General features: G+C 38.3%; 1 long non-coding RNA gene across 1 annotated transcript; it reads right to left on the reverse strand.

Moving 5' to 3' along the window:
• Positions 1-67,862: 67,862 nt before the first annotated feature.
• LOC119061778 (uncharacterized) lies at positions 67,863-120,016 on the reverse strand. Its single transcript, XR_005084853.2, has 3 exons — positions 119,833-120,016; positions 93,526-93,648; positions 67,863-67,947 (listed from the first exon to the last, which is right to left on the reverse strand). It is a non-coding gene; the product is annotated as an uncharacterized LOC119061778 (long non-coding RNA).
• Positions 120,017-133,063: the final 13,047 nt, after the last annotated feature.

The raw sequence follows: 133,063 nt of genomic DNA on the forward strand, positions 1-133,063 counted from the left end.
ACTTACCCTGGGCTCTAGCAGAGGGAGGGCAAAGTGGACTAGAGATGCATGAAGAGAGTTTGGGGCTTGTGGCTCTGGAGAACTGAAGGAACAGCCATCAGATTCCCTATGTGAAGTCATTCCACATACTGCAGAGACCATCTTTCTCAGGAATAGCACTCCTCTGTGAATGGTATCAACCAAGGAGAAGCAGTAGCCCCTGCTCCAGGGATAACTCTGCCTCCTCTCATTCTTTGAAAAGATAAGCAAGATTGATAAATCTTTAATCAGATTCATCAAGAAAAAAAGAGGATACAAATAAATAAAATCAGAAATGACAGAGGAGAAATAACAACTGATGAAAGAAATACAAATGGTTGTAAGAAAATATTAGGAACAACTATATGCCAGTAAACTGGACAACCTGGATAAATGAGTAAATTCCTAGAAACATACAATCTTTCAAAAATGAATTAGGAAGAATGAGAATATCTGAATAGACAGATTGCACCTAGTAAAATTGAAACAGTAATCAAAAAACTCCCAAAAAACAAAAGCTTTGGACTGGATGGTTTTACAGGTGAATTTGACCAAACATTTCAAGAAGAACTAACACGTCTCTTCTAAAACAATTTTAATAAATTAAAGAGGGAAGATTCTCAAATTCATTTTATGAGTCCAGCATTATCCTAATTCCAAAACCAGAAAAAGACACTACAAAAAAATCATAAGCCTGTATCTCTGATGAAATTGGACACTAAAATCCTCAACAAAATATTAGCAAACCAAATGCAGCAATGCATCACAAATATCACACAACATGATCATGTAGGATTCATTGAGAATGCAAGGTATGACATTTGCAAATCAAGTAACATGATTCACCACATAAGCAAAATGAAAAATAAAAACCACATGATTATATATTATTAGATGCAAACAAAGCATTTGATAAAATTTAAAGACTGTTTAAGATAAAAACTCTCAGCAAAGTGAAATTAGAGAGACTATACCTCAATATAATAAATGCCATATATGACAAACCCAGTGACAGCATCATACTCAAAGGGCAAAATCTATCAGCATTCTCCTTAAGACTCGGAGCAAGACAGATATGGCCACCTTCACCTCTCTTGATCAGCATAGTACTGGAAGTCCTAACCACACCAATCGGACAAAAAAAAAAGAAATAAAATGCATTCAAATTGAAAAGGAATAAGTAAAGTGTCTTTATTTGTAGGTGACATGATACTGTAGAGAACCCCAAAGATTCCACCAAGGAACTACTAAAACTGATAAATGAATTCAGCAAAGTAGCAAGATACAAAATTAATGTGCAGAAAAAAGTTGCATTTTATATGCCAATAACCAACTAAGGGAAAGGGAAATTGAGAAAATAATCCCATTCACAATTGCTTCAAAAAGAAGAAAAATAGCTAAGAATTAATCTAACCAAGTATGTAAAAGACCTATACTTGGAAAATTATGACACTGAAGAAGAAAATTGAAGAAATACAAGTAAATGGAAGCATGTACTGTGTTCATGGATAGTTAGAATTAATATCATTAAAGTGTCCATACTACCCAAAGCAATCTATAGATTCAATGTAATTCCTATCAAGATTCAAATTACCTATGACACAGAACTAGTACAAATATTTCAACAATTTATATGGAGACACAAAAGGCCTGCATAGCTACAATGATCCTGAGAAAGGAGAACAAAGTTAGGGGAATCACACTATGTAATATCAAACTCTACAAATGGCCATGTTAAGCAAAACAGTATGGCACTGGCATAAAACCAGACACATAGACCAATAGAACAGAATAGAGATACCAGAAATAAATCCACAACTTTATAGTTAATTAATATTCAACCAAGGAAGCAAGCATATGCAATGCCCTAACCATAGTTTATTCAATAAATGATAGCTGAAAAATTGGACACATAGATGCAGAAAAGAGAAACTGCACCACCTTCTTATACCTCACAAAAGAATAAATTCAAAATGGATTAAAGACTTAAATGTTAAATCCAAAACCATAAAAATCATAGAAGAAAACATAAGCAGAAAAATCCTGGACAATGCTGAAATAAATATTTTATCAGGTATATCTTCCCAGGCAAGGGGTACAAAAGGAAAAATAAACAAATTGTACTACATCAAACTAAAAAAATTATTTATAACAAAGGAAATCATCAAGAAAATTAAAAGACAGCTCATAGAACGGGTGAACATAGTTACTGATACATCTGATAAGAGTTTAATATCCAAAATTTATAAAGAGCTTACATATCACAAAAAAATCCAACAACCCAATTTAAAAATGAACAATGACCTGAATAGACACTTCCTCAAAGAGGTCATACAGATGGCAAATAGACATGAAAAGATGCTCAATGTCACTTATCATCAGAGAAAAACAAATTAAAACCACAATAAGATTTCTCTTCATATCTGTCAGAATGGCCATCACTGATAAATCAGCAAACAAGTGCTGACAAGGATGTGGAGAAAGGGGAACCCTTTTGCAATGTTGGTGGGAAAGAACACTGATGCAGCCACTGTGGAAAGCAGTATGCAGATGCCTCAAAGAACTAAAAATAGATCTGCCTTATGACCCAGTGATCTTACTTCTGTGAATTTATCAGAAGGAACCCAAAACTAATTTGAAAGAACATAAGCAACCCTGTTTTTATTTAGTTATTATTAATTGGAGCATTATTTAAAATCGCCAAGATATGGAAGCACCCCAAGTGTCCCTCAATAGATAAATGGATAAAACAACTATGGAACATTTACACAATGGAATACTGCTTGGCCATTATTAATAAAAAAGAAAATTTTACCCTTTGCAATAGTATGCATGGACCTGGAGATCATTATGCCAAATGAAATAAGCCAGTCAAAGAAAAAACAAAGAAAGACAAATACCATATGATTTCACTTATTTTGGAACCTAATAAAAAATGAACTAACAAGAAAAATAGAGGCAGACTCATAGAAGGCAGATGACAATAAGGGTGGGAGAGGTTTGGGAGTGGAGAAATTGAGCAAAAAGAAAAAAGAACTCATGGACCTGGACAACAGTGTGGTGATTGCTGAGGGGAGGGATTTTAAGGGGACTAAATGATAATGGAAAAAATACAATAAAGAAAAAGCTTAAAAATAAATAAATAAAGTGGTTAGCAATTGGTACACATTTATTGCCATTTTATTCTTTATAAACATATTTCTCTTTCTTTTTTCTTCTTAACGAAGACCCTTTAACATTTATTATAATACAGATTTGGTAGTAGTGGACTTTTTAGCACTTGCTCTTGTTTGGGAAACTGTATTTCTCCTTCAAATTTAAATTGTAGCCTTGCTGGGTACAGTGGACTTGGTTTTAAGTTTTTGCTTTTTATCACTTTGAATATTTTGTGCCAAGCCCTTCTAGCCTGGAATGTTTCCATTGATAAATCAGCTAACAGTCATAGGAGCTTTCTTATTTTAAAAAAATTTAATTACCTTATATTAATTATTACAGTAATTATTACATCTGTTCAATTACAGATGTCTGCATTTTCTCCCCACCACTCCCCCCACCCTAGCCAAACTCACCTCCTTCCCTTGCTTCTTCCCTCCCCCCTTGATTTTGTCCATGTGTCCTTTATAGTAGTTCCTGAAAACCCTTTTCCTCCCTCCCCTCTGGCTATTGTTAGATTGCTCTTAATTTCAATGTATCTTGTTTGTTTTTTTCTTGTGTTGATTATGTTCCAGTAAAAGGAGAGATTATATGGTATTTGTCCCTTACCAACTGGCTTATTTCACTTAGCATAATGTTCTCCATTTCCATCTATGCTGCTTAAAAAGGAATAGGTTCCTTCTTTCTCTCTGCTGTGTAGAATTCCATGGATTAAATGTACCATAGTTTTTTGATCCACTCATTTGCTGATGGGCACTTAGGTTGCTTCCAGCACTTGGCTATTGTAAATTGTGCTGCTGTGAACATTGGGGTGCATAGGTTCTTTTAGTTTGCTATTTCAGGGGTCTTAGGGTATAATTCCAACAGTAGAATTGTTGGGTCATAAAGAACTTGCACGACTCCACTCCAGGAAGACAAACAACCCAGTTAAAAAATGGGCAAAACACTTGAACAGACACTTCTCCAAGAAGGACATACACAGGGCCCAGAAACAAATGAAAAGGTACTCAGCATCACTAGCCATCAGAGAGATGCAAATTAAAACCACAATGAGATACCACCTCATACCAGTCAGAATGGCTATCATAAACAAATCAACAAACAAGTGTTGGAGAAAAAAGAACCCTAGCGCATTGTTGGTGGAAATGCAGACTGGTGCAGCCACTGTGGAAAACAGTACAGAATTTCCTCAGAAAACTAAAAAAAAAAAAAAAAAAAGAGGAGCTTTCTTATAGGTAACTAAAGGTCTTCCTTTTGCTGTTTTTATGATTCTCTTTGTCTTTTACTTTTGCTATTTTAAGTATGACATATCTTGGTATGGCATCTGGATTCATCTTGTTTGGGATTCTCTACACTTCTTGGACTTCTGTGTCTTTTCCCTTAACCAAGTACAGCAAGTCTTTAGTTGTTATTAATTCAAATATGTTCTGAATCCCCTGCTCTCTCTGTCTCCTCCTTCTGATGCTTCTATGATGAGGATGTTGATGCATTTTATGTTATCCCTAAAAAATCCCTTAATCTATTCTCATTTTTGTTTTATTCTTTTTTTCTTTTTATTGTTCTGACTAGGGTGGGGTTTTTTTTTCTACTTTGTCTTCAAAATCACTGATTTGATTCTCTGCTTCATTTATCCTAGCATTGATTCCTTTTTGTGTATCTTTCATTTCAGATATTGTATTCTTCATTTATGCTTAATTTTTGAAGTCTTTTTTATTGTTGTTCAAGTAGTTTTCTGTCTTTTACTCCCATCCCAGCCCATCCACCTGGCTCCCCCCCCATTTCCACCCCCACCCTAGTTTTTGTCCATGTGTCTTTTATACTTGTTCCTGTAAACCCTTGATTCTTTGGGGGGGGGAGAAAAGAGGGAGGGGGAGAATATTAATGCATGGTTGCCTCTCGTGGGTCCCCTGCTGGGAACTGGCCCACAACCCAGGCATGTGCCCCAAATGGTAATCCGACCACCATCCTCTGGTTCGCAGACCCACGCTCAATCCACTGAGCTACACCAGCCAGGGCTAAACCCTTGATTCTTTTATATGGTTTCTATGTTCTTTTTTATGTTGTTCAAGTTCTTACTAAGTTCCTTGAGCACCCTTATAGCCATTGTTTTGAACTCTATATCTAGTATTAATAGATTATTTGCCTCAATTTTATTTAGTTTTTTTTTCTGGAGACTCCTCCTGTTCCTTTATTTTGGACATGTTTCTTTATCTCCCCATTTTGGCTACCTCTCTGCCCTTTTGTATGTGTATTAGGCAGATCTGCTATGTCTCCCAGTCTTGGTAGGGTGGCTTATTGTGGTAGGTGTCCTATGGGACACAGTGGCACAACCTCCATGATCACCCGACCTGGGCATTCTAGAAATGTCCCCTGTGTAGCATATGTGAGCCCTTCTTTTTTAGTTGTGTCTTGATTGCTATTGGCTCATCATGCATGGATTGGACCCTCAGGATGGCTGGCTGTGAGTATTGCCCTAAGCACAATGTATAGCTACTTTGTGGGCACTTATTACAGAAGTGGGATTTGCCTCAGCAGGGTCTGGTGCCTGCCAAGATTTCCCTTTTCGTGAGCTGTTTTTGGAGCTAATTGGTTCCTTCTCTGATGCTATCTGAAGCCTCCCCTGGGTGTGTTGTTTCTGGAGCCTCTTGGAAGGGACTCTGGTGCTGATCTACATCAGATGCTTCCTTTGATTGTTCAAGGGTAACCTATTTGGAGCTCCAAAGCAACCTACAGTTTGTAGCTGCCTCCACTAGGCCTTGGTGTACATGGGATGGGCCAAGCTGCATACCAGTGTGGGCTTCCACTGGCACTGAGCCTGGGGCAGGACAGCAGAAGGCCTTGGGCACCCCAAAGTCTACCTCTGCCTGCTGCCTGTTAGGTACAGTGAAAGAACCTCAGACAGTATGCAAGTTGCATGAGATAGGTTTCCAGTGAGTCACAAGGTAGGAAGGAGCAAGTGGTACACACCAGATTAACACAGGTTCAAACTCATGACAGTGCCTGAGGCCACTCAACAAAATTCTCAGGGTATATCAAAGCTAACTGCCATGACCAGATGCCTTTAGAACTTTGTGGTGGAGAGGGGTCTCAGAGAGTCAGCAGGGTGAGGCCAGGAGTATTTATCAAGTCCAATCTGACCAAGATTCAGTTTGAGTTCAGGTAAAGTGAGAGCCCTGAGCCTGGTCAGGAATGCAAGGGAAAAATGGCCCCTAAACTAGAACCACTCAGTTTACCTGGACCTCTAACCATGAGCCCAGGCAGCTGATTTGTCTGTAGGGTTTGAGGTAAAGCAACAGACAGTTGTGTGGATGGGGTTGTTGCATTCCCCTAGTCTGATATCCTATGGTAGAAAGTGCTCTGTCCTAAAAAAGTGTTATCTGTGGGACATGTAGGAGAGGAACTCAGCACTTCAGCTCTTTCTCCAGAACTACACATCCCACTCTCTTCTTCCACAAGTCTAGTTCACTGCAAGCCACCTTCCCTCTTTTGGAGAATATGGTACTTGGTTATAAAGAAGACTTTGTTTGCTGCCCCTTTAAGAGGATTCCTGGTTCTCTACCAGACTTCTCTATCTCCCTGGTGGACAGAATACCCTCTGATTTTCACAGCCTGATTTTATGTGGGTGCCTCTTCCCTGGCCTGGTGCTCTGGGCTGGAGAGCCTGGCATAGGGTTGAGACCCCACACTTCTCAGGGGGAACTTTTGTAGATGAGATATTTCTCTTAAATCTCAGCCATTGCCCTTGAGAGCAGAGCCAGCCCTTATTCTGCCTCTGCCTTTCTTACTCATCTTAATATGCTTCTGTAAATCCTTGTTTATGAGACTTCTGTTCAGTTAGTCTTCAGTTGATATTCATGTTGATTTTTCTACATTTTAGTTGTAATTCAGTTTAGTCCAAGAGGATATAACTTCCTCCTTTTCTGCTACCATCTTTGATCCTGCTTCAGTCTATTTTAAAAATACAGATCCCTGCATTCTTTCTTGACTTCTGAGTCAGAACCTCCAGCAAAAGGGCATGGAAATATGCACTTATTTTTTTCAATTACAATTTATATTTAATATTATCTTTTTATTTTCAGGTGTACAGCATAGTGTTTAGAAAATTATATACTTTACAAAGTGTTGCCCCCAATATTTCAAGTACACACCTGGCACCACATAGTTATTACAGTATTATTAGCCATATTCCTTATGTTGTACTTTTTTTCTTCTTCCTTTTTTTAATTTAATTTAATTTTTTTTTACTTTACATTCCCATGACTATTCTGTAAGTACCAATTGTTACTTCTTATTTCCTTCACCTTTTTCACCCAACTTTCTGATTCTTCTTCCTTTCTGGCAACATTAGTCTGATCTCTGCATTTATGAGTTTCTAGTTTGTTTGTTTGCATTAAACAAACTGTTTCCAGTTTGTTTGTTTGCATTAAATATGTTAGATTAATGCTGTCAAACCAAATCAGAAAGGTATTATGTAGCTCTGCAGGGAGACAGCATGCTAGGAGGAAATCAAACTAAAAAGCAGAACAGCTTGGCAAAAGATCATCCTCTAATCCAGTCTAGGGATCTATATTCCCCTATTATTGCAAGGAGGTAACTTATCACCTAGGCAGAGAGAAAGACTGATCTGCAGCTACCACTACCCTTTCTATTACAACACATCTTATTTTGTGTTAACTTCTTTAACTTCTTTTTAAGACTTTTATTTTTTTTATTGTTACTCTATACCAGTTGTTTCAATTCTCCCCAATTGCTTCCCCCTGCCCCTCCAACTCCCAGCTCCCACAGTCAATTCCCACACTGTTGTCCATGTCCGTGGTTGAGGATTCCATTGTGTAAAGGCCTCATAGTTTTTTGATCCACATATTTTTCTGAACAAAACCTTGCCCAAGGTATCATCAGAAAATATGTTTTCCCATATGGTTGTTTCCCTTTTTGTTTTGATTATGGTTTCTATACCCATGAGACACTTTTTAATTTGATATAGTCCACTTTTTTATTCTTTCCTTTATTGTTCTTATGCCAGAGAATATATCGACAAAAATATTGCTGCATGGGAGATCTGAAATTTTCAGGCCTGCGTATTCTTCCAGAACTTTTATGGTGTCACAGCTGATGTTTAAATACTTTATCCATTTTGAGTTATTCTGGTATATAATGTAAGTTGATGATCAGGTTCCAATATTTTGCATGTACCTGTTCAGATCTCCCAACACCACTTGTTGACACAGCTAACTTTACTCCATTTTACATTCCTGCCATCTTTGTCTAATATTAATTGTCCATGAAGACATGGGTTTATTTCTAGGCTCTCTATTTTGTTCCATTGATCTATGTGTCTAATCTATGTGTCTGTGATCTATGCGTCTTATACATAGTACCAGTACCAGACTGCTTTTTAAATTTTATTTTAATTGTTCAAGTACAGTTTTCTGTCTTTTACTCCCATCCAAGCTCACCCCCAGCCTTCCCCAGCTCCTTCCCATTTTCATGCCCCACCTAGTTTTTCTCCATGTGTCCTTTATACTGGTTCCTGTAAATCCTTCCTTTTGTCGCCTGAAATTCCCTCCTCTCTTCCCTCAGGTCACTGTCAACCTGTTCTCTATTTGGTTATATTCTTTGGTTATATTTTGCTTGTTTGTTTGTTTTGTTGTATAGGATCCTGTTAAAGGTGAGATCATATGGTATTTGTCTTTCACCACCTGACTTACTTTGCTTAGCATAATGCTTTCCAGTTACATCCATGCTGTTGCAAAGGGTAGGAGCTACTGCTTTCTTTCTGCTACATGGAATTCCATTGTGTAAATGTACCATAGTTTTTTGAGCCATTCATTTACTGATGATCACCTAGGTTGCTTCCAACACTTAGCTACTGTAAATTGTGCTGCTATGAACGCTGGAGTGCATAGGTTCTTTTGGATTAGTGTTTCAGGGTTCTTAGGATAAAATCCTAGCAGTGGAATTGCCTGGTCAAAAGGCAAATCCATTTTTAGTTTTCTGAGAAAATTCCATACTGTTTTCCATAGTGGTTGTACCAGTCTGCAATCCCACCAGAAGTGCACTAGAGTTTCCTTTTCTCCAAAATCTTTCAAACACTTCTTGTTTGTTGCTTTGTTTATGATGGCCATTCGGACTGCTGTAAAGTTATATCTCATTGTGGTTTTAATTTGCATCTTTCTGATAGCTAGCCATATTGAGCATCTTTTCATGTGTCTATGGATCCTCTGTATGTCCTCCTTGGAGAAGTGCTTGTTCATGTTCTTTGCCCACTTTTTAATTGGGTTTCTTATCTTCCTAGAGTGGAGCTGTGTGAGTTCTTTATATATTTTGGAGATTAAACCCTTGTCTGAGGTATCATTGGCAAATATGTTTGCCCATACAGTTGGTTCTTTTTTTTTATTATTTTAATACTGTTTTCTTTAGCCATGCAGAAGCTTTTCATTTTGATGCAATCCCATTTGTTAATTCTTTCCTTTATGTCCCTTGCTATAGGGGACATATCAGAAAAAATTTTGCTGCATGAAATATTTGAGATTTTCCTGCCAATGTTCTCCTCTAGGACTTTAATGGTGTCACAGCTTATATTTAAGTCTTTTATCCACCTTGTATTTATTTTGGTGTATGGTGTCAGTTGGTGCTCGAGTTTCATTTTTTGCACATAACTGTTCAGTTCTCTCAACACCATTTGTTGTGGAGGCTATTTTTACTCTATTTTATGTTGCTGCCCCCTTTGTCAAATATTAATTGCCTGTAGAGACTTGGATTTATTTCTGGGCTCTCTGTTCTGTTCCATTGGTCTATGTGCCTGTTTTTATGCCAGTACCAGGCTCTTTTGATTACAGTGGCCTTGTAATACAGTTTTATATCAGGTATTGTGATCCCTCCTACTTTGTTCTTCTTTCTCAAAATTGCAGCTGCTATTCGGGGTCATTTATGGTTCCATATAAATTTTGAAGTGTTTGTTCTATGTCTGTGAAATATGTCATTGGTACTTTAATAGGTATTGCATTGAATCTGTAATTGCTTTGGGTAGTATGGACATTTTGATGATGTTAATTATTCCAATCCATGAACAAGGTATATGTTTTCATTTGTTTGTGTCTTTCATGATATCTTTCTTCAGTGTTGTGTAGTTTTCCGCATACAGGTCTTTTACCTCCTTGGTTAGGTTTATTCCCAGATATTTTACTTTTCTTTTTGTTGTATTGAATGGGATTTTTTCTTGATTTCTGCTTCTGCTGCATCATTGTTGCTATACAGAAATGCATTTGGTTTCTGAGTAATGACTTTGTACCCTGCTGTTTTTCCAAATTCATTTATTAGGTCAAGCAGTTTTTTGGTAGAGTCTTTAGGATTTTCCATGTACACTATCATGTCATCTGCAAACAGTGACAGTTTCGTTTCCTCCTTTCCCATTTGGATGCCTATTATTTCTTTTTCTTGTCTGATAGCTGTGGCTAAAACTTCCAATACTATATTGAATAAAAGTGGTGAAAGTGGACAACATTGGTGTGTTCCTGATCTTAGTGGAAAAGCTTTTAGTTTTTTCCCATTGAGTATAATGTTGGCTGTAGGTCTCTCATATATGGCCTTTATTATATTGAGGAATGCTCCCTCTATTCCCACTTTGCTGAGTGTTTTTGTCATAAATTGGTTCTATACCTTAAAAAAGCTTTTTCCACATCTATTGATATGATCATGTGATTTTTGTCTTTGCTTTTGTTTATGTAATGTATTACACTTACTGACTTTACAAATATTGTACCATCTTTGCATCCCTGGAATGAATCCCACTTGGTCATGGTGTATGATGTTTTTAATGTATTGTTGGATTCGGTTTTCTATTATTTTTGAGTATTTTAGTGTCTATGTTCATCAGAGATATTGGCCTGATATTCTTTCTTTGTTTTGTCTTGATCTGGTTTTGGGATTAGGATGATGCTGGCTTCATAAAAAGAGTTTCGGAGTCTTTCATCACTTTGGATATTTTGGAATAGTCTGTGAAAGATAGGAGTTAGCTCTTCCTTAAATGCTTTGTAGAACTCTTCTGTGAAACCATCTGGTCCAGGACTTTTGTGTGTCAGAAGCTTTTTGATTATGCTTCAATTGTATCTGCTGTTATTGGTCTGTTCAGGCTTTCTGCTTCTTCTTCATTCAGTTTTGGAAGATTATTTTTTCCAAATTTGAACATTTCACCTAGGTTTTTAAATTTCTTGGCATACAATGCTTCATAGTAATTTCTTATAATCCTTTCTATTTCTGTGGTATCAGTTGTAATTGCTCCTGTTTAATTTCTGATTGTGTTTCTTAGTGTCCTCTCTCTTTTTTCTTCTTGATGAACCTGCTTGTCAATTTTGTTTATGTTTTCAAAGAACCAGCTATAGGAAACCATTCTGCGTGGCATGGGGAATGTAGCCCAGACCCCACTGGAAAAGACCAGTGGGGAGCGAGGTCCAGCACATAGGACCCACACCTATGGATATGTTCTCCTATGGGAAATCAGGCCTGCATTGTAACTAGGCTGCTAAGAGACTTGCTTTTGCTAAAACTTCCTCACCCTCAGTTAAGACTGCTGATGTTTAATGTATACCTCTAAAGCAACTCCCAAAAGTTTGTGATAACCCATCCTAAGGATGAAATTTAACCAGATTAATTGTTTTTATTGTTCCCTTGCATTTGCAACATTTTTTTCTTTGTTTGTTATCTGTACGAAGTAATCACTTAAAGTAAACCTAAGTAAAATGAATGAGGACCTTCTTTGATAATGGGACTGAAAAGCAATAAAAGCCTGTCCAGGCAGTGGCCAAGGTGCTCTCTCTCTCAGAGAGTGGCTATGCTATCCGTTTTTCCCCACTGGGCTTCTGTAGTCCATGTGAATTTGTTCATTGCATCCACAACACACAGACTCTGCTGGCCAGTGTCTGCATCAACCAGCTCCTGGTTTTATTGATCCTTAGAATTGTGCTTTTAGTTTCTATGTCATTTAATTCTGCTATGATCTTGGTTATTTCCTTCCTTCTACTTGCTCTGGGTTGTCTCGCTGTTGTTCCTCAAGTTCCAGTAGGCATAGAGTTAGGTTGTTTATTTGAAATGTTTCTTTTTTTTTTTTTTTTTTTTTTTTAGGTAAGCCTGTATTGCTATGAACTTCCATCTCAGGACTGCCTTTGGTGTGTCCCATAACTTTTGGATTTTTGTGAATTCGCTTTTGTTTGTTTCCAGAAACTTTTCAATTTCTTCCCTGATTTCATTCTAGACCCATTCATTGTTTAGTAGCATGCTATTCAATCACCATGATTTTGAGTGTTTTAAGTTTTTTTCCTTCAGCTGGTTACCAATTTCAGTCCCTTATGGTCGGAGACGATGCTTGGTATAATTTCAACTTTCTTGAATTTGTTGAGGCTTGTTTTGTGTCCTATCCTGTGGTCTATCTTTGAATATCTTCCATGTGCATTTGAAAAGAATGTGTATTTAGTTTTTTGGGGATCTATATATATATCAGTTAAGTCCATTTCATCTAGGACTTTTTTCAATGCCACAGTATCTTTGTTGATATTTTGTTTGGAAGATCTGTCCATTTTTGACACTGGGGTATTAAAATTCCTTTCTATAATTGTGCTACTGTCAATATCTTTCTTGAAGATTTTCTTTATGTATTTGGGTGCTCTTACATTGGGTGCATGTATATTTACAATGTTTATGTCTTCTTGGTGGATTCCTCCCTTCAATATTATGAAGTGACCTTCTGGGTCTCTCTCTATTTTTTTTTAATTTTCTTTATAATGCCATTACAGTTGTTCTATTCCGCCCTTCATTCCCTTCCACCCTGCACCTCCCCCCATCATTCCCCCATTTAGTTTATGACCATGTGTCTCAAGTTCTTTAGATTCTATATTTCCCATACTATTCTTGCCCTCCTTCCTATTTATTTTCTACCTACTCTCTAATGCCACTTATTTTCTGTACCTTCTCCCCCCTTCTCCTCTTCCCACTCACCTGTTGCTAACCCGTCATGAGATCTTCATTTCTATGTTTCCACTCCTGATCTAGCTGTCCTCTTAGTTTGCTTTTGTTTTAGGTGTGGTTGTTAATGACTGTGAGTTTGCTGTCCTTTCGCTGTTGATCTTTTTTTATCTTCTTTTTCTTGGATAAATCCCTTTAACATCTCATGTAATAAGGGCTTGGTGATGATGAACTCCTTGAATGTGATCTTATCTGAGAAGCACTTTATCTGTCCTTCCATTCTAAATGAAAGTTTTGCTGGATAGAGCAATCTTGGTTGTAGGTCTTTGGATTTCATGACTTGGAATACTTCTTTCCAGCCCCTTCTTGCCTGTAAAGTCTCTTTTGAGAAATCTGCTGACAGTCTGATGGGAACTCCTCTGTAGGTGACTATCCCCTTATCTCTTGCTGCTTCTAGGATTCTCTCCTTCATTTTAATCTTGGCTAATGTAATGATGATGTGCCTTGGTGTGTTTCTTCTTGGGTCCAATTTCTTTGGGACTCTCTGAGCTTCCTGGATTTCCTGGAAGTCTATTTCCTTTGCCAGATTGGGGAAATTCTCTTTTATTATTTGTTCAAATAAGTTTTCCACTGGTGGCTGTTCCTCTTCCCCTTCTGGTACCCCTGTAATTCGGATATTGGAGCAGTTAAAAATGTCGTGGAGGTTCTTAAGCCTCTCCTCACTTTTTTGAATTCTTGTTTCTTTATTCTTTTCTGCTTGATTGTTTCTTTCTTCCTTCTGGTCCACTCCCTTGATTTGAGTCCCAGTTTCCTTTTAGTCACTATTGGTTTCCTGTGCATTTCCCTTCATTTCAATTAGTTTAGCCTTCATATGTTCCTCTAATTTGTGACTAAAATCAACCAGTTCTGGGTCTCTCTTTATGGCCCTTATGAAGTCTATTTTGTCCGATATGAGTATTGCTACCTCTGCCTTTTTTTCCTGTCCATTTGCTTGGAAAATCTGTTTCCAACCCTTCACTTTTAGTCTGTGTAAGTCTTTTTTTCTAAAGTAGGTCTCTTGTACGTAGCATATGTGTGGATCATGCTTTCTTATCCATGTGGCTACTCTATATCTTTTGATTGGGGCATTTGATCCATTTATGTTTAAGGTTATTGTTGATATGTAATTATTCATTGCCATTTTTTTGTTCTCACGTTCCTCTCTCTCTCTCTCTCTCTCTCTCTCTCTCTCTCTCTCTCTCTCTCTCTTTTCCCTCCTTTCCTTAAAGCAGTTTCTTTAGCATGTACTGCAGAGTTGTTTTGGTGAAGGCATATTCTTTTAGAGTTCTTTGGTCTGGGAAGTTCCTTATTTGGCCTCCTATCTTTCTTTTTTGTCACTTTTTTTAAATTTCTTTTTTATTGATTATGCTGTTACAGTTGTTCTATTCCCCCCTTCATTCCCCTCCACCCTACCCCCCATCCCCATCATTACCCCCCTTTAGTTTATGACCATGTGTCTCAAGTTCTTTAGATTCTATATTCCCATACTATTCTTGCCCCCCTCGATTTTCTATCTACTGTCTATGCTACTTATTTTCTGTACCTTCTCCCCCCTTCTCCTCTTCCCACTCACCTGTTGCTAACCCTCCTTGAGATCTGCATTTCTATGTTTCCACTCCTGATCTAGCTGTCCTTTTAGTTTGCTTTTGTTTTAGGTGTGGTTCTTAATAACTGTGAGTTTGCTGTCCTTTCACTGTTCATGTTTTTTTAACTTCTTTTTCTTAGATAACTCCCTTTAACATTTCATATAATAAGGGCTTGGTGATGATGAACTCCTTGAATTTGATCTTATCTGAGAAGCACTTTATCTGTCCTTCCATTCTAAATGAAAGTTTTGCTGGATAGAGCAATCTTGGTTGTAGGTCTTTGGATTTCATGACTTGGAATACCTCTTTCCAGCCCCTTCTTGCCTGTAAGGTCTCTTTTGAGAAATCAGCTGACAGTCTGATGGGGACTTCTTTGTAGGTGACTGTCCCTTTAGCTCTTGCTGCTTCTAGGATTCTCTCCTTCATTTTAATCTTGGCTAATGTAATGATGATGTGCCTTGGTGTTTTTCTTCTTGGGTCCAACTTTTTTGGGACTCTCTGAGTTTCCTGGATTTCCTGGAAGTCTATTTCCTTTGCCAGATTGGGGAAATTCTCCTTAATTATTTGTTCAAATAAGTTTTCCACTGGCGGCTCTTCCTTTCCCCCTTCTGGTACCCCTATAATTCAGATGTTGGAGCAGTTAAAGATGTCCTGGTGGTTCCTAAGACTCTCCTCATTTTTTTGAATTCTTGCTTCTTGACTCTTTTCTGTTTGGCCATTATTTGCTTTCTTCTGGTCCACTCCATTGATTTGACTCCCAGTTTCCTTTTCATCGCTGTTGGTTTCCTGTGCATTTCCCTTCATTTCAATTAGTTTAGCCTTCATATGTTTGTCTAATTTGTGGCTATAATCAACCAGTTCTGTGAGGATCCTGATCACCAGTGTTTTAAACTGTGTGTCTGAGAGTTTTGCTATTTCTTCATTGCTTAGATTTATAGGCTCTGGGGCTTTGAGATCTTCTTGAGCCATTTTTGGTCTGTTTGTGCCCGTTAAGTTGAGGAGCGAGCCTTGGACTCCAAGGTTGCTGGGTTGTGACTCTGCATGTGGAGGCAGGGTCAGAGTGGGGAAATGGCGGCACCCTCTGCTGTTTCACACAGCTGGGTGACAAGCAGGGCCTTAGGTTGTTCACTGGGGCAGGGCCACTTAGGTCGCTGGATTATGATGCTGTATGTGGAGGTGGGGTTAGAGCGGGAAATGGTAGCACCCTCTGCTGCCGATTGCTGCTGGGGCTGCTGGCTCTCATCCAATCGCCCACTCCCTCGCTTGTCTATCCACACAGGAATGCGCAACCACAGTCAACCCACAGCCCTGCTCCCTCGCTGTTTCCCCGTGATTGCTAGCTGAGTTGCCCACCAGGTCCAACCCTGTGCCTGGATTCCATGCGCCTGAGTCCGTCTGACCAAGTTTTCTTGTGCTACCCCACTCTGCCAGCTGCTGGTTTCGCCCCTCTTACTGGTCAGGCTGAAGAATTTGTTGTTATCAGACTTCTGAAAAGTTCAATTTTCTGTGTTCTGGCTGTGTTTTCTGTTGCTAATATTTAGTTGTCTCTAAACTTGGTTGTGTGAGGAAGCACAGCGTCTCCACCTATGCCTCTATCTTCGCGGAAGTCGGCCTCCTATCTTTCTTGAAAACCTTGATAGGTAAAGTACCATTGGTTGTAGTCCTCTGGTTCTTATTACTTGGAATATTTCTTGCCATTCCCTTCTGGCTTGGAGCATTTCCGTTGAGAAGTCAGCTGCTAACCTTATCAGGGCTCCCTTTTATGCTACTTCCTTTTTCTCCCTTTATGTCTTTAAGATTCTCTCTTTGTCTTGGAATTTTGCCATTTTAATTATGATGTATTTTGAAGTTGGCCTCTTTGGGTTCCTCTTGATCTGAACTCTCTGTGTTTCCTAGATGTGTCTCCTTTTCTCATAAAATTAGGGAAGTTTTCCATGATTTATATTTCAAATAGGTTTTCTATTACTTTTCTTCTTCCCCTTCTGGTATCCTTATTATACAAATATTATTATGTTTCATATTGTTTTGTATTTCTCTTAATTCCTCTTCATTCTTTATGAGCCTCTTTTCCTTTTCTTGCTTTTTCTGAGAGTTTTTTTCTACTTTGTCCTCCAACTCGCTGATCACTTCTTCTGCTTCATCGATCCTGCTTTTGATTTCTTCCACTGTGTTCTTCAGTTCAAAAATTGTATTCTTCATTTCCTCTTGGCCCTTGTTGATAGTTTCTATTTCCTTTTTCATGCTGATATAGTTTGCAGTGAGTTCATTGTAGTTTCCCTGTAGTTTCTGGTAATTCACTGTGAGCTCATTGAGCTTCCTCATAACCATTGCTTTGATCTCAATATCTGAGAGTTGAGTTGCCTCTATTTCATTTAGCATTTTTTTTGAGGTTTCCTTCTTTATTTTCATTTGGGGATTGTTTCTTTGTCTTCCCATTGTTTGTGAGACTCTTCTTGTTAGTTTCAGCTTCTTAAATTGATCTCCTCTGGCTTCCTGGGTTTATGGCGTAAACTTCTGTGGTAGAATACCTGTGAGATTCAGTGGTGCAGTCTCCTTGATCTCCTGAGCTCACTGGTCTTGGGCTGTGTTTTAAGTTAGCTCTGTGTTTGTCTTTGGATTTTTATTGTTGTTGGGTCTTTCTTTGGTGCATTCTTCCCAGCAGCTGGTTAACTGAGGTCATCCTGTCCACCACCTCTTGTATTTTGTTGTGCTGGTGAGGGCAGGTTGTGTTGAAGCTGGTTTTTCTTGCTTTTCAGTGTGTATAAGATTTTCAGGATTCTCTCTTGCTCCTGTTCAGTTGTTTGTTCTGGGTAATTTCTCCTCTATTTAGTTGTATTTCTATATAGGTCCTCAATTGAGGTTAGTGTGGCTTCCACTTTCTCCTTCACCTTCTTCTGTTTTATCTGTTGGTGGTTCCTTTGTTGTTGGGTTTCCTCTTTCAGCAGGTATCCTAGTGTTCACAGCTTCCACCTAGTCTTTTGTGATGAGTTGAAGGGGAAAGGAAAAATGGTTTAAGACAGCAAGAGAGTATTCTATGATATTTACAGTAGCCATCAGTAGAGAAGAGATAGGAGATCCTTTGGCTATGTATAACATTAACCGTGATCTTCCGCCCAACTAGCCACTTTTTAGAAAGGCTGGAAAGAAGATAAAACTCTTGTTGTGAGTTGGGTCCATAAGGCAGCAAGATTTTGGGAGTTCATATTCTGAGGTAAGGTTAGAGTAATGGATTGTAAATAGGTGTAATGTGTAAGAGAATAGATTACCCACTACAATAATAGAGTTCAGGAAACCATGAAGTGGTCTAAAATCTGGGAGGAGTATTGTGTTGTATTTACAACTGTATAAAACAGCTATTATTTACAATAATATTGGAGCAATAATCATAATACAGAATCTATGTGATCTGGATAACAAGAATAGGGAGTATAGCACTTTGAGTAGTGTGCTAATGGAACACAAGTGAAGTGAAAGATAGCAAATTAGCAATACAGTATAAATGAGAGAACAGGGAAAACCTTGCAAACAATACAGTATAACCAGCCAATTAAAGGAGACTAAACAGAAGGAAGAGGAATACAAAAATACTATTAAAATAAAGGATGTAAGAGTAATAAAAAATGATAATGCAAATATGCAATAACTTGCAGATTCTCTGTAATAGCAAAGTGAAATTTGTCTCACTGTCTCAGGTTTTGGGATGCCCTCTCTTTGGGTCCAACTCTGCTCTTTTCACCGTTCCAGGTTTTTTTGTCTCGCTTGTGGGTATTTAAAAATAAGCAGAACAAAAGATAAAATTGGAAAGAAAGGAAGAAGGAATAAAACAAGGAAGAAGGAGAGAGAAAAATGGAGAGATACAAAATAATAAAAATTAAAAAATAAAAAATTACTTTAAAAACAAACAGAAAAACAAACTCTTGCTCATTTCAAACTGGCCACACTGGTTTTTCTGGTCTTGCTGGCTGTAGCAAGCTGAGGGGCTTTTCTCCCTTCTCAATCAGCACTCAGTCAGCCTCGAGTGCATTCTCCCCAGACCTAACAGCAGGGCTTTGGGTGTGGGATTCAGACCTTCCTCAGAGTGCACTCTTCCCAGGTTGCAGGCATGTGCACTCAGCCAGACTGCTTCCATCTCCACGGGTTCAGGTGCTCCCATCTTCCCAGTGCTATAGAGGCATACAGGGCTTCCTGCACCCTCTCGGAAGCAATCCCCCACTGGGTGGGAAGGAGGCCAGAGAGATTGCTGCAGGAGAATTCCCCAAACAGTGTCTCCTTTTTCACTTTTTCTTTTTGAGAAATTCCTTCTACCTAAGCCTGCCACTTCATACAGTGGCCTGGCCTCTCAAACAGCCCAATTTTCCAGCCAGACCAGGGACTACTGGGGGCAGGGCCTGTCAAGGTGCAACTCCCAACTCTCCCCAACTGGCATCCACAGACTCCATGAGTGCTCATAGCCCCTATGCATTTGCCACTTAGTCCTTACTCCCCTCTCTGAGACTTCAAACAGCCAGGTTTCTCCTGGTGCTGCTCAAACCTTTTTTGGTCAGAGAAAGAGCAGTTGACCCAACTCTCTCCCAAGAACCCTATGGCAGAATGGGTGGGTGCCCAGCCTGGGGCTGCAGCTGCCCTAGTCTCCATGCTGGTCCATGGGACCTTATTGTTCTGAAGCACTCTCCTTACTGTCTGGTTTTTCAATGTCCACTACAATTTTTGGTCTCCTATTTTCATATATGCTGGGTACTGTTAGCTGTTTTGTCTGTTCCTTAATAGATCAGCTAGGTTTTTCTCTTGTGTGCAGGGGGAAGTAGAATCTGCTTCCTCCTTCCTCGATGCCATCTTTCTCTCTTTCCAGACTGTTTTAATTACAGTGGTCTTGTAATATAGTTTGATATCAGGTATTGGGATCCCACCTACTTTGTTCTTCTTTCTCAAGATTGCTGAGGCTATTCAGATTCAGGGTCGTTTTTGGTTTCATATAAATTTTTGAACTATTTGTTCTAAATCTGTGAAACATGTCATTGGTATTTTAATAGGGATTACATTGAATCTACAGATTGTTTTAGGCAGTATGAACATTTTAATGATGTTAACTCTTCCAATTCATGAACAGGGTACATGCTTCCATTTACTTGTATCTTCCTTAATTTCTTTCTTCACTGTTTTGTATATTTCCAAGTACAGGTCTTTTACCTCCTTGCTTAAGTTTATTCCTTAAACTTTATTTTTAAGAAATACTTTATTCCAAGGTATTTATTTTTCTTGTTGCTATAGTAAATGCAATTTTTCCCTAGTTTGTGTTTCTGATATTTCATTGTTGGTGTACAAAAATGTCTTTGATTTCTAAATATTGACTTTGTATCTCCATATTTTGTCAAATTCATGTATTAGGTTGAGTAATTTTGTTTTAGTAGAGCCTATAGAGTTTTCTATGTACACTATCATGTCATTTGCAAATAATGGAAGTTTTATTTCCTGATTTCCAATTTGGGTGCTTTTTATTTCTTTTTCCTTTCTAATTGTTGTGACTAAAATTTCCAATACTATGTTGAATAAATATGGTGAAAGCAGACATCTTTGTCTTTTTCCTCATCTTAGGGAGATTTTAGTTTTTTTTCCATTAAATATGATGTTGGCTATAGGTTTCTCATATATGGCCTTTATTATGTTGAGGTATGTTCCCTCTATTACCACTTTGCTGAGTATTTTTATCATAAATCAGTGCTAGAGCTTATCAAATGACTTTTTAGCATCCATTGATATGATCATGTGATTTTTTTCTTTCATTTGGTTTATGTGGCATATTACATTTATTGATTTGTGAATAGTGTATTATCCTTGCATCCCTGGGATGAATCCCACTTGATCATAGTGTATAATTTTTTAAATACATTGCTGGATTCAGTTTGCCAATATTTTGTTCTGAATTTTACCATCTATGTTCATCATTGGTATTGGTTTTCTTTCTTTATTGTGACTTTACCTGATTTTGGAATTAGGGTAATACTGGGCTTATAAAAGGAGTTTGGGAGTCTTCCCTCTTCTTGACTTTTTTGAAATAGTTTGAGAAGAATAGAAATTAGTTCTTCTCTAAATGTTGGGGAAAATTCACCTGTGAAATTATCCAGTCCAGGGCTTTTGTGTGCCAGGAGTTATTTAATTACTGCTTCAATTTCACTAATTGTTGTTGTTCTAGTCAAACTTTCTGCTTCTTTTTTGTTTGGTTTTGGAAGATTATATGCATCTAGAAGTTTGTCCATTTCACCCAAGTTTTCTTATTTCTTGGCAAATAGTTGTTCATAGTAATTTCATGCAGTCCTTTATATATCTATGGTATTGGTTGTAATTGTTCTTTCATTTCTGATTTTAGTTATTGGGACCCTCTATCTTTTTTTCTTTATGAGTCTAGTTAAAGGCTTCTCACTTTTTAAAATCTTTTCAGAGAAACAGCTCCTGAATTTACTGATCCTTTGGATTGTTTTTTTTTAGTCTGTATGTCATTTAAATCTGCTCTGACTTTGATCGTTTTATTTCTTCTATTTACTCTAGGCTTTGTTGTTGTTCTTCCAGTTCTTGTAGATGTAGGGTTAGGTTGTTTATTTGAGATTTTTAAAATCATTTTTAAGTAGGTCTGAGTGGCAATGAACTTCCCTCTCAGGACTGCCTTTGCTGTGTCCCATAGGTTTTAAGAAATTGGAGAGACAAGAAATAATAAGAGCGTGGAATGGAAACAAGCCATAGCAAGGAGAAAATAAAATTTCAAACAAAAACGAGAAGAAAGAAGAAAGTAAAATGGAGTATGTGAAGGGAGTAGCAAAATATTAGATTTGAAAGAAACTATAACAACAACAAAAAAACAACTAGTGACATAATAATCACAAACTTGAAGGACAAGAAATGAATCTTAACATTCTATGCTGGAGATAAAACAAAGAAAATAAGGAAGAAGACCACCATGGAATTCATTTCAGTAGAATCTAGTGTTTATCATTGCCTTCTCTTTCTGGATCTGTTCTGGTGATGTCAAATAGTCTTCCAGTCTGGCCCTAGTCAACCTGTTCAAGACTACCAGGGATCTACTGTCTGTGGCTGTCTGCTTCAGTTGTTAATCTAGTCAATCTGTAATCAGCAATCTGCCTTAGGCACTACAAGATGGGGCAGAATAATTCATGTGGATGGAACTATTGCTTACCATCAGGCTGATGTCACTTGGAGGAGAGTGGTCTGCCTGTGCAATATGGCTCCTACAGTATGGGAAATGACTCAACACAGAGATCCTGGTAGCTATTCCCTCAGTTCTCTCCCCAAAGCCACTATCCCCAGACTCTCCTCAAGCATCTCTAGTCCACTATTTGCTGGAGCCCAGAGTAAGTGACTGCCAACAAAATTGTTTGTGTTGGGCCTTTAAGAGGTTCTCAGAATCTTTAGCAATTTCTCCCTGGCAGGCAAAAACCCTGATGCTTTTCACAGCTGAATGTTATATGGGTTCCTTCCCAGCTCTGGTGCTGTAGGCTGAGGAACTCAGCTTGGGATTTAGACCCCACACTTCTCAGGAGGAACCCCTGGCCACTGAAATACCCCTCCGGCACTTCAGCTGTTGCCCATGGCATCCCAGACAGCCCTCCTACACATTCTGTACCGGTCTCATTGTGGTGAAGTGGTTTGTTCTGTCTGACTTGAGTTATAAAGCTTCTCTCCAGCTATTTTGAAGTTGGTTATTCCAGATGATTTCTCCACAATTTAGTTGTAATTTCCAATTTGTCTTGGGAGGAGGTTAGTGTAGTTTCTACTTACTCCTCCACCATCTTTCTACTTACTACCCTACCACTCTTCTTGAAAGCTTATCTGCCATCCAAGGCATCCTTTGACCAGGGGAGAGTGTCAGCCAGCAGTTTAAGGCACCCAGATTTAATTCCTTTGCATAGGAAGCTTGGCAGATCCATAACTATAGCTTTTGGAGATTATATGGGGTCTAACTTGTTATGAGGGCCTGAGGCAACCATGACAAGCCTGAAAAATAATTGTTACTTTGTAAAGATTAATCATTTGCTAGCTTTTAAAACTTATATTTTTTTCAACATTTATTATTAGCATTTCAGTATTTATTCTACATTTACTTAGTAAAGGAGAAAAATTGGTTTTCTTGTATGGAAATTATATTGTTAATTTAATTTCAGAATATAAATTAGACTCTATCTAGGAAAAAATTTCAGAATACAAGAAACAGGAAAAATATTCTCTATTTCATTTCTACTTGAAAACATTTTGCAAAACCTTTCTTACTTTTCTGTAATTCCTGTTATTTTTTTCTTTTTCATTCAAATTATTTTATTTTTGTTCAATTACAGTTGTCTGTATTGTCTCCCCAACCCCTACTCCTTACCTTTTTCAAATCCACCTCCCTCCCTTGCTTCCACCCTTTCCCTTGGTTTTGTCCATGCGTCCTTTATAGTAGTTCCTGAAAATCCTTCTCCCCACTGCCCTCTGGCTATTGTTAGATTGTTCTTAATTTCAATGTCTCTGGTTATATTTTGTTTGATTTTTCTTGTATTGATTATGTTCCAGTCAAAGATGAGGTCATATGATATTTGTCCCTCACCACCTGGCTTATTTCACTTAGCATAATGCTCTCCAGATCCATCCATGCTGTCTCAAAGAGTATAAGTTCCTTCTTTATCTCTGCTGTGTAGAATTCCATTGATTAAATGTACCATAATTATTTGATCCACTCATTTGCTGATGGGCACTTAGGTTGCTTCTAGCACTTGGCTATTGTAAATTGTGCTTCTTGTTATTTTTAATAAATCCTCAAAAATGAAACCCTCCATGGTTTAAAATTGTATATCAAAGTAAATTTACCTAGCTCTAGTGAATAATACTATATTGTTCAAAATTTCAACTAACTTTAATGAGCTCTGATTACAAAAGACTATCACTACATACATACTCCTGGCACTACCTGAACATAAGAACTTTAACAAAAGCACATAAAAACTGAAGACATTTGATGGTGTGTGGTTAAAACTAACACTCATATATTCAAGGCTGTAGTCAGAACCACATACATCAAAATTACTTGCAAGTGAAATTAATTTAGAAACAGAAAATATAAACTTAAGAGAAAAGGTAGTTATGTAGCCAAAAACAAAGAAACCAAAGCACATGTGTAAAACAAGCCTGAGATATGAAGTCCCAGACCCCTATGAAAGATGGGAAGAACACTCTCAATTACTGACTTGCCTGTTCCTCTGTAGCCTGTGCTATTCTTAAAACAATCACCTGCTTCACCTTGGAATACAGTAGTTCCACTCTATCTGCAGTTTTGCTTTCCATCATTTCAGTTACCACAGTTAACCACAGGCTGAAAATATTCAATGGAAAATTTCAGAAATAAACAATTCATAAGTTTTAAACTGAGACCCATTCAGCAAGTATTATGAAGTTTCATCATCTTTCTCTGTCCTGCATGGGACCTGACTCATCCCTTTGTCCCATATCTCCACACTGGTATTCTGCCCACTAAGTGACTAAGTGTTAGCCACTTAGTTGTCACCTCAGTTATCAAATCAACTGTTGCAATATTGCAGTGCTTATGCTCAAGAAACCCTTATCTTATTTAATAATGACCTCAAACTCATTTACATAAATCTTATTGCAGTGCATTGTTATAATTGCTCTATTTTTATTAGTTATTATTAATCTCTTACTATGCCTAATTTATAAATTAAACTTTATCATAGGAATGTATATAGAGAGAACATAGTATATATTGGGTTTGTTATTTTCTGAAGTTTTAGGCATCCACTGGAGGTCTTGGAATATATTCCCTGTGGATAAGGCAAGGGTGGCTACGAAATTTGAGTAGGATTCAATTATTTAAAACAACCAGTGAATAGTGTTGAGACCAGTTTGAAAGGGATGTATGTGTACCTAAGGGGATCTTGGAGAAAAAAGCTAAAGACAGGGTTGTCAGATGGATTTCCCAAGTCTTTGGAATATATCAGGTAAAGTGTTAACATAGAGACACTAATTATTAAGTATCTACTAAGCATCATGTACTGGTTTGTACTCAGAGAAAAGTGCAGCCCCTTCAGGCCAGTGATGCTGAAGCCCTAGCATTCTACCTAACAATAATCTGTATATAAGGAAAAGTATTGTGCTCCAAGTATTTCTGATGCTGACAAGAAGACAAGGCTATATTAAAAAGCAAGGCTATGAGTTTGCCATGACTGAAGGGGAAGTCCTGTGGGTGGTGTGCCAAGGCTGAACATAATTTACAAGGTTCCAGAACAATGCCTCGGAAGATGAATGGGGAAGGCAGTTCACTTTTGGTAAGGTGCTCAGTCTTCCTCGACTGGCTGTTACATTCAGGTAATAAGGGAAAGATAAAAAATTACTCAGAAAATAAACTCCAGCTACTGAACAGTATCAAAACCCTCTAAATGTCAGATCTAATTCCAATGTCTTCTTGAGCACTACTTACACTGTCCCCCAGGGCATTAATGTCACAGTCTATAAGGACACAGACAAAATTGTCAGCAAACATGTAGATTAAAATACACTGAGTATGATCAAGGGAAGAAGTGCTCCAAGTAGAGTGGGAATGAAGGCATATTACAGTTGTGGTCACCAGCCTTTGGGAGATTTGGAGATTCTACCAGGACGAGTAGGGCAGCTATACATTCCCTCCTGATTTCCACAGGCCTCAGTGTTGTATTAAGTCAGAAGGAAAAAGTCATAACCTCCTTTAAGCACTAGAAAGAGGATCACTCCTATTTTGTTGTGTTCAGCTTCTTACCAAACATACAAGCAAAGCTTTGGTTTTCTAATGTGAGAAAAATTGCTATGGTGTGTTATCAAATTCTGGGAAAAACCAGAGCTTCAGATTAATCAATAATACAAGCTGACTCTGTCTTAGTGAATTAAGCCCAAGAGCTAGAAATCTTTCTGAAAATCATGAGAATGATTTCATTGTAACAAAGCTGATGTGCTTTCCACTGAAACTAGCCTTGTTGAGAAAAAAAGCATTAGTGATGTAAAAGGTATTTTCTGTGCCCAGTATAATTCTTTTCTTCTCGATCCAACCAAATATAATTCTTGGGGCAGGCAGAGGGGCAAGGAATAAAATTGTTAAGGTTTCTGCATAAAAGGTATACCTTCAGAAACATAAAAGTTCATTTTCAATACAGCATTTTATAAACTAAATAGCCTTCCAACTTCAACCTTTAACAAGCTGTCTGGCCTTACTATTTGTAAACTAAAATTACTTTCTACTTTAATCGATGAAAAGTAAGCTTTAACTTATACATAGATTTTTTCCAGAGTTCTTTATTAACCACTGAAAATGGATATTTATAATGAAAGTTCACTTGGTTTCCCATAAAGCTAATTCTGGCTGAATAACCCCTTTCAGACAGCAGCAAACATTATTCTCCTCAGCTCTTGTATAATTAATGTCAAGATACAAATATATTCCTATCTATTGAAGGGGGAGCAGAAGTGAGTAAAAGAAAAAGGGAGATGGTACTAGTGTAAATGAATTCTCTAATACATTTTCCCAATAGAGAGAAAGATAAATGTGCAATAAAAATGTAATAACAAACAGTGATCGCGCTATAGGAACCCTGATACAAATAAGCATAATGGCATAATGAATCTTCTTGTGTGAGGAATGATTATTTAGAGTCTTAAGTTTTGACAATTCTTGTAAATCTTATTTATTTTTAGCAATTAATAATATTAAATTGCTCCACATTTCCCTAGGTAAACATGAGCAACCTTTCAACTCATTGTTGAAGGAATGCTTCATCTTGTGCACACCACTACAGTATTCTCTACAATTTCCAAAAGACACATAATAGCCCTGTTCCAAGGAGAAGTAACAGTGACTTAATCTTTACTACTGATATAAATGATTCAACAAATATTTGTTAAACCCCACTTTGTGATAAGCAGAGACAGCTATCTGTCCATTCAAATCGATGTCTGGCCCTAGCTGGTGTGGCTCAGTGGATTGAATGCAGGCCTGTGACCCAAAGGGTTGCCAGTTCATTTCTAATTACGGCATATGCCTGGGTTATGGGCCAGGTCCCCAGTAGGGGACACCTCGAGAAGCAGCCACACATTGATGTTTCTCTTCCTCTTCTTCTCCCTCTCTTCCCCTCTCTAAAAAAATTAATAAAATATTTTTTAAATTTTCACATCTGCTTTCTCAAGTACAGACTTGTCTCTGGAAAGTGGCTGCTCAGGAGGACTACATTTCCTGGAAGCTACATCTTCCATGGCTCCGATGTAGCCATATGATTCATCATTCCAATAACACTGACTTGAAATGATGTTTATATTTGTAAGTCAAGTTTTAAGAATAGGATATGGTTCCTCTATGCTCTTTCAGCTGCTGCCAGTTTAAAGTAGGAGGCAACAAAATCCTGAGGATGGAGGAACTACACACACTAAAAAAAATGGTGCTGAATTCATATGTTTATGAACAGGAATATCGAGCTTGGTGAAATGAATAAGATATTATGCATTCCGGTAGGTTGCATTATGTCATTTCGTATCTGTGGGTCTATTTGATAGAACATTTTGATCCAGACTAATATAGTAGTATTTTTGTAGACTTTACAAAGCCCACAAAGGAGTAAAACACTTTACACTTCTTACAAAAGTTAACTTTACTCTAAAGAAACAAGGAATCATGCAAAAAAATTAAAACAATACAAAATATGTTATGATATAATGTTTTAAGAGATACCAAAGGACAGTAGAAGTGTAACAAATAATCAGTATCCCCACTAACTGCTACTAATTTCAAAGGAAAGAACATAAACATTTATTTAAATTATATCCATGCAGAAATAATGAGTTCTGCTTCTGAGAGCTACAGTTCAAGATATATTGCTGAAAATAATAAAATAATTTATAATAAGAATTATTCTGGAAAATTCTTCACTTAGACAAATAAATCTAAAGCTGTGGTATCTGTAACTTTTTTTGTTTTTTTAATTATGTTTTATTGATTATGTTGTTAACAGTTTTCCCAATTTTCCCCTTTTTCTCCGTGACTGAGCACCCTCCATTCCCTCAGGCAATTTCCACCCCTTTGTTCATGCCCACGGGTCATGTGGGTAAGTTCTTTGGCTACTTCATTTCCTGTACTGTACTTTATATCCCTATGTCTATTCTGTGACTACCAATTAGTACTTCTTAATCCTCTCACCTCTTCTGCTGAACTCCCCTCCCATTCTGCAGCCATCAAAATGCTCATCATACCCATGATTCTGTCTCTGTTCTTGTTTGCCTCATTTAGTTTTAGATGCAAATGTTGATAGGTTTGTGTTTATTGCCATTTTATTGTTCATAATTTTGATCTTCTTTTTCATAAATAAGCCCCTTTAACATTTCATATAATAATGGTTTGAGATGATGAGCTCCTTTAGATTTTTCTTGTCTGGGGAACTTGTTATCTGCCCTCAGCTTCTAAATTATAGCTTTGCTGGGTAGAGCAATCTTGGCTCTAGGTCCCTGTTTTACATGACTTTGAGTATTTCTTGCCAATCCCTTCTAGCCTGAAGTTTCTTTTAAGATATCAGCTAACAGTCTTATAGGAACTCTCCTGTAGGTAACTAACTGATTTTTTTCTTACTGTTTTTAAGATTCTCTGTGTATCTTTAACCTTTGGTGTTGCAATTATGATTTGCCCTGGTGTGGGCCTATTTGTGTCCATCTTGTTTCAGACTCTCTGTGCTGCCTGGACTTCCATGTTTATTTCCTTCACCAAAATAGGGATGTTTTGTTCATTATTTTCTTCAAATAGATTTCCAATTTCTTGCTCTTTCTCATCTCCTTCTTTCATCCTTATAATGTGAAGTTGGTATGTTTGAGGTTGTTCCAGAGGTACCTCACACTATCCTCTTTTGGAGGGAGATTTTTTTATTCTGGTTGTTCTGGTTGGTTGTTTTTTTGCATCTTTATGATCCAAGTTATTGCTTCAATTCTCAGCTTAATAGATTCTACTATTGATTCTCTATAAATTGTTCTTTATTTCAATTAGTACACCTTTCAATTCTTCCTGGGTCTTTTTCATGCTGTTGAGGTCCTCACTAAGTTTCTGGAGCATCCTTGTAACCAGTGTTTTGAATTATGCATTTCATAAACTGCTCATCTCCATTCTGTTTAACTATTTTCTTGAATTTTGATCTGTTCTTTCATTTGGACCATGTTTCTTCATCTCTTCATTTTGCCAGCACCTCTATGTTTGTTTATATGTATGAAGTAGAGTTGCTATGACTTTCTGTCTTGATAGCATGGCCTAAAGTAGTAAGGGTCCCATATGGTCCAGTGGCACAGCCTGTCCTGTCACACAATACTCAAGGGACACCTTCTATGTGGGCTGAGTACACCCTCCTCTTGCAGTTGAGCTTTGATTGCTATTTATGGGTTGATGGGAAATATTTAGCCAGGCAAGTCAGCTGCAAGGACTGGCTCTGACTACTGACCACCAACCTCTGCAATGTGTACCTTTGAAATGACTAAGCCACTTATACTCTTATTTTGTGTAGTTTCCTTAAAAAAACACTTTTTAATTAATTTATGCCCATAATGTAAAAGAATTTCTATCACTATTCAGGAAGTAAATTTATAAATTCTAACTAAAGAGATTCAGTTCAAATTCCAGCACAAATTTTAAAAGTCCCAGAAATAAGCAAGATGTATTTATATTTTTAAAACAACTATGCATTGACTGTTACTATTTGTTAGACACTGAAGATGTAATGATAAGCAAAGCAACATGCCCATGTCCTTTTGGTACTTACATTCTAAGTCTCCTTATAAAGGATGACGATGTCATACACAGAAAGAATTGGATGTATTAAGCCCATAATTCTAAAGATGACTCAGTAGTAAAAAGAAAACCATCTTCAACAACTTAAGGCTTTTCCTTATAAAATAGAGATTAGATTATCCCTCATGGCCTCTGTCCACTGATGACCACCAGCAGTTAGAGCTGTGTCCAGCTTCTGTCAGAAACTCAAAAAAGTATATTTTGAATGAGTAATGAATATAAATCTGATTTCTGGAAATGGGCTCTATTTCAAACTTTTCTCTCATTTGCAGTGAGGAGTGGTGGTTAACTCTATCACCTATTTGCTGTGAGCCTTTGGGGGGAAAAAAGGAGTTAATATCTCTGAAAACCAGAACTGTTGTGTAAAATATATGAGAAAACTCACACTTGGGTTCCATATAAAGAAATAATTTCCAAAGAGCAGAGTGCTCAGACACAAATAGTCTCATTTTCAGAAGGAAATTATTTACTGGAGGTTTTCATTCATAGTAGACTTAGATGATAGGGACTTTCTGTGTGAGAAATTCAGATGCTGGAAGTTCTTAGACAATGACTCTAAATCAGAACAAAGACACTAAGATAGCTGAGAGATAAAATTGGTGAAAGAGCTAGACAATGAACCAGGAACCCTTCAGTAATCCACAGTTTGGGACTAGAGTATTAGACAAGGTTAATTAGCTTTAAAAAGTAGGAAAGCTAACTAGAAACTTTGTCCTAAGGAGTGAGCTACCCAGAAAAGCCAAGTGCTGAGAATACACTGATAGCAAGGACTCAATGCTAAGTACTAAAACAAGGCCCATATGAATATGTAAAACCTAGTGTGTTTGTTTGGGGCTGAAGGGTGGGGAGGAAATCAAAACTCTCTTTAGTTTGATCAAATTACTTAACCCTGAGCCTGGGAGTTTATTTCCTAGTAAAAGTGGTAAGGATGGAAGGGTCTTCACACATGTTTATTAGCTCTGTGATCTTAGGGAGGCTTCTCTAAATTTTTAAATCATTTTTTACTTTTCATTTACAGTTGACATACAATATTATATTAGATTTCGGTGTACACCCCAGTGATTCAACATTACATAACTTATAAGTGATTATACTTATAAATCTCTTACCCATCTCACACCATACATAGTTATTAGAATATTATTGACTATATTCCCTCTGATGTACTTTATATCCCTATGACTGTTCTGCAACTATCAATTTATGCTTCTTAATCCCTTTACCCATCCCCTTCATCCCATTCCCATCTGGTAACTGTCAAAATGGTCTCTGTATCTGTATGTTTCTGTTCTGCTTGTTCCTTTATTTTGTTTTTTTAGATCATTTGTTGATAGATATGTATTTATTGCCATTTTATTGTTCATATTTTTTCTGTTTTCCTCCTTCTTAAAGGATATACTTTAACATTTCATGTAATTGAGCTCATAGGTAAAATGAGGATGATAACATGGAGCTGGTGATGTGGTGGTGAGAATTAAGTAGAAGAACTGGTTCTGAGCACAGAGCACGTAGCTTGCTTCCTGACCGATGCTGGCTGTCTAATCAATGTTTTTCTCCCCTTTTTGCTTCTAGTCTTGAAATTATAGAATTCTTTCTCCCTGAGAAGCTTCAGGTTCTTTTCATTTTCATTTCCAGCTGGGAAACTTTAATTCATCTTCTAAGGAAATCAAATAGTATTTATTGATCCATGGAAGTGAAATGTGTCATTATCTCATATCAAAATTCATCTCCTTAAACTGCAGTGGAGAAAAATTCCCCTTTAGAATCACAGTCACTCAGTTTGACTATTTCATTACCCTACTTATTTTTTCTCCTTAAACTGCATTTGAATACTTAGAGTCACCCTACGAAGAACAAACACACGTTTTTACTTTCATTTCTGAATATGGTAGAAAGTCTGAAACTGTCATGTGATTTTTCCTTCATCCAAAAAAATCTCTCATTAAACAAGCACATTTGCCTCCTGACTAAGAGTCACCAAGCTTGCATCAAAGAAAAGTATGTTGGCATTACAATAATCAAAGCAGAACCAACTCTGCCATTTAATCTTCAAGCTGCTTTCAAATTAAACAAAATATGTCCCCAAACACATTTCTCCCAAACAATGCTTTCTCATGAGAATGGATAAAAGGTCCTAATGCATTTTCAATTTACAAAATAATGTTCCCTATATTTAAATAAGTTGATTTATGTCTGAGTCCAAAAATTAAAAGGGATCTGACATCTCTCATCTCTAGCACAATTTTGTTTTTCAAAAAAATCCTGTCCTCAAACATTTTTACCCATCTCTCAGAAATAGGCTCTTTAGTTGAGGTATCTCCAGCCACATAAATGTTTATTTTTATACTTGAAAACTGTCTGATTCACTTTGCCAGCTCATGGTTTTGCTTTGTAAAGGTTCTATGCAAGGTACATACAACAAAATCAAACAATCATGTTGTCATTCAGCATTAGAAAAATAGTCATTAATGCATCTTTTCAAGCCATATAAAATCAAAATTATGCCTTAAAATTCTTCAGGTCTTTTGAATCTGTGTTTATGTTTATCCATATGATTTGACTTGGTATGATTTGATTTGATAATAATCCCCTTGTATCTAAGTCATTAGTCCTTAACAAACTTTAATATGAATCAGGTTTACTGTTTGTTTTTAGGTAGACAGTTATATTAGGACAAGGTAAAGTCAGGACCAGGAAACATCAGAAGACTTGGGTCCCAAAAATACACAGAGAATCAAAAGGAGGTATAGTGCTTAAGAGCAAGGGTAAAGGAAAAATGGTTAGCTTTAATTTTTTTTTTAATTTCTTCATATTGGTGTGTTGTAGACCACTCTAGCTGGTTCTAGGAATTGTATCTCAACCCCTTGTTATAAAGGATGAGGGATGACCTCTGGAATGCTAGCCACAGGAGACAAAGCTTGTCTCTAGTAGCAAATGCTGCCTCAGTTTCCTTTTCCTGCCCCCAAAGCTTGGTCGGATGTCAATGACTGGTAAGACCCCTCACAGCGGGGGGGCAACCTAAGCCAGACACGATCACTTGGGAGGCCTTCATGGAAGGACTAGGGGGCTGCAACAAAGAGGGAGCAATGGACTCTCACCCCCTGGCTTTGACATAGCCCGAGTCCCCATGTTGTCTGGGAGAAGTGCTTCCTGTCTCTAATCCCCTTAAACCTGAATACCTGTTGGGAAGGGGTGCAGCTCCTTGCCTTGCTAGAGCATGTCCTGGGGGAAAAATCTGGCATCACAAAGACTTCCTGATAAACCTGTGAAATGTGCTCTGCTAAGAGTGTTTTCATTCATATGTGAAGGGTTCGAGCAGGAAACCCTAAAACTCTGTTTCTGACAGACTCTGACTCATACTAAGCCCTCAGATTTCTTTGAAATGTTATCTACTGTTTGATCCTTGCCGCCCTGTACGCCTGTGCATTACAACCCAATAAAAGTCCCTGGAGGACGGGGCTCAAGGCCTTTTCCCCCTGAGAAGCTGGCCACTGCTCATGGCCTTTTTCCTCTGGGAAAATGGCCACTTCTCCTCCCCAAGCAGATCACATCATGTCTCAGTCATGTTTACTTTCATCCATGGTGGCTGGGGGGACTTGTGGGGAAAGTTGTCCCCACATTGGTGGTCAGAAGTAATCCAATGATAAGCACCACAAAAAAAATTTAAACAGTGGATAACAAAATATTTCTTTTCTGGTTACAGTTTTAGAAGGTGGTACACAGGCAGCATGTTAGCAGTTAGTTCAGGCTTTTAGACAATTTCCAACTGGAAATCAATCATTTCTGAAGTTCTACAAAAATGTAGTCCTTCCTTTTTTTAAGAAAAAACTAACTTACTTGGAAATATAATATTTAAGAATTAGAAAAAGCATGTTTTTGTGTGAAACCTTATCATAGTTATTTTTATGAGCTCCTATCATTTTTCTTCCTGGTTGTAACTGGCACCTCAAAACTCCTTATGCTGAGTGACTTTCCTTTCTTCATCTATAAAATAAGGTAATGGGTCCTGGCTGGAGTGTCAGCCTGTGAACCAAAGGGTCACTGGTTCGATTCCCATTCAGGGCACATGCCTGGGTTGCGGGCCTGATCCCCAGTAGAGGGCATATGGGAGGCAATCACACACATTGATGTTTCTCTCTGAGACATACTAACATCTAAGAACTACTTGTTCCAGGTAGTTTCCGAGGTCCTTTCTACTTTTCACATCACAAGATGACAAGGACAGAATCACCCATTTCTTCCATCCAGTTGAATACATAGAACAAGTTCAATTCAAACAATGTGGCTCAAATAGGTTAGGTCCCCTTAGTAATGCTTTATGTCAGGCAACTGAGCTATAACACATAGAAATACTCTGATGTCAGTGAAAGAGCTCAGTATTTTAAATCAAAATGACTAGACTTAAGTCTTGCCTCAGTTATGCCAACTTATTCCCTTAAGTTTTTTCTGAGCTTCTGTTCCCATCTGTTAAATATGTATTATGACACCACATTGCCTATATCTTAAGCAGGATGAGTTCAAACATTTCTCTAGAAGAGAGCTTAGGAGAGGTAATGTGGTTGGAAATGCAGAGTGGGGCAATAACACAAGGGATTGATATTGAGATTTCATTTGCTTTGCATGGTCCATTTGAGATGGCATTGGAAAAGGTGGGGTGTAGGAACTGATGGAGATCTACTACCACTACTCATATAATTATGAAACTTAATTAAAAATAAGAGAAAATATGAATTTTGCATAGCAGAATGTGATAAAAATCAATGAATAACTTCTCAAATTGAACTATATTTGATAGTCAAAATGGGCAATTCCATATGGTTTCAGCATGATATAATTTAATATTGAAATCTGAGTATGATATAATTTGTCCATTTATCCCAAATTATTCATATCCTTTTCAAGTAAGAAAAATGTAAGAGAGGCATTACTGACATTATAATAATTTTTTTCTTCCATACCAATTTTTTTCTTGTAACAAAAAATCAAAAAGCTTCCTCTCAAGTCACACTACAGTCATTTTCTTGAGTAATGATATGACAAAAAGTGAGACAGCAGGTGGGAATTTTGATGGAAAACATGCAGGAGGAAGTCAAATAAGGGATTTCTATGCCCTGTTTTATTATTATTACAGGCCGTCATTCTTGGAGAGCACACTCTATTTCATTGACTTTAATTATGACCCAAAACCCTCAAAATCACATGTTAAAGTGGCTCATAGACTTCGTTTGGCACTTAAAAAGTCACAGAATCTCTGCCTAATAGTAATGGATAGCTTTACATTTTTTTTCTTTTAAGTCTGTCATATAAACAAGAACTAGTCATATGGAGTGTAAAAATAATTAATGTACTCAACTAAGTTATTAATACTATGTTACTAACTAGATGAAGTATCAAACTAATTTAATTGGCTAATTTCATATTCCTTTTTATATTCATTAAGTAAAATAACTAAAATGATCGGTAAATCACTTTGAGTTTCATATGTCCATATGTTTTTAAATTGTGTGTGTATCTTTATTGAAATGTATTTTCTGTAAGTTCTCATATAGTATCTGGAGAGCTCTCTAAAATAAAGAATGTAAAGGCAAGGTTCCCAAATGATAACCATTCCATGGAATGTCTTACCCAGAAAACATAACATTTTGCCCTTCTTGAGTCCAAATATTCAGGCTTTCATGTAAGAACATGAGAACCAAGACAGAGAAACATAAGCCTAAATATTTTATTAGAATCTCAGAATTACAAAGAACCCATATTTAGCAAAATGCATCCTCAATAATTAGTATTGGTTGACAATGACCCATTAATTCAAGGTTTCTTTCTCTCATATGACAGAGGAACACCAGAAGAAAGCATCGTTTTATAGGTAGATTTGCAGTCCGGTCGGTGCTCAGTCACTGAGCCACACCACCTGCAAGAGGCAACCACACGCTGATGTTTCTCTCCCTCTTTCTCCCTCCCTTCCCCTGTCTCTAAAAACAAATACATAAAATATTTTTTAAAGTAAATTTTGGAGGGTTTTCTCGTGTATTTCATGTTTGTTTGCTTTTATTGAAATAGGATGAGGGAAAGAGAGAATTTTTCACCTGAATTTTTTGCTACCTCCATCCATGACTTGTTGTCTGGGTCAGACTTTACAAACTCCTGTGAGACTCATTTCTGTGTCTTTCAGTGATAAAGTGAGGAGAGAATGCTGAACTGGGAACTAAAAAAAAAAATGAACAATGGACTCGGAACTGTGATTTGAGTCCTTAAGTTTTCTTTGATTTGACTCGGCTTGACATATCTACACAATATAATATGGTGAAGAGAATGGGAAAAAACAAACAAACAAAAAACACCTCTGTTCCAATTGCAGCTTCTGACATGAAACCAAGAAATTAAGAAAGAACAAACCTTAAAATGAGAGATTGAAGCATACTCTATCCAGGCTAGATCTGAGCAATAACCATAAAGACTACAAGCTGGAAATCTTGGCATTTTCAGAAACTGAAAGAAAGAAAAACTGCCAAGGATGGTCTCATGGAGATCATAGGGCTCAGGCTCATCACTGGTGAAACAATAGTATTCAGGAAGCTAGAGAACTGGTAAGTAAACTATACTCAGAGGGTCAAATCACATTTGTTTTGTTTTTGTTTGTTCGCTTGGTTTTATTTTTGTTTTTTTGTTTTTGTTTGGGGTTTTTTCATCTCTATTGAGATGTTTTGTTTGGGTTTTTTTCATCTTTATTGAAAAATAAAATTATAGGATATTTAAAGTGTATAATAGCACAACTTGATATATGTAGACATTGTGAAAGTATTCCCACCACTGAGTTAATTAACACATTTTATCACCAAACTTATTTACCTTTTTTATTTCTAGTGGAATACTTAAGTTTTACTCTTTTAGCAAATTTAAGTTATATAATACAGTATTACTAACTGTGGTTGCTATTATGTTATATATTAGACTTTCAAACCTTATTTATTTTATAAGTGAAAGTTTGTATTCATTTAATAACCTGTCCTTATTTCTCCAACCACCCAGCCCCTGGAAACTACCATTGTACTTTCTGCTTGTATGAGTTCATTTTATTTTAGATACCACATATAAATTATACCATGCAGCATTTTTCTTTCTCTGTCTGACCTATTTTGTTTAGCATAATGCCATCCAGGATCATCCACATTATCAAAATGGTAGGAATTTCCATATTTTTAAAGATTGAGTAATATTCAATTTATACATTATTGTGTGATAATATATCACATAATATGTGATATGTATGTAATATATACAGTGGAACTGCCTATGACCCAGTGATTCCATTTCTGGGAGTTTATCTAAAGAAACCTAAAATACTATTTTGAATGACTATAAACAACCTTATGTTTATTGCAGCATTATTTACAAATGCCAAGGTATGGAAGCGGCCCAAGTGTCCATCAGTAGACGAGTGGGTAAAATAACTGTGGGACATTTTCACAACATAAACTACTCAGCCATAAAAAAGAAGAAAATTTTACCCTTTGCATTAGCATGGATGGAGCTGGAGAACATTATTCTAAGTGAAACCAGCTAGTCAGAGAAAGACAAATACTATATGACTTCATTCAAATGTGGAATCTAATAAATAAACTGAACTAACAAAAAATGGAGACAGACTCATAGACAGAGAGCAGGGTGACAGCTTGGAGGGGTTGTGGTTAGGATGTGGAGAGATCTAACAAAAAGGGAAAAGGACTCTTGGACATGGACAACAGTGTGCTGATTGAAGGGTTGAAGGGGTTATAAGGGGGATAAATGGTAATAGAAAAAATTATAATAAAAAATCCCACAGGAATCAAGTAGAACAGATAACAGATGTAGGCAAAGCATTATAAAAATTAATTCACTTTATTGGTGTGACCCCTGACCCCCTCCCCCCTACTATTACTGCTATATTAAATTATGAATATTGCAGATTTTGATTTGTTGAATGATGAAGCAAAAGCTGCCTATGGGTCTGCAGGTAGCTTTTCACATCCCAGGTCCTATTGTGGGGAAGCAATCACCCTGTGGTCGTTTTGATTGAAGGGGCAGTTACGGTACACCTACACAAAGGAAATAGAGTCACAAGATTTATTACTACATATCCCAGAAATGGCATGGGTGGAGGGGAGTGCGCACTGAGCTGGAGGAAGGACAGTCTTATGTCCTAGGTTACAGGTAACCAGGAGATTGCAGAGTAGCAAGCACCTGTTACTCATAAGATGGTTGGGACTGAGGTCACTAACCTTTCACAAACTCATCTCTAAGTGGTTATTTTATAAAGTGCCCTGGGAGAAGCAAAGTGGAATTTGTTGCAAGATTCCTAAGCTCAAGCCCTTATCTAAATATCCAAGCTCTGAGTGAGGCAGCAACTCAAAATAGTTGATATCTCTAAATGGAGACATTGGAAGATACTTAATTCTACAAGTTGAAAGGAAAGGGGTCTTCAGATTTCTCAAAAGCAACACTATAAATACAGCATTGCTTTCAAAACTCTGAAGTAAAACAAATGCCAACATAGAATTTAATACCCAGGCAAACTACCAATCAAGAATCAGAAGAGATTAAAAACACTTTCAAATTCATAAGATATCAAAATATTAATGTCCTGTACATTTCTTTTTCAGAAAGCTTCTGAAAGAGATTGTTCATCAAAATTAGGATATAAACCAGAAAGTAATACATTATAAGACATGAGAAACAGGAGATGCAACACACACACACACACACACATACACACACACACACACACAAAAGAGAACCACCAGGATGATGGGGCAGCAGGTAAAACAGTTGTACCAAATATAGAGAGCAACCAATCCAGACTGAAGCAAGTTTAAATTTGTGGCTAAAACAGCACAGAGCCCCATATCTATGGGTAACTTTTCCTCTTGAGGGAAGTGTTAGGTATACTGAAGTTAAGGGAATAGTCACTTTTATTGCTGATATTCATCATGGTCATAAAGTATGGCTAAGACTAAAAGACAAACAAATAAAAATACATTCTCATTAGAAATGCTTACAACAAAGCCTGGTGTCTCTGTTTTAATCACTATCTTGGCAGGAGCTATCTCCTTCCTATAAACAACAATGCAGAAGAAAACACAAAGCATCCTAAATAAAAGTAATTCTCCTACGCACAATACATACTCGGTTAAATACACATGCAATACTTCTGAAGAATTCCTTATAAGCTTTGTCCCTGGGGAAAGAAAGTGGAGTGTCTAGAGAAGATGAGTTGACTGAAGACCTAATTTTCACAATTTACTTCTTTGATCCTTCAGCAAATATAATGTGTTCTTGTATTACCTTGTGAATAAATTATTAAAATAAAATATATTCCCTACAAATTGTTATAAGCACACATACTTTTGATTCATCAATTATACTTATAGGAAATTATCTAACAAGTAAACCTATATATGTGTAAGATGATCTGAGTAAGAAATTATTCACTGAAACGTTGCTTGTAATACCAAAAGACTGGCAACAATACAAATAGCCATTTATAGTGATATAGTAAAATAAACTAAAATACTATATGAAAGAAACCAGAACAGACTTATAAGTAATCTTAGTAAATGTTAATGAATTAAACACTAATTTCCAACAAACATATGACAAGATGCTCAATGACAGTAATCATTGAGAAAATATAGAATAAAATATTAATGAAAGACATTTTATATGCATTACATTAACAAAGTCTGACAAAGGAAAACCTCAACTCTCAATCTTTTGTCAGAATCTATATAGCCCCATATTTCCAACCAGGATATCTACCACTCTTCAAAATGTCAAAAAATACCCCACTTACCCTTCCATTTATCTCCCAAAACTATCTGATGGTCACTCTTTCAAGAAATAACCCTGGTATATATATAAGGAACCTTCCTCACTCTGTTCCCTATGGCTCCAATTGTGGAGTATCATCAAGCTCTGTGACACTCTGACAGCCCAGAATCGCTATCCCTGCTGTCTAGTCTATTTTCTTGATTCTCTGGTGTGAGAGCTTTTAGTTTCTGCTCATCTTTTTCATTAGTGAAATCTACTCCATCTTGCCCACTAAGGTTTTGGGTTTTATCTGTGCACCTTCAAAGTGTGCTCTCCTATGACTCTGGTTCCACACTTTGTGCTCACTTCACTGCAGCATGAACATAGGATAGGCAGATGATGTGATTTATGAGAGATGGAGTAATAAAGAGAAAGACAGGTGCAACATTCATTGAGCATTAACTAAAATATTGCAACTATATAAAATTTATTTTTTAATTCTTAAGATAACTTTGCAAGGAATACAATACTATTTTCTCATTTGACAGATGAGGAGACTGGTCCAGGTCTTTTATTTTTCTGTGTTTTTTTTAATTGTGTGTGTGTGTGCATGTGTCTTTTTGTGTGAGGAAACCAAGGAAGGTTCTAAGAAAAGTCAACAACTTAGCATTTCAAGAGATAGTGCTTAAAAACCAGTTAACACTTTTGTGGTTAGATATGATCTACTTAACCTAACCCCAACCCTACCCTTTTCACCTTCATAACCTTTTGTCTTTCAGTTCTTTCCATCCTAGATTCACCCAGAAGCCCTGGCTGTCCTGGTTTCCTCACATACTCAAGACATCCCCCTTTCTCAGGACATTGACACTTGCTATTTCCCCTGCTTGGAATGCCTTTCCTCCTAGTGCTGGATCCCTCACCTCCTCCAGGTCTTTGCTCAAACATCTCAATATAACCCACTCAACTTAACTTGCAGCTCCCCATCACTGCCATCCCTATACCCATGTTAACTCTTTTTCTCATTGCACTTAGCACCATGTGATAGACTTAAATGGCTTATTTATTTGTGTACTCTATCTTCCCTACTCAAATATAAATTCCAGAGTACAGAGACTTTTGTCTGATTGTTTACTCACCATGCCTACACCATCTCCTGTCACACAGTAAATGGGCGATTAATATTTATTAGATGAAATGAAATAAATGAATAAAGTTTAGGAAAAGTGGAATTAGACCAAGTTAACTAGATTTTTGACTCCAGGAGAAAAAGCTATTGGTATTTCAGTGGGTAAATTTAGTCACCAAGAATAAGAAACTAGCATGCACAATCTCCCAAACTTATGTGAGTGCACAACCCTGTTTACAGAGAATGAATGCTTGTGCTTCAATGGAAATGGGATTATAAGAACAGGTTTTGATGAGAAGAAAAATGGGGAGGACACTAGAATCCAGTGTGTCTTAAAGAAAGCAAGAAAGAGAAATCTTACTCATTCATTCATTTATTTGTTCAGAAAATATGTATCAAGTGCATCTGATAGGCCACAAATCCTTCCAGACATAGGGCAAGGCAGAGACTGAAAGCAGCTGGGGTCCCAGCTCTCACAGAGCTCACATCCTCCACTAACGTCTCTGCCTTAACCTCTGCCTTTAACCTCTGCCAAATACCTCAGAGCAAGAGTGTCCCAAGACTGTGTCACTGCTATTTTAAGACTCTTCCTTCTGAGTAGAAAAAAATAAAAACAGAAATATAGTTAACCTCTAGATGAAAAAGCCACATGTAAATTTGTGAAGTAACACAAGGTATGGGTTTCCCACCTGTTCTGATTTCATCCCTTCGAGATATGAACCATAATCAATATCCTGGCATCCAAAATGTGACTGAGGAATCCCAAATGACTGCCACCAGCAGAACTTCACTCTTTTATCACACCTTCCTTTGTGGCAAGGGAGATGATCTTAATGTAGAAGGAAGGGGATGGCTTAAATACTAATTGATTGAAGGTTACTTTATGATTTCCAGTAGTATGCATAAATAAATAAATAACTGGTTTTATCTTTTAAAAGGGTCCTGTCTTACTGATAAATAGAACAGGTCAACAACATATTATTTAATGAGTTATTGTGCCTAAAATCTCACTATGAAAATTACTTTTTGTGGCAACAGGCAGATGTCACCCCTGAAACCAGCAGCTTGACAGATTGTTTCAATTATCTAATTTTCACAATGAATGAACCATGTTTATAGGAAATCCATAGGTGGCAGTTGTGGTAAATGTTGGGAGCCAGTAGATTTACATTCCCTGTCAAATTTCTGGATTGTAGTTTCTGTAAATATTCACAGAATTAAAAGAAGAGCAGGAGGGAGAAAGGAACTCATAAAACTTCCCCTTTTTTCTTAGCTCCTGAGATGTGCCCTCTCTCTCCAAATTGCCCTCTCTATCTGGTTCAGATACTGTTGCATGGAAGCATGGTCCTGTCTGTGGTACATTACCTACCTGCATCTTCCTCCTCCCACTGTGCCCCTTACAGTGCTTCAGAGGTGTTATACACATGACCAGCAATGCCTGAAAGTACTCCTTGGCTTTATAGAAAGTACTATTTCACAAAATAAGTCTCATGTCAAATGTATGGTGACATTATGTATAAAGCTCTCTGCTAAACAAAAAATTCAATTACCCTACATTTGAATAGTACCTCTTATTTTTGTCTTCTTCCAACATTTTTAAGCCAGCTGTCTAAGGCATTTCTAGGGAGGCCTAAGGGATAGCATTAATTTGCTGCCCCACCCAGATAGATGTCCTTGGTTTTCATTAAACTAAGAAGGAGGTAGGCCTTGTGATGGGTACATTCTCATCCTCTAATTCATCTTCCAAGTGTTTGTCCCTCATCAACACAGTCCTACTTCTCCACTTTCCACCTCTCCTATACCAAACAAAGTAATATGGCTCTGGATTATCTCCCTCCTTCCCATCCTAGTTTCCATATCCTATTTCCACCAACCCCTACATATTCTGTTTGTGTTTTTTTTTTTTAGGAGGACAATATAAACTAAGATATCTACCAAGAAACTTGACTTTCTCCAAAGTATGGATTTTTCTGATAAAATTATAAGCATCAAGATCATTTTTGTGTTGTGCTAATGGTGGATTCTTTTTCTTAAACTACTGAGGGTAAGGCATGACCTTGGCACCAAAACAGTCACACTGTGTGCCATTATCCTCTCCAAACAAACATGGTTCTTAATATGACTCAGTGCTGAGGAAAATTGACACCCATCCATCTTACACTTTCATTTAGATTCCCTGTGCCTTCGGGGTCTGATTACAGTGAAAAATTTCTATTCCCTGCACTGACTTCCCCCTAATACTCCTATCTCCTTTTCCATGCACATTAAAAACAGAGAAGAGAAATAATTTGATTTAATATTTGATTTAATTGTAATCGCTTTCTTCTTCTTTTTTTATGCTGGTGTACACATTGATTGCATTGATTTGTTTTCAAAGTAATGCTACTGAGTCCCAAAAATAAAGAGGGACTTGGGCATTCAGGTATGCATTACTTTAATTACTTGTTTGGCAAAGTTTAATTTACAAAGCCAAGCTCAGAAATGATTTTCTTCTTAATAAACTCGAAGGACACATTTAAAAAAAAGTTTTCCCCTGTCTGTGGGCTGGTGCAAACTGTAGGCACCTCCAGAAAAGCTAGAGCCATATCGTTTACCCAAAGTCTCTGGTGACAGATGAGAGAAGTTATAATCAGCATTTTAAGTTTGAGACAGTGAGAGTTTGTGATCAGCTCTTTTCAGTCTTTGTTTAAAGACCATCTGTTTTCAGTTCAACAATTTAAACACTAATGACTAAATGAGTAAACATTTATTTTGTAAATTGGCAAAGGGGAAAGCAGAAGCAGGCTGAACCTTTCACTAATATTTTGTTCACAGTGATAGAAAAATGCCATCACATGAATTTCAACCAGAGAGATATTTAAAACAGGCACATAACATTCATTAAGTGGCTATTGTTTTGTTTTTAAAAAATAAAAGAGGTATTAAAATAGCATTTTTGCTCTGTATCATTGCCCTTTACCTCATGAAGCATTAAAGTGATGATAAAATCTTTGCAACAAAGTCAGTATATTTGGTATTGTAAGTGTTAAATGTACTGCAGTATTTGCAAGATACTTTGGGAGTAAGTGTAGTTGGGCTTCTCCAGAAGGTGAGAAGTGTGGAGAGTCAAGGATAGAATACTTCAAGTTTTCACAAAACCTGGAAGCAGAAATTTTCCAACACTCTTATTCCAGTGTGTTTTTCCCCCACGTATCCAAGCTATGCTCAGACACCAGCAAGGTGTTCTGCAACTAAACTCAACTCTGATGCCAACTGCCCAGGGATAGCATCATATTCCACGGCTGAAATGTTCAGTCCCACAAGGCTGCCCTGCATTTCTGATGCCATTAGCAAGCTCCAATTGTTACCCATGCTCTGACAGACTGGGTATAAATTAAACATTCTCATGACCCCCTCTTTGGGTTCCATTAATTTGCTAAAGAGGCAGAACTCAAGAGAAACATTTTATATACTCTCTAGATTACCAGTTTATTACAAATGACATTAAAGAATACAAATCAACCTGATGAACAGATACATAGAACAAGTTCCTGAACAAAGAGTTTCTGTGCCCCTGGAGTTTGGGATCTGGCACAGTAGTACTTGGAAGCATCCTGGTTCCTGAAACTGGCAGGTCTTTGAAACCCTCCATTTGTGTTTATCTGGAGGATTCATTGCATAGTTATTATTGATTAAATCATTGGCCAGTGATGATTGGTTCGACCTCCTGCCCCTATCCTAGGAAATTAGGGGGTGGAACTGAGAGTTGGAACCCTCTTTTCATGGTTGGTTCACTAGCAACCAGCCTCCATCCTTAGGTGCTTTCCGAAAATCACCTCATTAACATAAACCCAGTTGTGATGAGAAGGGGCTTGCAACTAATAACAAGACACCCATTTAATCTGTATGACTCTTAAATATTTTTCAGGAATTGACAAGAGACCAAATATTATAAAAGATACTACCATTGCTTGTTTTTTCTTTTTCTACAAAATGAGTACAGAAAATTACTTTTTTTCCAAATCCTTTTTATTGTATTTTTCCATTACCATTTAACCCCCTTATATCCTCTACCTTCTGCAATCACCACATTGTTGTGCAGGACCATGAGTCCTCTGACCTTTTTGCTTGATCCTGTACCCCTTAAGCATACCCCCATAGCTGTCATCCTTCTCTCTATCTATGAGTCTATTTCTATTTTGCTTTTTACTTCAGTGTGTTTATTAGATTCCACATATGAGTGAAATTATGTGGTATTAGTTTTTTTTTTCCTGGCCGGCTTATTTCACCTAGCATAATGCTCCCAGGTCTCTCTATGCTGTCACAAAGTTTTTTTCTTTTTTATGGCCAAGTAGTATTTCATTGTGATAATGTCCCAAAATTGTTTCTCATCTATTGATGGGCACTTGGGCTGCTTCCATATCTTGGCAATTGTAAATAATACTGCAATAAACATAGGGGTACTTATGTTGTTTCATATCAGTGTTGGTGTTTCTTTGAATAAATTTCCAGAGGCGGGATTGTTGGGTAAAAGGAAAATTCATTTATAATTTTTTGAGGTATAAGCCAGAAGAAGCAAGCACATACAATAGGCTAAAGATAGTCTATTCAATAATGGTGTTGGGAAAATTGGGCAGTTTTATGCAGAAAAATAAAACTAGACCACCTTCTTAAACCACAAACAAAAATAAATTCAAAGCGGATTAAAGCCTTAAATATTAGACCTGAAACCATAAAAATCCTAGAAGAAAACATAGGCAGTAAAGCTTGGACATTGCTTGTAGCAATATTTTTTATGATATACCTCCTAGGGCAAGGAAGACAAAAGAAAAATAAATAAATGGGACTACACCAAACTAAAAAGGTTTTGCACAGTAAAGGAAACCATCAACAAATAAAAAGACATCCCACAGAATGGGAGGACATATTTGATGATACATCTAATAAAGGGTTAATGCCCCAAATTTATAAAGAACTTATAAACTCAACACCAAAAATACACAAATAATCCAATTAAAAGGGAGGGGAAAGAACCTGAATAGACACTTCTCCAAGGAGGACATACAGAGGACCCATATATATATGAAAAGATGCTCAACATCACTAATTATCAGAGAAATGCAAATTAAAACCACAATGAGAATCCATCTTACACCTGCCAGAATGGCCATCATAAATAAATCAACAAACAAATGTTGGTAAGAATGTGGAGAAAGGGGAACCCTTTTGTACTGTTGGTGGGAATGTAGATTGTTGTAATCACTGTGGAAAGCAGTATGAAGATATTTCCCATTGCTCTTACCACTCAGAGAATTCCAAGGGTTTTGGAAGCTGTGAGCCAGGAACTGTGAACAAAGACCAAATATGTGAGAAATATGTTTCTTATTTCTCATATATAAATCATAGTATCACAAGGACTCTATGAAAAATTACTTATTTTGACTTTTAGCAGCAGTAGAGGTAAGAGGGATATTTAATGAACATACAGCTGATACATCCATCATACTTCTGATACCTTTATACTTTTATTACCAAATGTATCATTTACATTCCTAAGTTTCATGACTTTGAAGAATTCCAAAAGCCTGACTTCTTATACATTTCAACAACCATAATATTTTTCATGCATATTAATTAATAAATATTTCTACTTAGACTTCATACTTACATAAGAGAAGACAAAAAGTTGAGTCAGGCTTGGGCTGACTCTTGCGGTGCTCTGTATAAAGAGTTACAGCGATTCCTCAGAAGGGCCTATCAGGATGCTACCACTTGAAATATATAGGATTTTAACAGTTTTTTATTGCTCTTCAATTACAATTATCTCCACTTTGTCCCCACCACTCCCCCACACACCAGCCATCCCCACCTCCCACCCTCCATCCTTCCCTCCTTTGGCTTTGTCTATGGGTCCTTTATACATGTTGCTGAAAACCTTTTTGAAGACTTTTATTTAAACATACTTTAAGCAAAAACTCAGACCACCAAGTTCAGAAAAAATTAGAAATTACATTTTGAGAAAGGGTTTGGTTTGGATCACGACAGAAAGCAGATGTCCAGCAGGGAGTGTGCAGACAGCATCCACCAAGGCCAGCATGAAGGAGCCAGTCAGCAGAAGAACCCCACAAGGCTGTCCAACCTAATCTGAGAGTTGTAACCAGTCATCTCATTCAGTGGTCTTAAAACTAACGGTAGGTAACATGACTCTGCAAGAAAAGCCAGTTTTTATTCAATAAATGTTTATAGCACATCTTATGTGTCCAGGTACCTTGTGTTAGGTGCTAAGGATATAGTGGAGTATAAAACAGAGTTGGTTCTTGCTTAATTGTGTTTATAATCCAGTGGGAAGGCAGACTTTTCAAGAAATCATCACACATAAAAACTATACACTAATCAACAACCTTAGTTTCAAGTGCTATGAAGGGAAAATATAAAAAACAGTTTGGAATCAGGGAAGCGTTTCTGAGGAGCCAGCTTGAAACTGAGACATGGAGGATTAATAGAAGTTGGACAGACAAGGGGTTAAGGCAGAGGTGAGATGAAACAAGCAGGTGCTGTGAAGAAGGGAAGAACTCCCTGGCTCCAGAGATCTGATAGAAGTCCCACATGGTCAGAGAACAGTAAGAAGGAGAATAGCAATGGACAGGAGACCAGGGACCTGCAGGGCATTGCAGACCATGATAGGATTTTGGATGTTATGTCAAGTGGAGTAGAAAGTCATTGAAAGATATCAATCAGAAAAGTAAATCATGCAGAAGGCATTTGTTTAAAAATCTCACCTTGGCTTCCTAAATTGGACCAGGGAGGGAGTGAAGGCAAAGACATTAGACAGGAGGTTCATGTTGTGGTTGTATGAGAGCTGACAATGGCTTGGGCTGTCACAGAGCTGTGTGGTCAGAGAGAAACTAGAGGAAATTCTTTTTAGCTATGACAGCAAAGTGAAGCCCACTGCCAACTTTCAGGATCCACTTGAGTGCCTGTCTCAATTGCTGTTACCCAGTTTCATCTGATGGGCCCATTAATATCAGAGAAAAGAACTGAAGACCACTATAACAGTCACCTAGATTAGTCATCTTCAGAATGGTTTTTACAGCCAAGATTCACTTGAAAACTCCATTTTGTTAGGTTGAAAGATTGCTTATGGTGAGCAAAGTGAAAACATTGCCTGCTGCTAATTCTTTTGGCAGGAGATTTCTAAAATACTAGAGCCAGACACACACTAGGACTGACCTAATCACAGGAAGAGCAGTATTTCTTCATTGAAAACCTGCAAGAAGCTCATCATTTATTATTAACATCACCATGGGCACTGATGGCTTTCATATGAATGCTGGAGATACCTGCCTTTTTCCAGCCTGGCACGATAACCTCACACTCCTCTACTCAGCCCAAGAGCATTTAGGAAGAAGTTTTTTCAGCAGTTTGCCCTCTAGACTATATTGGCAAGCTGGTGAAAATTTTGTGTGCAAACACCAAATCATTTCAAAAGGGATGTATGATTTCCTCTCAGCACAATTTAGAAAACCATGGGGTTTTCTAGAAAGAGCCTGAAAAGGAAACGAGAGCTTCCAAACAGGACTACAGGGAACATCCCATGTCATTTAAATATGAAACCCATGGTTGTCCTCTAACTCTGAAGGTCCTGATTCATTACCTTGCTCTACCACTAGGAGCCCCCAAAGGCAGAAAACATTTAGGACCTTGACTTCTGTTCCAAGTTCTCTCTTTTCTATATTTTAAAATATATTTTATTGGTTATGCTATTACAGTTGTCCCATTTCCCCCTTTATTCCCCTCCTCCCTTTACTCCTCCACCATCACCCTCCCCTTTAGTTCATGTCCATGGGTCATAAAAATAAGTTCTTTGGCTTCTCCATTTCCTATACTATTGCTAACCTCCATCTGTCTATTTTGCATCTACCATTTATGCTTCTTATTCCCTGTACCTTTCCCCCATTCTTTCCTCTCCCTGTCTCCACTGATAACACTCCATGTGATCTCTATTTCTGTGAATCTATTCCTGTAATAGTTGTTTAATTGATTTTTGGTTTTTTTTAGGTTCAGTTGCTGGTAGTTGTGAGTTTTTGTCATTTCACTGTTTGTATTTTTGATCATCATCTTTTTCTTAGTTACATCCCCTTAACATTTCATATAATAAGGGCTTGGTGATGATGAATTTCTTTAACTCGATTTAATCTGGGAAGTACTTTATCTGTCCTTCCATTCTAAATGATAGCTTTCCTGGATAGAGTAATCTTGGATGTAGGCCCTTGCTTTTCTTGACTTCAAACACTTCTTTTCATCTCCTTCCTGCCTGCCAGGTTTATTTTTAGAAATCAGCTGATAGTCTAATGAAAACTCCTTTGTAGATAACTGTCTCCTTTTCTCTTGCTGCTTTTAATATTCTCTCCTTATCTTTAATCTTGGATAATGTAATTATGATATGCCTTGGTGTATGCTTCTTGGGTCCAACACTTTGGGGACTCTCAGGGCTTTTTGACTTCCTAGAAGTCTATTTCCTTTGCCAGATTAGGGAACTTCTTATTCATTATGTTTTCAAATAAGTTTTCAATTTTTTCTCTTCCACTTCCAATTCTGGCACACCTATGATTAAGATGTTTAAATGTTTAAAGTTGTCCTGGACATTCCTAAATCTCTCCTCATTTTTTAAAAAATTTTATTTAGTTATTTTTCAAGTACAGTTTTTTGTCTATTTCTCCCACCCCAGCCTCCCCCGCCCCATGCTCCCCACCTCCCTCCCATTTCCAACCCCTTAGTTCTCGTCCCTGTGTCCTTCCTATTTGTTCCTCCAAATCCCTCTCCCTTTTTCCCCTTACATTCCCTTCCCTCTCTCCTCTGGTCACTGTCCCCTCGTTCTCTATTTCAGTGTCTTTGTTTTTTTTCTGCTTGCTTGTTTGTTTTGTTGTTTAGCTTCCTGTTAAAGGTGAGATCATATGGTATTTGTCTTTCAACACCTGGCCTATTTCACTCAGCATACAGTTCCATCCATGTTGTTACAAAGGGTAGTAGCTCCTTCTTTCTCTCTGCTGCATACAATTCCATTGTGTATATGTACCACAATTTTTTGATCCATTCATTTACTGGTAAGCACCTAGGTTGCTTCCAACTCTTGGCTATTGTAAATTGTGCTGCTATGAACCAAAAACTGCTCAAACTAATTAATGAATTTGGTAAAACAGCAGGATACAAAGTCAATATCTGGAAATCAAAGGCATTTTTGTATGCCAACAATGAATCAGCAGAAGCAGAAATCAAGAAAAAAATCCCATTCGATATAGCAAAAAGAAAAATAAAATATCTGGGAATAAACCTAACTAAGGAGGTAAAAAACCTGTATGCAGAAAACTACACAGCCCTGAAGAAAGAAATCAAGGAAGACACAAACAAATGGAAACATATATACCTTGTTCATGGATTGGAAGAATTAACATCATCAAAATGTCCATACTACCCAAAGCAATATACACATTCAATGCAATACCTATTAAAGTACCAATGGCATATTTCACAGACATAGAACAAACACTTCAAAAATTTATATGGAATCATAAATGACCCCGAATAGCAGCTGCACTTTTGAGAAAGAAGAACAAAGTAGGAGGGATCACAATACCTGATATCAAACTGTATTACAAGGCCACTGTAATCAAAACAGCCTGGTACTGGCATAAAAACAGGCACATAGACCAATGGAACAGAACAGAGAGCCCAGAAATCAACCCAACTCTCTACAGTCAATTAATATTTGACAAAGGGAGCAGTAACATAAAATGGAGTAAAGATAGCCTCTTTAACAAATGGTGTTGGGAGAACTGGACAGCTACATGCAAAAAAATGAAACTTGAGCACCAACTTACACCATATACCAAAATAAATTCAAGGTGGATAAAAGACTTAAATATAAGCCGTGACACCATTAAAGTCCTAGAGGAGAACATCGGCAAGAAAATCTCAGATATTTCACACAGTACCATTTTTACTGATATGTCCCCTAGAGCAAGGAATATAAAGGAAAGAATAAACAAATGGGATCTCATCAAAATAAAAAGCTTCTGCATGGCTAAAGAAAACAGTATTAAATTAAAAAGACAACCAACTGTATGGCAAAACATATTTGCCAATGATACCTCAGACAAAGGTTCAATCTCCAAAATACACAAAGAACTTACATGATTTCACTCTAAGAAGACAACCAACCCAATTAAAAAATGGGAAAATGTCTTGAAAAGAAACTTCTACAAGGAGGACATACAGAAGATCCAGAGACACATGAAGAGATGCTCAATATCGTTAGCTATCAGAGAGATGCAAATTAAAACCACAATGAGATACCACTTTACACCGGTCAGGATGGCTATCATAAACAAAGCAACAAACAACAAATGTTGGAGAGGTTGTGGGGAAGAGGGGTCCTTAATTCACTGTTGGTGGGATTGCAGACTGGTACAACCATTATGGAAAACAGTATGAAATTTTCTCAGAAAAATAAAAATTGACCTGCCTTTTGACCCATCAATTCCACTGCTAGGATTATATCCTAAGAATCCTTAAACATCAACTTCTCCTCATTTTTTTGAATTCTTGTTTCTTCATTCTGTTCTGGTTTAATGTCTACTTCTTCCTTCTGGTCCAAACCACGGATTTGAGTCCCAGTTTCCTTCTTTTCATTGTTGGTTCCCTGTACATTTTTCTTTATTTCACTTTTTATAGCCTCCACTTTTTGCTTTATTTTGCAATCATACTCAACTATTTCTGGTAGCACCACAATTATCAGTGTTTTGAACTCTGTATCTGGTAGATTGGTTATCCATTCCTCACTTAGTTCTATTTTTCCTGGAGCTTTGATCTGTTCTTTCATTTGGGCCATATTTGTTTTTGTCTCAGGCACTCATTATGTAGTAAGGGGTGGAGCCGTGGGTATTCACCAGAGCAGGGCTACCCACATGGCTGCAGTGTGGCACTGTATGTGGTGAACGGTTCAAGAGGGAACAATTTGGCTTGCTCAGCTCTCAGTAGCCTTTAGTCACTTCCTCTGCTACCCACTAGCATATTGGGCCCTTGTGGCACTGATTCCCAGGTGAGTGGTTTTGTGCACATTCTAGGACCCTGTGGATCTCTCCAAGAAACTTTCCTGTGAGGCTGAGAGTTTCTACTGCTGTCTTAATCCCCATAGGTTTTTTCAGTCAGAGGTTTTGAGGCTTTATCTCCCTGCACTGGAAACTTGGGTTGCACAGTTTGTCTTGCTCCGCCCCCATCCCCGTTATTTCTCCTGGTTTATCTGTTCACAAATGTGGGTACCATCCACTCTTCTAGCTGCTACCTAGCCCAACCCAGTCCTGCAGCTACCACTTTGCCTTGACTCCTCTCTACCCTGACTGCCCATCTCTGCCCCTCCTACCGGTCTGGATGAATATTTCTTCATTACCTCTTCAGTTGTCAGACTTCCATATAGTTCAATTTTCTGGAAGTTTTGGTTATTCTTTGTTTTTAAACTTGTTGTTGTCTTTCTTTTCGTTGTGTGAGTAGGCACAGTGTCTGTTCCCAGTTGTTGACCAGACACAGAATTATATATACTTAGATCTCATTAGGTATTTTGGCTGAATGCTGAGAGCCTGGAAAAGCAGAATTAGACTGTGAAAGAAAGTGGTCAGAGCCATGTACTCCAGATTTTTTTAATGGTAGACTACAGAGTGCACATCTGGGAAAGTAGGGACACAGCACACTTGTCATCTTGCCAGCCATTCTTGCCAATAACTTTGTTTAGTAAGCTCCCATGTCCAGTCTGCTAAGTCTTACATCAGCCACAGGGAATATTTATTTCTATAAAATGGGGTAAGAGGAGCTTCCTTTATTGATTCCCTCTATTGGCTCAATAACACTCATTCATTCCTTCATTAACTCATTATCAATTTAGAAATATTTTAATGACAGACATTGGGTTTTTTAGACTAATTACTAAATCTCTCTGAGGACCAGAGGTCTTATTTTTATAGGGAGGTTCATAGTCCAATTACAAAGTGATTTTTGACAATTAAAAGAATAACATTTTTAAAATAAAAGGCAAAGTGTTGGGCAATTAGAAGCTGCTCCATTTTTTCTTGCCTTGAACCTTCATCGCCACTCCTTCAGTGTGGTCTTTTCTGTTGTGCAATTGCACCCATCTCAGAAAAACAGGAAACCCTTTGCAGTTATTTGTAATTTCTGAAGGACATGGAATTCGACTGGCCTGGTAATACATCTCCATGATGGTAGGGTGCATTTATTTCCCCTTCTCTCTGATGATGCCATGATGATTTCTAAGCACAGTTTTTGGGAGGTCAGGTGAATGTTGTTTCCACCATGTGGGCCCCAAAATTTTCTGTGCTGTCAGAGGAAAGAGCTGCTTTGGCTGACCTCTGGACTTATGATGGCACAGAGCTCTGTTCTGCTGCAGCAGAGGCTCTGAGAGGTCTGAAGAGAAATTTGTGATTTGAACATGCACCACAAAATATCAAGCAAAGCTCACTACACAGCAATTGAAAAAATATCACAGAACATAACTGGTAAGGAAACAGTATAGTTAATTTCATGAAACTTCATTGCAATAGAGGCATGAAATTAATTGTGCAGCAGTGTTATGACATAACCTCAAAGCCAACATAAAATAATCACAGAAAAAAATGAAACACATCTATTGTTGTATGTGTAGAAAATGCATGACTGACAGTTGATAACAAACCATAAGATTTCAGCATGAAAATGTTGGCTGGAGTCATCTTACTTACTTAGGAAGACAAAACTTGCATTTTGTTCACATTAATGCTAAAAGTCATATGTAGGAGACCAGTTTGTTTAAGTCTGACAAATGTGACTCAGCTCCGTATGGAAAACCTACAGAAGCAAAGTGGTGGGCAAGAGCCAGACCTTCAAACTGAGTTTTTCCGTGGGAATCAGGCCTAAAAAATGCATACAGATTGTTACGGCTTGCTCTTGCTTAAACTCCATCACCCTGGTCTAAAACAACAAATGTGCATTGTCTATCTCCAAGGTAATATCCAAAGCCTGTATGAGTTTTCCCAAGAACAGAGCTAATCAGTTCATTGCCATTTCCCTCAGCATGTTATTTTCATTTTTTTGATTGTATCTAAAATTTAGACAATAATATTCTATGTAATAGATAATAAATCTTTGTCTGATGTAAGACCCCAGGAAAATAATAAAAGCCTACCCAGGCAAGGGTTGAGGTGCTCTCCTCTTGAGAGAGTGGCCGAGGCATCCATAGGCACTCTTCCCTTGAGAGAGTAGTCATGGTATTTCCTCTTTCTCCACAGGATTGTTGTCACCTATGCATTCATTCTTGCAGTCAGCCACCACAGTTGGACTCTGCTGGCCAGGGTCCGCCATAGTCATATCCTGTTTGAATATATTTGATAAGGGCATTAGTGAAGTAGGAAAAAAACCGGAAAAGGATAAACTAACAAAATAAGAATGGGGTTAGTTTTGCTAGCCTCAGTTGCAAAATTTCCATAGCCTATATTTTCCCAAATGGAAAGACCAATAAGCATATTCTTTATCTTATTTCACTACAGAGACTATTAAGGAAAAAATTCTACCCTAGGGAGGACTGTGTTACAGAGAGTGGAGCCTGAGAAGGAGTGACCAAAACTAAAGAGTAACTATCATTTATTGAGCACCTACTCTCTGCCAGGCCCTATGTCAGGCACTTCATATATACTACATACATCCTTTGAGCCAGCTGTGTGAATGAATTTGAAGGGCAGCATTGCAAAACAGCAGGAGAAATTTCCAAACGGTCAGAAACCTTTTGTTCCAACCCTGCATATATGAAAAGTGGCTGCGTGGTACCAGATGAGCCATGTCAGTCTTCCTGTGCCTGTTACACTGGCTGGATGGCAATCCTTGTTGGACCTACCTCAAATGGATACAAGATCTTCCAAATAAGAAGATGGATACAAACAAATGCAACACAAATGCCAAAACTTTTTTCCTATTGTTTTTTTTTCTTATTTTGTTTTTGGAATTCTTTGTACTTAAAATACTGATCCTAAGGTAAGTGAGTTCTCAATGGCCCCAAACCTACTGTACAGGTTTTCTGAGGGACTGGAGGAAGAGTTGCTCCTGCTTTGATGACTGATGTGATCTTGTAGAGCTCCTCATCATTTGTATCTTGCCCTAATTATGATACCCCTGAAATGAAGGGGTGTTAAGAAAATGATTTTGTTATTTTTTTGTGGTTTTTTTTGTTATTTTGAATCTTGGAGTCCCTCCAGATGTTTAAAAAGATTGAATTTGAGAGATAAAACTCTCATTTATTTCTTTAACAACCAAACTCTCATTTATTTCCAGAAACAACCAAATACTGTCATGTCTTTACATTTCAGAAACTGACAGTAGCTAAACTTGCTTCTGAATTTTCCCTCTTCAATGACACTCATGTCCACCTTCCCATCTTGCTTCAGGCACTCCATAGGAACATCTGTATGAATCCCTACATGTATTCATCAACTATAGGTGAGAGAGAAGCCTGTTTGGGTAATTCAGAGAACATGACATAAAAGTCATATGTCCACCTTTTCATAGAATGTGAGCCTTTTTTGCTTTCTAATGGACCTTACCAATTACCTAATTTGACACTCTGCATATGTAGATGAAGAAATTTGGTCCAAAGAGTCTGAAAAATTCTACTGATATCTGAACCTGGAAAATGGATCACCCGCCTCTGTTTTATTTTCCTTTCAAATTTTGGAGTCCTCTGCCTGAGTGACAAGGAACATGGCAGGGAAGTGCCTGACTATGAGCTGCTGAGAGAACTGGTGGACACCCTAAAATACCTAGTGTTAAAAATCCAGAGACCAGGATACCAACAGGATATACTGGATTTTGCTGTGTGTAATGAGCACTTTTTGCCCAAATTTTTTAGGGAAAAATAAGGATGCACATTATACACGGGTATAAAGATTACATGCCATGGGTACCATAATGGGTATAATGAACACAAAAACATCCTGTGCATTATACATGACAAATATAGTAAATGATGTTTTCCATGTTCCCCAAACAGACTCCATGACAAGCAAAAATAAAATGCAGATGACCATAATGACACAGATTCATATGTAAGCTGATATAACCAAAGACTTGGGATCTAAAATACAGGGAATCAGAAATAATTAAGAAACTAGGGCCTAGTGTACTAACAGGTGCCAAAAAATGCTAATGTTTAGGCTATTATGGGGACAGGTCTTGTGACAAGACCTCTGGGAGTTAGGCCACAAGAAACACAGCACTGTATATCATGTGACTGGGCGTGCACCATTTGCTTCTGGGAATGATGAGGCTGATATGCTAGCCAAGGTGCGACAGCGGAAATGGTGCCCAGCAGCACATTGGGAAGAAAAGTAGCCCAGTGGCTACACCAGGACTTCTTACATGCTGGACAAAAGACCATGTGTTCCACTATAAAAACTTGGGTGTTACCCGTCCTTTTAGCAGAGGTACAGGAAGCTTGTGAGACCCATGTTGTATGCATTCCCGGAGGCCTGTAGGAACTACTGGGCAGGTGGCACAGGGATGAGTACTGCTGACCCAGTGGCAGGTTGATGTCATTGGGCCCCTACCTATTTCAAAGGGGTATAAGTGTGCCATTACAGGTGTGGACACAGCTACAGGACTTTTAGAGGCTTACCCCACATGTCACCTGGATCACAAAGTGGTAATCACTGCACTGGAGTGGTTTGCATCACCTGTGGATGACCCTTGATTATTGAAAGTGATCAGAGAATGCATCTTATTGGTACAACAATGGGCTCCAGACCGGCAAATTGTCTGGAAGTTCCATGTAACCTATCACCCCCAAGCTGCCAGAATGATTGAAAGATACAATGGTCTCTTAAAGCAGGGCCTGTGAGCTGCAGCTGCCGCCCCTACACTGGGGGGCTGGACAAAACACTTGAGGACTATCCTCCATATTCTAAATGAGAGGAGTTGGAGGTGGGGCCCAGGTTCAGTGGAAGTGCTGCTCCAATTTAGCTGCAGATACAGACTAAGGGTGCTTTGCAAAAATCAAGCATGGGAAAACAGGGGAATATTCTCTTCTCTTCCTCTCGAAGCATGGAGCAAAGGCAAACAGCCATTTGGATGTGGCTGTAGGAAATAAAAGTCTCCCACATGGGCTGGGTTCTTGCTGCTCCTTGGGGACAAGAGGTGGAGAGAAACTTGCAAACAGTGTCCTCCATGATTGGGGCATGGCCCCCAGTCTTTTTTTTTAAGATTGTATTTATTTATTTTTAGACAAAGGAAAAGGGAAGGAAAAAAGGAGAGAAACATCCATGTGTGATTGCCTTTCAGGTGCCCCCAACTGGGGACTTGTCCTGCAACCCAGGCATGTGCCCTGACTGGCAATCAAACCAGCAACCCTTTGATTCACAGGCCAGCCCTCAACCCACCGAGACACACCCACCACAGCCTGGCCCCAGTCTTAAAGATGACATACTTAGGGCCAGCAGACCATGAAGTGCTTCTTTGTGGCACCTTTGTGATATCCCTATAGCCCATTGTGAGTTCTCCACCATTGTTACAAGTAGATGCTGAACCCCAACTTGAGGCACAAAAGTATGGTATTGGTGCCCAGGAAGGCCCCCTCTGCTGGCCATTGTCTTATCAGCTGACCAGAAACTTGCTTGTATATTGCCTGAGGGTCATGATTTGCCATTATTGGTGCCTAAAACTGCTTTGTCTTTTCACACCTAGGGTGCAAAGTAACACCTTAGTAGACTGGGTTCATACCTATGCCTCAGTGACTAACCAGTCAGTATGCTGGGTCTGTACTGAAATCCCTTTGAGCCCCCTGCTGTTGTCCCATGATGTATCTCTCTAGCTTCTGTCTTAAATTAGACTTGGTTATAACACCAGTGGAACAGTGCACATCCCTTGTGTAATATGACCTGGACTGACATGTACATTAGGGCAAAGCAGCGGTGTGACCAGCCCAGACTATTGGTTGGCTACTCCATATAGCATGGCTCGGGTGGCTCACAGCTAAGGCAGTAGAGCTGGCTGGACCAACTCCCCTTTGCATTGATAACCTTGAAGGACAAGACAAAGTGAGAGGGACTCCAACAGGTCTGTGTCACAGTCAGACTTTAAAGCATGCCTGGGAGGTATGGCACGGATGCATGGACTGATGCATGGACTATGGTTCCCAGTGGGGCCCTCTGGGTTTGTGGATCACATTGGTGGTCTTACCTGCCCAGAAATTGGACCAGCCGTTTTACCTGAGGATGGCCCTATTTGCCTTCTGGAGTTCAGACAACTCTTGTAGTCCAGCCAACCAATTAAAAGGCATTTAAAGCATGACACTGGGTAAAGTATACTCCATGGTGGTATGACCCTTTAGCTATTTTTTCCCTTCAAGATGCTTCCATAGTCACAGAGACTGAGATAACTGCTCTTAGCCTTGCACAGTGCTCATGCATTGAGAGCAACACAATTCCTTAAGCATCATAAATGAGGAAGTATATCAACTGAAAAAAGTAGCCTTGCAAAATCATATGGCTTTAGATATGCTTACTGTATCCCAAGGTAGAGTGTGTGCCTTAGGAGTGGCTGGATACTGTGTATATATTCCAGATGTTCATCACAATGTTAGCCAAGCTTTATGGGCCTTAACTTCTGAAACTGCTGCTGTATCAAACGCCTGACATGTGATCCCCTGCAGGAATGGTGGGCCTCCCTAACCACTGAATGAGGTGGGTCCTTGCTATCTTGGGTGGCAGTGCTTGTGGTTTGGTTGCTTGTTGCTGTGCTCTATATTGCTGTTGTGGTATATGGGTACAGTGCTCTGCCCTCCTCTGCCAATGGACCTTCACAGAAGACCTGTCATGTAGATTGTACAGTGAAGAACCCTGAAAGTGTGGATTGTAGTGTAAATGGAATCAGTCAGGCTCTCTCACCCAGATGCCTGGAAAACTAAGACAAGCAGTGTTCCCATAGTTTTGAGACTGGGTCCAATAAACTATATTCCCTAACTGAATTCCCAGCATTCTCTCAACCTTCAGTGGACCTGCATGTGTAGAGTCAAGCTGAGTTATAAAATGTTTTGGCACTATGCTGGCATTGTACATTTAGTATATAAGAGACTTAGGGTTTTCCACTCTGCAACACATGGCTTGCGGCATTTATGGATCGCCCTACCTGGGAATAAAGGGACATCAGGCCTTCCACAGCTCCATGAATTTCCTACCATTTGCTCAAATCCCAAGTGAAACTCCTGGGACTTGAAAGGCTAAAATACAGGCAGTATTTAATTTTTAGTGATACAATTCACTTATGATTCAGACTGAGTAACTTAAGTAAAAGCCCAATTTGGGAACTCTATATATCTCAGAGTTTTACAAGAAATCATATAAAACAAAATGCATGACATATTCCATAAGGGAGTATTATCCAGAATACATAGAGAACCCCTAAAGCAAAATAAATAAATAAATAGTCTAACTCAAAAATGGGCAAGGAACTTGAATAGACATTTCTCCCAAAGGATACAGATGGACATTAAGCACCTGAAAAGATGTTCAACATCACAATCATTAGGGAATTGCAGGCAAAACCACAGTGAGATTCCACTTCACACTCTTGAAGATGACTATTTTTTTTAAAGCAAGTACTGGAGAGCATGTGGAGAAGTTGGAACTCTTATGCTCCTTCGATGGGGATGTGAAGTGGTGTAGCCACTGACAGAGACAGTATGGAAGTTCCTCAAAGAATTAAAGAGAGAATGATCACATGACCCAGCAAGTCCACTTCCTGAACTGAAAGGAACTGAAAGCAGAGACACAACACATGTTCACAATAGCCAATACCTGGGAACAACTGAGTGTCCGTCTACAGGTTGATGAATAAACATGGAATTTGTACATATACACAGTAAAACACCACCCTGCCTTAAAAAATGAGGAAACTGACATGTGCTATAACATGAATGAATTTGAAAAACATTATGCTAAGTGAAATAAGCCAGTAAGAAAAAGACAAACACTGTGTGACTGATCACAGATACGTGAGAGACCTAGAGCAGAGGGAGACAGGGAGTAGAGTGGGGGTTGCCAGAAGCTGGCGGTGGGGTAGGGCGCTGATACCCAGTGAGCACAGAGTTTCGGTTTTGCAAGATGAAGAGAGTTCTGGAGATGGATGGTGGTGATGGTGGCACAACAGTGAGAATATATTGAATGTCATCAAACTGTACACCCTGTTAAAATGGTAAATTTTACTGCAATTTAAAAAATAAATGACAATTAGAGTGACAGTTATAATGCATTGCCCAAACTGGGACACTTTGTGGGGATAAATATAATGATGCTGAGTAGCCCAGGTTCCCCCAGAACCTTCTGCTCCTACCTCAGAGAATAACATCCACCGGCCTCAGTAGAAAACTTAGTCTGGCAGATGTTCAGCAGAGTAACTATGGGAGAAATCTCACCATTGACAGGGCCAAGAAATAATGATCTCTGCTCCAAAACCTCAAACTTTCAAAGTTTGGCCCGTTGACTTTTGAAATAAAATTTTGGATATGTTTCAGATTTAGTTTTATCCCAGAAGTTCATTCTATTCACTTACCTTTGGTTTCTGGGCTCAGACGTGCCTGTGGGACACACCTTCACCTCCCTGCCCCGTCCTCCTCCATCTCAGTGCCATCCTTCCTTTAAGGGAGGTTCCCTCCAAATTCCCACCCATCTGTTCAGCCTCCCCTGATGCACCAGGTGGAAGTTCTCCACTTCCAAACTTTGGTGGTGTTTTACTTCATATGAGGCTAACATGAGAGAAAACCTAGATTATTGAATGAATGCTATTGACTTCTGTTCAGCTACCAAGCCTGAAATCTAGCCATAATTAAAATCATTCACCAGCATAAGGAAAATTACCTTGGACCTTCCCACATAAGCTCCTTGGTGCCTTGGTTGTTCTGGGAATTTGTGAGAAGCTTGAAGCAGAGGGATGGAGAAAGAATTTGATTTGATTCTTTGCCATTGTGTAAACTGGCATTCCTCTGAGTATCTTTCATGTACAGGGAGTGGTCATTCTCACGCTCACCACTCTCAGGCTCTGACACTTGGATCACCAGGCCCAAAGTTTGGTCTCTATGCTGCTAAGACCCTAAATAACAAGTGCTGGCTGGAAATTTTCCCTGGTGAGGCTGGTCCAGGAAGACTGATCCCCCCACTGATGTGGTTTTCGCAGGAGGCCTGGGATCCAGGCCTGGGACAGGTCACCCTCACCACACACACAGTGTAGATTTAAAAAGGCCTAAAGGTCAACTGTCTCAAGTATTTCACATCCATCCCTGAAGTTAATATCACCTCTGTTTTTCTGTACTTCCAAGTACATTGTGAGTGGGCCATATGCTGAAAAAGTCACTTTCTTTTTGTTTTTTGTGTGTTTGTTTCTTTGCTCTTGCATTTGTTTTGCAAATATTCAGCTCATCTAATGCATTTAAGAAAGTTTTAAATTGGTTTCCTTGAATAAGATGGCCCTCATTTTAGTTTGGGCCTTATGATTTAACATTACATAAAAATATAGTATATAATAATTAGCAACTACCTGTTTTGTGGATTCTGGGTAAAAATGGAAACAATTGAAAAAAGTCTTGCCCAAGCTCATTCAGAAAGAACAACAGCCCAGGCTGGGATAGCTCAGTGGATTGAGCACAGGCTGTGAACCAAAGGGTCACTGGTTCAATTGCCAGTCAGGGCACATGCCTGGGTTGTGGGCCAGGTCCCCAATAGGGGATGTTCCAGAAACAGCCACACATTAAGGTTTCTCTTCCTCTCTTTCTCCTTCCCTCCCCCTGTCTCTAAAAATAAATAAATAAAATCTTAAAAAAAGAAAAATCAGGACTTCCGCCAAGATGGAGGCATAGGTGAAGAAGCCGTGCTTTCTTTCACAACAAAGTTTAGAGACAACTAAATATTAGCAACAGAAAACACAGCCAGAACACAGAAAATTGAACTTTTCGGAAGTTTGATAACAACAAATTCTTCGGCGTGACTGGTAAGAGGGGCGAAACCAGCAGCTGTCGGAGCTGGGTTGTACAGAAAAACTCAGTCAGACGAACTCAGGCACACGGAACCCAGGTGCAGGGTTGGACCTAGTGAGTGACCGAGCTAGCGCCCCTGCGTAAACAGCGAGGGGGCAGGGCTGCAGGTTGACTGTGGTCGTGCTTTCATGTGCAGATAGACAGGAGGGGGTGGGCGGTGAGACTACGGGATTGAGCAGGCCCTACTCCAGCGGCAGCAGAGGGTGCCACCATTTCCCCGCTCTGACCACGCCCCCACATACAGCATCACAACCCAGCGACCTGAGAGTCCAAGGCTCCACTACTCATACTTAACGGGTGAGAACAGACCAAAAATGGCTCAAGAAGATCTCAAAGCCCCAGAGCCTATAAATCTAAGCGATGAAGAAATAGCAAAACTCTCAGACGCACAGTTTAAAACACTGGTGATCAGGATCCTCACAGAACTGGTTGATTATAGCCACAAATTAGACAAACATATGAAGGCAAAACTAATTGAAATGAATGGAATTGCACAGGAAACCAATAGCGATGAAAAGGAAACTGGGACTCAAATCAATGGAGTGGACCAGAAGAAAGCAAATAATGGCCAAACAGAAAAGAGTGAAGAAGCAAGAATTCAAAAAAATGAGGAGAGTCTCAGGATACTCCTGGACATCTTTAAATGCTCCAACATCCGAATTATAGGGGTACCAGAAGAGGGAAAGGAAGAGCCACCAGTGGAAAACTTATTTGAACAAATAATAAAGGAGAATTTCCCCAATCTGACAAAGGAAATAGACTTCCAGGAAATCCAGGAAGCTCAGAGAGTCCCAAAGAACTTGGACCCAAGAAGGAACACACCAAGGCACATCATCATTACATTAGCCAAGATTAAAATGAAGGAGAGAATCCTAGAAGCAGCAAGAGCTAAGGGGACAGTCACCTACAAAGAAGTCCCCATCAGACTGTCAGCTGATTTCTCAAAATAGACCTTACAGGCAAGAAGGGGCTGGAAAGAGGTATTCCAAGTCATGAAATCCAAAGACCTACAACCAAGATTGCTCTATCCAGCAAAACTTTCATTTAGAATGGAAGGACAGATAAAGTGCTTCTCAGATAAGATCAAATTGAAGGAGTTCATCATCACCAAGCCCTTATTATATGAAATGTTAAAGAGACTTATCTACGAAAAAGAAGTTAAAAAACATGAACAGTGAAAGGACAGCAAACTCACAGTTATTAACAACCACACCTAAAACAAAAGCAAACTAAAAGGACAGCTAGATCAGGAGTGGAAATATAGAAATGCAGATCTCAAGGAGGGTTAGCAACAGGTGAGTGGGAGGAGGAAAAGGGGGGAGAAGGTACAGAAAATAAGTAGTGTAGACAGTAGATAGAAAATTGATGGAGGGGCAAGAATAGTATGGGAAATATAGAATCTGAAGAACTTGAGACACATGGTCATAAACTAAAGGGGGGTAATGGAGGGGATGGGGGTAGGGTGGAGGGGAATGAGGAGGGGAATAGAACAACTGTAATGGCATAATCAATAAAAATAAATTAAAAAAACTAAAAACAAAAAGAAAAATCACATGACGCAGGTCTCATCTAGAACAACATTAATGCTAATTTCTCAAGATCTGTACAGTATGCAGCACAGATGCTGTTGGATCACTAAAAAGACTAGAGAAAATGTATCAAGGAGAGCTAAATGTGTGAATGCTCCAAAGTTTGGCTACTCATGCTCATACTGATGGTCAGTGGGTCATGTAAAAACTCAGGCCAGGGCCTTCTGAGCTGCTGCTTGAGGAAGTGAAGCTGTCAGGATGGGCTTCAGACGGAATCAATTTTCTTTACAAAAGACCATTTAACAGCATTTATTCATTATAAAACACAGTAAGAACAACAATCAAAATTATCTTTCTGTAACCAGGTTACCAGAAAATGATCCAGTCAGCCCCACATACCCTTGTCTTCTGCCCCTGCTTCTGTGAAGTGGTTTTAACAACTATTTTCTACCACTTGGAGGAAATACGAGAGCAGGCTGAGTGGTGCTGGGAGCCTGAAGTGAGGAGAGTCAGGGGAGATCACTCGCCCTCTTTAGGCTCCATTTGACCAGCTCTGGGCAACACGGAAGTCTCTGGGAGCCCTAGCAGAAGGGCTCCAAGGAGGCCCTGGGCCCTGGAGCACCACCAACCTCCCCCCTCAGCCCTGGAGCAGCCTGGAGCTCTCCTGCAGGTCTCATGACCTTGCCTCCCTTTCACTTCTCTCAGAGAATAGCAGGACGTCCTTCTGGGTGGAAGAAATAAACCCTCCAAGTCCAATCATGTCTTCATGGGAACGGTGACTACAGCTGCAGCTCTTCCAGGTCAAACAGCAACTTCTGTTGTTGGTAGAAGGGTCATCTTTCTCAAGAGCTCATAAAACATTGCCCCCAAAGTTGCACTTGGAAAGGAAAGTGGCTACAACGTGGCTCCCACCTCCCCTCTTAGAGGTCAGATACATCTCTTGAGAGGGCAAGTTTGCAAGATGAGAGCAAGGGGACTAGCCAACCATAACCCCTCCCCACAAGCTTCTTCCCCACGTTTCTCAGTTGCCCTGTAGCCCTGGGACCTGGGCTAAGCCTCCAAGAACCCAGTTTTTCCTTTGCTTTGCACTGGGGGCTGAGGAGCCCTAGGGAACAAGGCTCCTGTCCCATGGAGTTATTATTCAACTCCAAATGTGTCCATTTACCCCATCAAGAATGGGGAGAGACCAGGTTTGCAAAGTGATATGTGGTCTCACAAAGACCAAGATGACCCATATCTGATTTGGAGGACTGCTGAGTGTGTGTTGAGAGAGACAATGGACAGGGAAAATGTGGAGGTCAGGTGCAGGAGTAGAACAAGTGGTCATTCTTCTGGAAGCAGGGTCAGGCTATGACTCTTCCCCTGACTGGACAGCACCTGGGCTGCAGCTGGGAGGCAGCTCCAGAGTCAGTCAGTCTGCCAACCCTCCAGCCTTGCCATGCCGCGCCTGGGGATGCTGGAGCCTCCGGCAGGGAGTTCTTACTTGGCTTTTGGCCTGTGCCCCACAGGGGCATTAGGACCACACAGAGGCTCCACTCAGGGTGAGACTCACCCCTCTAGCAGATGGACAGAGAAGAGAAGGGGCTTACCATGCAGGAAGGGTCTTATGGAGCTCCTCAAACTCTGCCTGACTTCCCATATGCTCTTAGCATTAGAAAGCAGAGCCCTAACTTGGGGTCCTGGCAGCTGCATTCACCTGATGAACTTGTGCAAACTAGAGGCCATGGGCAGGAGGGGTAAGGCTCTCATGGCCTCCAAATGCTGTGCTTCCTGGTGAGGGGGCACCAGTCACAGAGTGTGTCTCCAGTGCTTGATTTCACTGGGCCCAAACGTGGTGATCAAAACTGAGGAGGCTACAGAGGACAAAAGAAAGCAACATTCTGGACCCTGAGCACAGCAGGCTGTGGTCAGGACAGCCAGCCCAGGTGGGCCCCCTTTGAGGGGCAGGCAGCCTGTGTGGTTTCTGAGTATCCAGGGGTCCCCCTTCCCACATTCAGTCAGCAGTACCCAGGCTCACCTTCCTAGAGCCATGGAGGAACTGTCAATTGCTGGCCATCCACTCTCAAGCTGCTTGGGTCAGCTGGACCAACAGAAGAGTTGGAACATGAGTTCTCCAATGTCCAGCCAGTCACGGCTATCCTTGCTGGTGCCAGAGATGGGAAATGGGAATAGCTCTGGCTGTCCAGAGCCCTGCAGGGAAAGGAGGGAAGGATGGTGTGGGGGTCCCCCGAGTCCCCAGAAGGACCTCAGGGACAGGCAGCCTTCACCTCTAGGTGCAACTTTCTCCCACATCCTCAGAGACCTACAGCCTGCCCCAGGGAGGCTGCAGGAACATGTCCCTGACCCAGTGAAGCTGAGAGCCAGCTCAACTGCAGAGCTCAGCAACTGCCTTCTGAGTTCCCAGGACTAGAGTGAACAGGGCGCTTTGCCCCAGCGGGGTCCCTGACCTCCCCCAGCCTCCAGGCCCCAATACCTTACAGCATTCACCTCTCTTCCCACTGCCACAGTCCCCTCCCCCACCCCCAGCCCAGACAGTCCTTGTTTTGCCAGAGGGACCTAGTCACTTTCTCCCAGAGAGGCTGGTTTGGGGAGTGGGATATACACCAGGCACAGGGCACCATCGCTTCTCCACCAATGCTCAGGAAAGGCATCCACCCAGTGACACGGGCTAGACACCCACATGCCTGAGAAGACATGTTACTGTGAAGACCACAGGGACAGAGGGCTTGCTGGATTTCTAGGGGTCCCACCAGGATTACCTGTGGCCTCTTCCCTCTATATTCTGTATGCTGAGCAGAAGAGGTATCTGACACTTGAATCTTTGAGTGGTCCCCTGTGGCAGGGAATTAGGGCCCCTGGGGAAGTTTGCAGGATGGCCCCATGGAGAGGATATGGGGCAGGAAGTGGTGACTCACTGGGAGGTGGGGAAAGGTGAACCCTCTGACCAGGGAGCCAGAAGCCGGAAATGGATCAGGAGTTAGTTTTGGGATTAGAGGCCAATGACTAGCAGTGTGGAAGACCACTTGGGCAAGGGGAAAGGAAGGAGAGGAATGGGGATTGACAAGGCAAGGAGTAAGGGTGACCCCAGACCATGCGGAGGCTACTGGCCTTGCGAACTGGCAGGAGAGGAGTGGCCCTACTGGTGACAGATGAAAACTTGCTGTGGTCAGATGAGGGGACAGGGGGCGGGACAGGCCAAGGTCCAGAAGGTTGGGCCTGTGGAGGACACAGAGAGTGGGAAACCCATGAGAAGGAAGAGGAAGAGGAAAGAGGAGTGGGAGAATGTGGTCTGGGGAGAAGAACAAAATACACATGTTTCTTCTTCATTGCTGCTGATGCAGAGAATGAGAGTCTGACCCAAGCATAGGGCTCTAGAATCACAGTTGTCTGCCTCTTTTCCATCAGGGTCTATCTTTGTGACCTGAGGAGCAGAGAATTTTAGAGAGAGTGACTGGGAGGGCCTGCCTGCAGCACAACTGTGTGCACTATAAGGATCAGAAAACCAAGGTCTTGATGGACACTGTGGAAGGTAGTACCTGGGCCAGAGACAGAGCACATCCTTTCTACAGCCTGAGTCACCTGGGCTGGGGCTGCATCCCGGCTGCTTGCTGCCCTGGGGAGGCTGCCTGAGAGCAGGGCAGGCTGGTGCTCTAGACTGGCCCCTCCTTCCTGGGCACATCCACACTCTTCCAATAGCCCCTGCATGGGACCGTCAAGGGCCAGTCCCTGAACTTTGGTGCCAGAAAGATGTCTGGGCTCAGAAATCTCCTGGAATGAACAGGGACAGCCCAGTTTGTTCATGGACATTACTAGCCAAGGGGGGGCCAGGGCACCAGGGGTAATAGTGAGTGTTGCTCAGAAGCAAGAACCCACACAGCTGAGCCTTCCCAAGGCTGTGTTCTAGGACCCAGTGAGCCAGGCACAGGCCCCATACCCACCCCTGTCCTCCTGGCTCTCTGCCCTGGCTCAGAAGAAGGACCAGTGGTGAAAGTCAGAGAAGAAACCCCTCTGTGTGTCACTTGTCACTCATGCAGTAATGTCCCCTACTCTCTGGATCTCAGGAAAAACCTTGAGACTTCCCAGAACAATGCTGGAAATTTTCTAGCACTAGACCTCAGGAAACCTGACATGGAAAGGAGCAAACCCACACCTGCCCACATGTGACTAAATGATTTTTCCTAAGACTCCATGAGCCTGACAGCTTGGGGGGCTAAGGGACCTGGGGGTCTGGAGTCTTAGTGGACTCTCCAGGTGCTGCTTTGCTTCCAGGCAAATGCCCTAGAAAGCCTGAACTCCATCAAGCCACCAATGACAGCTACCCTGTCACAAATCCTCCCTCATGTCTGTATTTTCTGATGTCACCACCTACACTGGCCCCAGTGCTCCATTCCTGCCCCTCTTGAGGCCATGGGGCCCCATCCATTACTCCACCAGCTCTTTACTGTCCTGTCCTCCCCCCTCCACATGCCCTCATTATAATGGCTCCCTTGTAGACACCCCAACACCCCAGAGGGTCATTGAGAAGGAGCCCTGTGTTGGCCTCTCACAGCCCCACAGTGAGGGAGCTGTGGGGAGGGCATGAAAGAGCCCCAGGCACTACATAGCCGCCAGAAAGCCAGAAGGGCCAGCCTCCTCCCCCTGCCCTGTGGAGGGTGGGACCTTGTTGAACTCCCCAGAGGTCCCTGTGGCCGAACCTGGTGTGGGAGCTCTGGGCTGACCCCTACATACCTGATGGGATACAATGAGACCTCATCCAATCAGCTCTGGGGCCGGGGAGGGGCACACTGGGTTCTACATCAGGAAATATGGAATGATCCCTGGGCCTGTGAGCAGGGAGGAAGCAGGTCAGTATCCAAGCAGAGAGGAGTATGGACGGGTTATACAACCTACAGAAGTGGTGGCACAGGCCCTGGCTGGCTGGGGTTTCTCAGGGATGACAAATGTTGATTGGAGTGGACCAAAGAAGCCCATGAAGCCTGGGGCTGACCCTGACTCATCTCTACAAAGCCCCACCTGCCACACTTGTGTGTTCCTGGGGAAAGAGGAAAAGACTCCTGAGTTAACCAAGACTAAGCTCCTCAAGGCAAAAATTAATCCCTGGAAAAAAATGAAGCTATGGGCCCATCACACCTGAGTTTCAGAACTGAGGTGTGTATTGCCCTCAGCAGTGAATAAACATACTAATTCAGCCACAGGCACTGGTGGTCTGATGACAGAGGCAGATATTTAAACAGATAATGATATGAGCTTGTGTATCCTCCTACAAAGACCAAGGTTGTCATGTGCTGCCGGAATTCTCATCCTTCTGTCATCAGCCAAAATTCAAAGGCACTTCCTCATGAAACATTGTCCCATCGTGTATCATCTACCAGGAAGAGTGGGGTTTACACTGTACTACAGACAGAGCCATATTCATGATGAAAGGCTGCTGTGGGGGCACTGGGCTGTGCTGGGGCTAATTCTGAGCTGGGATTTGAAACTGCTTTCTCTGGAGCTAGGCCTCTGATTTTACACATCAGGCTCCATGGCCCACCACCCACTAGGTGGGAATGGCTTGTGAATGATGCTGTTATGGATTAAATTGTAACCCTCACCCCCTTTCAAAATAAAAAGCTATGTTGATGTCCTCACGTCAATTCCTCAGAATGTGCCCCCGTTTGGAAATAAGATCATTGCAGATAGGATCAGTTCAGAGGAGGTCATGCTGAAGCAGAGTGGTTGGTGTTATAAGAAGAAGAGACACCCTTCTATTAATAGTTGACAGATTCAGAAGACAGAAAATCAGTGAGGATGTTGTTAAAACGAACAATACCATCAATTATTTCTAACTGGCATTTACAGAATATTTCACCCTACAACAGCAGAATATACATTCTTCTCAAGATCACATGGAATATTCACCAAAGTAGACCACATTCTGGGTCATAAAACAGATCTAAACAAGTTTAAAAAGAATTATGTTCTCAGACCACAAAGCAATTAAACTAGAAATTTAACAAGATTGATTTAATATTTAAAGATTAAACAACACATTGTAAAATGACATATGGCTCAAAAGAAAACAATATTGTGAAAATATTTTAAAATACTTAGGGTAAAAATGAAAGATATCAAAATCTGTAGGTCAGAATGAAAGCAGGGCTAGGAGGAAATTTATTGCATTGATTGCACTTGTTAGCAAAGAAGACAGATCTAAAATTAATACCTAAGCTTCTACCTGAAGAAATTAGAGAAAGGAATATAGCAAAAAAAAAAAAAAACAGAAGATAAGAAAGGATAAAAAATGGAGCAGAAATCAATGAAATTGATAACAGGAAATTAATAAAGAAAATCAACAAAACCAAAAGTTGGTTCTTTAAAAAATATTAGTAAAATTGATAAACATCTACCCAGGTTAACCAAGAAGAGAAGACATAAGTTACTACTGTCAGAAGAGAAAAAGGGACAATTACTATTAATCCCATGGAAACTAAAAGGAAAATAAAGACATATTATTGAAAAGTCCATGCCCATGAATTTGATAACAAAGATGAAATGGGCCAATTCCTTCAAAGGCACAACCTACCAAAACTCACATAAGAAGAAATAGATGATCTGAATAGTTATAGTCAAAGAAAGTGAATCAATAATTAATAACCCTTCAAAAGAAAGCACCAGCCCAGATACTTTCACTGGGGAATTCTATATTTAAGAAAAAAATGATACTGCCAGAATAAAATGCTGCGAGAATGAATGATTATTGTGAAAGGCATTTGTTTTATAAACCAAAAACAGTAAGAGCTTCCCAGTGGGAGAGATCCAAGATGGCGGATGAGTGAGTGGCAGTTACACTAACCTCCTCCCAGGACCAATCTGGAATTCCATCTAAATTGTGGAGAAATCACCCAGAACAAACAACTGAACAATAGTGAGAGAGAAGCCTTATAAGCACAGACAAACAGAAGACTCTGCTTCAGCACAACATGACTGGTAAGGAGTGCAGTGGAGACATGAGAGGGCTGGCTGGGTGCCCACAAGCAGCAGCTGAGGTGCTGGAGGGATGTTTAAGTGGCTGGCTGGACCCCACTGAGAAGTGGGGATATAAAACTCAGCAGCGATCCCCAGCATAGAGTACCAGAGCCAAAACAATACTGAGATGACATTCAGGTGTGAAAAGTGGCAGGGTTGCTCTCTGCCAGAGACTGATGACTATAGACACAGAGAGCTGTTCGAATGGCCAATGCATAAATTTTGACTTGCAGTCACTTTCCCTGGGCTCTGGAAAAAAGGGGGAGAGAAGGGACTAGAGACACTTGAGGAGAGTCTGGGGGCAGAGGTTTTGGGAAGAGAATTATGAGTAGCTGCCTAGTCAAGCTCATATTGCAGCAGCCATCAAGCTCAGGCAGTCTACTCCCCTCTGAGTGGCAGCAGTCTGAGGGGAAACAATATCCGGATCACAGAAAGTACCCTATCCCACCCTGTGTTGCTTAAGCCTGACTGCTGGGTGCAGAGTGACTAGATTAACAACTGAAGAAGTCAGCCACGGACAATGGATCTATGGAAACCTCAAACAGACTGCCTAGGGCAAGACTGGGGCACCATCTGACATCACCAGAGGTGGATCCAGAAAGACAAAACAGTGGTAAATACTAGATACTACTGAGATGAAATCCACCTTGGTTTTCTCCATGATTTATACTTTCTCTCCTGCATAACCTTTTAACATTCATTTCTTGTTCTTCAAGTTCATGCATTAAATCACTAGATTTTATACTATAGTTCATTTCGGTTCACATATTTTGCCCCTCCCTTCTCTTACCCTGTTTTACCTTCTTCTTTCCTCTTATTATTTTCATGTTAAACTTTGTCTTCTTTCTTTCTACAACTTCTTTTGATTCCACACTCTTACTGTTTCTCCCCATCCAGCCTCTCAAATCCAATTTCCTTGTCAAGGGTCACCTCATACTCTTTTTCTCACTCTTAAAATACCTGCATCTTGTCTCCATCTTCAGTAATCTTTGCTCATTGGTTGTAGATAGGGTAGTTGTTGTTTCACTTTTTCAATTTTATCTCTAGATGTTCACTAAGTTTTTATTTCAAATCTCAAATTTTACTGTTCCCCTATGCTTTTTACATCTCAAATTTTAATTTTGCCCCATCTTAGCATGTTTCTTTCTTTTTTCCTCTCTTTCATTCTGCCTGTTTTTAGATTTTAAACTTTCTTTCTATCTGAAAATTTAACGTTTCCCTGTAGTAGCCTAATTTTTGTTCCCTACTCTTAGTATTCCCTCTTCTTCCCTCATCTCAATATCACTTTCTTTTACTCTAGATATCTCTTAAGCTTTTCTTTCTTTCTTTCTTTCTTTCTTTCTTTCTTTCTTTCTTTCTTTCTTTCTTTCTTTCATCCTTCTTATTCCCATCCCACCTATATTAATTTTAGCTCATTTTTTTCATAGTGCTGTGGTGGAGCTTGATCTCCACTTTGGTTCCTATTTTTTTATTATCTATTTACTTTTTGTCCCCTTTTCTTTCTTTCCCTCACTTTATTTCAGTTGTTTTAAATGCCTGTTTAAATTTAATACTATACACGTCCTTTCCCTTCATTCCCCTTTTTATTTATGATATGTAAATTTTACTGTCTCTCTTTGAATTGCTTTGATTCCCTACTCTTATTAGTGCTCCTTCCTCTACCCTCTCAAAATCATTTCTTTCAGTAGGTGATGCCATATTTTATTTCCTTTATTATAATAGTCTTAATCTCTTTATATCCTTATTAATATGGTTCACTTGGTGTTCACAGTGGGATTGCAGAAGGGAAAGTTATTTGTGTAGATGAGGGTTTGTTTCCTGGACTTTGTGGTTTTGTTCTGGAAGCACCTGCCCAACAACATACAAGATATGGTGGGTGGAGTGACACTCAGTAAAACAGCTGGAGGGAAGGACCCGCCAAGAACGACACAAAAGCAATCAAAACCAAATTACATTCAGAGAGCCAACACAAACAGCATGGAGATATCCCCAAAGCATCAAGTTCAGCAGATCAAGGAGACTGCACCACTGAATCTCATGGGTTTCCCACCATAGAAGGTAATCACCACTAAGAGTCAAAACAGATCAATTTAAGAAGCAGAAACAAATGAGAAGAGTCTCCCCCAAAATGGGAAGACAGAGAACCAACCCACAACTGGAAGAAAAAGAGTAATCCTCAGAAAGAGTACTAAATGGAATAAAGGCAAATCAATGATCAGATATTGAGTTCAAAACAATGGTTACAAGGAAGCTCAAGGACCTCAGTGAGAATTAAAAAAAAAAAAAACTACATGGAAGCCACAAGGAACTTAGTGATAACAATATCAGCATGAAAAAGAACATAGAAACTATCAATGAGTCAGGAGGAAATGAAGAATAATACAAATTCTGAATTGAAGAACACAGTAGAAGGAATCAAAAGCAGATTAGATGAAGCTAGAGGGCTGAATCATCAAGCTAGAGGACAAGTTAGGAAAAACTCCCAGAAAGATCAAGGGAAGGAAAAAAGACTCAGAAAGAACAAAGAGGGATTCAGGGAACTGTAGGAGAACATGAAACAGATTCACACCCATATAATAGAGATCCCAGAAGAAGAGAAAGAGGAGCAAGGGATAGGAAACCTGTTTGGAAAAGTAATAATGGAAAACTTCCCTAAATGATGACAGAAAATGACACACAAGTCCAGGAAGAACATAGGGTCCCAATCAAGAGAAACCCAAAGAGCCCTGGCTGGTGTGACTCAGTGATTGGGCATCAGCCTGTGAACCAAAGGGTCACTGGTTCGATTCCTGGCCAGGGCACATGCCTGGGTAGCAGGCCAGATACTCAGTCAGGGGCGCATGAGAGGCAAATGCACATTGATGTTTCTCCCTCTTTCTCTCTGTAAAATATACTTCAAAAAAAACATAAAAAGTGATACAGAAGAACACTTTAGAATATTCAAGGGAAGAATCGATCATGAAGACATAAATATTGTAAACTTATATGCATCCAACATAGGAGCATCCAATTATATAAGTAATATATTGGAGGACTTCAAGAAAGATATAGACAGTAACACAATTATAATAGTGCATTTTAACACCCCACTCTCAACAATGGATAGATCTTCCAAACAAAATATCAACAAGGATATTGTGGCACTGAATGACACACTGGATTCTGTATACAGAATCTTTCATTCCAAAGAAGCAAAACACACATTCTTTTCAAATGCACATAAAATATTTTCAAAGACAGACCACATGATAGGACACAAAACGAGCCTCAACAAATTCAAGAAAAGTGAAATCATGTCAAGCATTTTCTCAGACCACAGGGGCCTGAAAATAGAAACTAACCTCAAGGAAAATACTAAAAAGCTTTCAAATTCATGGAGACTGAGTAGCATGTTATTAAACAATAAATGGGTTCATAATGAGACCAAGAAAGAAATCAAAAGTTTTTTTGGAAACAAATGAAAATGAACACACAACAGTCCAAAACCAATGGGACATTGCAGTCCCAAAAGTGTAGTTCAAAGCAAATAGGCCTACCTAAAAAAGATAGAAATGTTTCAAATAAACAACCTAACCCTACAAGAACTGGAGGAACAATGACAAACAAAGCCCAGAGTTAGTAGAAAGGAGGAAATAATCAAGATCAGAGCAGAATGAATGACATAGAAACTAAAAGAACAATTTAAAGGTTCAATAAATCCAGCAGCTGGTTCTTCAAAAAGGGAAACAAAATCGACAAAACTTTAACCAGACTCATCAAGGAAAAAAGAGACAGGACCCAAATAAATAAAATCAGAAATGGTAGAGGGGGAATTACAACTAATACCACAGAAATTGCCAAAGGAGTGAGAGAAAATATTATGAACAACTCTATGCCAAGAAATTTGAAACCCTGAGTTAAATGGACACATTTCTACAAATATATAATCTTCTAAAACTTAATGAATAAGAAGCAGAAAGCCTGAACAAACCAATAACAGCTAATGAAATCAAAGCAGTAATCAAAATCCCCCAACACAAAAACCTAGGACCAGACAATTTCACAGAAGAATTTTTACAAAGCATTTAAGGAAGAACTAACTCCTATCATTCACAGACTATACAGAAAAATCCAAGAAGACAGAAGACTCTCAAATTCTTTTTATGAAGTCAGCATAATCCTAATCCCCAAACCAGATAACAATACAACAAAGAAAGAAAACTACAAGAAAATATCACTGGTGAACACAGACACTAAAACTCTAAACAAAATATTGGCAAAATGCATCTGGCAATCCATTTTAAGATCATGATCAAGTGGGATTCATCCCAGGGATGCAAGGATGGTACAATATTTGCAAATAAAGAAACATAATACATCACATAAACAAGGGAAAAGACAAAAATCATATGATCATATCAATAGATGCAGAAAAAAATTTGATAAGGTACAGTACCCATTTATGATAAAAAAACATTCAGCAAACAGGAAGTACACCTCAACATAATTAAGGACTTATAAAAGAAACCTACATCCAACATCATACTCAAAGGGCAAAAACTAAAAGCTTTCCCACTAAGATCACAAACAAGACAAGGGTGCCTGCTTTTACCACTTCTTCAATATAGTATGGAAAGTTCTAGAAACAGCAATCAGACAAGAAAAAGAAATAAAAGGCATCCAAATTGGAAAAAAGGGAGGAAAACTGTTATTGTTTGTAGATGACATGATAGTGTACATAGGAAACCCCAGAGACTCCACCAAAAAACCACGTGATCTAAAAAGTGAATTTGTCAAAACACCAGAATACAAAGTCAATATTCAGAAATCAAAGGCATTTTTGCATACCAATAGTGAAATATTAAAACAGAAATCAGGAAAAAAAGTTTCATGTGATATAGCGACAAGAAAAATAAACTACCAAGGAACAAACCTAACCAAGGAAGTAAAAGACCTGTACTCAGTATACTACACAACACTGAAGAAAGAAATTAAGGGAGACACAAGCAAATGGAAACATATACCATGTCCATAAATTGGAAGAATTAACATCATCAAAGTGTGCATATTACCCAAAACAATTGGACAAGTGTCCATACTGCCCAAACAATGGATTCAAATTCACAGACATAGAACAAACATTTCAAAACTTTATATGGAACAATAAATAACCTCAAATAGCTTCAGCAATATTGAGAAAGAAGAATAAAGTGGGAGGATCACAATACCTGATATCAGACTACATTACAAGGTAACTATAATCAAAACAGCCTGGTACTGGCATAGGAAGAGACACATAGATCAATGGAGTAAAATAGAAAGCCAAGAAATAAACCCAAGACTCTATGGTTAATTAATATTTGACAAAGGGTGCTGCAGCATAAAATGGAGTAAAATAGCCTCTTCGGCAAATGGTGTTGCTCCCATCTGGACAGCTACATGCAAAAAAATGAAAATCAACCACCAACTTACACCATACACAAAAATAAACTCAAGATGGATGAAAGACTTACATAGAAGTTGTGACATCATAAAAGTCCTAGAGGAGAACATAGGCAAGAAAATTTCAGATATCTCACACAGCAATATTTTCACTGATATGTCCCCTAAAAGAAGGGACATAAAGAAAAGAATAAACAATGGGACTTCATCAAAATAAAAGGCTTCTTCATGGCTAAAGAAAACATCAGCCAAATGAAAAGGGAACCAACCGTATGGGAAAATATCTTTGCCAGTGATTCATCGCACAAGGGTTTGATCTCCAAAATATATAAAGAACCTAGAGGATTCCACATTAGGAAGACAAACAATCTAAGAGCAAAGGACCTGAAGAGACACTTCTCAGAGGAGGACATATATAAGGCCCATAGACATATGAAAGGATGCTCAGTATCACTAACCATCAGAGAGATGCAAATTAAAACCACAATGAGTTACCACTTTACACCAGTCAGAATGGCCATCGTAAACAAAGCAACAAACAACCAGTGTTGGCAAGCTTGTGGAGAAAAGGGAACCCTAGTACACTGTTGGTGGAAATGCAGACTAGTGTAGCCACTGTGGAAAACAGTATAAAATTTCCTTAGAAAACTAAGATGGGACTGTCCTTTGAACCAGAAATTCCACTGCTGGGATTGTACCCTAAGAATCCTAAAACACAAATTCAAAAGAACCTATGCACCCCAATGTTCATTGTAGCACAATATACAATAGTCAAGTACGGGAAGCAACCTATGTGTCCATCAGTAAATGAGTGAATTAAAAATCTGTGGTTTATTTACACCATGGAATAGTACACAGCAGAAAGAAAGAAGGAGCTCCTACCCTTCATGACAGCATGGATGGATCTGGAGAGCATTATGCTAAGTGACATATGCCAGGTTGTAAAAGACAATAAATACATTATCTCATTTATAAGTGGAACCTAATCAACAAGCTAAACAAGCATGAAAAATATAATGAGACATTTAAATAAAAACAAATGTCAGTAACCAGAGGGGAGAGGAGAAGGGGTTAATGGGGGAAAGAAGGTAAGGGTCATCAAGGAACATGTATTAAGGACCCATGAACAAAGACAACGGGAGGGGGGCAATTGAATGTGGGAGACGGGGGATGGGTAGGGCAGGGGAAAATTAATAGGGAAAAATGGGGACAACTATAATTGGACAGCAATAAAAATAATAAGTTAACATTTTTTTAAAAGGATTGTCCTATAAGGTTTCTGTGTATTTCAGAAACAAGAAGTGGTCAGAGAAAATGTTGAATTATGAAGAGAGTACATGTATACTTTTAATTTCCTCTTTTTTGCTGTACGTCCTGGCTTGCTAAGTCATCAGCAGGAAGTTGCAATTTGAGGAGTGACAATCCTCTGGATTCAAGACATATTTTCCAAGATGATAGCAGTCGGATAAATATAACTCTTCAGTAAAGCACTGAAGAGTTGTGAGCTTCAGGGTATGGCTACTGAAGAAAGCCCCAGTTTTCCCAATTAGAGGATAAAACTGTCCTGGGCTCCTCAGTGTGTTCAATGTAGTTAGAATTCAAGTGACAGTTCCATTTTGCAAACCTATGCAAATCTCATTCTAAGCCAACACAAGTGAATCTAGCTCTCCGGCAACTATAAGCATTGGTAATATATTTCCACTTCATTAAAAATTCCCCTTCCTCCCACATCACATCTATTGTATGTTTGAGACCCCACACTGATGGTTAGCTGAGTGCACTGACTTCAGTAATTAACCAAAACACCACATAACCCATTTCCCTAGTGTAAGCAAATATGGAAATCTAACATAATTTCCATATATTCACCTAATTTACTATGCAGTCTTCTGATCTAAATAAATCTCCACTGGAGATTCTCCCAGACATCCATGCTCTTTCTTCTACCTGTTGCCCAGTGAAGATTCAGTGTCTGAAGAATACACCCATTCAGAACGGTAGCCTCAGAGTGAATAGATGACTATAAAATTGGCCTTCCTTAACAGTGCAATAGAAATTTCTTTAATGAATTTCTCTCCATGAATGGCAAATACAAACAAAGTGAGTGTATAAGAGGTATGTCTGACAAGCATGTCACACTCTAGTTCCAGATCCATAATTTAAGGGTTATCTGCTACTCCCAACATTCTCAAAGAAAATGCAGTGTTCTGAATAATATACACCCATTGAAAAATATATTCATAGGGGAAGTGCTAGACACTTGATTAAAAGATTGGTTGACATGAACTGCATGTCCCTTGTTGCCAGGAGGTTGCCAGAACTACAGATATGGATGGATCTGGATTAGGATTCTTGGGTACGGTACTAAGAACAAATGGTGAGTTGACAAGCCAGGGATCAGCCTCAGTTGCCCAGATTTAATTTTTTTTATTTATTCAATATTCTAAACACTTCTCACCTTGTCTGCATGCATTCCACTCTGGGACACTAAATAAAATGAAAAACATCATTTAATTCCTTCTACTCTCTGAATGATATGCTAAAGCTTGAGCAAGGCTAATCAAATTCTATATTTATCATGAAGTTATAAAAGTATATGCTACCAAATATCTTTCCAACAACAAATGCAATTTAGGGTGTTGTAATGATGCTTCTTGAAAGCTGTTTATGTTTTCTGAAAGACAGTTTTTGTGGATAGCAGTAGTGTTATATAGTGTAAGTCAAAGAACTGACTTACACTATAAAAGAATTGACTCAGAAGAACTGACTATAAAGAACTGACTCAGGCTTTGTTTTATTTAGCTGCAAAATTAAAGCACTGAAACTCATCACTTGAAAGATCTCCTGTAACATTATACCTGAATATACATAGAAAGGTTCTTTACCACTAATAAATGTTCAAAATAATATATTACTTTACCTATATAATATATAACAATAGCATAAATCTTCTTATGATGGAAATTTAATGGGAAATAAAAACAAAGCTACCTATGTTTGTAATAGTATATATCTGATTAAAAAGTAGGGTGGTGTAATAAAATGAGCACATCCACATTTCCTTTTACCTATAACTGTATTTTTTTTCAATTTTATCTTTTTTTATTGCTGTTCAAATACAGTTTTCCCCTTTTCTGCCCCATTACTCTCCCCTGCCCTACCCACTCTCAACTCCCATATTTAATCCTCCCCATTGTCTTTATCCATTGGTCCTTCATACAACTTCCTTGACTTGACCCCTCCCCTTCTCTCCCCCATTTTTTAGAATATTTCTAAAAAAATATTTATTTTCCCTAGTTTTTAGAATACATTTTAGAATATATATTTTTCCATGTGTTTTACATTGCTTTTTTTAGAATACATCTTTTCCTATGCCCAAGTTTTCTAGAAAACAAAGCTTGAGGCAAAATATACATATAATGTTTTATGAGGGGTACAATCCCAAGGAAGCTAGAAAAGTGAAGTAAAATGAGGAAAGAGGAAGAATAAATACAAAGTAGTGTATTATAATTTTGGCCAATGAACAGCCTTAGCAGAAAACATACCTGTTTGTTTAACTCACAGCACATCTCCTAAGAGGACTTTGGAAACACTACATTTGGCAGCAGCCTATCAAGTGCAGAGAGGGAGAATAATTTATTCACCAATTTTGTGATGACACCTTTGATGAAGGCTCCCCTCTGGGGGTGATAAGTATATAGTTAGCGTCAGGCTAGCTGAAAGTCACCCAGTAGCATCCAGCAGAAAACCATGGCCAAGCAAATATGATGAGAAATATAAACTTGACCCAGCATAACTGTAGGGAAATACTTGTACATGTGCTTAATAGAGTATTACTAAGCACATAAATGGAGCTTAATGCCCCATTAAGCACATGTAGCATTATTTTTATCAAGAAAAAGTGAAAAGAGATGGAATATTCAATATATTATGATAAATCTAATCATGGATGGATTAAAAAGAATAAAACACATCTGAAAAATCCATGCAGAGCTTATTAAATGAAAAAACAAGTCACATAATTATACATAGATCACAATCAACAATAAAAACAGGAAAAAACTTCATTTATATTCATAAATAGCATATAAATACAAAATGGTTATTAAGATACACGTGAAAGTGGTAGTAGCTATAACCTCTGAAGGGGAATTTCACAGTTATTCTACTTCCTTTATAGTCTTATATTTTTAAGTTAATAAATAAGTTAAAGAAGAACGGAGAAGAGAAGAGTGGAGGAGGGTAGAACATAGGACTGGGATCCAGACTTCACTACTTCTGGATTCTGGTGGGGTGATTATCACAGGCAAGCCATGTGTTTCTTTCTGAGCTTCAATCCTAATCCTAGTGTAATGATTTTTAGAAGCTTTTGTTTTTGAAAAGTTAGGGTGATGTGTTTTAATAGTATTATGATATACATGTTAGAAGGAAATCTACTATTAGTATGAAACAGAGTTTGAATGACTTTTGGCAAAGATTATAGATGAAAGATGCCCCCAAAATCATTGTGAAGAGAAGGTCCAGAAAGCACACGAGTGAAAGAGAAGGAGAGTGCCAGACAAATTCACCAGCTTGATTGAATGTGGGTGGCCTCAGGTAGTGAGGGCAGAGAAAGGCAAGGTAAGCAAAAGAGCAGAATGAGCTAATAAGTGCTGAGAGGGTTAAAGGGTTTATTGAAGTAATCTGTGTAAATGATGCCTTGCAAAGGCATCCTGAGTGACAGCAATAAAAAAACTACAACCATCCTCCACCTAACAGGCAATGGGGGGAAATAAGAGTTCCCTAGGATGGTGAGGAACTGGTAAAAATTGTTTCCAATGGCTTGTTGCTTTATAGGTGCACAAACAAAGAAATAAATCTCTGCAATTGGTAAATAAAAGATCTTACTCTGAAGTAGCTCAGACTAAATGTGCTAATTTAAGTCAATGGAGTTAGTGGTTTCAACATATTCCATGTTCTTGTCCCTAGTGCCTTCAAGTCATTAATTTTTTCAAAGGTCATTGAATTTTAACACAGAGCTAAACCTTAAAGGCTATCTTATCAACATCTTATTTTTTTAAGTATAAAACAAAACACAAGCAGAGAGTAGTAGAATGAAAGTCACTCAATGCAGGTGGGCTGTCAAAGACTGGGTGGGTGTGGGCATAGCTCTTTCCTGCTGACCTGTGTTACCTCAAGGAAGTTCTGACTTTCTCCAGAGCTCTGCCACTTCCCCTGTGAAGTGAACACTGCAAAATATGGTCTAACTCTGAATTCTCTGCCATACTGTTACTACTGTGAATTATTTTTCTTAGGGAAATAGAACATCTTTGGAACTATAGATAAGTAAACATTCACTTCTATTATTCCTATGGCTTAATCAGGGCCTAGAAACACCAAATGACCTAAGTTCTCACAGCAAGAGACTGCATAAAAAGATTTGAGAAATTACATACTTTCAAAAAACAGGTTGTTTATTTTTTTAAAGTTACATGTATTTATTTTTTTAAACAAAATTTGAAAAAAAATTACCTGAAATTTTATCAACTAGAAAACAACAGTAAAAATTTGGGTGAAAATGTATCTGTAAACATCTCACTTTCTTTCTCGCTGTGTCACCAATACCCCTTCTCCCATTGGAGGGAATAGGTGTCAAGAAAACTCTTATTATAATTTTCCCTTTGCCAAACATACTATTGGTACCCTGAGTTTGAATATTTATGAGATGTGCGGAGAAAGATGCTATAAATAGCGCCTCCTTGAGGAGGAAGTTCAAAGCTCAAACACTTTTCATTCAGATTGAAAGATAAAGAGACTTATTGTATTAATCCAGTAAGACCAACAGGACTACTGTGAAGAAATTTCCAAAGAGACAGGGAAAAACAAGACCACAGTGAACATTTCCAGGCACTAGAGAAATGGGCCTGTGATTGATGGACATCAAAGCCCACAAACCTAGCATGCTCCTGACTGGCTGTGGGAGCCCAGGGTGAGAAGCTGCCCAGTGTTGAGTCAGTGGGAATATTCCTCCCTGCCTCATCAGAGTACCACTTACTTTCTTGAAGGCATTTGCTCTAGGAGCAATGATGAGAATTAGAGGCTGAGACTTGGTCACCTCATGCAGACTTGATGGGGATAGTAATATGCTCTCCCTTGAATTTGATAGTGCTGGCCATCCAGAAAAAAAAAACCGGAACCCCCAAGTCTTCAGCTTGGTAATGGATGATCCTGTTCAAAGGAATCAGATTTACTGGAATTGTTGGTATTTCTCAGCCTCAAGGGAGCACAGCTGAGATTTGGCTTCCACTCCAAACCAAAAGTAATCTGACTGAGCCTATGGGCATGAAAAGGAATCTTGGTAGTTTGCTGAGATCATAATAGAACAGGGGAAAAGACTTTTGTTTAGAGGCAAACTGGAAACTTTGGCTTTTTAACTTGAGAATTTTATAAGAAAATGAGACAGTTGAGTTGCTTCCAAATCTTGGTTATTGTAAGCAGCACAAGTCTCCTTCGGTAGATGAGTGGATAAAAAAGCTGTGATATATTTACGCAATGGAACAGTACTCAACTACTTAAAAAAGAAAAGAAGAGGGAGAAGAAGAAAGAAAGAAAGAAAGAAAGAAAGAAAGAAAGAAAGAAAGAAAGAAAGAAAGAAAGAAAGAAAGAAAGAAAGAAAGAAAGAAAGAAAGAAAGAAAGAAAGAAAGGTTGGAAGGAAGGAAAAAGAAAAGAAAAGAAATGTTAACATTTGAGACAGTATAAATGGATCTGGAGAACATTATGCTAAATAAGCCAGTTAGAGAAAGACTAATACTATATGCAGAATCTAATGAATAAAATGAATGAACAAGCAAAACAGACAGACTCATAGATGGAGAACAAGCTTACAGCTGTTGGAGGGGCTGGGTGCGGGGGGTGAAGCAATTGAGTGAAAAAAACAAAGAGAGAGATCCATGGACACATGAAATGGACAACAGTGCAGTAACTTCCAGGGGGCAGGGGGTGGGGAGGTGGAAGAGAGCATAGGGGGGATAGTTACAGAAGGAGACTTGACTTGGGATGTTGAACCCAGAATACAATATACAGATGATGTGTTATGGAATTGTGTGCCTGAAACATGTATAATTTTGTTAACCAGAGTCACAGCAATAAATTCAATAAAAGAATAAATAAATAAATTAATTAATTAAATAAATAAAATTTTATTTTGAACCACAAACTCATAAGTGAATCATAATGATGGTTACATATGTGTATATGTGCAGACTTTTAAATAAATGGTACTATGTTATATATGCCATTAAGCAACCAACTTTTTCATTCAATTTTATCTTTTGGGTGTCATTCTATGTCAATCAATGAAGCCTGACATCCTTACTAATGGCTGCATACTACTCTAAAATAAATATACAAGCCATAATTTATGTAATTGTTTCCTTATTAATGAACATGAAACATGAATCTTTTTTATTTTCTTTGTCAACATTATAGTAAAAGCAATGTCCATTTATTAGTGTTCATTCACAAATGATCATTATTAAATAATTGTCTTTTAATGTTTAGCTCATTATCTTCTAAATACCATTTCCTAAAAGTGGAAATGCTGGATCCAAAAGGATTCAAATTTTCTCCTTTTGGTACCTTTTGCCAAGCAGCCCTTGATAAATATACTGATTTTTCTGTACTAACAGTGTGTGAAAGGATTCATTTCTCTATATTCTATGCGCCTGCTGTTACTAATCTTTTATCTACAAATCTAACAAAGGGGGTCTGCGGGTGTTTCAGTTAAATATAAAATAAAATATTGAACATGTTCATTGGCCATTTTTATTTATTCTGTTGTGAAGTACTTGTTTATATCTTTTGCACATTTTAAAAAATTATTATATTGTTGTTCAATATAATTGCCTGCATTTTCTCTCCACCCCTCTCCTCACCCCCTCCAAACCCAGCTCACTCCCTTGTTTCCACCCCCCTTGTTTTGTTCATGCATCCTTTATAGTAGCTCCTGAAAACCCTTCTCCCTACTGTCCCCTCTCCCTCCCCTCTAGCTATTGTTAGATTATTCTTAATTTCAATTACTCTGGTTACACTTTGCTTTTTTCTTTTGTTGATTATGTTCAAGTTAAATATGAGATCATACAGTATTTGTCTCTCACCACCTGGCTTATTTCACTTAGCATAATGCTCTCCAGTTCCATCCATGCTGTCCCAAAGGATATAAGCTCCTTCTTTATCTCCGCTGTGTAGAATTCCATTGTACCATAGTTTTCTGATCCACTCATTTGCTGATGGGCACTTAGGTTGCTTCCAGAACTTGGCTATTGTAAATTGCGCTGCTGTGAAATTGGCATGAATAGGTTCTTTTGGATTGGTGTTTCGGGGCTCTTAGGGTATAATCCCAGCAGCAGAGTTGCTGGATCAAAAGGCAGTTCCATTTTTAGTTTTCTGAGGAAATTCCATGCTGTTTTCCACAGTGGTGTACCAGTATGCAATCCCATCAACAATGCACTAGGGTTCCCTTTTCTTCACTCTTATCCAGTACTTGTTTGTTGATTTGTTTATGTGGGCCATTCTGATGGGTATGAGGTGATATCTCATTGTGGTTTAATTTCCATCTCTCTGATGGCTATTGATGTCGAGCATATTTTCATGTGTCTCTGGGCCCTCTGTATGTCCTCCTTAGAGAAGTGTCTGTTCAAGTTTTTTGCCCATTTTATAATTGTTTTTTTTTTGTCTTCCTGGAGTGGAGTCATGTGAGTTCTTTATATATTTTGAAGATCAAGCCCTTGTTCGAGGTGTCATTGGCAAATATGTTTTCCCATATGGTTGGTTCTTTTTATTTTAATGCTGTGTTCTTTAGCCATGCAGAAGCTTTTTAATTTGATGAGGTCCCATTTGTTTATTTTTTCTTTATGTCCCTTGCTTTAGGAAACATATCTGTGAAGATGTTGCTTCATGGAATGTCTGAGATTTTCCTGCCAATTTTTCTTCTAGGACTTTTATGGTGTTGTGACCTATATTTAAGTTTTTTATCCTCCTTGAATTTATTTTTCTGTATGGTATAGTTGGTGATTGAGTTTCATTTTTTTCCATGTAGCTGTTCAGATCTCCCAGCACCATTTGTTGAAGAGGCTATTTTTGCTCCATTTCATGCTTCTTCCCCCTTTGTCAAATACTAGTTGACCATAGAGACTTGGGTTTACTTCTGGGCTCTCTGTTCTATTCCATTGGTTGATGCACCTGTTTTTATCCCAGTACCAGGCTGTTTTGATTACAGTGACCTTGTAATACATTTTTATATCAAGTATTATGATATCAAATAACATCATATTTTATATTATTCATTCTGCTTTTTTCTTCTCTCTCTAAATTGCTGCAGCTATTTGGATCATTTATGATTCCATATAAATTTATAAAATGTTTGTTCTATATCTGTGAAATATATCATGGGTACTTTAATAAGTATTACATTGAATCTATAAATCACTTTGGGTAGTATGGCCATTTTGATGTTAATTCTCCCAATCCATGAGCATGGTACATGCTTCCATTTGTTTGTGTCTTCCTTAGTTTCTTTCTTTGGTGTTGTGTAGTTTCCTGAGTACAGACTTTTACCTCCTTGGGTAGGTTTATTCCTAGGTACTTTATTTTTCTTGTTGCTATATAAAATGGGATTTTTTCTTGATTTCTGTATTTGATATTTCATTGTTGGTATACAAACAATGCCTTTGATTTCTGAGTATTGACTTTGTAACTGGCTGCTTTGCCAAATTCATTTATTAGGTCAAGTAGTTTTTTGGTGAAGTCTATTGAATTTTCTAGGTACACTATCATGTCATCTGCAAACAGTAACAGTTTTGCTTCCTCCTTCCCAGTTTTATTTCTTTTTCTTGTCTAATTGCTGTGGCTAGGACTCCTCTGCATATTTTTAATGTGGGTAGTAATCTTTTTCTCAATGTTTTATAGGAATTTTTTAAATGTTTGTGAGATATAGATCCTAACCTACATTTCAAATACTTTCTTCCCTTTTTGTTTCTTTAAACTTTATTCCATGACATTTTTTCATATCACAGTTTATCATTTTAAGAAGTCATATCTACCACCTTTTTCTTTTGTGATGTCTAGGTGTAATGTCATGCTTTAAAAGCCCTATTCAACCTCAAAATAAATAAGCATTCATAGTTTTATCTAGCCTATGTATGGTATAATTTCTAAATTTAAGTTATTGATTCATCTAGAATTATTTTAAGGCCTGTTATTTTCTATATATAGCCACTTATTCCAACATTAATTATTAAATAATTAGTTATCAAATAATCTATTTTTATTCACTCACCTAAAATGCTAAATTTCCATGTGCTCTTGGAACATTTCTAGAATCTGTGTATTGTTTTCCTTGTCTGTCAGTTCATTACTCCCTCCTACCACATGGTTTGATTACTGATGGTTTAAATATACTTTAATACCAATGAACTATTTGAAAATATTCAAGAAAATTTAATAAGTCCTATGAGATTCAGAGATATGAAATGAACCCAGGAAATTAGAGGACAGTTCATGTGAATTGATGTAGAGAACACCCAAGTGGAACCATACATCCATAGGATCATGAAACAAACTCATCTCACAATAGAGAATTTATTACTCAATAAATATGGGGAGGAATCTTAAAAAATATACATTTGGATATCAATCATTGAAGTTGGTGTAAACTCATCTCTGTAATGACACCTTTCAGGCAATTCTCATCAAAACCCTTCCATAATTTAACACTGTCTTTGGATTTCTGATAGGTTTAAAGTAAAATCTTATTTTAACAGCATCATCTTTTTTTCTCAAATGCTGTATGTAGGATCCTAGGATATTTTCCCCTTCATTGTTTACAGAGAATCTGTGCTTTTGACTTACATTACAAAGTTCCTGTAACTTCTAAGAAATCAGATACTCAGTTTTTAGGACACTTCAACCCACATTCTCAGTACTGAATAAGAAGCATCAGTGGTAAAAGTACCAAGTGCCCCAAGTGTGGGGACACACATGAGGGAGGTTGCTGAAAATAAATGTGGGTAATCGAGCAAAGAGTAAGGAAGAAGTGCTTGGAATATGGTCTTACTTAACCTTGAAAATGAAAGAAAAAAAAGACAAACATCTCAGTACATAAGGACATAGATTATAAATATGGACAAAAAGAAGAAATGACTAGGAGAAAGGTCTTTGTACCTGAGATATGGCTGCAACTAGAATGAAGCTGCACTCTGGGTGATGCAGGGATTGAATATTGGCCACAATTTTGATACTCTCAGTCAGCCATTTAATGTGGGATAATAAACCCTGAATCGAGGGGATAATCATGAAGTCTAATGTTGAGCTTTGCAATCAAAACTCATCAGCAGTACCCTTAGGATAATTCCTACCAGGGCAAATCTAAAACACATTTAGAATAATTCTTAGTTTATCACATCACTAAAGTAAACAAATGTTATTCATCCTAAATATTCCAAAAGATCTTACATCATTCTTTTAAAATTTTATAGCTAGCTCTAATTTTATCCACTCTAAATTGGATAAAAAATATTTCCCAGTTAAGCATTCATAAATATATATATATATATATATATTTCCATTCCTTAAAATTTATTTATTTATTTATTTAATAATAGTACAATGTTTTCTTTAAAGATTTCATTTATTTATTTTTAAAGAGAGGGGAATGGAGGGAGAAAGAGAAGGAGAGAAACATCAGTGTGTGGTTTCCTCTCTTGAGCCCCTAACTGGGACTCTGGCCTGCAAACCAAGCAGGTGACCTGACTGGGAATCAAACCAGGAGCACTTTGGTTCACAGGCTGACACTCAATCCACTGGGTCACAGCAGCCAGGGCAAGGAACAGAATATATTATAGTGATGTGAGGAAAAAATCTCTTTAACTTTCTTGCAGAAATTTTAGGACCATTCATTTATTCACTCAATAAATATGCATTGAGAACCAACAGAGTGCCAGATGTTGCTCTAGGAACTATGAATAGAATAGTGAATAGACAGGTAAAGCACTTGTTTTGCAGAGCAAAACATATACTGTGGGAGAAGTATAAAAATATATATCAATAAACAAAATATCAGATATTGAAAAGTCTTACAAAGAAATGTGCTAAGATAACGCATAATGTGTGTCACGAAAAACCTCTGAGAGGGGATGAGACTTGAAATGGGAGCTCAGAAAAGTGAGGGAACATGACCTTCCAAGGTTTAGAATAGGAGCATTTCAGGTTGAATGAAAAAGGTGGCCAGAATAATTGGAGAGGATGAGGTGGACAGTGGTGAGAAATGAGATTATAGGGAGGGCAAGATTCTGATCAACATTATAGTATAATAAGGGATTGAATTTTATTTTTGAAAGTAATAAGAAGCCACTGAAGAGTCTGAGAAGGGGAATTGAAGGATTGGATTTATATTTTTAATTGATCACTTTGGCTGTTGACTTGAGAAATAATTCTAGGAGAGCAATAACTAAAATCATTTCTTTCAGTGACTCAGAAGAGAGGTAATGTCAGGTAAGGTTAGATAGACAAGGTTGAGTTGCAGAAAAGAGGACAGACTTAGGAAGCAAACTCAAGACACATGCCAATGTATTAGATTTCTGCCTAGGTTATTAGGGTCTAGATTTTGGTACTAATCTTAGGAATATGTGATTCCTCAATCTACCTGAGACAACTGGAATCAATTGTTTTTAATCTGTAGAATAAAAATTTTATAATATATCTTAAATTATTTTCAAAATTTAACAAACCCTTTAGCAAGAATATTTTTGGTCAGTTTTCAATGTATAAGAGTTCTTTTCAGTCCTTTAAATATATATATATATTTATAATATATATATATATATATATATATATAATCTTTAAAATTAATTAATTGAAAAGCCTATTTGAGTGTGTATATATATATATATATATACATACATACATACATATATATATACACACTCAAATAGGCTTTTCAATTAATTAATTTTAAAGATAATACTCATTCTATATTGGTCAGTATACATAAATCCTCAGTTTTTTTTAAATTAATAAAATACTGAGCCTTATTTTGAAGCGATATTTTGCCATGTATAGATAAAATTTCAATGAACAAATCCTCTGTTGTTATTGCTGATATGACAAACCTCAAAAAACCCATGTAAAATCCATGTCTCTGAAATGTCTCTTGAGAATACCATGTGCATAGGACCAGTTAATTGGATAGGGAAGGAGATCTATTAAGTATGATAGGTATTTTTGAATTTTTGGTTCCATCATAAAACTTTCCTACTTAACACACACATGTGATAAATTATATAAGCAACAGTCATAAACTAATGGGAGTCATCAGATATAATGTGATATTATGGAGTATGCCACCATTTACAGATTCAGATTTGACATTGTTTATTTACTTTAGTGAAAACTATGACATACATAAAGGGAAAATAGACCATTTCCCAATCCCCAAAAGACATCAAACACTAAAACGAGCAGTGAGTGATTTATCTTTGGGCCTTGCATTTCACATCAATGGGGAAGATCCATTAGTACCTTTGTGTGGAAGCTGCTGTAACAGACAATCAAGAACGATCATTTCATTGAGAACCCACATTCTCCAGGCAGCTGTTGCTTGTTTGTGCTCAAATAAGTCAGGGGACAAGGAAGAGCACAAAACCAAAACAGGGGCCAAATCAAAGAGTAAACTGAATTGTATCTCAACCCCACGAAACTTAAAATATACCATAGTCTCTGAATATAGAATTTCTTGACGAACTTTACTTTTTTAAAAAATTACCCTAACAAATTTATGCTATAATAAAATCATCTGAGGTCAGCTAAAATGGTTTTATGGATATAGTGAGAGGGCATTATTTTGAAGTTATGCTGGAGGCAAAGTGACAATGGTGAAGGCTGTGCATACAAGAAATTACGTTTTGATCTCCTCACACTGATATTAGTTCCAGTATCTTAACTTTTTAAGATTAAGATACTAAATCCATTTTCAATTATTTCATTAAGAAAAAAACTAAAAACCCAATTTTATGTATATTTTTCTTTTGAGTGCTTCACCCCCCAAAAAGCAGTAATATTGTAAAATATTTATTCCATTAGTTTCATGTAATTGAAATGCCAACAGCTAAGCACTTAATCTCTGCCGGCAGAGAGAGCTGCCTGCTGTCACTTTTTATTAAGTCTTTTTCTGCTGCTTTTTCATAGTCGATAACAGTGTCTGAACCCAAGAGAAGATATAGAGTAACATTTAAACAGCAGTCTATGATAAGGTACTGTTTACATTCGGGATAATATGAAAATGTCCACTCTAGAGTGGCAAAGATTTTTCTTCAGGTTAACTAATTAGAATGTTTATTAGCTTCATTCGTTATTCTGACAGGCTCGGGGATTGCTAAACATTATTAACTTCTTAAGCACCTTATTCTCTAAAGAGCTTTGTCTGCTGAAATCTGGACAGGTAGATTTTGGCAGCACTTGATGTTTATCTTCCCATGCCTACAATAGCACAAAAACAGAATACAGAGCATTCATTCTTAGTACCTTCGGGGCACGGAAGGGGCCTTCAGTAACTCCTCTCATCATTTTTATGTCACCCTTCACAACTCTGCCTAGTTAATGTACAGCCTTCCCAGCTGGACTCGAATCAGTGACTTATCATCATAGTAAATGGACAGAAAAGAAATCTGTCTTTAGAGGCACTAACTGAAAGGGGACAGGTATATTTCTGCCTCAAGGGGCAATAAGCACATAAGCAGAGCTTCCAACCTCTTACGATCTGGGACACCATGGTGAGAAGTAAACCTCTGAGAAATCTGCATCTTTAGTCATAAAACAAGAAAATTCTGTATCTTTTATTTGAGCTATGCTTAGCTTGTGTTTTCTGCCATATACGAATGTTTATTATTCTCAGCATCACAACTGGAGACAGAAATATACATCTGTAACTAATTTTTAAAGCCTCTCACCAATGCACCAGGAAAAGGAAAATGAATTTTAGAGTCAAAATGACTGGTCTTCCATACATATTAGCTGTGTAATATGAGTCAGATTATTTGGACTCTCTGGGCTTCAATTTTCTCACCTATAAAATAAAAGTAGCATCTATTTTGTGGACCTATTGTCAGGATTGGGAGAAATGGAAGGCAGTGTAGACAAGTGGTTCAACCATGGACTTAGCAGTTGAACTCTGGCTTTGATTCTTAGCTTTACTCTATGCTAAGTTCATGGCCTTTGTAGGAGATCGTTCTGTGTTTCGTGGGCCCAGCTCCCACTCGGAGATGCATAAGACCCACGCTCATAGATAGGATCTCCCATGGGGAATCAGGCCTGCAATGTGCCTCGGCCACTTTGAGTCTTGCTTTTTGCTAAAAAACTCCCTCACCCGGATCTGTGGATCTGTGGCAAACATTTACTGCAAAATAACTTTAAAAAATCCATGCCAAACCTTCCTAGGTCCGGTATAACCTGTCCAACCACTTTTGCCCTTTTCATTTGCAAATATCCCTCTTCTGTGATGTGATTAGCAGCAGTGGCTCCTTTGTTTTCTGTAAAAGGGAACCACCTAAAGCAACCTGTGCATAGTAAATGAGGACCATCTTGTAATGTGCGGAGAAACCCAATAAAGGCTGGTCCCAGCAAGGGCCTGGGCTTTCGCTCCCCTTGAGGAAAAAACCATGCTGTCCCTTTTCCTCCACCCAGACTCGGTAGTCCGTGTGAATGTTTCATGTCATTCATAATGACACAGACACTTCAGGCAGGTGTCCGCATCAGGCCTTGGGCAAAATATATGACGTGTCTAAGCCCCTATAATCTCATGTGTGACACATGAATAATCATAATCATAGCACCCACTGCTCAGGATGAGAAATTTATTAATGCAACAGCTATCTTTTCTGTGACTCATCATCTAGAAACTAGGACATAGTAGAAAATTTAAAAAACAATCTGCCCTCATGGAAATTATACTCTAGTAAGAAAAGACAAAACAAACAAAATGAATGGTAAAATTATATAGTATTACTTGAAAAAGTAATAAATTTTTCTATGGAGAAAAATAAAATAGGAAAGTAGCAGTTAAATGTAAAAAGTTTAGCTTAGTGCATAGAACTTGGAAAGTACAAAAAATAGTCTTCATTTCTCAGTCTATAGTAAACATTTCCCAAAATGTTACCATCAATCATTTTTCCTTTCATATATCTGAGTTCCCCAAATATTTTATGTTTGAGGAAGAAGTGAAAGCCAAAACCTACATTAATAGAGAATGAACTTTTTCAGAGCTTTTTGGCAGGCAGCTCTTACCCATATAAGGGCCACTTAAAAACATAAGAACAAGAAATAGTCTTTCATTTCAATTCATGATGAGGCTTAAAATGCAAATGTCTCATTGAGGTATCATTCTTAGTGAGAGTGAGGTGCTGTAGGAAAATAAATTATAAACAAACACACTTAAAACTCATTAGTTGTTCCCTGTTTTGAGCTAGAAAGAGAAGTGAAATTAACTATACAAGAGTTACTCATCCAAGCCTAAAGAGTAAGAAGAGTAAATCTTTTTAGAAACTGAAGTGCTGTGAACTCTCCAGCCTCTGTGTGAAGAGAACAGTACGTATCTACTAGGGATTTTGTTGAGGGGAGTATGGTAGTGCTGAGAGAAGATAAAAGAGTTTGTGGAGCTCTGCCTGGTCTGGCTCAGTGAATTGAGGGCTGGTCTGCGAACAAAAGGGTCACTGGTTCAATTCCCAGTCAGGGCACATGCCTGGGTTGTGGACCAGGTCCCCACTAGGCGCACATGAGAGTCAACCACACATTGATGTTTCCTTCCCTCTCTTTCTCCCTCCCTTCCCCCATCTCTAAAAATAAATAAAACCTTTTAAAAAAGAGTTTGTGGAGAGATTTAATGAAGTGGGAAATCTATAGGAGGATCTTAGAGAAATCTATAGAAGAAAGGGACTCTTTGGGGCCAAGGGGGAAAAATTTAGAAAAAACATTGTCCTCATAGTGTAGAAAACACAGCACAAAGAGACTGCCTGTGAGACAAGTATAAATGGCACCACTGGCCCAGATGTTAGCATCTTCACAGAGGAATTCAGCCAGAGCTCCATGGTAAAGCACAAATGGGACCAGAGCAGAAACATACCAGGCAACCATTGGAAATCAGAAATAACTGGGAGGATATTCACTGGGAAGAATTGTTGTGAGGCAGGAAACTGACGAGATAATATTGGAACCTACCATGATTACTTTTGTAGTGGAAGTTGGTATATTTTTCTGTAAATCAATTTTGGTATTTCGTAGCTAGATTTTCTTAATTTCTAAAAAAATTATGAAAGTCATTCTGTGCAACAATGAGTTATGAAGATATCAGCTGAATTTAAATAAAATAAAATTATGTACAGTTATCTTCTATAAACCATGATCAACTTTACGTGTTTCTTAAAGAACAACCCCCTACCCCTCACACATACATACATAAGTCTTTGTTAAAATACATAAAGACAAAGGTTAGCCTCCCCACCATGTACAGGAAATAGAAACTAAGGTTGCCCACTCAATGCTATTGGCTTAAGTTAGTGTTCATGGGGAGAATGCAGCTTCTGCATTACTTCCACAAACTGGCAGCTGCATTATCTTACTTTGCTGTTCCTTCTTTAACTAGTCATTCATTCCTCATTCCTCCAGGTGACTAGAGATTAGTGACTTGGGAGAAATGGCAAAAGGATCTGCATATCCCTCTTTCCCTATCTTTTTGGAACAAGGTGAAGTCTCCTCTGTTTGGTTGTAAAGGAAGGCCTGCCTGGTCTAGTGCTTGGGTAAAAATCTGCCTAATTCTAGGATTTGATTTTAGGAGTTTATTTTTTCCTTCTTTCTTTATTTTTTAAATTGTTCAAATACAGTTGTCTCCATATTCCCCCCCACTACTCTTCCTCCCCCTCTCTTTCTTTCTTAGGAGCATACTTACCTATGGAAAGCACGTGCTCACCACTGCTTTCTCCCAGGCAAAAAATCACAAGATCAGGTCCTGACTAGCATTATCAGAGGAAATGAATTCAAGCTCAAGCTTCTGGAACATTGAGCAAGGAGTCTGTAAAATGAACAAAAAGAAGCAAAGACAAGTAGATTATGAAATTTTGTAGAAAAGCAAAGGACTTGGGAGAAGCTAAACAATTTTGAAAGGTATTAACAAATTTAGAGAACTCATACTACTTAATTTCAATATTTACTATAAAGCTACAGTAGCAACAAGAGTGTATGTCTGTCATAAGGGCAGATAAATGAGTATAAATCAATGTTACAAAATAGCGTGCCCCCAAATAGACCCACACATGTATGAGCAATTGATTTTGACAAAAGTGCTAAGTAAACCAATGGAGAGAAAACAATCTTTCAAACAAATAGTGGTAGAATAGTCAAACACCCAACAACCCAGTAGAGAGAGAGAGAGTAGTGTCGAGGGTGGAGATGAGAGAGAAAGAAAAAGAAAACATAAAGAAATCTAGGAAAAATGTAGAAATATTTCTCACCTTAGATTAGGCCAAAGTTTTATTAAGACCACAAAAAGTCTTATTAGAATACACACACACACAAAATATTCACCAAAATTAAAATACCTGCTGTTTCAATGACTCTCATAAAAAATGAAAACAAAACAAAAAATAAGCTGTAGACCAAGAGAAAATATTTGCCAAATATTTTGCTCCTATCTGAAAAACAATGTGAATCTAAAATATATAAATCATTTTCAAAATTTAGTCAGAATAAGCAATACAATAAAAATTAAGTGAATGGTTTGAACAAATATTTCACCAGAAAAATATTTCACAAATAAGCATATGAAAAGATGCTTAATATTTTTAAACATGAGAATACAACTACATAAATATTAAAGTGACTTAGAATAAAATGAGAATACCAATTACAGTTCAGAGCAATGGAAATTTTCTAACATTGCTGATAGAAATGAAAAATGGCACAGCATCTTTGGAAAATAAGTAAGCACTTGCTTATGATTTTAAATACATACATGTCCACAAGACTCAGTTGCCCTACTCCAAGGTAAATGCATTACCCAAGATAAATAAAAACTTGTGTTTACACAAAGACTTACAGATGAATGTTTATAGCACCTTTACTCAATTTCCCAAAACTGAATGCAAGTCAAATGCATATCAGTAGGGGAGGAGATGGATAAACAAGTTGTGGTACATCCCATAATAAAATACTACTCAGCAAGAACAAGGCACAAATTACTGATGTCATAAAAATGTGAATAAATCTCAAAAACATTCTAATGTAAGTGAAAGAAGTTACATACAGAAGGCTATGTACTATGTACTCTCATTTACATGATACTCTATAAAAGGCAAAACTCTAGAAATAGAAATTAGGTTAGTGACTGCCAAGATTTGGGCCTTGGAGAAGGGATTCATTATGAAAGAGCATGAGGGACATTTCTGGGTTTCATATGACGATTGTGGTGGTGACTACACAACTGTATATTTTTGTCAAAATGCGGGACTATATACTCAAAAGGGTAAATTTTACTGGATGTAAATTATACCTCAATAAAATTCATTTCTAAAATACAAAGAAATGACATTTAGGGGAGCCAATAAATAAAGGGCAGTTGTGACTTCCTGTGTGTCAGGATGCAGGTTGTTTAAGTTCTGCTGGTACTTTACTGGGCTATAAAGGGTTTTAACCTCATCCATTTGTAAAGTTTATTCTAGGTTATGAGGCTAGATTTTTATAGTTGGGCATTTTCAGTGGTGGCCGCAACCTCTCCTATTGGCTTGAAGAAATTATTGTTTTCATCTTTTTCCAGCTTCATGTTTATGAACCTTGTGTTTGTCACCTTAAATTCACCATGGAAATTGGCAAACATTATAAACCAGATTGGGGATGGGGACTGATCTTCAGAGAGTTGGTGTTAAACATTTACCAGCGCATTACTGAATATTTGGCTTTTTTCTGTTGTTACATTGTCACCTTGGCCAGGATCCGGAGCCAGGGGCCTTGGAATTTCCATCTTGCTGAGTATCTACAGTTAAGATAGTTTTGTCCACAGATGAGGACTATTTGAGGAAGAATGTAGCTGCAAAAACAAGACTTTAAACTGTAGGGCTTGGCAAAAACCTTACTAAAAATGCAGGAACAGGTTGGCCTCAGGAAAGCAATAGTGTGGAATGCCAAGCTTCAGCAAAGACATCAGCCAGAGGTGAGGGCAGAGATGTGCCCATCCAAGCACTGGCCCCAAAGCTGATCTCCACAGCTGGTTATGAGGGCCTAGCAAGGAAAGGCTGTGTATTTGACCTTTAGCAGGTTCCATCAGCTCTGGGTTCAGCTGCCATAACTTTTCCTATGCTATACTGGCTCAATTTTTCCTACACAGTTACAAAAAAGGTAAAATTTAAAAATATTTTTACTGTTGTTCAAATACAGTTTTCTGCCTTTTCCCCTCACCTCTCCCAACCACCCCAGCCCTCCTCACCTCCCTCCCCTGTTTCCGCCCCTCCTTGTTATTGTCCATGTGTCCTTTATAATTGTTCCTGCAAAACCTTCACTCCTTTCCTCTATAATCCCCTCCCCTCTCCCCTCTGGTTATTGTCAGCATGTTTTCAATTTCAGTGTCTTTGGTTATTTTTTGCTCGTTTGTTTGTTTTGTTGATCAGGTTCCTGTTAAAGGGGAGATCGTGTGGTGTTTGTCTTTCACCACCTGGCTTATTTCACTTAGCATAATGCTCCCCAGTTCCATCCAATGCTATCACAAAGGGTAGGACCTCCTTCTTTCTTTCTGCTGCATAGAATTCCATTGTGTAAACATACCATAGTTTTTTTATCCATTCATTTACTGATGGGCACTTAGGTTGCTTCCAGCACTTGGCTATTATAAAATTTTAATGGTAGAGAAGAATCTATTCTAATGCAAACCATTTAGACACTGTGATGCATGTAGTATTTACTGATGTTAAAATGCAAGGAAGTCATGCTCTGTCTCACAGAGATCATTTCTAAGGTTCTAAGTTTATATCACTAGTACTAGGAAGAGCAAAGAGAAAAAAAATATTTAAAAGTGAAGAATACACCAAAAATTAAATACTTAGATATAAATCTAAAAATATATGTATAATATTTATATGAAGAAAACTACAAAATACTAATGAATGAAGTCAAAGGAAAATTAGATAAATGGAGAAATATTCCATGTTCATGAATAGGAAGAATCAATGTTGAAATACCAATTCTTCTCAGTATTGCCTGTGGATTCAATGCAACCCCAGTCAAAATCTCAGCAAGTTCTCACACTTGTTCTAAAGTTTATATGAAAAGGAAAAAAAAACACATAAAAGTCAATACAAAATTGAAAAAAACTAAGTTGGAAAACTAACAGTATCCAAATTCCAGACTTACTATAAAACTGTGGTAATTAAGACAGTGTAGCTTTGGCAAAGAATAAACAAACTGATCAATAGAAAAAAATAGACAGCCAAGAAATAGATCCCCTTAACACAGTCAACTTGTCATTGACAAAGAATCAAAGACAATACAATGGAGCAAAGACAGTTTCTTCAACAAATAGTGTCGGGACAACTGGATACCCACATGCTAAAAAAAGTGAACCTAGGCACAAATTTTACACCTCTCTTAAAATTAATTCATAATGTATTACAGACTTAAATGTAAAAGACAAAACTATAAAACTTCTAGAAGATAACATAGGAGAAAACTTAGATGACCTTGGGGATGTTGATACTTTTAACATACATTAAAGACATGACCTATGAATAAATAATTGATAAGCAGGACTTCTATGAAATTAGAAACTTCTTTGTGAAAGACAATATCAAGAGAGTGAGAACACAAATCGCAAGTTGATAGAAAATATTTTCAAAGGACATATCTGATAAATAAGTGTATCCAAAATATAAAAAGAACTCTTAAAACTCAACAATAACAAAACAAACAACCTAATTTTAAAATGGACAAAAAATCTGAAGATGCACCGCCAAAGAAGATAGATAGATGCCAAATAAGCATGTGAAAATATGACATTATATGTCATCAGGGAAGTGCAAATTAAAATAGTAAGATATCACTACAAACCTATTAAAATAGTCAAAATCTGGAATGCTGACAACACAAAATACCAGAGAGTATGTGGAGCAACAGGAACTCTCATATATTGCTGAGGGAAATGCAAAATGGTGTAGTCACTTTGGAAGGCAATTTGACAATTTCTTACAAAACTAAACATAACTTTACTATATGATCCAATAATTGTACTCTCTGGCATTTACACAGAGATTGAAAATTTGTGCCCACACAAACACCTATACATGGATATTCATAGCAGCTTCATTAATGATTGCCAAAACTTGTGAGCAACCAAGCTGCCCTTCAGTAGCTGAGTGGATGAATAAACTACGAAACACAGACAGTAGAATGTTATTCAGCACTAAAAAGAAATGAACTATCAAGCCATAAAGAAATATGAAGGAAACTTAAACACATATTACTAGATGAAAGAAGCCAATCTCTAAAGGCTACAAGCTGTAGGATTTCAATAAAATGAAAAGGCAAGACTATAGAGACAATAAAAATATCAGTGGTTAGCACTGGTTGATGAGGAAGATGAATAGGCAGAGCACAGAGAAATGTTTAAGACAGTGAAAATACTCTTTACCATATTGTAATAATAGATATATGCCACTATGCATTTCTTCAAACCCGTAGAGTAAATTCCAAGAGTAAACGCTAAGGTAGACTACGGACTTTTGATGATAATAATGTGCCAAGTATCATTGGTAAAATAGGTACCATTCTGGTGACTGATGTTAATAATGAGGGGGGATATGCACATTTGGGAGCAGGAATAACAGGGGAAATCTCTATATCTTTCTCTCAATTTTGTGGTAAACCCACAGCTGCTCTAAAACCAAACTAACTCTTTAAAAAAGCAAAAGGGATACTTGAAAAGAAGGAAAGAAACCTCAAAAAAGTCCCAGTGATTGCACACACCATCAGGGCAAATTTCTAAACTTAATAAAGTAGCAGAAGACACAGGATAATAGATGAATTTCTTCTGGATGTGGTAGGAACACATTTTCAAAATCAACCTCCAGCTTGAAGATTTTCTTCCAGTTGACTTTAATTTACAAGTGGCAGTCTCCAGAAAACTGGAATAACTTAAGTGACTTTTTGATCAAGTTAAAATATAGATTGTCTTCATCAATAGGATGGTCATAAAATTTATTTTCCAAATAAGGCAGTTTTCAGAGTGAAAGGGGCTGCTCTTGATCATTACTTGGGATAAGGCATAGCACTGGAACTGTCTCAGAGAAATTGGGATTTGTGGTCTCCCTTCTGAATAACCAGTCTCTGCCATGTATTTGAGCAGCACCAAGTACTGTGTTCTGCAAGCAAAGGTTTACCTGGAAACTGCTGCTATCAGGGCTGGGGACTGACCTGCTTTCTCAACAGGGTGGAGGAGGCACCAGAGCTAGTAACCACTAGTGCCTTAGTGAGATTCATCAGATATTAGGCATTGGACTAATTCATCTTCCCAGCTCCTAAAGGGGTCGTGATGATTCCAGTACAAGCTGATTCAAGAGCCTCAATTTTACCCCAAAACACATGTTAAGCCAAAAGTGAACAATATAAGACATAGAGTAGAATTCTTATTTCATTAGACTTTTAATTACCAAAAGCAAGTAAATTTGATTTCTGACTTTAATTCTTTTGCACTCAAACTTGCAAAGCAATTTAATTTCTGTACTAATTTCTCCCCAAGAATTTAATAATAAAAGAGTGTTTATATTCAATTTGAGGCATTTCTTTGTTCTTGACATTTCGTTATTGGGAATATCTTAATGTTGTCATTTAATTTTGTTTTTATTGTAGTATCTCTGGTGGGCTATTTTTGAATAGATGACTAGACATAATTTGGAATAGGAATAAATGTTCAGCCTGGAGCACAGAGTGGTCTCAGAGTTCATTTCATTAAGATATTCTTCCGCCTTATTTCAGAGCCTTCTGGAGCAAAATCTATGCTGCCCACCAGGGATCCCAAAAGATGCCCAGAAAACAGCAGTTAGTGGTGAGAATATGACTTGCAACTAGTAGCAAACTCTTTTAGACAATTACCACCTTCTTGGAGAGGATGTCCACACCCCTCCCTGGTCTTCTCCCACAGGATAAAAACCATGTTAGCATCACACACCTGGTTTCTCCACTCCTCTTCCTTGTTATTCTTTAAAAGAGGCAGAAAAAGCTCCTTCCCAAGGATCTTTTGTTTACGAATTTCAGCTGGGACACACTAGTCCATCCACACACTCCTGCGCATTTGAGATGTGGACTCCTCTTCTCTCTCCACCCAGACTATGGGAGGGAGTGGCCCAGGGAGCATGTCTGCTCTTCCAACTCTGACTGCCCACTGGTAAGCTCTCCACTGACAAGAAGTTAGCAAACACTTTTTGTTTCTCTGTTTGCTTTCTTTAGAATCCTCAGTTGGCTCAGAAACCTAGTCAAGAAAATGTAGTATCATGTATTGGATTTTTCTAGGATCCCTGGCAAAAAGCTTATACAGACTTCAAGAGGAATATCAAGACAGTCAGTCATTATTGTTGAAAGGATGATGAGAACTGAGATGTACAAATCACATCAAAGAGACAATGGTCCCCAAGTCTTGACTAAAGATATTAGCATTGTAAAGAACTGGGCCAATCACATGAGGTTTGGGTTTAATTTACTAAATAATGTAGATTTTTTTAAAAGACTGGAAAATAAGTTTCAACCTAAGCCTTGGAAGGAGAAAGGAAGTTGGCCCATAAAATTTTGCAAGAAATTTTTATGGCAAGGGAAGTCTTCAAATATTGTTTCTTACTTTTTTTACTAAAACAAAAAATCAATATTTGTTATAGAATTATTAGAAGCCCATATAGTAAAAAAAAATCAATGATATGATATATAAAAATCCATCAAGAACAATAACTAATGTGCATATATTTGTACTTACTATTTTTCAACCAAATACATATTATTATATAAAATGTTTACCAAAATAATTTTTTCTAATTTTTTATAAATTTTATTTATTTATATTTAGAGAGAAGGGAAGAAGAGAAGGAGAGAAATATCAATGTATGGTTGCCACTCATGAGTCCCCTGCTGGGAAATGGCCTGCAACCCAGGCATGTGCCCTGACTGGGAATCGAACCTCAATGGTGTGGTTCACAGGCCCCTGCTCAATCCACTGAGCTACACCACCAGGGCTCAAAATAATTTTTTTAATTTTAATTGTTCAAGCACAGTTTTCTGTCTTTTACTCCCATCACAGCCCACTCCTCCCCCACCCTCCCATTTTCACCCCTCCTAGTTTTTGTCCATGTGTCCTTTATACTTGTTCCTGTAAACCCTTCCCTTTTTACCTGAAATTTCCTCCCTTTTCCCCTCCAGACACTGTCAGCCTGTTGTCTATTTCAATGTCTTTGGTTATATTTTGCTTGTTTGATTGTTTCATTGTTTAGGTTCCCATTAAAGGTGAGATGATGTGGTATTTGTTTTTCACTACCTGGCTTATTTTGCTTAGTATAATGTTTTCCAGTTCCATTCATGCTGTTGCAAAAGGTAGGAGTTCCTTCTTTCTTTCTGCTGCATAGAATTTTATTGTGTAAATGTACCATAGTTTTTTGATCCATTCATTTACTGATGGGCACCTACATTGCTTCCAGCACTTGGCTATTGTAAATTGTGCTGCTATGAACATTGGGGTGCATAAGTTCTTTTGGATTGGTGTTTCAGGCTTCTTAGGATATAATCCTAGCAGTAGAATTGCTAGGTCAAAGGCAGTTCCATTTTTAGTTTTCTGAGAAAATTCCATGCTGTTTTTCATAGTGGTTGTACCAGTCTGCAATCTCACCAACAGTGCACTAGAGTTTCCTTTTCTTCACATCCTCTCCAACACCTGTTGTCTGTTGCTTTGTTTATGATGGCCATTCTGACTGGTGTGAAGTGGTATCTCATTGTGGTTTTAATTTGCATCTCTCTAATAGCTACAAAATTGCTCAATATTGCTCAATAGCTCAATATTGATACAATATTAAGCATTTTTTCATGTGTCTCTGGATCCTCTGTGTGTCCTCTTTGGAGAAGTGGCTGTTCAAGTTCTTTTCCCATTTTTTTAGTTGGGTTGCTTGTCTTCTTAAAGTGGAGTCATGTAAGTTCTTTATATATTTTGGAGATTAAACCCTTCTTTGAGGTATCATTGGCGAATATGTTATCCCATACTGTTGGTTCTCTGTTTATTTTAATACTGTTTTTCTTTAGCTGTGCAAAAGCTTTTTATTTTGGTAAGATCCCATTTGTTTATTTTTTCCTTTATGTCCTTTGCTCTAGGGGACATATTAGTAAAAAAGTTGCTGTGTGAAATATCTGAGATTTTCCTGCCTATGTTCTCCTCTAGGATTTTAATGGTGTTATGGCTTATATTTAAGTCTTTTATCCATCTTGAACTGATTTTTGTGTATTGTGTATTTGGTGATCGAGATTCATTTTTTTGCAGGAAGCTGTCCAGTTCTCCCAACACCATTTGTGTTTACTTCATTTTATGTTACTGCCCCCTTTGTGAAATATTAATTGACCATAGAGACTTGGGTTTATTTCTGGGCTCTCTGTTTTGTTCCACTGGTCCATGTGTCTGTTTTTATGCCAGTACCAGGCTGCTTTGATTACAGTGGCCTTATAATACAGTTTGGTATCAGGTATTGTGATCCCTCCTACTTTGCCCTTCTTTCTCAAAATTGCAGCTGCTTTTTGGGGCTGTTTATGGTGCCATATAAATTGTTGAAGTGTTTTTTCTGTGTCTGTGAAATACGCCATTGGTACTTTAATAGGTATTGCATTGAATCTGTAAATTGCTTTGGGTAGTATGGTCATTTTAATGATGTTAATTCTTCTGATCCATGAACATGGTATGTTTCCATTTTTTGTGTCTTTCTTAATTTCTTTCTTCATTGTTGTGTAGTTTTCTGCATACAGGGCTTTTACATCCTTGGTTAGGTTTATTTCTAGGTATTTTATTTTTCTTTTTGTTGTATCAAATGGGATTTTTTCTTGATTTCTGCTTCTGCTGATTCATTGTTGGTATACAACAATGCCTTTGATTTCTGGATATTGACTTTGTATTCCACTGTTTTGCCAAATTCATTTATTAGGTTGAGCACTTTTTGGGTGGAGTCTATAGTATTTTCTATATACACTATCATGTCATCTGCAAACAATGACAGTTTTGTTTCCTCCTTTCCAATTTGGATGCCTTTTCTTTTTTTTCTGGTCTGATTGCTGTGGCTAGGTCTTCTATATTGAATAGAAGTGGTGAAAGTGGACAACCTTGTCTTGTTCCTGATCTTAGTGGAAAAGCTTTTAGTCTTTGCCCATTGAGTATGATATTGGCTCTAGTTCTCTCATATATGGCCTTTTTTCTGTCGAGGATTGCTCCTTCTATTCCCACTGAGAGTTTTTTTGCTGAGAATTTTTATCATAAATGGGTGCTATACCATATCAAATGCTTTTTCCTGCATCTATTGATATGATTGTGGGTTTTTGTTTTTGCTTTTGTTTATGCGGTGTATTTCATTTACTGATTTGTGAATGTTTAACCATCCTTGCATCCCTAAATGAATCTCACTTGGTTGTAGTGTATGATCTTTTTAATGCATTTTTGGATGCAGTTTGCCAATATTTTGTTGAGGATTTTAGCGTCTATGTTCATCAGTGATACTGGCCTGAAGTTTTCTTTCTTTGTTATGTCTTTATCTGGTTTTGGGATTAGGATGATGCTGGCTTCATAAAAAGGCTTTAGGAGACTTCCACTATTTTGAATTTTTTGGAATAGTCTGTGAAAGATAGGGGTCACCTCTTCCTTAAATGCTTTGTAGAATTCTCTGAAACCAGCTAGTCCAGGGCTTTTTTGTGTGTGTCAGCAGTTTTTCAATTATTGCTTTAATTTCATCTGCTGTTATTGGTCTGTTCAGGCTTTTTGCTTCTTCTTCACTGAATTTTGGAAGATCATATTTTTCTAGAAATGTGTCCATTTCACCTAGGTTTTCAAATTTCTCAGCATACAGTGCTTCATAGTAATTTCTTACAATCCTTTTTATTTCTGTGTGGTCAGTTGTAATCTCTTCTCTTTCATTTCTGATTCTGTTTATTTGGGTCCTCTCTCTTTTTTTTCTTGATGAACCTGCTTAAATGCTTGTCAATTTTGTTTATCTTTTCAAAGAACCAGCTCCTGATTCATTGATCCTTAGAATTGTGCTTTTAGTCTCTGTGTCATTTATTTCTGCTCTGATCTTGGTTATTTCCTTCTTTCTACTTTCTCTCGGCTGTCTCTGTTGTTGTTCCTCTAGGTCTTGTAGGTGTTGAGTTAGGTCATTTGTTTAAAATGTTCCTATCTGCTTTAGGTAGGCCTGCATCACTATGAACTTACCTCTCAGGACTGCCTTCACTGTGTCCCATAAGTTTTGGGTTGTTGTGAGTTCACTTTTATTTGTTTTCAGAAACTTTTCAAGTTCTTTTCTAATTTCATTATTGACCCATTCATTGTTTAGTAGCATGCTAGTCAATCTCCACGATTTTGAGTGTTTGAGTTTTTTCCCCTTGGGGCTGGTTTTCAGTTTCAGTCCCATGTGGTCAGAGAAAATGCTTGGTATGATTTCAATTTTCTGGAATTTGTTAAGGCTTGTTTTGTGTCCTATCATGTGGTCTATCTTTGAAAATGTTCCATGTACATTGGAAAAGAATGTGTATTTAGCTTCTTTGGGATGAAAGGCTCTATATATATCAGTTAAGTCTGTTTTATCTAGGGCACTGTTGAGTGCCACAATATCTTTTTTTATTTTTTTCCGAAGATCTGTTTGTTTTTGACAGTGAGGTGTTAAAATCCCCTACTATAATTGTGTTGCTGTCAATATCTTTCTTGAAGTCCTGTAAGATTATCTTTATATATTTGGGTGCTCCTATATTGGGTTCATATATATTTACAGTATTTATGTCTTTGTGATGGATTCTTCCCTTGAATATTAGAAAGTGACCTTATGGGTCTCTCTTTATGGACCTTTTTTGGAAATCTATTTTGTCTGATATGAGTATTGCTACCCCTGCTTTTTTTTCTATTCATTTTCTTAGAAATTTTGTTTTCAGCTTTTTACTTTCAGTCTGTATAGGTCTTTTGTCCTGAAGTGGGTCTCTTGTAGGCAGCATATGTGTGGGTCATGCTTTCTTATCCATGCAGCTATTCTGTGTCTTTTGATTGAAGCATTTAATCCATTTACATTTAAGGTTATTATTGATAGGTACTTATTCATTGCCATTTTTGTACCTGTGTTTCTCTGTCTCCCTCTTTTCCTTCCTTTCCTTAAAGCAGTCCTTTTAGTATTTCTTGTAGAGCTGGCTTGGTGGAGGCATATTCTTTTAGACTTCTTTTGTCTTCGAAGGTCTTATTTGGCCTTCTATCTTGATTGAGAGCCTTTCTGGGTAAAGTAGCCTTGGTTGCAGGCCTCTGGTTCTCATTACTTGGAATATTTGTTGCCATTCTCTTCTTGCTTGCAGTGTTTCCATCAAGATGTCAGTAGCTAACCTTATTGGGGCTCCCTTATATGTTCCTTCTTTTTTTCTCCCCTGCTGCCTTTAAGATTCTCTCTTTGTCTTGGAATTTTGCCATTTTAATGATGATGTGTCTTGAAGTGGACCTCTTTGGGTTCCTCTTGATTGGGACTCTGTGTTTTCTGGATTTGTGTGACTTTTCTTCTCATCAAATTAGGGAAGTTTTCCATCATTACTTTTTCAAATAGGTTTTCTATCCCCTGCTCTTTTTCTTCTCCTTCTGGTATCCCTATTATTTGACTATTATTATGTTTCATATTGTCTTGTATGTCTCTTAATTCCTCTTCATTCTTTCTGAGCCTCTTTTCCTTTTCTTGCTCTTTCTGGGTGTTTTTTTTTTTCTACTTTGTCCTCCAGCCACTGACCCAATCTTCTACTTCATGTACTCTGCTTTTGATTCCTTCTACTGTGGTCTTCAGTTCAGATATTAGGTTCTTCCTCTTGCCCCTTGTTGATAGATAGTTTTTATTTCCTTTTTCATGTTGATGTAATTTGAAGGGAGTTCATTATAGTTTCCCTGTAGTTTCTGGTAATTCGCTGTGAGCTCATTGAGCTTCCTGATAACCATTGCTTTGAACTCAGTATCTGATAGTTGACTTGCCTCTATTTCATTTAGCCTTCTTTCTGTGTCTTCCTCCTTTCCTTTCATTTGGGGATTGTTTCTTTGTCTTCCCATTGTTTGTGAGACTCTTCTTGTTAGCCTCAGCTTCTTAGCCTCACTGTGAGATTCAGTGGTACAGTCTCCTTTTAGGTATCCTGGTGTTCACCACTTCTACCTAGTCTTTTGTGTGATCAGTTGGAGGGGTAAAGCAAAATGGTTTAAGACATCAAGAGAGTATTCTATGATATTTACAATAGCGGCCAGTAAGGAAAAGATAGGAGATCCTTTGGCTATGTAGAGTGTTAACCGTGATATTCCACACAACTAGCCACTTTTTAGAAAGGATGGAACGAAGATAAGACTCTTGTTGGGAAGGGAAGGATTGTGAGTTGGATCTAGAAAGCAGTGAGGTTGTGGGAAGTCAGATTCTGAGGTAAGGTGAGAATAAAGGGTGGTAAATAGGTGTCGTGTGTGAGGGAATAGAGTTAACCACTACAGTAATGTAGTTCAAGAAATGGTGAAATGGGCTAAGATCTGGGATGGGTGTTGTTTAGTATTTATAATAGTATGGAACAGCTATTATTTACAAAAATATTAGAGCAACAATCATATGACAGAATCTGTTAGATCTAGATAATAAGAATAGAGAGTATCAGACCTTCGGTAGTGTGCTAATGGAACACAGGTGAAGTGAAGAACAGTAAATTAGCCATACACTATGAATGGGAGGACAGGGGAAACCTGTCAAATGATACAATATAACCAGCCAAGAAAAGAAGACTTAACAGAAAGAAGAGGAATACAAAAATATTATTTAAGTAAAAGATGTAAGAATAATGAAAATCTAATAATACAAATATGCAATATCTTTCAGGTTCTCTGTAACAGCAAAGTAAAATTTGTTTCTCTGTCTCAGCTGTTGGGATGCCCCCTCTTTGTGTCTAACTCTGGTCTTTTCACAGTTCCAGGTTTTTTTCCTCTCATTTGTGGTTATTTAAAAAAAAAAAAAAAGCAGACTAAGGAAGGTAGAAGAAATAAAATTGAAAGAAAAGAAGTAATAAAATAAGTAAGATGAAGAGAGGTGCAAAAGGAATTGAGAGATAAAAAATAATAAGAATTAAAAAATAAAAAATTACATTAAAAATCAAACAAACAAAAAAGAAAAACAAACTAACAAAAAAAAAACCCTCTTGCTGGTTGGTTTCAAACTGGCCAAACCGGTTTTTCTGTTCTTGCTGGCTGTACCAGGCTAGGGTGGGGGGGTGGGGGGACGTGGTTTATCAGTGCAGTCTCTGGGTCTCCCCTCAAGACGCATGATCTCTCTAGGTACACATGTGTGGTCCCTGGGTGTTCCACAAAGCTCTCTCTTCCTGGGGTTGCAGGCGCCTCCCAGGGCTATGTGTGGGTGTTCACAGCCCCCTTGTGTTGCCACTCAGTTATTACTCCCCTATCTGTGACTTCAAGCAACCAGGTGTCTGCCAGTGCTGCTTGGCTAGGGAGGGAGAGCCTATCCAGCTCTCTCCCAAGAGCCCTGTGGCCGTCCCAGAGGCCCGGGCCTGGGGCTGCAGCCTCCCTGGTGTCTGCACTGATCCCTGGGCCCTTATTGTCCTGAAGCAGTCTCCTTACTGTCTGGTTTTTCAATGTCCGCTCTAATTTTTGATCTCCTATTTTCATATATGCTGTGGTACCATTGGCTGTCTGCTCTGTTCCTCCATAGATCAGCCAGTTTTCTCTCCTGTGTGTAGGGGGAAGTCCAATCTGCTCTTCTTACCTAGCCACCATCTTCTCTCTCCCAAAATAAATTCTACTTTGTCTTTCCAATAGACATAGTGTGATAATCTACATATACATGAATTTACTGTAATTTTAAAATAAATGTAAATATTATGTGATTTAGAGATATAATAATGTATTTCATCAGTGTTCTATTTTTAATATATAGGTTCTTCTAGTTTTTCTCTATTAAAATAAAATTACAAAAATATAACTATGCCTATTCATTATGCACACATTTTTGTGCAGATGATTGATGTTTCCCAGGATGGACTGTTACCATGCGCCAGTAGAGTTTTGAAATTTCTCAGTAATAACTAATATGCCAGCATTTTATTGAGCATTTTTGGATACATTGTTCTTTAACCCTCATAAAACCCTCATGAGATATTATTTACTCAGTTTTACAGAAGAGGATACAAGATGAGGTTAGCTAACTGGTCACAACTAGTAAGGGGAAGAACTGAAGTTACAAGTGATCTGTCTTTTTACAAAGTTGGATGAAACCACATGGTAAAATTCCACTATGGTTCCAGGACATGTTAAGATTTTTCCCCGGAAATTTATTCTTTTAGGTGCTACTACAAATGAGAATTGCTTCCCAATTCATTTTCTAGCTAATATTTATTGTTAAATAGTAAAATATTTATTGAAATATTTTGAACTTATTATTTTCAGTAGCTAAATTTACATGATTGTATTAGATTTTTTAGACTTTCATCTCATTATACTTCCTGTAATTTAATAGCTTCATCCTTTCCAATTTTTGTACTTTTTTTATTTGCTGTTGTTTTCATTCTTATTTGCATTAAGTAATATTTCCAAAACTATGTCAAATAGTAAATATAACAGTAAGGTTTTTTTTTAATTTCACGTGACCTCACCTAATCTAGTGTGTCTTTGGTAAAGCTGAAACTGGTGTTCCCTTGAGTTCAATCCCCCATTCCTGTCACCTTGAGAAAGGACATCTCTGTTCCTGAAGACTAAGATTTCGTTTTTTAAATTATAATGTTAAATTTTTTTAAATGTATATTTGACAACTATGAAAATTATGTTTTCCCCATTAATCTACTAATATTATAAACTACATTAATAGATGTCCTAATGCCCCACACTTGCTTTCTTAGCATAAGTTCTACTTAGTCATGGTGAATTATTGATTGAAGATGCTGCTGGATTTGTATTTCTCATATATTATTTAAGATCTTGACTTCATGTATAAATGAAACATTAGTTCAGAGGGGGTTTTTGCCTGTTTTCATTCTGCACCATTTCTTTCAATTATTGGCTACCAGAAGTACACTATCCCTGTAAAAATAAATAAACTTATAGTGAGGGTCTTTTTTCCTGTACTCTTTAAAGTTGAAATAATATCGGCAACAGTTATCTCTTGAAGGACCATAAAACACTGGTGAAAGCATTCAGGCTGACAACTTCCCTGAGACTAATTCTTCTGACAATCTTCTTATTTATTTTAGAGTTATTGATAGATATGTTGACACCTTCTATCTTCTCATGTGCCAGTGTTGGTAATTTGTCAAAAAATTATATTTTAATGAGAATCTGAAGCTTAATAGCCTAAAATTTTACAAATAATTGATTTAATTTGCTTATAATTGTCATTGCTAATTTTGTACATTTGTTTATTTTTTATTTAATTAGGTTACATAATCTTTTGTCTACATTATTGTTTTTTACAAAGTAATTTCTTAGAATTTAATATAAGCTGTACTGACTTATAAAACTGTCCTTAATTTATTGTTAAGGGAAAAAGGGGGAGGGATTTTGAGGAACAAGTATGAAAGACACAGGGATGAGGACTGGGGGAGGGGAAATTGGAGGGAGGGGGAGACAGGACGGGGTGTGGGATGGGAGAAATAGATTAAAAAAATGTACTTGAAAAATAACTAAATAAAATTTATTATTAAAAAATATATATATGACTTTTAGAAGATGGCTTTGATTTTATTAAAAAAAACTGTCCTTAATTTATTGTTTTTTCACTTCTTTCTTTGTATTTGTTTTGTCATTCTTTTCATTTATTTCAACAGGTCATTTCTTTTCTTTTTTTCTTAAAGAATCTCTGGGGGGGTTTTAATGTACATAAAGGCTGTAGTCCTAAATTCTTGTATGCCCATATGTCCTTTTGTCACTGTTGTTGCCTTTAAGTGAATGACAACTTGGTTAAGGATAGAACTGGGGAGCATAACCTTTTCCATCAAACTGCTGTAATCATTGCTTCATTATCTTCTGGCATCTAGCATTACAAAAAAACCTGAGTGCCATTCAGATTTTCCTCTTCCTTTGTAAATCTGTTTTAACAGTTGGTTAGTTGATTAATGTTATTGTTTCAATGCCATTATACATTTAGAATTCTTTTTACATCTTTGAAAATCAAAACTTTCATATTTAATTAAGTTTTCCTTGTACGTGAACCCTTTCCACATGCAGTATATCCATTATTTCCACCAGGCTGGTTATCGTTATTCCAACCATTCCTAGTGTGGAGACAAAAGCTGCTTTCTATGCCTGTTGGGGGCTGAAAGTTAGATCAGGAGCAGTGGTGAAGTCCCCTGGACAAATGTTACTCTGGACACCCTGGTTCAAAAGACAGTAAGTAAGTCAGGATCATGTTGTAGGTACAAATTTGCCAGAACAATTCTAATTTTATGACAGTTATAGTCACATATCAGTCCTTCTAAATACCTCAAATAACAAAGGAAACAAGAAAAAGACAATTAGGTGATTTGAGACAGCCTCACAATCAAATCATTACACAAGGTTCTTTTTTTTTCTTTTTTTAATTATTTTTTATTGATTATGCCATTACAGTTGTTCTATCCCCCCTTTGTTCCCCTCCGTCCTACCCCCCATCCCCACCATTACATAGGGGTACCAGAAGGGGGAAAGGAAGAGCCACCAGTGAAAAACTTATTTGAACAAATAATAAAGGAGAATTTCCCCAATCTGGCAAAGGAAATAGACTTCCAGGAAATCCAGGAAGCTCAGAGAGTCCCAAAGAAGTTGGACCCAAGAAGAAACACACCAAGGCACATCATAATTACATTAGCCAAGATTAAAATGAAGGAGAGAATCCTAGAAGCAGCAAGAGATAAGGGGACAGTCACCTACAAAGGAGTTCCTATCAGACTGTCAGCTGATTTCTCAAAAGAGACCTTACAGGCAAGAAGGGTCTGGAAAGAGGTGATACACAAGGTTCTGAGTACCAGCAAAAACACTGATAGCATTTGTCTTGTTTCCTTTACTCATCCTCCCATCGTCATCCAACCAGGGCACTGGTCTTAGGGAGACAATTGCATGGCTTCTTGTCCTTCTGGCTGAGTTTCATTTTTTTCATGGCACTTGTCCTATATTTTTTTCTTATATACTTTTGGGGTAGATCAAAGGATAGAGTAATGACTCTATGATATGTGTATGCGCACATGTACGCAAACGAAGATAGCTAGCGGCTAAAGAAAACATTGTCCCAGGAAAAAAAATAATAATGGTCCTTGAATGTGTTGACACCTAGAAGGAATATGCCAACAAGGACTCCCTGTGGTTAATTGGGCTTAAATTCATAACCAGAGTCCAGTGGCCATTGATGGCAGAGGCCTCTCACACACTCTGCATTTCAGGCAAAACCTATAGAGTAAGTGGCTATGCCTCCTGCACTGCATTCCTGCTGGCTGAGTTGACCCTTATAAACAAGTTCCTGAAATTGAATTTCAACCAATGAGCTAAGATGTTCTCCATCTAATCAGAGCTGTTCAACTATACCTTCATTTGCATCTTCACCAGTCAATGAGAGTAGCTCCATAATGACCAATGGAAATGCACAATTTTGACTAATTAGGACAGTGTTATTCGGACCAATCAAACTGCAAATTTGTATTCCTCATTTGCATAAAAATAATCAATCAGAGACTAGGGCAGACACTTTCTTTTTTACTACATATGTTACTGTTATTCTATAACAGTTCCAATTTTTACCCCTTTGCCTTCTTCGGTCCAGCCTACCCTCCACTCCCACAGTCAATCCCCATCCTGTCATCCATGTCCACTGGTCATTCATACATGTTCCTTGACTACTCCTTTCTCCTTCTTTCCACCCTTACCTCCTCTCCCCACCCCTCTGGTCACTGTCAGTCTGTTCCTTTTTTCCATGCCTCTGGTTCTATTTTGCTCATTAGTTTATTTTGTTCATTAGCTTCCTTTTATATGTAAGATCCTATGGTATCTGTCCTTCACCACCTATTTATTTCACTTAGGACAATGCTCTCCAGCTCCATTCAAGCTATCATGAAGGGTAAGAGGTCCTTCCTTTCTGCTTTGTAGTATTTCATTGTGTAAATGTAGCACAGGTTTTGGATCCACTCATTTACTGATGCGCATTTAGGCTGTTTCCAGCACTTGGATATTATAAAAAGCTCTGCCAAGAATATAGGGTGTATAAGTTCTTTTGAACTGATGTTTCAAGATTCTTATTATATATTCACTGTCTTTATATCAGTGGGCCTCCCTTTTGTCTTAGAGGAGCACCCTTCATGTTTCCTCCTGAGTCTGCATTTCCCCATTTTACAAACTGTTCACCTGAATAAAGTTTCTTCTTTTACTGCAGTTGAGACCTGGGACTCCTATTGGCATTGGATTTCTGGCAGCAAACTTATGTTGACAAATGATAAGGAATAAATATGTCTTTCCTAAACATTCAGTCACTCATGCCTTAATTATAGTGATGGACTAGAGGCAATAGGAGTTAGAAAGACATACTTTCTACTTTATCATAATTAATACCTATCCCCAACACTACCACCATTTCCAAGGAGAGGTGTGTCTGGATAATTTCAAGGACATGTAGTTTAGATATGCATGGATTAAGAGGACCAGTAACCCCCCAAATATTTTGTATTGTTCCTCAATAACAAAGACACAAGAAAAACTCTACTGGGTAATAGGCCATGATGAGAATCTGGAGGCTGAAAAGCAAAACTAACCTTGAATGAGTCATTACCCTCATTCCATGTGCACTGCTATTTCACATGATTATCTCATTAAAACTCCATATGAATTCTTTGAATACATACTATTATCTTAAGGTTGGAGTTGGAAACTGGTAATAAAAGAAATTATATTGAGCCACACAATAAGTATGAAAGGTCTTCTCTTTAAAATATGTTGAAGGTAGTTTCTTGCTTAAAATAACAAAGAAATTATAAAAATAGATTCAATTCTTAATTCTGAGAATTATTAAAATCAAATTACAAAATTAAAATATATGAATCACATGTATATTTTTAGATTGAATGTTGCCAGTATTAATTCAATAGTTATTTTTAATGTTTCAACATCATAATAATATTTTATATCTCCAATAACATTGCATGTACAACATACATGCACACACATATTCCTACATTATTTTAATTTAATTTCTATTGAAGTTACAACACGTGATTTAAAATTTTAAACAAACAGTGTACTGAGATTTTCTGGGGTTCACAAATAACTTTTAATTCTGATCAAGTATATCTAATTTGCAGGCTTTGTACAGAATTTGTGCTTTGTCATCTGAGACTACCACCATCTGAAGTTACTGGAGATTAGATGAAACTAATATATGCCACCAACCATGTGATTAAGCTTGGAAATAAATCTTCCAGCCCCAGTCTTGCCTCCAGATGACTGCAGCTGCAACAAACATTCTGACTGCAACTTTGTAAGATCCTGAGCTAGAATCATATAGCTAAGCCTCTATCCACAGCTGATAATAAAATTTTTCTTCTTGTTTAAGCCACTAAACATTGAGATAATTTGTTGCACAGCAATAAGTAATACTTGTCTCATATTTTTTATTGAAAACTGGACATTGTAGATGATACATTGTAGCAACTCTAAATTCTGCCCTTTTCTTCTGAAAATTATAGATTTTTGCAGTAAAGCAGTTTAAGTTGTCTGAAATACAACTGCAAATATTATCTTCCCCCAGGGTATTTAGCTGTTTATTTCCTGTTCTCATGTCTTCTCATGGGGACTCCTTAGCCTATGAAATTTGGCAGTCTGACAAAGATTTTAATTGAAATAGAGTTTACCTCTCTATAGTTTTCTTGCTTCTAAGGCTTTCCTGAATTTCTAGCTTTTCTGTCAGCCGTTGGTTCTACCTTCTGACCCTTTAATATTTCTACTTCACAAGCTGTGCATGGTTGGGAAGTTTTAAAAAGTGTGATTTCACAGATTAATCTGTCAAGAGTATATTTATCTCTGTTTTTTGCCTGCTTTTTCTACCATAATTCTAGAATCCTCCCCCAATTCCTTGCTTAGTTAACTGTCCAGCCACAGATGTGGGCATTTTTATGCCCTAAATCTGGGTCTAATTTCTTCAGGGGTGCTTATGCTACCAGGATTTCTCTTTAAACTTTCCATCTCCATTCCTTTCCTTTAGCTTGTGAGGATGAACCAGGAAAGCCATTGCTCTTCCATAGCCATGGCCATGGGGATGGACAGTACCTTGGCCAAGGAAGCCGGGAAATCATTATTCTGAGCACTTTCTATTCCTTCTGTCATAAAGCTTTCTTTTTCTTCTTTCTTTGAGACTAGCATCTCCCCAGTTGCTTTCTGTTTGAGGGTTCTTTTCAGTATTTCTTTTTTATTATGTCATGTTTATAACTGTTATCTACCAGAGAGTTCTACAACAGCTTCAATATTGCATTGTTAACTAAAGTGATCCCAAAGTCTGCTTTCAAATCTTCCTTTTGATTTTTTTTTAATTTTGAATGTGGCATCTTTAGACATTACAGGAGACTAAAAAAATTTTTTAATCTTTATATTTAGTGATTGGAGTTATCTCAAGAAGATAGCGATCAGTAAATTCTCCTGCAAAATGGTAAGATATATTGCAGACCTTCAAGAATTAAGAACAGTGAACAGATTAATTTAATTTAGACCTAGGACCTATAACCATTTTTGCTGCTGAGAGCCTGCTTCACTGGGCTTAATATTAGACTGGGTACTTGTATTAGTTACCTACTGCTGTATGATAAATTAACACAAACTGAAATACTTAAATCAGCATCTGTTTCTTAGCTTCCAGTTCTACAGGTCAGAAGTCCAGCAAAACACCACTGGGCTTCTCTGGTGAGAGTATCATAAGGCTGAAATCAAGTTGCTAGCCAGTCTGGGCTCATCTAGTAGATCAGGAGAGAAGCTGCTTCCAAGCTCAGTCAGAGAGTTAGCAGACTTTAGTTCCTTACAGGTGTAGCACTGAGGTCCCTATTGCCTTGCTGGCTATTGGCAAGAAGACTCTCGGCTCCTTGACACACCCTGTGTTCCTTCTCACATGTTCTCTGCATTTTAAGGCCAGCAGTTCATCCCAGTTCCTTCATGATTCAAAACTCTGATTTCCTCTTCTACCACCAACTAGAGAACAATCATTTTCAAATGAGTTCACATCATTATATCAGGTCCTCCTGGATAATCTTCCTATCTTAAAGTCAACGGTGCCATTTAAAATGACATAAGCATGGTAGTGATAGCTCATTACACTCACAGATTCTGGATGCTAAATAATGAAATCTTGGGGTCCATTTTTAGAATTCTGCCTACTGCAGTCTCATCATAAAAACATCTCTTTTACTGTATCCATATGCCTCCCAAGTATTTGAGGGCATCAGGAAAATACAAAACATATTCACAAATTACCCACTTTGCACCATACCTGTCAAATTTAATTATTAATCAACAGTCAGTGTGTCCTATATTGTAATCAGCAACCCAAGAGAATGCAATGAGAACAGATCCTCACATCTAACAAATTATAGATTGTTGCCTATTTTTTATACCGATAGGAATAATATAGTATTTATCTGTAAGTACTCTCATACATTATATTTTGGGAACTGAAGCATGTAATTTGTACTCCAAACAGTGTAAAGAATTAACCAATTTACACATGAGAAATTATTTATATGCAATGCTCACTACAGCTTCATTTATAATAATGACAACAGTGTTAAAAACACTAGAATCCAAAGCAAATTATGGCACATCTGCAAGAGACTCCTTTATTTACTCTTTTGGCCTTTCGAAAAATGTTTATAGTTTCCCTGCCATGTACCAGGTACTGTTAGGTGGTAGGTATGCAATGATGCAAAAGAGACCTGGTTTTTAGTCTTATGGAATTTATATTCTAGTTGGGGAGTAAGGACATTAATTAAATAATTGCACAAACTAATGTAAAATTGCAATCTCTGAAGGGCATAGCCATTTAAAATGGTTTTAATTTAAAAGTAGTCCAAACAAGGAGAAGTCTGCCTGTGATCTCATTAGGATAAATAAGAGGTACCTATAGATGTATGCATGCAATGGCACTAATAACATAGATGTCGCAAGGAGAAAAGACTGGAGGGACACAAACTGAAATGAGTATTGGTTATGTTATTTACATTTAGATCCAGTTTCCAACTTGTATAATTTGCATATATTACTTCTATAAATAGAAAAATTAAGTTCTATTACAAGAATAAGAAAATTATTTTTATTCAATCTACTCTTCTAATCAGAGGCTTAAAGTTTTCATGTTCTGGGCCAGAATTTTCACATCTTCTTTATTTGAATTTTGTGGTTTAGGTTGAACTAATTGAAAACATAAAATAAATGTGAAACTACCCAGTTATCACTTGACAAATTCCCACTCCTTACATGGGCTTGCAGATGTTGCTCAATATTCTAAAAGCCTTCAAATGCTTTTTGGCAATAATCAAGCTCATAACATGTCACCATTACTGCTCATCTACTCACCTCTCCCCCCTCCCTCCTTGGTCAAGACCAGAATCTTCTCCCCTTATCATAATATCACTGTTTACGGAGGACTTACAGTACTAGATACTTATGTGCATTGCCTCAAATTCCTACAATCATGCTGCATGCAGGAGAGATGGCTGTTCTCACTTGACAATCCAGGTATCAGAAGAGCTATATTACTGCCCTGGCTGGCGTAGCTCAGTGGATTGCGTGCGGGCTGCAAACCAAAGGGTCGCGAGTCCGATTCCCAGTCAGGGCACATGCCTGGGTTTCGGACCAGGTCCCCAGTCTGGGGCACATGAGAGGCAACTGAGGTAACTGCACATTGATATTTCTCTCCTCTTCCCCTCTCTCTAAAAATGAATAAATAAAATCTTTTTTTAAAAAAGAAAGAAAAGCGGGAGTTTTTATATTAACAAATAAATAAATATTCGTTAAATATTACTTAACGAATTATATTGGCCAGGAGCGGGAGTTGAACCCAACACTGTCTGATTCCCAGGATCATGTTCTCTCACAAATTTGGTGTGCAGAACTTCAAGATGACCCAAAGATGACTCATTCCCTGGTGTGCACGCTTTCCACAATCCCTTACCCTCCAGAATGGTCAGGACCTGTGATTCTGATGGAGTATTACAATTGTGTTTATATTACATCATAAAGCAAAGAAATTTTGCAGGTGTACTTAAGCTTTGACTTAGAATTAATCAGAAGGGAGATTATTCTGGATGTGCTTATTTCAATTAGGTGAACCCTTTAGAAGAAAGGCTGGGCCCCTCCCTGCATGCAGAGAGATCTTCCTGCTGACCTTAAAGGAGCAAGCAGCCTAATTCCTATAGCCACAAGGGAGTGAATTCTGCCAGCAACCAGGAATTCTGGAGATTGATTTTAAGTGTAAAGGAGATGACAGCCCCAGATATCACCTTCGTTTAAATCCGGTGAGACCCTACACAGAAAATCCAGTTAATTCACACCCAAACTCCTAATACATGGAAACTAATAAATTTGTGTTCTTTTAAGCTGCTAAATGTGTATGTGACTCATCACTGAAAAGCTAATACAACTGTCTTACTCTGCTTTCTGCCTCTAGTGTGACCTCTTTATTTGGGTAAGTAGACACCCAAGTTTCTATCCAGGCTGAGGGACTATAAGCTTGAGCTGGTGATTTCTGTGGGGAATTGAAGTCTTCATGAATAACAGGGCATTTGGGAGCTTCAGGTTCAATTGGGATGGCCATGTTGTGAGAACTGAATCCCCAGCAAGAGTCTAACAAAGACAAAACAAATGGAGCAAGCAAGTTCAACAGGTTCAATTGGTGTGTCCTTGAGACATCTCACAAAGTAAGGAATAGCAGACCTTTGTTAGTGATCTCAATGGACAAAAGGAAGTTGATTAAATTATCAAACTAAGGATTTCTTCTCCTAATTATCCCTGCCTTCCTTTGTGCCATTTTAATGTCCATAACCTGAGAGGTCCAAGGATGAGCCTGCAGGAAAGCCACCCGTCCCTCCTCCCCCATAGGCAGCATGGACTCCCATGAAATCAAGCTGGGTGCACACACAGACATCAGGTTGCAATGTTGCAGAACTCCAGGCTTCAGTCCCAACCACTAGGCCTGGTGATAGAGCGAATGGGAGATTTATGACTGCCGCTCCTCAAAAGAGCTCTTTGAACATTCATGCTTTGCTAAGAAGGTTGATGTCATAAGAGATACTTAACATAAACGCCAATAAAATATATTTTATTAAAGTATAGTTGACATAGAATATTATATAATTTCAAGTGTATAACATAATGATTCAACATTTATATAAGTTATAAAATGATCACCATGATAAATCTAGTAATCATCTGTCATCATACAAAGTTAATACAATATTATTGACTATTATTGACTGTATTCCTATACTGTACATCACTGACTTATTTATTTTATAAACAGAAGTTTGTACCTGTTAATCCCCTTCACTTTTTTTACCAATCCCCCAACCCTCTCCCATCTGTCAACCATCAGTCTGTCCTTTGTTTCTCACAAATCTGTTTCTGTTTTGTTTAGTTTGTTCATTTGTTTTGTTTCTCTAGATTCTATGTATAAGTGAAATGATACAGTATTTGTTTTCCTCTGTCTGATTCATTTCAATTAACATAATACCCTCTAGTTGCAACCCTATTGTTGCAAATGGCAAGATTTCATTTTTTATGGCTGAGTCATTTTCCATTGTATATGTGTGTATACTTTTTTCTCTATCCATTAATTTATTGATGAACACCAAGGCTGCTTCCATACCTTGGCTATTTAAATAATGCTTCATGCAGGTACATTTATCTTTTCAAATTAATGTTTTTGTTTTCATCAAATAAATGCCCAGAAAGTAGAATTGCTGGGTTATATGGTGGTTTATTTTTAATATTTTAAGGAATGTTTTAATGGCTGCACCAATTTATGATTCCACCAACAGTGTACAAGGGTTCATTTTTTTTCAAATCCTCACAAACACATGAGAGACATTCTGACAGGTGTGAGGTGATATCTCATCGTGGTTTTCACTTACATTGTCCCTACAATTAATGATGTCCAGTATTTTTTCACGTGTCTGTTGGCCATCTGCATGTCTTCTTTGGAGAAAAGTCTATTAAGGTTCTCTCCCCATTTTTAATTGAATTTTTAATGAGTTGTTTGAGTTCTTTATGTATTTTGGATATTAACCCCTTAGCAAAAATGTTCTCCATTCAGTAGCTTATCTTTTAATTTTGTTAATGGTTTCCTTCACTGTGCAAAAGTCTTTTAAGTTTCATGTAGCCCCATTTGTTCATTTTTGCTTTTGTTGCCTTGGCCCAAGAAAACTTTTCCAAAAAATATTGCTAGAAGAGATGTGAAAGAGTTTACTGCCTATGTTTTCTTCCAGGAGTTTCATGGTTTCAGATCTTATACCTAAGCCTTCAATTTTTATGTCAATGAGAGCTTTAAGCAAAATGTCTCTCAGCACTAATGTTCCAAACCATTCTGGTGGGGCAAATAATTTACCATATTTCAGTTCATTTCAGGACAACCAAAAACATCTGATGATTCCAAAATATCTTAGACCTTGCTGGCCAACACTTAAAATTCATTATTTGAGCTTTAATTCTTTGGTTTACAGGTCTATGCTGGTTAAAATACAGACACTTTTAGAAAAGACTCCTTACTTTAGTATTATCAGTCTAAAGACAGCAACGAACTTTACACCCTAGCTTGTGATCAGATGTGGACATAAAAGGAATAAGAAATGAGTAAATTACAGAGGTTCTGAAGAGTAAACACAGGGCAGCAAACATTTGCAGAATGATTATTGAAGGTACTGGACATTGAAAGCAAACATTCTTCTTGTTAGAAGCACCTGGGGCCTGAGCAGCTTTTCTTTCTGTTCCAATGAAATGAGGCAAATTTCCACTTACCTTATCTCTCTCCAGCTCAAAATTCACCACCGTTCCTCACTTCACCCACAGTGTAGAAGGTGTAATCCCTAGTCTCAAAGTTACACATGGAACATAAAATTGGTGAGAAGTACCTTCAAATAAATGAGGAGGACGCTGATAAAACAGAACCCACACTTCATAACTAGGGAGACTTATACATGTCTGCTCCAAACCTCAGACAGGAGAGAAGTAGCCAGATTAACAAGCACTTAGACCTGAGCCTCTAACAACAGGCCAAAGGAACTGTTCCCCAGAGCACAGTGCAGGGCAAAGGTCCATGCCTCCCCTGAAGCAGGGCATTGGTATGCTGCTCTTACTGTAGTATCATCCCCTCTCCAACACCCAGCCTCTTTGGGGTTACAAACCAGGTTCATTAACCAGATGGCCTCAGGAGTCTGCCATCCTGTGGAACACAGCGCTAGTCACTTTCCTTCCCACCAGTCTTCTCATGACTCCTGTACTACTCCCTTTGGCCCTGAAATCCAACTAGGACGTCTTCTTTTATCAACAGCATAATCTGATCTCTCAGATAAGCTTGTTTACCTTGGAGTGGGGAGGAGGGCAGGATGGGTGTAATGAGTAACTCTACATGAAGGCAACTGGGGCAAACCTCTGGCGCCTGTTTCTGGAAAAGAGACAAAATCACAGATTTAATCTCTGACAAAGAGCACTATGCTGCACAGGATTCTGCATGGTGACTATTACCTCAGAACTAGGGAAAAGGGGAACTTGAAGAATATTTAGACCAACAGTCCCTTCCGTCAGTCATCAAGACACAGAAATTGCATGTGCCATGCACTGTGCTAGTTGCTGAACACCCAGAGATAAATGGGAGTTGGCAGCATAAGGCAGGGTACCAACCCTACCAAACATCACACTGAGTGAATGTACAACAGATACAAAATACAGGGTCTGCACAGCAGTGGGCGCAAAGTAGCCAGAGTCTCCTTTTCCTAGAACTCTGGGGCTGCAATGCAAACCTCTGGGGTTATGTGTAATAGAATGCAAACCTCCTCAGAAGCAGCAAAAGGCCATGCCTCACTTGCGTCTAACATGTGACTTAGCTCTCAATCTCATCAGCAGCTAACTAATATTTTTTTCTAACTAAATATTTTTGATTGATTGGTAGATTGATGTAAAATCTGATCAGTGAGATTATTAAATAAGTTTGTTGAAATGTTCCAGTTTAAGTCAAATATACACAAACATCATATTCCCAAATATGACACAATATAACTTCTGAGAGGAAGAAAAGATACATTTCAATGGAGGCTTGGCATGAGCTCATAGGGGAGAGATAAGAAAGAGGCTGTCAAGTTCTTAAAGGCAGCAGCTTCAACTGAGAAAGCATTTTACATTTATGGGGATTTGATTATTCAGAGTGATAAGATAGAAACTGGTAAGGGAAATCAAAGTGAAATAAAACTCTTAAGATAGCCTGAGAAACCAGGTTGTTTGGGAACAGACAGAGATCATTTTCTCTAACAGACAGTTTTTTTCTATTAAAAATAAAACCTCAAAGCCAAGATTTCCAAGTTGGTATTATCTGAGTCCTTCATAAAGATGAAAAATTTAAACAAAAGGTACTGAACTAAAATTTATGTTTTAAAATAAATAAATAAAGCATTGATTCAAGCTATAGAATAGTAATTTACAAACATAAGATTGTCTTCGGAAAGGCTTGTAAACCAATAGTAAGACTTAGTGTAGACCATATTTTATCATTTAAAGACGTAATATAGTCCTGGCCGGTGTGGCTCAGTGGATTGAGTGCTGTTCTGTGAACCAAAGGGCTACCGGTTCAATTCCCAGTCAGGGCACATGCCTGGGTTGTGGGCCAGAACCCAGTAGGGGGTGCTTGAGAAGCAATCACACATTAACGTTTCTCTCCTTCTCTTTCTCCCTCTCTCTAAAAATAAATAAATAAAATCTTTTTAAAAAGAGAAATAATAGAAATCCTTAAATTGTTTCAAGTTGCATCAGCTACCGTTGCATTTTCCACTCAGAGATTCCAATCCTGATATCTGAACAATAATGAATAAAGCTAAAAGCAATGATGAAACAAGTAAGATGCTGGTGAGATATGTTTTTTTCCCTTTTAACTGATGAAGCAATAGCACATTCCTCCAGACTATGAATATCATAGCCACACACACACGCACAAACACCACATAAGCATGAGTACACACACATTCAAAAACCGAAAGTAAACAGAAAAAATGGTCTTAGTTAGTTGGTTTACATACCACTTTAGCCTAAGAGTTTATATAAAGAGTAAACAGAGAAAGAGTGTGTGCGTCTGAGAGAGACAGAGAGAGAGAATGGAAACCTCATAACTAGAATGGTGGTGATTATATTGGGATTCCTTGCCTGGTATGAGACAATTGTAGTCATTTATAGACAGACCCTGTGCCACAGGCTGATTAAAATTGATAGCTGCCCAAGCAGTTGATAATGACACTGCCTATTTAGAGAAACTAGCCTCCCTTACCTGGTTAGGAAAAAACCTTCGAGGAAATGTGTCCATTCTTCATTTCATTTTCCCTACACCCACCTAGTTCATAGCTGACCCAATGTACAATATAAGTCATCCAGCCTCTAACTCAAGGGAAGAGGTGGGAAAGCCAGAGGATTAAGCAGGTCCAATTTATCACCTCAAGGGTAAACAGGGCCCTGCTCCTGCAGTGGTGAGAAGATAGCAGTGGGGTTATAACTAAACACCCCAGCAGCAGTTGTTGATCAGGAACCAGTCAGTAAAAACTTGACCTTGAGAAACAGAAAGGCAGAAGACAGATGATCAAGCCAGAGAGATGTGTTTTGCTGTTTGTAAAATTAGGTGGCTCTTTATAACTTCTTATATTTCTCTGGTTCTCCACTTTGCAAGGCATAGTACCAAACACTTCTCATTTGATCCTCATGACCTCATTAGTAACTTTGAAAGATGTAGTTGAATTTTATCATTTCACCGGATTTGTGCATTCACCTTTGTCCTTGAACTAGTGTGTCAGCAATATTACCAATCTCTAGTGAAGCTTGGTTATCACAACTTGTAGGGCTACAGAGGAACATTTTTTTTAAAAGGAAAATACCACGGTAACAATCCCCAAAGCACATAAACTGCAACTCTAAGGTACTGAAACAGCTAATGTTTTTTAATTTCTTTTGCTGACCAGCAGAGACCAAATCAGCTCTGCTTTCAATACAGTCTGCCTATTCTAAGTATAATTCATAGTTGCCAATGTTTTCGGAACTTTTTAACTGGATGTACATCTATTAAAAAATGCCACTGTTTTTGGAACAGTGGCTGCACAAATCTGATTCTCACCAACAATGCAGAAGGGTTCCCTTTTCTCCATATCCATGCCAGCACTTGTTGATTTATTGATGATGGCCATTCTGACATGTTTGAGGAGATATCTCATTGTGATTTTAGTTTGCATTCCTCTGATGATTAGTGACATTGAGCATCTATTCATATGATTATTGGCTACCTGTATGTCCTCTTTGGAGAAGTGTCTATTCAGAACCTTTGCCTATTTTTTCATGGGATTGTTTTACTTGGTATTGACTTGTATAAGTTATTTATTAATTTTGGGTGTCAACCCTTTATAAGATGGATCATTAGCAAATATGTTCTCCCATTCAGTGTGTTGTCTTTTAATTTTGTCTTTTACTAAACTCTTTAGGAAAGGATACATTGACAAAAACTAAGGAAATGAGAGGGAGGTAGGGAGCACTGGAGGGTGAGCTGGGATGGGAGTAAAAGACAGAAAACTGTACTTGAACAATTAAAAGAAATAAATTTAAAAAATTTTAAAGTAAACTCTTTAGTTTATTGTAGTCCCATTTCTTTATTTTTAAATTTCCCTTACCTAAAGTGATAGATCAGAAAAAAATATTGCTATAAGAAGTGTCTCAGATTTTACTGTCTATGCTTTCTTCTAGAGTTTTTATGGTTTTGAGTCTAACATTTAAATCTTAATTCATTTTGAGTTTATTCTTGTGTGTGATGTAAGAAGGTGGTCTAGTTTCATTTTTGCACATGTCTGTCCAACTTTCCTAACATCATTTATTGAATAGACTGTCTTTATGCCATAGTATGTTCTTGCCTCTTTTGTAAAATATTAATAGACTATAAGAGCATGGGTTTATTTCTTGGCTTTCTGTTCCGTTCCATTGATCTATATGTCTGTCTTTATTCCAGTATGGTGCTATTTTCTATTGCTATGTATTACTATGGCCTTGTAGTATACTAGTAATACAAGGCCAATGTATTACTATGGCTTTGTTGTATAGTTTGATATTAGGTAGCATAATTCCTCCAACTTTGTTCTTTCTCGAGATTGATGTTCCTATTCAGGGTCTTTTGTGGTTCCATACAAATTTTTGGAATATTTGTTTTAGTTCTGTGAAATACACCATTGGGATCTTGATAGTTATTTTATTGAATCTATAGATTACTTTGGGTAGTATGGACATTTTAATGATGTTAATTTTTTCTATCCATGAACATGGCATATGCTTCCACTTACTTGCATCTTCTTCAATTTCTTTCTTCAGTGTCATAATTTTTTTAGTACAGGTCTTTTATACCCTTGATTAAATTTATTCCTATGCACCTTTTTTTTTATGCAGTTGTAAGAAGAAGTGTCTTCTTAGTTTCCCTTTCTGATAGCTCATTATTAGTGTATAAAATGTAACAGATTTCTGAGTGTTTAGTTTGTATCCTGATATTTTCCTGAATTTGTTTATAAATTCTAGTAGTTTTTTGGTGGAATCTTTAGGGATCTCTATATACAGTATCATGTCATCTGCATATTGTGACAGTTTTACTTCTTCCTGTCCAATTTGGATGTCTTTTATTTCTTCTTTTCGGATTGCTGTGAGTAGGACTTCCAGTACTATGTGGAATAAAAGTGGTGAAAGTGGACATTCTTATCTCATTTCTTATCTTAAGGGAAATGCTTTTGTTTTGGTCCACTGAATATGATGTTGGCTGTGGATTTCTCATATATGGCATTTATTATGTTGAGGTATGATCACTCTATTTTTTCTTTGCTAGGAGTGTTTTTCATAAATGGGTGCTGGATTTTGTCAAGTGTTTTTTCTGCATATATTGATATGATTATGTGATTTTATTCCTTCATTTTGCTTACATGGTATATCACATTTATTGATTTGCAAATGTTGTGACATTTGCAAATATCTCCAGAATAAATCCCACTTGGTTATGGTGTATGATTTTATAAATGTATTTAAAAAGAAACCACTTTTCTGTATTTTGTTGAGGATTTTAGCATCCATGTTCATCAGGGATGTTGAGCTATAGATAATTTTCTTTCTTTGTAATGTCTTTATCTGGTTTTGGAATTAGAATAATGCTGGCTTTGTAAAATAAATTTGGGAGTCTTCCCTCCTCTTAAATTTCTAGAATGGTTTGAGAAAATAGGTATTAGTTCTTCTTCGAATATTTGGTAAAATTAACCTGTGAAGCCATCTGGTTCGGGACTTTTGTTTGTTGGAAGATTTTTTTTATTACAGCTTCAATTTCATTAGTTGCAATCTGTCTATTAAGTTTTTCTGATTTAGTTTTGGAAGATTGTACATTTCTGAAAATCTATTCATTTTATTCAGACTATACAATTTGTTGGCATATAGTTGTTCATAATAACTTCTTAAAGACCATTTTATTTCTGCATATGTCGGTGGTTACTTCTCTTTCATCTCAGATTTTATTTATTTGATTCCTCTTTTTTTTCTTGATCAGCCTTGTTAAAAGTTTGACAATCTTTTTTTATCTTCTCAAAGAACCAGCTCTTGGTTTTATTGATCTTTTGTGTTATTTTTTCAGATTCTATTTCATTTAGTTCTATTCTGAGAATATTCCTTTCTTTCTGTTTACTTTGGTCTTTGTTTGTTTTTTTTCTATTTCCTTTAAATATAAAGTTAGAATATTTATTTGAGATTTTTCTTGTTTCTTGAGGTCAGCCTGTAATGTACTATAAATTTCCCTCCTAGGGCTACTTTTGCTGTGTCCCATAGGTTTTGGAGTTTTGTGATCTCATTTTAATTTGTTTTAAGGTATCTTTTAATTTCTTCCTTGATCTTACTGTTACCCAGTCATTGTTTAGTAACATTACTTAGCCTCTGTGTCTTTGTGTATTATTTTTTCAGTTTTTTTCTTGTGAATGATTTCTAGTTTCATATCATTGTGGTAAGAGAAGGTCCATGATATGATTTCAATCTTCTTAAATTTATTGAGACTTGTTTTGTGTCCTTACATGTGGTCTATCCTAGAAAATGTTCCTTATGCACTCGAAAACATTGTATAGTCTTCTGCTTTGGGGTGATGTTCTCTGAAGATATCAGTTAATTTCATCTGGTCTGCTGTCATTTAAAGCTACTATTTTCTTGTTGATTTTCTGTCTGGAAGATCTGTCCATTGATATCAATGGAATTTTTAAATCCTCTATTATGATTGTATTATTGTCAATCTCTTTTTACATCCATGAAGATTTGTTTTATATATTCAGGTGATCCTATTTATTTCAGGTGCATAAATTTTTACAAGTGTTATGTATTCTTGTTGGCTTACTTCTTTTATCATTATGTAGTGCCCTCTTATGTCTCTTAGTATAGCCTCTGTTTTAAAGTCTATTTTGTCAGATAAGCATTGCTATCTCAGCTTTTTTTTTTAATTTCCATTTGTAATAAATATTTTTACATCCCTTTAATTTTAGTCTGTATGTGTCCTTTATTCTGAAGTGGGTCTGTTGTAGACAGCATATATGTGTGTCTTTTTTTAAATTAGTTCAGCTATCTTATGTCTTTTGATTGAAATTTAAGCCATTTACATTTAAAGTGGTTATTCATAGGTGTGAATTTTTTGCCATTTTATTTTTATAGCCATGTTCCTCTTCTCCTCTACCTCCTCCTTCTTCATTTTCTTTTTCAAGAAGAATTTTTTTTTGAACACCGGTTTGGTGGTAATAAACTCCTTTACTTTTTTCTTGTCTGGGAAACTCTTTATATTTTCCTCAATTTTAAATGATAATTTTGTTGGGTAAAGTAGTCTTGGTTATAGGTTTTTGTTTTTCATCACTATGAATATTTTGTGCCAGTATTTCAGTCCTGAAAGGTTTCTGTTGAGAAATCAGCTGACGGTCTTATGGGAGCCTCTTATGGGTAACTAATTATAATTCTCTTTCTGCTTTTAAGACTCTACCTTTGTCTGTAACCTTTGCCATTTTAATTATAATGTGCCTTGTTGTGGGCCTCCAGTTTAACCTTGTTTGAGACTTTCTGCACTTCCTGGATATATGTGGTTCTCTCCTTCACCAAGTAAGGGAATTGCTGAAATACATCCCCAACCTCTTGCTCTCTCTTCTCCTGATATACCTCTATGATGTGCATGTTTTTTATGCTTCATGTTGTCCCAAAGGTCCCTTAAACTATCCTTAGAATTTTGTTAAAATTCTTTTTTCTTCTTGCTGTTTTGGTTGTGGTTTTGGCTACTTTGTCTTCCAAATCACTGATTTGATTCTCTGCTTCATCCAACCCACTGTTTATTTATTCTAGTATATTCTTTATTTTAGATATTGTAGTCTTAATTTTTGACTGTTTTTTCATGGTTTTTGTGTCTTTTTCCTTCTTTAACAGTTCTCACAAATTTCCTTGAGAATCCTTATAACCATTTTTTAAACTATATATCTAGTAAATTCCTTGCCTCTGTTGAATTTAGCTATTTTTTTAGAGATTTCTCCTACAGTTTCATATGGAAAGTGTTTGTCTTTCTACTTTTGCTGTCTTTTGTGTTTGATCTTGCTCAGTCTTGATAAGGTTATCTTATGTAGTAGGTATCCTATGGGATCCAGTGGCACAGTCTCCTTGGTCACCTGAGCTAGGTGCTCCAGGAATGGCATTTGTGTGGATTGTGTGAGCCTTCCTTTTGTAATTGATTTTTGATTTTTATTAACAAATTCATGTAAGAGTTCAACCTTCTGACAATCCTCTGTAAGGATTATCTTCAACCATAGTGTATGAGCCACTGTGTAGGTGCTGACCACATGAAGTGGAATGTGCCTCAGCAGGTTCTTATGCCTGTCAAGACCTCCCTTTGCATATGCTGCTTTTAAAGCTAATTGGATCCTGCTCTGATGTTGTATAAAGCTGGCCACTGGATTTTTTGATTCTGGGCACTCTTGGGAAGAACTCTGATGCAAGTCAATGTCAGATGCTATCTGTGACTAGCCCTGGAAACCCTGTTTGGGACTACAAGCAATCTCCAGTTTGTGGATGCCTCTGCTACTTTTGGGTGTGCATGGAAAAGACTAAGCTGTGCACCAACTCCAGCTTCCACCAGCACCAAGTCCAGGGTCATGTCAGCAAAAGGCCCAAGGTACAACCAAATTCACTTTCCTTCCTTCATCTGTTGGCTGCCTGTTAGGCTCAGTCACTGAAAGAAAATTTGGTAGAACTGGAGTTTCATGAGAAAAGTTTCAGTGCATCACCAATTAGGGGCAAGACGTGTTCACCAAATTGATACAGTGACAATCTCAGTGCCAATACTGGAACTGAGGCCACTCTGCAAAAGTCCTAGGATATTCCGTGTCCAGCTGCCACCCACCAGGTACTTACAGATTTTTGTGGTTAGGTAGGGTGTCAGTAATCATCAGCGTGAGGCCAGCAGAATTTATCAGGCTTAAAAATACCAAGATTTGGCCAGGTGAATGGAGAGCTCTGTACCCAATGGGCGTGAGAGAAAAAAATGGCCCTTATCCATAGCCACACAACTCATCTGTCCCAGATTTATGGCTGAGCTCAAACTTAGCAGGATGAGGCTGCTAGGAGTCAGAAGGGTACACCTAGTGGATCTTCTCTGATGAGGAGAACTGGTCAGGCTTGGAGAAGGAAGAAAGAAGTGGCCATTCCCCAGAACTACATAACTCAGTCACTGATAGCCTCTGACTCTTCCTAGACTTCGACACCCCTACCTAGGCAGCTGACTACTATGCAGGGAATGAGTGCCACAGGGTGGAGCAATAGGGAGTCCAGAAGTAGGGGCTATTGTACTTTTCCAGGCTAATACGATAAGGAGGGGAATGCTCCGACCAAGAAAGATGTCATCTGCCCTGTGGAAGAGGAACCAAGCATGAGGATACTGGTGGCTATCCCTTCAGCTCTCTCCCCTGAGTCACAAACGCCAGCCTTTCCTCGTGCAACTCTAGCCTGTTTCAGCTTTCCTTCAAGAGAACCCAGACTGAGTAGCTGTAAATGATATGATATCTGTTGGCCTTTTAAGAGAATGCCTGTGTCTCTAGCAGACTCCTTTCTCTCCTTGACAAACAGACTCCCCACTGATTTTTACAGCCAGATTAGGACATGGCACCCAATCTTAAAGATGACATACTCAGGACCAGAAGATCACAAAATGCTTCTTTGTGGCACCTTTGTGATATCCCTATGGCCCATTGTGAGTTCTCCACTGCTATTACAAGTAAATGCTGAACCTCTACTTAAGGCATGAAAGGTATGGTATTTGTGCCTAGGATGGCCCCCTCTGCTGGCCACTGTTTTATTGGCCGAACAGAAATGCACTTCTTTTTTTTTCCTTTAGTTATTTTTCAAGTACAGTTTTTTGTCTATTTCTCCCATCCCAGCGCCCTCCCCATCCTTTCTATATTGTGTGAGGGCCATGATTTGCCATTGTTGGTGCCTATAACTCCTTTGTCTTTTTGCCCTTAGAGTGCGAAGTAACACCTTAGTGGACTGGGTTCATACCTATGCCTCAGTCAGTGACTAACCAGTCAGTGTGCTGGGTCTACATTGAAATCCCTCTGAACATGTCTGCTGGTCTCTCGTGGTGCATCCTTCCAACTTCTGTCTCACATTAGACTTGGTTATAACACCAGTGGAACAGTGCATATCCCTTGTGGAATGTGACCTGGACTGACATCTAACGGGTGAAGCAACAATGTGACCAGCCCAGGCCATTGGTCAGCTACTGCATATAGGATAGCTGGAAGTGGCTTACTGTTGAGGCCGTGGAGCTGGCTGGACCAGCTTACCTCTGCATTGAAAACCTGGAAGGACAAGCCCAGGTGGGCTGAACTCCAACAGGTCTGCGTCAAACTCAGACTTTAAAGCACGCCTGGCAGGTGTGGCATGGATGCATGGACTGATGTATGGACTATGGTTTCTACTGGAGCCCTCTTGGTTTGTGGCTCATATGGGTGGCCTTACCTACACAGAAACTGGGCCAGCCGTTTTACCTGGCGATGGCCCTATTTGCCTCCTGGAGTTCACACAACTCTTGTAGTCCAGCCAACCAGTTAAGAGGCATTTAAAGCATGACACTGGGGAAAGTGTACTCCCTGGTGGTATAACACTTTAGCTATTTTTATTTATTTTTTTATTTAATTATTTTTCAACTACAGTATTCTGTCTTTTACTCCCATCTCAGCCCACCCCCCCCGTGCCCCCACCTCCCTCCCATTTCCACATCCCTTAGTTGTTGTCCATGTGTCCTTTATACTAATTCCTGTAAATCATCCCCCTTTTCCCCCTGAAATTCCCTTCTTTCTCCCCTCTGGTCGCTGTCCCCTTGTTCTCTATTACAGTGTCATTGTTTTTATTTTGCTTGCTTGTTCATTTTGTTTGTTTAGCTTCCTGTTAAAGGTGAGATCATAGGGTATTTGTCTTTCACTTCCTGGCTTATTTCACTCAGCATAATGCTTTCCAGTTCCATCCAAGCTGTTGCAAAGGGTAGGAGCTCCTTCTTTCTTTCTGCTGCATACAATTCCATTGTGTATATGTACCATAATTTTTTGATCCATTCATTTACTGATGGGCACCTAGGTTGCTTTCAGCTCTTGGCTTTTGTAAATTGTGCTGCTGTGAACAATGGGGTGCATAGGTTCTTTTGGATTGGTGTTTTAGGATTCTTAGGATATAATCTCAGCAGTGGAATTGCTGGGTCATAAGGCAGGTCCATTTTTAGTTTTCTTAGAAAATTCCATACTGTTTTCCATAATGGTTGTTCACTGTTGGTGGGATTTCAGGCTGGTACAACCCTTTAGCTATTTTTTCTCCTCAAGCTGCTTTCATAGTCATGGAGACTGAGATAACTGCTTTTAGCCTTGCACAGTGCTCATGCACTGAGAGCAACACAATTCCTTAAGCCTCTTAAATGAGGAAGTGTATCAGTTGAGAAAATGCCTTGTAAAATCATATGACCTAAGATATGGTTACTGCATCCCAAGGTGGAGTGTGTGCCCTAGAAGAGGTTGAATACTATGTATACAATACAGGTGTCCATCACAGTGTTAGCCAAGCTTTATGGGCATTAACTTCTGAGACCTGTGCTATCAAACGCCTGACATGTGGTCCCCTGCAGGAATGGTGGACCTCCCTAATTACTGAATGAAGTGGGTCCTTGCTATCTTGGGTGGCAGTGCTTGTGGTTTGGTTGCTTGTTGCTGTACTCTATATTTCTGTTGTGGTATATGGGTGCAGGGCTCTGCCCTCTTCTGCTAATGGACCTTCACAGAGGACACTGTCATGTAGATTGAAGAACCCTGAAAGTGTGGATTGTAGTGTAAATGGAATCAGTCAGGCTCCCTCACCCAGATGCCTGGAAAACTAAGACAAGCAGTGTTCCCATAGTTTTGAGACTGGGTCCGATAAACTATATTCCTTGACTGAATTCCCAGAGTTCTCATAGCCTTGAATGGGCCCGCATGCGCAGAATCACACTGTGTTATACAATGCTTTGACACCATGATGGCATCGTGTACATTTAGTATATAAGGAATGTGGGCTTCAGGCTGAGTAACACGCAGCTTGCAGCATGTGTGAATCACCCCACCCATGAATGAAGGCACGTCAGGCCTTTCCACAACTCCGCACATTTTCTTCCATCTGCCTGAATCCTAAGTGAAGCTCCCGGGCTTTGAAAGGTTAAAAGACAGGTGGTGTCTAATTCTTAGTGATATGATTCAATTATCTTTCAACAGAGTCATTTAAGTAAAAGTCATTTAAGATGTTGCCCTTTAGGGGAGGCAAGATGGTGAGGGAGTAGGACGGAGCAGATTCCAGTTCCTTGTACACAGGGGGGAGAAACCTGTGGGCAGAGGAGAAGCCAGCAAGCCAGCAGTTGCCCAGCATATATGAAAATAAGGGACCAGAAATCTCCACGGTCACGGAGGAACCAGACGGTAGGGAGAGAGCAGCGGTACAGCAGAGTCTGGGGACGGAGCAAAGAGAGGAACAGCAGGGAATCCGGGGGGTGCACAGTCAGGGGACTAGTGCTCGGCGCATGGCGCCCCTTGAGTAGCGCCCAGCGTTCTGGACCAGTGACCTGTGCAAACCCCTATTTTGGATTTGTCTGGAGGCTGCGGCCTCCCAAAACAAAGTCAGGAGCTGAAGAGTTTTCGGCTGGTGCACGGTTGGGGGGCCACCACCGCCAAGCAGTGTATCTGGGCGATTGCCGGGCGCGCTTGGGCCAACAACCCCCACACTGCTCCCTCCCTAGGATTTTGTGGCCGGGCCTGCCAGGGGACCCAAACAAAGACAGAAGCAGAAGGGATTTCAGCTGGTGCACAGTTCGGGCGAACAGTACACAACCTGCAGCTCACCTTGATGTGCGAGTGCACAGCGCCGCCACCCGCCCTCAGATTGGCTCCCAGCTTTCAGTTCATCTCTCTCGGACTATCTGGAAGCCATGGGCCTGCTGAGGGGTCCTGGGGAAAGAGCTGAGATCCTCAACTCCCTCCCTTTCTGGCCAAGTAAGGTTAGGTGCCAAGAGAGATTTGTTTGCTGGAGTTTACAGAGAGGGTGCTAAGGACGCTCTGTGCTTGCCATACCTGGAGATCTGATAGGTACAGTGTGGGGTTCTGAATCCAATAAACACAACTTCCCGGTGTGCTCCACACCCCACCTGGCAGCGAACCGAGGTTGGGCAGAGGCCCTGGAGCTTCCCCACAGAATGGGTGCAGGTCTATGCTCTGTGCTGGATGCACTGGGAACCAGGCAACTTGCCCGGCACAAGCACCTGCGCCCACCCTGAAACCCAACCCACAGCAGTAACCCCTGGGAAAAGAGTGCTGAGAGGAAGTCCCATTGTAGGGAGCTCGGGAGAGGCGCCAACGGTCTGGCTCCTGAGGTAGGCTGGCAGAAAAATCACAAAAATCCACCCTCAGCCAACTGCAGC

The sequence above is a fragment of the Artibeus jamaicensis genome, unplaced genomic scaffold, assembly GCF_021234435.1.
Source record: "Artibeus jamaicensis isolate MK-2021 breed Jamaican fruit bat unplaced genomic scaffold, CSHL_Jam_final contig_536, whole genome shotgun sequence".
Taxonomy (NCBI): domain Eukaryota; kingdom Metazoa; phylum Chordata; class Mammalia; order Chiroptera; family Phyllostomidae; genus Artibeus; species Artibeus jamaicensis.